General features: G+C 49.0%; 2 protein-coding genes and 1 long non-coding RNA gene across 3 annotated transcripts; 2 read left to right on the plus strand and 1 right to left on the minus strand.

The window, feature by feature from the left end:
• Positions 1-435: 435 nt before the first annotated feature.
• pdia5 (protein disulfide isomerase family A, member 5) lies at positions 436-28682 on the minus strand. Its single transcript, XM_084689162.1, has 17 exons — positions 28545-28682; positions 24855-24981; positions 23431-23518; positions 19903-19986; positions 19771-19816; positions 19180-19272; positions 18219-18279; positions 17884-17951; positions 16457-16548; positions 14495-14566; positions 12840-12976; positions 10153-10223; positions 9104-9267; positions 8830-8960; positions 6936-7006; positions 2985-3119; positions 436-2837 (listed from the first exon to the last, which is right to left on the minus strand). Exons 1-17 carry the CDS (start codon positions 28608-28610, stop codon positions 2757-2759), a joined length of 1587 nt encoding a protein of 528 aa, XP_084545288.1. The 5' UTR covers positions 28611-28682; the 3' UTR covers positions 436-2756.
• A 640-nt stretch (positions 28683-29322) lies between these two features.
• sema5ba (sema domain, seven thrombospondin repeats (type 1 and type 1-like), transmembrane domain (TM) and short cytoplasmic domain, (semaphorin) 5Ba) lies at positions 29323-111366 on the plus strand. The gene is made up of 23 exons (XM_084689403.1): positions 29323-29445; positions 47216-47292; positions 64813-65074; positions 72794-72893; positions 73187-73232; positions 83647-83709; positions 84269-84367; positions 84590-84803; positions 87809-88094; positions 92065-92200; positions 92630-92837; positions 93132-93339; positions 99223-99340; positions 99677-99858; positions 100394-100537; positions 100671-100818; positions 100941-101166; positions 101622-101834; positions 103230-103400; positions 105388-105525; positions 106595-106639; positions 107122-107327; positions 108434-111366. Exons 3-23 carry the CDS (start codon positions 64867-64869, stop codon positions 108608-108610), a joined length of 3336 nt encoding a protein of 1111 aa, XP_084545529.1. The 5' UTR covers positions 29323-29445; positions 47216-47292; positions 64813-64866; the 3' UTR covers positions 108611-111366.
• Positions 111367-113328: 1962 nt separating this feature from the next.
• LOC146234099 (uncharacterized) lies at positions 113329-116585 on the plus strand. Its single transcript, XR_014741823.1, has 3 exons — positions 113329-113521; positions 115606-115724; positions 116239-116585. It is a non-coding gene; the product is annotated as an uncharacterized LOC146234099 (long non-coding RNA).
• Positions 116586-118881: the final 2296 nt, after the last annotated feature.

Raw genomic sequence — 118881 nt, forward strand, 5'->3', positions numbered from 1 at the left:
TCTATATCCAGGTAAAAAGACATCTAAGAAGTCAACTTGAACTGTTACCTACTCTACGAAGACTGTGATAAAGACAGGAAGGAGTTGCACTTCACTGTCTGTTGTACAGTTCATTGTCATCCCTCTCAAGCGGTTCTACTGAGGGCTGCTCAAATTATTATTTTTTGTCTATTTACTGAGATGATGAACCACCAACTGAGACAGGGTGTCTAAATACCCAGGCACACAGCTGCCATGGCCTGGGGGGTGATCCAGGAAGACAGATTAACAGGGGGGGGGGGGGGGGGGGGGGGCAAGAACTACTTTCCTGTCCCAGTAGTTACATTTGATAGGGGTGTGTTCAGAAGTCAACGATGACCATAATCGTATTCCCTGGAGTGACAATTTGTCAGCTGACTATGAATAAATATTGGGAAAATCGACAAACAGACAATGTTTTGGAAACTAATGATTTTATTTTTTGCAAGGTCCTCATTTTTACTGGGCTAAACTGTACATATGGCTGGGCACACAAATCAACAAAGGCAACCATGACTTCTTGGCATAAGTTTGTGTTTTTTTTTCCCACACACGATGGAGACCTTTGGGATAGGACAGAGCTGTCCGAATAATAAATCCTCATTGTTAAAACTGAAGAAGCCTCAACAAGTGAAGAAGCCAACTGAATAAGAGTAAAACAAAGCCATTTCTGGCTGACATGGAACAAAACCAAACACCTAAAACAGCATTATGTGAAAATCTAGCTACGTAAAGCACTCTCCCAACATTATGTGATTCTGCAGATCGTTTCTGCATGTTTTTCATACCCATGAAGTAGTAACATTAAACATCTACAACAGTGTTCAACGTCAGCCAGCAGTCAGACTGACCATTTGAAACTGCCCCATTTAAAATCCAACGACATCCACTAAGAGTCTGTTCATTAACCCCCATTAAGATCAATATGTTTTATGTTATACATCCTGCCATAATTTGACACAGGAAATGTAAACTGGACAATTTAATCTACATATTTTGTTCTATTTCTTGGAGGCAAATGTAAACAATTCTTAATTTGGCGACTAGAGCTCATCCACACCAAATTGGAATGCAAATGACAAAAACGCGCTTGTTCCCTTAATTGTGTTTCGCTATCCCTGAGAACCGTATTCATAATAAAGGAACAAAACTCCTGAATAATAAAACACAAGTCCAGCTACAGATACATGTTTAAATATTTATCGAGGCCTAAGCGAGGGAGTCGGGAACACACAGCATTGAAGTCGCCACAAAGGTAGTGATGATGGCCAGAGTGGATAATAGTACCAGGCTCTGAAAGAAAAGTCTGCGGGCTTCATTGACTTCCCCGCCCCTCAGATCAGCGTAGTTGGAACACAAGGGACGACACTGCCCAGACTAAACTGGAGCACACCAGGCTACATCAGGGAGGAGGATGGCCCCTATGTTTTATAATGCTTCCTGGTCTGTGCACATTGTGCATTCTGCAAGCTCGGATCTCATCATCGGCCAGAATGACCTGAATCTATCAAATGTGAAGAAGGACTGTTGACCAGAAGGACTCACAAAACAACATCTGAATGAGGCTGACTGGACTATCCATTCACCTTTATCTCCTTGGTGCGGTTCAGTTAGAAAATGCAATACACATTACAATGCGACAGACTGGGCCAGACGGAATCACTGGAATCATCTTAAGCCTGCAGGTATCTCCAACGCTATGAGGCTAATGATTAGTTAAATACCTCATCTCTATCATATACATGTAGGGCCATAGTAAAGAGGTAACACTAGGCATAGTGCAGAATTACAACACTAAGCCTCTGCAAATCCAACACAGTTCAAATGACTTTTTTGACATTCACGCTAATGTCTGTTCAGATTAACTTCCAAAAAGGTGGAGATTGACAAGCACCAGGCTTTGAAACATTACCCCCAGAGAGCTCCGCACCTCGTATGTCACCATATCTGTCTGAATAATGTAACTAGTTTCCATAATAACATTTAAGGCCACTGTTTTGAGAGACTAGATACGTTTTCTCTTTAAAGCGAGACAACACATAACAGCTTTGAAATAGAGAATGCGATTCCACTTCAGTGTTATTCAGTTTGGAACAATCAATACAGCATTCAGACTCATGAACAGTCCCAGTCGTCTATACTGGAGCAATTCCACCATGAAGGTTTAACATGGGTTCAGTCTTCCTACAGGACATTTCTGTACAAAAATATTTTTTTGGGGGGAAAAAACTGTATACCTATATTGTATTGGATTCCTCTTCAAAAGAACATACAGAGCTAACAATGCTAACGCGTGACCCCTGTGGTGTAATGTGTAGCTGGCTGTGGGTGGGTGGATGCCAATGACAAGCACAGCCCTCCTCCATCCCCAGACCACCAAACACCACTTTCACAGATACCCAGGGTTGGGCAAGCAGGGAGCAGTATTGCATAGATACAGTATAGTAAGATGTCGTTTTCACAAATGCAGTCACAGTATTTGGGCAAAAACTCTGTTTTGTTTCTATTTTGATTAAGCTTTTTTTGTTTGGTCCATCAAAGTACTAATGAGAAGAGAAAAAAAACAAAAAACAAGTGGTCTGACGGTAGGTTACTCCGCTGGTATAACAAACACGGTCAGCGCAGTATCAAAAATAGCCTTTCGCTGAGGTTTTCAAGTCTCCCACGTCAGTGCTGATTGGCCCCCGCTGGGCCAGGGGTCACAGTGCAACGACAGGCTCTCCCCACCTAAGTCAGCCTTATAGCTCCTCCTTCTTCTTGCCAACCTTCTCCTGGTCCCGCCCCCGCAGGCTGCGCATGAAGCCTATAAAGCCCGCCTCCTGAAACAAGGGAGGGGAGGAGAGAGAGACAAAACATTGAGTCAGAGAGAGAAAGGTTGGGAATCGGGGAGACCTTCAAACGTCGGTCGATAACACTATGTGATACTGACAAGAGAGCACTTGCTGTGGCCCTCAGTTGTTCCTTACCCCTCTGTCTCCGTTGTATCTTTCGGGAAACTTGCCATAGTTGTAGTAGTTGAAGGTGGGGTATCCTTCGACCCCCTCCTGTTTACACAGCTCGTGGTTCTGTCCTCTGGTGCAGTCCACGGCTGCGTATGCAATCTGGGTGGTGGGTGGAGGGGAATGATCGTAAACATGACACAGACACTACCCGACTAAGGAATCGTTTTGGCCTGCTTTTGGTCATTAATGGAATGGTGGTGGTGTAGGCATTGGCAGGATTTCATTCAGCATGAGATATCCCATGCTCCTCTATTGACTGGTGTTCCATTGGCTCCCCCTGCTCATCGCCTTGCTATGCTGTTCCATCCCCTGCTGATAAGACGTCTGGCTCAAGGAGTACCCGACTTTCTCCGCTGGGTACTGCCACGCCCACCAATACCAAACCCTCGACAACGGCACACCTATATCACTCCCTGGGACAGGGATGGCTCAGAATGGCAGAGGGATTAGTCATATGCAGCATATTTCCTTTTTTTGTAATGTAATGGGAGATTTTCCACATAGAAAATACCAGCCATACATTTCCTGTGGTATAAAATACCAGGTGGTTTCATAAGAGCCTGGTAATCTAATTCATTCCAAGTGGAAAGATCTGTTCAACAAGCTATGAATTTCCAGTCCTTAAACTTTTGTACGAAAGACATTCAATATCCACATTGTTAATATTGCAGCCTTTATTTGCAGAACAGAAAAATTTACTGTAAGTGCTTGAACCTCTGACAGCTGCTTTGGCACTAACTGAGCTGTTTTGCTCTCAACATTCCACTTTCCCAAATTTACCCTGCCAGAGACCCTGCAGTTTTAAGAAAAATGACTAATACATTCTTATCAGGCTTGACCATTTAGAGGGAGAGAGAACAAAAACAATCCCTCCTACACAAAAACAACAAAGGAGATTTATGTTGGAGAAAGGCAGTTGAGAAAGCCAGTCCCAATGAGGCGTGAATACCACCTCTGATACACGGCTCACTCCGTTAGTCCTTTTGGACAGCTCAAATGTCACCCTCCCAAACACTCAAAACCGGGCATTGAACTTGTCACCATTGAATAATCTCCCAGCATTTTCCTGGAGACGAATAAGGAAATGATAGATCTCCTACAGAGACTAAACAAATCGGACAGCCTGACGTCCAATCGCACGCACTCCGCCGCATATCAACAACAACATGAAATTGCTTGTCCGATTGACCGGCCTCTTCTTCGGCAGTGAGAACACACAATCACATCTGTCCGAAGTCAGCTGTGCCGTCAAGCCCTTGTTAGATGAATGGCTGAGGGTAGTTTAGATGTCAGGGCCAGCTGGGCCAGTAAGGCTAGTGAGCAGATGCCATCGGGTCTGGGACAGTGATGGAACAGGGTCATCTCAGAGAGGGAGAGGCTGAGCTGTTAGCTTTACAGCCAGGCTGGAACAAACCCTTTAAACTCACAGAAGGCATCTGTGGCAGTCAGTGATGATGACATCACAGCAGACACCGGCCCTGACGTTCATCACCGAGCTGGCCCAGGCGATCAATCAAAGCAGCCGGCAAATTGACAGGAAGAAAATTAAGTCGTAAGGGATTGTTTTCAAAGGTCTAAGACCAATGCTGCTTATTGATCCTTCTCCAGTTGACGGAGGACCCTGCAACATCACATTGATCCCGCAACAGCTCTGATGCCGGGGAAGCGTACAGGGGGGCCCTGTCGAGGACTAGAAGTTACACCTGTTATGGTACCTTGGAGAAGCTGCAGCAATTGGGTTCCTACAAAGTAGGAGCATCATTAGTGGATGAATCTACCTTAGGTGCTAATTAATAGCTGTGAGAGCAAGTCAATCCTCACCGCACAAGCAGGTTATTAGACAGTCGTCGTCGTCCCCCCCCCCTCCAAAAAAAGTACCATTCTCTTTTCTTGGTCAGTGTTCTCATTAGTCAGCAGCCAACTTTCTGAATATTAGTTACCCCAGAAAACCCCTGCTTTAGCAGCGTAGATATCCCATTAATTCAAGATTGGGATAAAACATTGCTTTTCCTCAGACACTGAACACTGTCAGATCCTCATTTTGAGGGGGACCGCAATATCTTGTGTTTAATTGTGTTTCTTTTAAGTGAGCATTGAGCTTGTTATATCGGGCCTTTGGTCAATGAGGGGAAGAAAGTCAATAGATGGAGATTCGCCCCTGTGCAGAGCCATGCACCGAGGACTTCAAACAAATGAACAACCTTGTGTTCCGTTCTCTCTTGTCACTCCTGTCTAATCAACCATTGCCCCCAAATGCTGCTCACTGTAGGAGAAGGAAGGATGGACGGGGACAAGGGCAGATGATGGTGAGAGGGGGAGAGCAGGGATCAGGAGAGATCTTTGCAGAGGTCTCTGGGTTGCATTGAGTTCCCTTGCTCCACACCCCGCCAGGCTTATCGGATCATACACCCCACCCCAGCAACGCCCTCGTGCGCACTGACCATCTGATCTTGTGGTCGTCTAATGTGAGCCACAGGGAGGGGGTGAAAGGAATCTATGTCTTTGCTTTTCTATGCCTTTATGAGTGATGTCAAAGGCATGATGGCTATGTAACACCAACAGATGTCCAAGTTAGAACTGTGGGGATTCTAGTTTGTCTTTGCGGGCATGCATACTATCAATTGCCAGTGGAGGGGGCTTGATCCCGCGAGTGGACCACTTCCTCCTGGCGGACAGCCCCTCACAGCGCAGGGTCTCTGACTCTGGTCCTGGGCTCGGTATGGAGCCCCACAGTACTGGAATGTACATCGACAAGTGACTGTAACCAAGCTCCACAGGAGCCAGGCTCCCGACACTGTGAGCCAGGCTCCCGACACTTTGAGCCAGGCTCCCGACACTGTGAGCCAGGCTCCCGACACTGTGAGCCAGGCTCCCGACACTGTGAGCCAGGCTCCCGACACTGTGAGCCAGGCTCCCGACACTGTGAGCCAGGCTCCCGACACTGAGTCAGGCGGGGCTGCTCGTTGGCGTGCATGTCCCACAGCAGGGACATCCACCGTCCAGACACGCTCCGGGTTAGAGAGCAGGTCTTAACACGAACAACAAGAACTTCAATTCCCTTGATGCAAAATATCGACCGAGGCGGCGCTGCCCAGCAAACAAGTTCCAAAGTAGACGTCTTCACCCAGTAACATCTGTGATGGATTATTGATTTCAACATCGCGTTTCAACAATGTGAATTATGTACAGTCTTATGTAAAAAAGGCCAAACACCGCGTGGCATTTCAATAATTGGTAAAGGCTGGCGCTATGTAGGACGCATGTGACTCATTTGCAAATGTTAAACTTTGAGGGGGGGGGGGGGGGGGTTTCAGGTCAAGGCGAGAGAACTCGCTTGCCAAGTGAGGACAGAGGTGAGTCAGACGGTTAGGTAGGGCGGGGGGGCTCCCCAAATGGAAACATTGACTTCAGTCACAGAGTCAGAGGGTTTAACAGGAAATGTACAATGGAAGGCATCATAGAAGTGAGATGGATTGCCAGGGGAGAGGAGCAAGAGAGGATATGAGAGTGAAAGAGCCTCCGGAGGGGCACAGGAGAAAACACGAGGATAGAGGACAGAGAAGGAGTGTCTGAGTCGGATAATCCCCAATCAGCACCCGGCCCTTGAGATAATCATGGCAAGGGGCTGGGTAGATCGCAACATGACAGCATACCATACCAATGGAAATTCTAACCTAGATCATTCCTCAAGTGGAGGATTCGCGCAGAGTAGACACACTAAAGCGACAGCCTTCTAAAATCAACACAACTTCACAATAGGGACGTGTAGGTGTTCATTTGATTTGGGATTAAGGAATTGTGTGTGTGTGTGTTTACGAAGTCACATGTAATCAGATCTTCTCGATTGGCCCTATATTGAAAATGTAACCCAATGACGGGAAGTCAGGACGACGGCGGGGGGCTGGGCAGTCTCACCTTGCGGTCCTCCTTGAACAGGTCGGCTGCTGTGGTGAAGTGGGGGACGGCGTTCTTGCAGTGGGGACACCCTGCCGGAGAGAGGGGAGTCAGTGTCGCTACGGCACATCAGCGCGAGCACGACTTGGCCTCTCGCCACATGACATGGACTGCATCGAACACCCAAAATCCTTCGCCGCGCGACAAACGGGACTCCATTCTGCTACGACGGCAAGGGGGTTCTCACTCTCATACGGCGAAGGTCCTCTTCTCCCGTAGCCCGGTGGCCGAACATAGGATAGGCAGCGTGCACGCGTGCTACTCCCTTATTACTCATGTCCATTTCACAAGCAGCCATAAAACGTGTTATTGCCCTCATGAATGATGCCGCCCGGGCTTTTGGAGCAAATCTATCGCTATGTTTCACTTCCCCTAACAAACACGTCCATGGGTCTCCACCTTCTGCCATTAGACTTGAATAGCTTGCCACTGGGTGTTGCCTGTGTTTGGTGATCCGGCCTCCCTATTGGTCGCTCCCCTAGCACGGCACATAATGTCAGGGAGGCTATTTGATGCAGAGGTCGCCGCATGACTTTGACCATTTGACTTTTTCCTGTTTTACAGAGGAAGGGAAAGGCAGAACACAGACTCAAAGCAGCAAAGACATGAGTCAGTCCTACTAATGCATTCCTCCACCAGTACACACGTATGCAAGTACACCCTTCATAAACGCATAAGCCAAGTGCATCAGCCCACCTAGTAAACATAGGCAGACGTGATGCTCAGCAGGTGGGACCTTTCAGAGTAGAGTACAGAAGCTCTTCTGGCTGCTTGAACGTCACCAAAATTGCTGGACTCGTCTATAACGGGAGCCTTCTCTTGCCCTCCTCCATCAAGCCTGCTCCCTCCTTTCCCCTACCTTTTTATGTAACAACTGACAGAGAGAATGGCGGAGTCTCACAACGAGTCCTTATCCGGCACTTCTACATAGCTCTGACCACGAGAGGAAGGGGTGTTACTCTGCCAATGCGAGGCAGAGCTAGAGCTTTAAACACCTTGCCTGCACAGGGATTACAATATCAACGGAACGAGTGGGAATCAATCAACTCATTCTCAAATCGGATATCATATATCCAAATAAAATGGCTGTCGTTTCGGCTAAATAGGCTTTAGGGTAAATGAGCGTAATGTAAATGGTGTAATGTACCGGTACACAGATATTAGCTCAGAGTTTACTGTAGGAAACGGTGAAAGTGGCCTATTACGGGCATGGCTATGTAGGCTGTTTGTTCTGCACATCTGACGCTAGGAAACGAACAAGTGTGTCCCATCCCCTTTGATAGCAATTAACAAGATTGTCTGAAGGCCTTCCAGTCTTTATGCAGTTTGATCCCGCCAGCCCCCTGGGCGGATGTTACACGGTGGATTAGAACATGTTAAAAGGGGGAAGCACAAAGAGCACCTTGTTTTTGTCGGTTCTGCCTCAACCACCTCGCTGTCGGGGGACAGCCAAGGGCATTTCAGACAGCTTGGGCTCCACGCTAAGATGAAGGCGCTGCGTTCTAGCTCTTTTGAAGTCTCGCATCATACAGCGACTGTAGGCTTTTCGGAACGTCAGCGCCCCCTCCCCATTGACAGGGAAGGATACGGCGTGTGTCTTAATGCTGAGCTTCACTGCCGAGAGGTGGACCTGTCATCCTATTTTCCCACTACTGCAAATCTATTTTGGGCCCAGTGTGTAACTTCCCAATTCCCCCCAGTTTAGGTGGAGCCGGAGCAGATGTGAGCTTTAGCTTGGCTAGGAATGCTTGGTAAACACCCGGGCAATGAAAGCTGAGGTCATGGGTGACATGGGTAAATGAACAACAGGTGTTTTGCCCGGACTGGTGTTGGGAGGCATGCTCGAGGTTCTTACAGGGCGCGTAGAACATGACCAGGGCGTGCTTCTTCTTCTTCAGAGCCTCTCTAAAGTCTTCCAATCCAAGATGGCTGACAGTGGAGGGCGTGTCCTCCCAGGACTGCTCTGGAGGAGGTGGGGGCTGGGGGCTGGAGGGGGGACAAGAACCAGGACATCACACACAACTAGTGACATTCTGCATTGTTGGCAACGGTGTTCTAGACTGTAGACATCCCTACTAAGGCCGAGCCGGCGTGTTTCGGGGGTTGGGGAAGGCTAAGTAAGAACTGACTTTTGCAGGAACTCGATGATCTTGTCTTTGTTGCGGAGATGGGGCAGGGTGTACTTGTCCTCCCCGTTCTGGAAGTACTTGACGGTGGGGAAGCCGGAGATCTTGAAGCGCTCTCCCACCGCCTTGTGGATGGTCGTATCCACCGCCGCCAGAACGCCAGGGCTCTGGACACACAGAACAACACCACTGCAGTTATGATATCATCAACACATTTATTTGCTCACGGGCTGAGGCACCTCGACAAGTAGGGTCGTGCAAAAGGCGGAGGAGAAGGAGAGAAAACCGAAGGTTGTTAGCAAGACTGCAAACAGTCGCGGTGCCGTTTTAAGAGCACTTCAACGATACGTTTCAATCCATTCAAATTAAAATTACCCCTATTACTAGTACACATTGGACCAATTATTTAAAAAAACGTTCTTGTTTGCTCTGTCTAGAGAGCAAGTCCTGAAGACATGAAGCACTACAGGAAGTCCAGAGATGTGCTTCTCACCAAGCTTCTAAGTATTAGTGTAGTGTACTGTATGAGTCACCAGTACTGGAGAAGAAGAAAAATAAAGCACTTGAGGAGCCTCCAGAGCCCAGGGTGTGAGGAAGGGCTCCAGTAAAGCCACATTAGATCATGTGGGAGCTCTTCCCGTTGACCTCCGGCACTGGGCAGACAGCCACAGCACAGCTCAGCCTCGCCTGGCTGCAGGAGGAGGACGATTGGAGAGATGGAGGGGATGAGGACGGGGTAATGGGACCAATCAGGAGGCTGGGCTGAGTGCTACTGACCCGTCTGCGGCCAGAGGGGAGAAGCATTACCATAGAGGATAGGACCAGGACACACCCTGATAATCAGAAACACATAAGACTCCCCCCTGTGCACTCTCTGCAGTCTCTCTCCAACTCTCCAGTCTCTCTCTCTCTCTCTTGCTCTCTCTCTCTAGTCATCCCAGCGGCCCAGGCTTGAGCCAGGGGTGGGTGTTTAACGTGTTACACAGACTCTGCATATCGGAGACAAGATGGGGTTCATAGAGACACACGTCAACACACGTAGGACGACTTACATGTTTGTCTTTGTTGAGAGTCTCAGCAGCTTCATCATACTCTGGCTTCATCTTCTTGCAGTGGCCACACCCTGAGCAGAGAGACAACAGGTCGTAACTCAGAGCAGGACAGAGTGACTTCACTCACCCTTAGAAGATGAACACACACGGAAGAAACAACGTCCATAAGGAAGGGGCCTTCGACGGACAAACTCGAGCGCTTCACAACCCGACGCCCTCGGAGCCGCCTCGTCCGAGCACACGAAGACAAGCGGCTGGGAACTCTCCACCAGTTCCATACTCCCGCATGGCAGTTTTAGGATGAGTCGGTCCTAATGCATCTCAGACCTCCGTATCCATCCGTCGGCCGACGTGAGTCGAGCTAGCGAGAGCAACGTTTCTCACCTCATACAATAAAGTAGATATATGCTACATCCGTACCTAGCTTGTGCGATTTAATCATATTGGAGGGCAAAGGAGATCCATGGGGACACCCCCTGGAGGATTCAGTCATGTCTGTCCACAGACGTGGAGTCTGTCCACAGACGTGGAGTCTGTCCAGAGACATGTCTGTCCACAGACGTGGAGTCTGTCCACAGACGTGGAGTCTGTCCAGAGACATGTCTGTCCACAGACGTGGAGTCTGTCCACAGACGTGGAGTCTGTCCAGAGACATGTCTGTCCACAGACGTGGAGTCTGTCCACAGACGTGGAGTCTGTCCAGAGACATGTCTGTCCACAGACGTGGAGTCTGTCCACAGACGTGGAGTCTGTCCAGAGACATGTCTGTCCACAGACGTGGAGTCTGTCCACAGACGTGGAGTCTGTCCACAGACGTGGAGTCTGTCCACAGACGTGGAGTCTGTCCACAGACGTGGAGTCTGTCCAAGGCATGTCTGTCCACAGACGTGGAGTCTGTCCAAGGCATGTCTGTCCACAGACGTGGAGTCTGTCCAGAGACATGTCTGTCCACAGACGTGGAGTCTGTCCACAGACGTGGAGTCTGTCCACAGACGTGGAGTCTGTCCACAGACGTGGAGTCTGTCCAAGGCATGTCTGTCCACAGTCATGTCTGTCCACAGTCATGTCTGTCCACAGACATGGAGTCTGTCCACAGTCATGTCTGTCCACAGACATGACTGCAGCCGCGTGGGCTGAGGGTGTTGGACAGAATGTCCTCACTGCTGAAACACTGACAGAGGAAGACACAGCGTACTGGAACTGAGACCTCATGCTGACATCACATGGTGACGGCTGGGAGAGCCACAGCAAGTGTTCCGCCCCGCATGCGTGTGTGTAAGTGCGTGTGTGCGTGTCTGCAAGATTGCTTGTCAACACTGTTGTGATACCAAATTCTAGCATCATGAATAAATTCTGCGTTTGATAAAAAATGCATGAGTGCAGCGTTGACGCGTCTTATTTTTAGAGCTAAACGACTTTCAGACGCTGAACTAAAAGTTTGTGCCCCAGCATCCATGAGATGCTTTGTTTAAAATCTCATGAATATGTTCTTTGATGGAGAACACATATATCTAGGTTTCGTTTGCATGTTAAGGCAGGATGAAACAATAAGCCCTGTAAAACTGTATCAAATCAAAAAGCACAGACACTATTTAACATTTAAATCTAATAAAATAAGTAAGTTAGTTGTAAGTAAAGACTGTAACAAACTTGCCTGTTACGGATCCAGGAACATCTCAGTAGTGTTACTTACTGACTGCGCTGACCACAGACAGCTTTAGTGATTCAAGTACTGTACTCTGTCTAACTCCAGCAACATAAAAGTGTGTGTGTGTGTGTGTCCACTCATCTTCATTCAGAGCCTGTCTCCAGACTCTGGTTCAGGCCCCTCTTCAGTCTAGGCTGCCTGTAGAGGTGCTGCCTTGGTCTATGTCAGCACAGGGATCGATCGGTTCAGGTTTGAGACGGACCAAAATACAAGCTCACCCTCTTGAACGCAAAGCCATTTATCTCTCAATGATGTCTGGACCATTTCGAAACTTCCACACGGCGAGCGTGTGTCTCTGTGCGCATGCATGTCTGGTCGAGTTTGCGTGTGTGGTTTGTGTGTGCGTGCGTGTGTGCGTGTGTGTGTGTGTAAGCTGCAATGCCTGATGCCAATATCAGCTGACTGCCCCTTGTTCAGAGTCTCAATGAGCAGGAACTGTGTGTTCAGTCAAGGCTGCCGTGCCACCATTGTCTGGGCCTAAACCCCCATGGAGAGAGGCTTGGGTCTGTCTAGCTGGCATCCTCGACTGGGGTGGGAGTCTATAAGAAAGAGGCTTAGTTTTGTCATTCCATAACATGATAACAGCTGGACCCCTTGGTGGCTAGAGAGGTCTCGAGGTTAGGCATGCAGCAAGAAGGAGGTCAGAAGATATGAGACCTGCCAGAGAAGGTGCAAATGTTTACGCTATGCTACAAGACTTTAATAGACCAACAACCCTCGGACCACCTCCACACTCCACTAAGAGACAAGAGTTTGGAACTCAAGGTCTCATACTTCACAGTTTGGCATTTTTATAAATGTTTCTGGAAACAGTCTGTTGCATAAGCTCCAATAATGACACATAGGCTTGCGTAAACAATGCAAGGTCATTCCGTCATCCCCACCGGAGACTGACAGTGTGTGGGAGACTCAGGCTGTGTGTGTACGTGTATGCGTGTGCGAGTGTGTTCTGTGTGTGTTCCTGGAGCAGGCTACTCACAGGGGGCGTAGAACATGACCAGGGCCGAGGGATGCTCCTCCAGGAAGCCATCGAAGGAGTCGTCTGTCAGGTGGAACACTGGGGACTCCGTCTCCGACCACGGTACCTCAGGGGCCTTCGGCTGTGGGGGCTGGGGGCTGGAGAGAGGAGAGAGAGAGAGAGAGAGAGAGAGAGAGAGAGAGAGAGAGAGAGAGAGAGAGAGAAGGGTGGAGAGAGAAGGGTGGAGAGAGAAGAGAAATGAATAGTGACACAGCAAGGAAGCAGTGTCGGAACATTCTGGAAGCGGGGGAGGCCTGAGGTTGAGGACTGGAGGTAACGTGTGGAGATATACTGCACATGAAGAGGTCAGGAGCTGTCACACTTCCACAGTACAGTCCTCTGAGCTGGCCCGCTACCAGGGCCCAGTACCAGAGGCCGTCACAGCTGGAGCCAATACTGCACCTCACGTCACAAACATCTGGACTAGAGTGGACACGCCCGTGTGACAGAACCCTCTCCTGCACTGCCAAGACCACTACGCACGCGCAGGCAAGCTTGCTCGCACGCATCCTTTCTCTGTCTTGCACACAAAAACACTCTTCTCTCCCATAAGCATACACACATACTTACAACATGTGGCCCCTGGTACGTACAGTAGCTACGCACCGGTTGGATAATAACGTGCTCTTGTATCTATATACACCTGCATATGCCCCTCTGACTTTTGTCAGTATTGTGCAACTGGAAGGCTGTGAGAAGTGTGCCTCATCCAGCACAGATTCTCCTCAAGTATATCGGCTCAACTCCAATTTATTGTATTAAAAAACTTAGCCGGCTACACTTATTCTGTACCATATGGCCATGTGGTTTCTGAGCAACATCAGGTGCTGGGTTTCCCACTGACAAGCTCACTTGCCTGACTACTTGTGTGCTCCTTTATAGGAGTACTCCATCATTCCACCTGGGAGGGTTCTGGAAGGTAAAGCTCCGGTGAGTTTTTTCTTCTTCTGCACATTCAGCCAATTGCGTTGCTGTGTGACAGTATGTGTTGCCTGCCTGCAGGGGTTTGTCCAGTGAGCATATCATCTCATTTAACTGTCAGCAGCACCTCTTAGCACGAGCAGGCTGGGCTGATCAAGACCCAGGGGAGGGCAGCAGCACCAGCCACAGCCACAGCCACAGCCACAGCCACAGCCACAGCCACAGCCACAGCCTGGGCAGCTAGCATGCTAGATGTGGTGCTGTGGCCCTGTACCGTGGGAAGGTTTCACGTGTGGTCATTGTACTTGGAGAGGAGAGCGCTCAGGACTTGACGAGTCTGCACTGAAGAGAGTTCTCAAGTGTTGTGTGTTTACTGGCCTTCCAAGCATTGTTTCGACACACTTCTCCTCCCCCTCCCCCCCCCCCCCCCCCCCCCCCAATTTGTGCTTGCATCCTGCAGTCACTGGGAAATGTGCGCACCGTGCCCTCTCGGAGGGCCGGCGTGGCAGCCTTCCAGGCCAGTACGACCTCACAGTCTGGAGGGGGCGAGTAGGGGGGTGGATCAGGGGAGGGGGGGGGGGTTGAGTTAGTGAGCTATGAAGGAGGGAGGTATGAGACGGTAAAGGGGTGATACTGGGGGAGAATGGGATCAGCAGGGAAGCTTACAGTGGAGAACGGGGTAATGGGTCACTCACTTTTTGATCCAGTCGATGATGTCCTTGGCCGTGGCGCCGTAGTTCTCATAGTGGTGTAGGAACTTCCCTTTCCTGGAAGGCAGAAAGACAAGTGTGCACTCAACATGCTGGCGTTACACCAACACCGTAAAGAGTCGACATACTGGGGAAATACTGAGTTTGAGAACAAACCAAACTATGGAACGATGCAACATGAATGAATTTCCTCGAATAGCTAGAAGAATATCCCCCTACATGCGGCTACTTTTCCTGTCCAGAGCAGAGAGAAGGACTAGGGAACAAAGGAAACTTCTTTTTTGTTGAGGATGACAAAAGCAACAAAAAAGAAAATGTGCAACATGAATTGATTTCCCTCTCTCCTTTTCCTACTTGTGTGGTAAACACAGGCTGTCTTCTGTTTACTCACTGCCATGAATCAGAAACAGGCTGAAAACAGAGCTCTCTTTCCACAGTGTGAACATGCCAAACCTTGCGATTTCTCAGAAGACAGCGTTCTTGGGTTCTAAACGTATCGGTGCTGATCTGCTGTGATCTGAGGCTCCTCCACATGGGACTAATCTGTGCCAGCTCAACCTGATCCCTGCAGATCACGGCCATGTATAACTGTTCCTGGTCCATAGGAGGGGGGAAAATAGGGAGAAATGTCCCCAGCAGTGAAAACCACAGCTGGAAGAAGAATATTAACAGACATACCGTGTGTCTTATAAAAAAGCAAGCTGTGATAGATCTTTACTATGTTACACGAAAAACATGAAGTGGGTCGGTTTCCACAACAAGGGGGCCATAAACATGCTGCCCGTAGCTATTGAAAGAAAAATACTTTCAAACACAAGTTTTGAGACCTTTTTCATTTAGCTGTGGTGGATTGAGTGGTGCCCTAAAGCCCAGTTGAAAACTGCAGTGGTCTTCCCGGCATACGAAAGGTAGAGGCTTCTGAGCAGAAAGTCCAGTACAGTACCACTGTGAGATAGCTCTGCACCAGAAGTGTTAGAGATGATGATGATGTTTTGTCCTGGAAAGACTTGCCACGGGTTCCAAATGAAGGGGCTCATTACGGGTAGTGAATGCTGCTGTGTGGTTGTGCGCTTGCCCTCTCCCCTGAGCTGGGAAAGCTAATAGCTAACGTCTCAATGGTAACCTGCTCACGCTGCTCTGACCAGCACATCCTCGCTAGCTGCTTAATAAGCCCTAATTGAAAGGCTGTGCTGAAAGAAGAAGCGTTTACAGTTAGGTTTGAAAGGATTAGGATGGATGGGGGGGGGGATTTGTGTAAGGGCTAGAAGGCAGGCTGGATGGTACAACCAAATCTGGCTGTATCTTCACTCAAATCAGAAATAAGTGCACAAGCTCTATGATGAAGCGCATTTTCAAGTCATACACAAGGAAGTAAACATACATATACGACATTGATACAAGTTGATCTATACAGGCTTTGGACATTCTCCTGCATGACAGACGAGCTAGCAGAGAGGGTGACTTAAGATGGAGAAACAGCAGCCAGGACATACTGCTGAGAGCAGTCGCAGGCTTAGGGACCCAGAGACAGCTCAAAGGGTAGAGGGAGCCTTCAGCTTCAACTCCATCTGTCTCCTAGCAAACACAAACACACACGTACGCGCACGTACGCACACACCACAGTGGAGACTCCATGCCAGGCCCCACTCTTCCCAGCAGAACCCCACCCCCCCATTGTGAGCCTGCCTCGTTCAAACAGAATCATTAAGGACCCAAGCCCACTGAAGAAACTCTCTCCGAGAGAGGAGTCAGATCAGAACATCCAACGGCACACTTACTTGCTTTGGCCAATTGCAAGGCAGGGAGTGTGCCGATGCTTGGCAATGAGCGAGGCGATAGAGATGCGTGCCATCCTCTCCCAACACCTACAGTAGTTCTATTGGCCCAGCTTGGAGGGAAGCGGCCATTCGAGCGATGCCCTAAGTGAGACGGATGACAGAGACTCACAGAAAGTAGCAGAAGGTCGGGTAGCCCTTGACATCGTACTCCTGCTTGAGGCCATCAAACTCTGCTGGGTGCACATTCATCCCTGCCAACACCTGGAACAGTGGGAAATGTGGAAAGAGAGAGAGAGAGAGAGAGAGAGAGAGAGAGGTAGAGAGAGAGGTAGAGAGAGAGGTAGAGAGAGAGGTAGAGAGAGAGAGAGAGAGAGAGAGAGAGAGAGAGAGAGAGAGAGAGAGGTAGAGAGAGAGGTAGAGAGAGAGAGAGAGGTAGAGAGAGAGAGAGAGAGAGAGGTAGAGAGAGAGACAGAGAGAGAGAGAGACAGAGAGAGAGAGAGAGAGAGAATGAGAAAGGCAGAAACAGTAGTTTACTTGATTTGAAAAGAAACTTTCGCAAAAGCCTGCAAATGAAGATGAATGACTGATAGCTGGTAAACAGAACGAGACATGAAAACATGATGTGGGATTCGGGTTAACCAGGTTAACTTTTCAAAAGCAATTTGAAACTTAAAGCATCTCATCTGTCACACAACTATTTGGAATACTGTCATTATGCTGCAACACCACATGTTGCGTGGATAGGGAGGTAAATGCATCCATTATGCAAATCTCTAAATGAGGGGCTTATTTGGACACACACTGGAAATCAAACACTGAAAACTCAGCTTCTTCCCTTCAGCACTTTGCTCCTTTAGGAGGGTAAAGGAAACAGCCGTTTGAATTCCCCTAAGCCCTATAACATCGCTGTACCACAAATGCTTCTGAAAAGTTTCTTTGTTTCCCTGGCTGGCACACCAGGGACACCGTGTGCTATTGATCTGTAAACTCTCCGCCCTCTCGTGGAAGAAGCTCATCTCCTTCACGCACCCCCCCCCCCCTCCCTCCCCACTTTGCAATGTCATGTACCATTTGCTGGACAGTTCTCCACTGTACGAGATTGTTCTTCCCCTTTCTCTGTTGACTGAGTGGCTCTTTAGGGACAGGTTGGGAGAGACGAGAGAGCCGTGAAGAAAACACAACACTGTCAGGTCTAAGGAGGACGCCACAGTAATCCATACAGACACACGACTCCAACTGTCACGACTCTATCCCATAATTGTGGTCGTCGGGGGCATTATTAGGTGACCACAGTTAAGTTAATGGGTAGAAACCAAGTGAATCCCCACTTCATGAGGACAGCTCAATCTAGAATAATATTAAGGAGGAAAATGAGGAGGGAAAGTCGGGTTTCTAAATGAGCAGTGATCCTAGCAATTACACAGGTGCCTGACTGATGGCTGGCACATCCATTATACAGCTCCTCTAAAGCACAGGGCATAGAGGCCCTGGAGGCAAGCTTTCGATTGAGCCGCAACCGTGATGGTGTCTCACTGAGAACAGGAGTGATTAGGCTCCGTAAACAAGACGGCAGGCGTCGAGAAGAGCTTCACTTACATATTTCCCCTTAGTCTCTGTGGCCGCTTGCTGGAAGATGGGCTGCATCCTCTTACATACACCGCACCCTGTTACAACACACGGTAGGGGAATACATTATGAAGACATTTGAGAAATGTGTCGAGGCACCAACTTGATTAGGCCAGCAGGCAAACATGGTTGGTCCTCCAACTTTACTGTGTGTTCGAGAATGAAGGTTCTTGTGTCATGAGCAAAATGCTGTTGTGACTTTGAGTGACTTTAGGCAGAGCGCTAAGAGGACAACACGTCTGTCTCTCCAGGACTCGACCTGGCCCTCTCAGCTGCAGGCAGTGTCAATGAGACGGGTGACTCACAGGGGGCGTAGAACATCATGAGGACCGGCCTCTCTTCTCTCTTCAGAAGCTTCCGGAAGTCCTGAGAAACAAAGACAACAGCAGACGTGCAGCGTGGTGAACAAAAGACCTGAGCACATGATGAATCACGAGGAGAGCGATTCTAGGAAAAGCAGCCGCTAATTATCTTAGCGGCACAAAAATAGTCCGCCTGGCTCGTTCGATTGGCAGCGCGACGCACACTGATGCTATGGATGGAGGGAAGGGAAAGAGATCCGGCAGAACACACGGGGTGGTCTGAATCCTTTCTTCCTTGACAATTCATTTCCCTCCCTCATTACACCTCCACTTCCTGTTCCTTCACCTCAGAACGACGGCCAACTGACACAGCATCTACTCTACGCTGTCCCCCAGGCAAACGGTGTAACACAGAGATGAGCAGGAATCAGCGGATCATCCGGTAATCAAACGATGTTCAAAGGCCTCGTGCGGGGTCGTGTGTGCAGATCAGCGTTGTGGTGAAGCGTCGAGTCAGCCTTGCTGCTGGGGTGAGAACTGCCAGACAGCCCTGACGACGGAGCGGGCCGTTGAGCGTGTTTGAACGGTGTGCAGCTCTTTGATGTCGCGCCTGGCGTGCGTTTATGTCCGTCAGTAACTGTGTACTAGTGCTGTGTTGTTATTTCAGGATATGTCGAAGTGATCAAACTGTTAAACTGGAGGGAGAGAGTGACAGGGAAATATGAGCGATAGAGAGAGGGCCAGAGAACAAGAAGACTCATCCGGAAATGTTTAGTCATCATCATACAGTAACGGTTTGCTGTTGAGCTCAGATTTAATGCAGCAAATTAATGAATCATTCACCCACTAAGAAACCATTAAATCAGGCACAGTTTCCGCCATTCATAACTTGTCGGCAATCTCCATAGAGCGGCACTCATTAGTCCAGGACAGCAGGGACCCATAGAGGACAGGCCGCACTGACCTTCTCACTCTCTACGTGGACGACGTCCTTGGCCTCGGGGTTCTCCTCCCACAGAGGGGCTCCTGTGGGATCTTTCAGGAACGCCACCATGGACTGGGGGGATGGAGAGGGGGAGGAGGGGGGAACAGAGAGGAGAAGGAGAGCACATGAGAAGGTGCCACTGGAAAAACACGCCCGTGAATGCTGAGCAGGAGCTGCACTGGCCTGGCAGATGGCGAGTGAAATATCCGCTAAAATGTTCTCCCATTCAGGAATCATGCAAGTTCATTCTCCACTTTAAAATGTTCATAATGAGTTTTTATGCACTTTCCAAACTTAAGTGATGAGCCATATGTCTTCTGAGATAACAGAAAGCACAGCCGTGCATGAGGTAGTAACAAAACTGCTTTGGTTATTTGTACAATTACTAAATCAGCAGAGCTGGGTCAAATGAGGATGATTGTTGCCGCAATCTGTAGTTTCGGCAAAAAGCAGCGATGTTCCCGTGACCATCGTTTTATTTGCTGACAAGTTTTCCGCTTTGTGTTTACCTACGCCCCATGTTCAGTCATGACATTTGGAGGTGATCTTGATGCAGAGTGTGAACGTTACCTTAAATGTGGCAGGCCTGTTGTACTCTATGTGGAAGGTCCCATCCCTGGAAAACACACACAAGTTCTGCTCAACACCAGAGACGCTTTGAAACGTGAGTGAAAGGATGCGACACAGTGGAGTGAGTCTCACTTGTAGTGCAGGAGCTCTGCTCCACTGCTTTTTGAACTGGGGTCCACCTTCACCTTCTTACACAGTTTGCGACCTTCTGAATCTCTGAAAGAGAAATACATAAAGACAGATTAAGCCTGAGGAAATCGAGTCTCCGGCCATTACCGCCATCAACTGTAACATATCCGAGTGTTTGATGACATTCTCGGACGGGTCACAGAAACACACAGTCCAGTTGACTATATACACACACTCATTTTGAGAGACGCGGTGTTGATTGGAGACGCCGTGCGCTGAGGAGAGGATCTGTTTACATACTGTTCACAGGCTCATTTCTGTAATTGTGGAGAGTAATCGTCGCAAACAAGCAGAACACCCAAACACACAACAGCAAATAAACCCTCTGTAAGCACATGCTACAAACACACACGTCCTATATAACCAGCCACCCACACATTCACACTCCCAGCACAGCCCTCTCTCGATGATAATAACTCCCTTTCTCTCCAGCGATAATGAGCATGGAAATGTGTTACTTGGGGACAAATAGGAAGTGAGAGAGATATGCACAGGCCTTCACTGGAGAGCTAAGCCTCTATGCTAATGAAAATTCAAAGGGATGGAATTCAATTACAGTCATGACAGAACCAGCTCCACACCCCCCAAACCCCCCGCCCCACCAGCGAAATACCCTTTTCTGTCCTGTAAAATAGAATGAGGTGCTGTCATTAGTGTTATATACATTATAGATAGTGTCATCGTCTGCAGGGGGATCTTTTCCAGAATGCAGGTACAAAGGAGTAGATAGTGACTGTGTGCGTGCGAGTGCATGCACCGAAACATTAAGACTCACAATAGCAGATGGCATCGCTCAAGGTATTCATGGGCAGACATTGTGACCGCACATTGTACCGGGGAGTTGAGGGCCCATCATCATTTTCACGCAGTTCCACAGAACACCATATCCCTGTAACGGGGTGGGGTGCAAATGGGCAGAGTGCCTCCAAATCACTGGCTTGTTAGCAGTGTAAGGGGCCCTGCCCTGACCTCATCGAACATTACGCTGGTCGCCCCGATCCGTGATCTCCGTGCTGATCATGGAAACGAATAGTCAAGCAACAGAAATAGTCACAAGGCAAATTGAATTTAAGATGACCTCAGCTGAGAAGTAAAATTATCTCATCACTTTCGTCACAATGATCGTCCACAAAACAAAGAGGAGAGTAATAAAAGTAGTCGAGTACATAAAGTAACACTCGGAAGGCCTCTTTGAAACGGACCTGCCGCATGTTTCCGTCCGAGGAGAGACTCAAATTGGCAGCAGAGGATTCCAGTTCTACAGCAGAGGATTCCAGTTCTACAGCAGAGGATTCCAGTTCTACAGCAGATGATTCCAGTTCTACAGCAGAGGATTCCAGTTCTACAGCAGATGATTCCAGTTCTACAGCAGATGATTCCAGTTCTACAGCAGATGATTCCAGTTCTACAGCAGATGATTCCAGTTCTACAGCAGATGATCCCAGTTCTACAGCAGATGATTCCAGTTCTACAGCAGAGGATTCCAGTTCTACAGCAGAGGATTCCAGTTCTACAGCAGAGGATTCCAGTTCTAGGCACCAATTGCAACGGGTGATAATTTGTTTCTCAAGGAGATGCGCCATGCAGGGCGAGTCAGATGGATTCTGCTGTCCACAGGGGGGGTGGCAGGTGACGAGAGAGGTGGAGGGAGAGAGATGGGAAGAGAGGCTGCGTGGAAGATATTGGGTGCAACACAAAAGATGACATTGAGAAAGGAGTCAAGGTGAATTTTCTGGAGAACTACCCACGTCAAATCTGCCTCCAAATAAATTCAGAGAACACTGCCATTGAGAAGAAGAAAAAAAACGTCGAAAACTAACATTTTCTGCGACAACTCTACATTGGCAGCTATTCCGGATAGTGCACACGCAATCTAGATAATAAAAAATAAAAAAAATCCAGTAAAGCAGAAAAACACACAAATGCAGGTCATCCTTGATATGCTTAATAAATCATCCAAGAAGTCTTCAGGATTACAGAAGCTTTCTTCTGGCATCATGAAAAAAAAAAAAATGTAGTCAGCCAATCTTGATGCAAGATGTGACTAATACCATTAGCCAGTCCCTTCCTGGCGTCTTCCCCTCGCCTACTTCCTGTGACCTCATTCCCGGGTTGGCCATGGTTGGCCCTCTCTCAGCTCCGTGTCATCTGCTGTAAGTGTGTCATCTTGGCCTCCCCGGGCCTCCAGGTTGGCAGAGAGGTCTGTTCTCATGCTGAGGCCCGTCAGCTTCACTCCGCCGCAGGCTCTGGGCTAAGCTTCGTTTTGGACCTGTTCCACGTAGGAAGGTGCGAGAGCACGCCAACGCGCACAATTACTGCGAGCTTGCTAGCTGGAGCCGTACTGGCAGAGGAAAGGGGAGTCCAGCAGGGCTGAACCCGGTCATCTCTGCCCCCTGTAGGCTCTCTGGCACAGGCCTACAAGCTCACTACCCACTCCAGTATGGAGGCAGAGTGGAAAGGCAGAATGACAACCAACAGATTCCCAGAAATTGAACATAAAGTAGGTAAACTTGTGAAAGGGAAAGATTGATTTTGCTCATTGCTGTAAGTGAATCGAACTGATGACAAGCGTTGACAGCTTGCCACTCCTAGACAAGCTTGAGGGAAACTTCGAGGGACGTTTTGAAAGGCAGTTGCAAGGAGATCCTCTCATTTTCTCCAATTCCCGTTGGATGCCGTCCCTCCTGAGCAACGGAGGACGCTCAAGGGGTTGAAGGTTGCCACCACTGTGAAAAAAAGCCCAGAGAACAGAGCGAACACGCAGCCTCCTGAGGTCTGAGTTGCTGGGGGTGGTGGTGGGGGAGGGCTCAGACGATGGAAGAGTTTAAAGAAGAGCATTCCTGCGTGTGCAATGGGAGTATCATCTATCCCGGTGATAAGGCTTCCAAGAAAAGAGCCTGAGGTGGATTAATCTTCCCCATCCTGACACATCTATTGTGTGGGGCGCGGGGAGGCAAGGACAGAGAAGCATGGATTCCAATACAGGAAAGTTAATGTGCTCCGTGACTCATTGCTACACGCGGAGACAATACACGCACAACACACACAGGGCTGTGACTCTCTCCTCTCTCCAGCCTTCCACGAAATGTAGAAAGAAATGTTTTAGTGAGCATTTTCAGTGTGCCTGCAGGACAGACCGGGTATAGAGATCTAGAGGGAGACAGTTTAAAGAGGATACAACAGCGGCTTTCAATGGCTGCTATCGATTACTCTGTCCAGACATGCCACATTGTGCTCCTACAAAGGACCTAGACAAAAGGCTTCCAAGTTCTTTGCTGCAAATTTCAATGACAGAGAACGGCTGTACTTGACTTGTTTGACAGATCTTCTTCCAAGCCAGTGCCACTCACCGAAATCAAACCAAATCAATCAAATCAAATTGTGTTTCATATCATCCCATTGCTGGTATTATAACACAATGATCCTAAGCACTGTCATTCTGTGAACTAGGCACTGGCATCCATTACTCACCCACAGTTGACCCAGGCAATGGTCCCCTGGCCCTTCACCACCTGGGAAACATCTGACAGAAGCTTCAGCTGGGAGTCCCCAGAACTACCTGCACACGCACACGCACACAGTTAGAACTGCATACTAACCATCAACACAAAGAAAAATGTGTTTGAATATATAATCATATTTAAAGGATAACAGGTGAATGCATTCGTTGATAATGATTGTTTTTTTTTGTTTTGTTTTTTAAGTATGGAGGTTATAGATAAAGAGGGTCAGGATGACACACCGAACACAAGTACTCTGGACTCAAATAAAACACATGAGGAACATGTCAACATAGCAAACAAAGAAGCCCATCGTATCACAGCGAGAACTTTACTTAACCTCCCAGAGTGCCACAATGAGAACAAATTTATAGCAGCGAGCATAACCACAATTCACAATGATAAAACAAAAGTCAACGCGAGGGTGTGGATTCTGAGTCGGGTAAACACCCAGTGGGTCTTTATTCCTACAGCATCGCTATATATCAGTTTTACTGCCTTCTTGCTAAACTTTGATTAAGGTGTCGCAAGCATTCGTAGAGCATTTCCACTGGCTGTAGACACAACGCTTGCTTTATATTCAGTAGGTTTGGGGCTCTGCTATGACCCTTGGGGGACTGGTATGGGTCTAATAGGGCCCTAGCACCAGGTAGGTAAGGGAAACACCTGAAAGCGCGGCTCTTAGATCCCAACGTACGGTGACATTAGGTAGTTTGGTTTTATGGAGGAAGTGTGCAGCGTTAGAAGGGAGAAGAATGTTTCGACACCCCCTTGAGGGTGGGTTGGGTCTGGGGGGGGGGGGGGGGGCAGAGAGAGGGACAGACAGCAGGAAATTAAATGGGTAGGGAAACATGAAGGAAAGGAAACAGCCTGGCCCGTGCCTCGGGGAAACGCCACAGAACGGCGCAGCAAACCATCAATCACTGGCGTTCAATACGTGCAAGTCTTATCCAATGACCTGACAGAGGCTGAAATGGGCCTTGAATTATGAAACGAATGAATCTAGACTAGAGCCATGAGGCCTTGAGAGGCTCTTCCTGTGCAGAGAAGCTGGCTTGTTTATGGACAGGATCAGCATGGTTCAGTCTTCCACGAGCCCTGTGGTGAAGGGGAATCGAATTTTGGGCTGGTGTAAAATATGCAAATGAAAACGATGTGAAATGCAAGCTCTTGACTTCTCTAATGCCTTCGAGTGACTGCTTTTTTGACGACCTCATTTTGACCGTGTAGGGACTCTGATCTTACTCTAATCTCCAACCGTGGCACAGCCAACTCGGCAGGCTGAAACTTCAGCTGTGTGACACACTTGCAAATCCTATCCTAAAACGTGGGAAAATAATTCAAATCAAAACGAGGAGGAACGTCTGGTGAGAAGCTAGCAGCGAGGTGCCTCACCTGACTTGGTGTAGAGCACAAGGACGTTGGTCCGGGTCCTTAGAAGCTTCTTGAAGTCTTTGTGGTCGCTGATCTTCTCAATGAGAGGAGACACCTTGACGGCTTGCAGTGTGGACACCAACCACACCTAAACACCACGCGCACACACACACACACACACATCATTTGATACATCAAAAAGCAGAGCACTCGCCACCAACTTCAATCTAAAATAATTTGAAAGGTGAATTTCCCCAGGTAATTATATAACCTTCCGAGCAAGCAGAATGCTTACCCGGTAAACATCATCTGAAGTGTGACATGGAGTTTCGGTGTCACACTGTGTGACAAATTTGAATCGTCTCCTTCCTACTGCGTCTTAAAAACGCCCTTTGGTCCCCTGCAGAGATATCAAATTGGCCCTAAACGTCTGTTTCTGCTCTGATCCACATACATCTCATGAGCGATACTGCCTTAATTTAAACCAAGCTAGCCTACATTCTCATCTTCATGAACCTTCCGGACCCCCGTCTCTAAAAGGTTCTCTAAAACCCCACTAAAACAGTAGTGAAACGACTGACACCCTATCTGACCCTGACCTTCACATATTTATGATGGTCCCTACCCACGTACCCACAAACGCGCACGACAGACTCGCACGCACGCAGGCACTTGTCTTGATGACTCGTGAACTCTATCAGGAGGCCATCTCATTTGCTCTGTGTGACAGTGCGGGTGTCTAGAGGTTGCTGATCGGAGACCGAGCCGACGGATGTGACAGGGTGACGTCCTCCGCTGCCTGCCCCACCGGGCTACCATCCTCCCCCCGCCTGCCGCCACTGCCTGCCCCACCGGGCTACCTTCCTCCCCCCGCCTGTCCTCCCGCCTGCCTCCCCTGCTCTGAGACCGGGCAGCCTGGGGTGTGAAGCTGTCCGTCAGGAGTAATTAAAAGTTAAAACATTAAATAGAGAATCTCTGTCCTGTGAGGACCGTGAGTAAGACACCCCTCCCCTGTCTGGCTAGGTCAGCTCCTGGCTAGGTCAGCTCCTGGCTAGGTCAGCTCCTGGAGGGGTGGGAGGGAGGGGATGTTGGACTGGAGCAGAGGAGAGGAAGGGAAGGGATGCAGGAATATAAATAGCATCATGGATTTACCAAGAAGTTTGAATCATAAAACGATCAGGCTATCGTTATTGGTTGTATAATTAGTCAAATCAGCGCTGATTATTCCTACGACAATGACTCCGTTTTTGCAGCGTGATTATGCCTTCACCAAAAAAATAAAATAATGACATTGCCCTCCCACTCACACTGTGTTCTAGCAGGCGGGCAGCCAATCCTGCTAGACCATGGAGGCCTGGCAATTAGCGTGTGCAGCCGAGCCCACCCGTTCTAAAGGCCTGCTGTGGCCCATGTGATCTGCCGCTCTCACCCTACCATTATCTACATCCTCTGAACACATGCCGGGAGACGGACTCACTCACACACTCCCAATCGATGGAGACAGGTGAAGGTGGGACTACACACGGGCACACAACCACGCACGCGCACACACGCACACACGCACACACGCACACACGCACACACACACACACACACACACAGAGCCTTCGGTCCTTCCACGCAGCAGCCTTGCGCACTGCATTAACAGGAGATACAATAAGACAGTAGGCTCTAGGAAAGCATGGCTTCTTGGCCAAGAACTTGGTTTGGTTCTTGGTTCTATTCCATCATCTGATAAAGTGAGGTTGGAACACATTAGCTGCTGGGATGCACCAATGTGGCGTCTATTTCACAAGTGACACAGTCACAAACACACGTTATTGAAGACCATTAGCACACAGGCAAACATGACTGGTCAAGCGTAGCCTATTCACCCAACCCCGCTCTCAGAATGAGAATCTATTGCAAATCCTTTCATTATCGATTAAGCTCCCCCAATAAACCATGTCTCATCCAGCCGACATCTTCCAATTAAGGTAGGCAGCTCAGTGAGAGCAAGGGAGCTTGTCCCTGGAAGCTCTTCTGAGCGAATGGCTTAAATATATGGAGGGCGGCCATTAGCACACTCTTCATCTAGAACTCTAATCCAAAAAAGGTGTCGCATCACATCAGTGAAAAAAAAAAAAAAAACCTTTACGCTAGCTAAGCACCCTCCATCTGCTGTGACAAACCTGCTTCATAAATGCCATCCCAGTTTAGGAAGCAGCACTGAATCAGCACAAACCAGTTGACTGTTTGTGAAACGCTCTCTCCATTTCCCTCTGATTAATGACTTGAAAAGCAGCTACTGACTCTGTGTGTGTGTGTGTGTGTGTGTTTGTGGTAGTTGCCTACAAACGGTGGTTCATAGAAAGTGTTAGAACTCGATGAGCCGAAGTATAGATATTTTAACCCCCCAGCCTTGGATGATAGAGTTGAGCCATGGTGGACATGCTGACAGTGGGGAAACATTATGAAACAATTGATCTTTTATCGGCAATTGATTAGAAGAGAGGGAATACAAACAGGTCTGTCAATGGTGCAGCCCTCCTCTCTTGATAGAGACATTTATGTAAAAAGGACTCCAGGGTGTACTGGCAGCCAGTCAGGCAGCCCAACATGTTAGGAAGGATGTGTGAGTGCATGCTCGCGTGTGTGTGTGTGTTTGGATAGGAGATGTGTCCTTAACTCAGATTAAATTAATTGCTTTGACAGCCTATGCCCCTGGTAGGGAACAGTCTCCTGCTATCTCCGCTAACCACTCCAGGTCTACATGTCTGTCTGGCCTGCTTAAACCAGCACCCGTCTCCACCTTTGTTTGCAATGGCAGGAATACAACAGGATGTGGAACAGGAAAAGGACTGCCACAACCAGTGACGTAGTCTTCTGCAGGACATGGATAACAAACTGAATTTTAGTGCCAGAACAGCTGCATGTAGCATATGTAAACAAATGACTGGATACGGGTCACATGACATAGGGGTATAACTATCTTACCTCTGACTCCAAAGGGCAGTGAACCACACCCCTCAATGCTATTTTAGAAGGTTACCTACTACACCACCAGTCATTCTTTCCCAATTGAAAAACACATCCTGCATCTGTATTCTGGTTGAAATATGACTTAGTCATACCCTCAGAAGCTTCGTGAAAGCATGGTCGTTTCATGGATTTTGCCCTGTACTATCTGTAGTTACTGTACTACTAGGCTTGCAGCCAGTTACATGAACACGGGCCAACGGGCAGGAAGGCAATTCCATCATAAAAGTATAGGCCCACAGTTTGGAAGAACTAGAATCGTGAATAGAATACAGGCCTTCATGCCCAGGATAAGAAATCCTACGTATCTACTTGAATTAAAAAATTATACGTGTCCAGCGTTTCACGGATTAAATCTGTTGCCTGTTGTGCTCGCAAGGCATCCATGCGGTATTTACTAGGGAAAGCGCATACACTGAACAACTTTATCTTAAATTAACACTACTAATACAAGAATGGAATGGATGCGTAGAATACAATAGAAATCCCCGTTTAGTCTTATGGCCAATAATGAGCGACAAGTTCTACCACCAAAAACGATTTGAATAGCCTGTCAACTTTGCAACCAGCACGAAGACACGGCAAAGAACAGTTTTAGGTTTTCCCATTATTCCTTGGCCACAGCTTTGCTATCAGATTATTAATATCATTCTCTCTGTCTTGATGTAACATAAAACGAGCAATATTACTTACCAACAAGAAAAATATGTGTATTTTCATCTCTCTCCTCCGACTCCCGTCGCTGATCCAAGAAGCCATGATGCCGTTGCCACGTCTGGATACGCAAGCGCACTCGGTTTTCCACGGACGGATTCCTGGGCAAATCGCAAGGCTTCTTAGGTAATGTAGTTTACAGCCAAGAGCCTCAACGCCTACAAATCAGGGATCGAAGCGGTAAAGTAAAATCCTGCATTATGTTAGTTTAATCAAGTGTTGTATAATTGTCAAGATAAAACTGTCTAAAGACTGGTCAGAGATTAGCTTGATTATATTGATACAGCTCAATATGTTTTTTTTTTTAAATAATGTCTAATGTACTCTGATTTTAATAATGATATCTATTGGGAAAATTAGTTTGAAATAGTACATTGTTTTGGCACATGGGTTAGGTGATGTGCTCTTAATAAAACTAATCGGGCTTTAAATCTAATCTCGGATAGGCTATCAATTCCTCCTAACCTTGCCCATTATGAACATAATCTGCAGTGCAGAATTGGCACGCGACCTCACCCAAATAAACATTAGGGGCGTTTATGATTAAATTGTTTTACATCTCGTATTGGATCATCAACTGACAAAAGCAATAATATTTATGAAGCCATTATGATTAACGGTGCTGCAAGTCATTGCGACGTCTCACTACCTCGCGTCCGTGCGCAAACTTCCGTTTTGAAATGCAGACACTCGCTTGGACACCCCTACCTTTGTGAGTTGCAACGGTCCTTGTAGTCTCATCCAGCTTTCACAGCGAGCGCAGTTGGCAGCTGCAGGTCGCTCAGAACGAAACATCGCAGGATACACTTGTGTTGAGGTAGCCTAGTTGAGATCCAAGAAGCCCGCGTGTTTTCGATCAAGTTGGAAAAGAAACAAGAAGGTAAATATTTTATTACATTTACTCGATGGTAGACTTTTATATGTCGTTTGAAGTTTATTGCCAAAAACATATTTAACTTTTGTTAATTAATAACATTCACTTTTCTTATTGAACAAAAATTGTCAAATAAAGTATAACCCAATCTTATAAAATAGGACAACATTGACATTGTTTTTTGTAAACTGAATTCATCCATACAATTATTAGACTTCCATTGAGACTACCTTTTTTTCGCATTGATCATTGGATGCTTAATTTCGATGAGGCTACATCACTTATTGTCTAGGTTTTCCTTCCATATATTTATTTCTGTGTCCCGTCCTGATTTTTCCTGTTTTTCCGTACGTTGAACAGGGACGCGGTTAAGCGACGTGTTTGTTCAACATATCGCATGTTTATTCAGAGCAGTTAGCAGTTTCTTTTATACCGCTTCAGTTTGACTTTCTACTCACGTTCCATCTCAGGATCAGAGGCATTTTTCTAGCTGCAGGTTCTGCCACATATCCACAGTTTCAAACTTATTTCCGTTGTCCGTAACAGGGAGGTGATTAAGGGTAAAAACGACCGAGAAAAGTGTTCTAATTTGTCTTTTTTTGGTATGTGGTTCAACCCTGTATTTCATTAATATACCTTTGTTCTCGAACTGTGTGGTTTTCTTGACAAAAATGTGAACGGGAATTTTCGAGTGTTGGCTGTTATGGACATATCGACTTGAGTAACTACCTCTTGTGATATGTAAGATTGCATGACATATAGAACAAATTATATCCATTTGTAAACTTAAGACATTATCACTTGATTGTTTCCTAATTAAAATATGTCATATTAAAATACCATTATTCAGGGAATTGGGAACGAAAGACATAGCCAAGTGCATAGTGCTATTTGATTGTTTTGGTTGTATGGGTAAATAACCAGCTATAGAAATCACAATAGCAAAACGAATGGGTACAGTCACCCCGGTTTAGACGTTTGTATTTTCGGAGAACGATAGAGGGCAGTGTTCAGCAACGGTGCACACAAGTTAAAGCACCTTGCTCTGTGAATTCTGTTTGCGCACCGTGTGAAGTTTGAAAACATTAGTATCCTTGTCATTGAGTACGAGACTCTAAAGACAATATTGTAATGAGGGCAGGCTCCTATTATCTCAATATCTTTTAATTACGCACGTCAGGTTTCCAAAACCTGCCTCTTTGATTAAAAAAAATCTGTGAGCTGTGTGTCATTTGAAACATTGCAATATTGTCTCTCGGCTTATTCCTGGTGATGCAATGTGCTCACTGGTTCATACATTCGGTGAAGTATTTGCAGTGTACCCTAAACCAGTGACTGTTGAACACTTAATATTCATATATATATATATATATATATATATATATATATATATATATATATATATATATATATATATATATATATATATATATATATATATATATATATATATATATACACAGCCACACCACATGAGTTAATTCAAGTGATGTCTTAGATCCCATGCCCACCCTTTCAAATGGAAAGTAGGTTTTCATGTTTGATGAACTTATGAGGGCCCTTGACAGTTCATGGAGAGAGACCTGGGCAGATATTTCAAGAGAAAAACTCAATAGGCCATACTTAAAGCCTCTTACAACTCTTATGCAGACATACCACTAGTGCCCATTGTCTGGAGGTTTCAGTATCAATTGTTCCATTTCATTAATAAACCTGAATGTCAAAATATTGAATTAATGGCCTTCATCAACTATTTAATAGTGCATATATAAGCTGCGCCATTTGAGTTGGTGGTGCTACAATTGAGAGCAGACAACTGAGATGAAAGATTAATGCTGGGGTAACACTATCTGCACGTCTGTAGATTTAACCTCCATGGGAAAACCAGATCATGACCAATAATGACTGACCGCTGCAGAACAGCATCTGTGTCTGAGGAGATAAAGGGGACCATTCAGCTACAGGAGGAGAAACCCCTCTGCTATTGCACTGGACCAGAGTCCGCAGACTAGGAAGTAGGCAAAGTAAAGCTGTACCTAAAAAGATGTCACTGACTCTTTTAATGGTATTGCTGTCAACTGTTTGTTTGAATATCAAGTTTTAGGCATGTATCCGCTGAGCATGAACGTTTGAGCTAGCATATGATGTTGTCATGAATATTGTTTCACCAGACTACCATTTCATGCGACCGAGTGTTGTTTTTCTTTGAGTGTGCTGAACAGCCAGCCAATACCATCCTTGAGGCTCTACTCCTCTACAGCTGTGTCATATATTTACTGTTGATTCCATTTTCTACAGGTACACTTGCACTTTTTGAGTGTCATGTTGTTTAGCTGTAACTTGTTTAACTGCATGCTCTTATGCTTCTTCCCTTTGGCACTTATTTGGTTTTCACAATGTATGCTTCATGTTTTGGCTGCTCGCAATGTTTGGGGCTATCTCATTGGTATGATCAGTGACCTGTGCACTTTCGTATAGCTCTTGGAAGTCGCTTTGGATAAAAGCATCTGCTAAAATGCATAAATGTACAGCAATTGGATGTCACTGGGGACTCTGTTTCTTGTCAGTAGCTTGAAGCTCGGCAAGCGGCACAACGTTTGTTACCACACGTCCTGAGTCATCATTCGATTTGAAGACCCGCTTGCTTATTCCACACAAAACACTACTGATGTTTACAATCATATCTGGAGCAGACGGGTGACACCAGGCTTTCAAAAACATTCTAAAACGGTTTTGTCGTCATGGAAGATGCCCTCAGAACTGCTGCGAGGCCGAGTCGGGCTGTGTCAAGCTCCCATACAGGGAGGTGGGCCTGCATCCCGTGCTTTGTTCCCACCGTGGACCATGCGGGACAGAGAGATTTATCCTTTTATAGTGGGCTTCAGTTGGATTCACATGGTAATTAGGTCAGAGCTGTGCAGAAAAAGCCCGCTACGATCGTGGCTTTTAAAATAGTTTGGAGGCTTTTTGGACCCCCTTCCCATGTGCTACATCTTTGAAAGTTGTAATATTCTCAACACAAATGTCCGACTCCCGCACTGTCTAAATGTTTGCCTGCCGTTTAAATATGGTGGAATCCTTTCTAGGGGCAAAGTGACAGATATAAAGGCAAGTTGTGGCCTGCTAACACGCTATGTGTGTTGCCTGAAGTTCTCTGGATGTGAGTGACAATGTGTTTCCCTGATGATGACAGTCATGTGGCCATGAGATTGTGTTACCTCCTTCCACCAAACACAACTTTCAGTGATCATAAAGCCAATGAAACACTCACCCCAGCCCCCGTCAGATGGCTATCCATTTAGTGGCACGGAAAGGACACACTAACTCACAGAAAAAATTAACATGAATGTAGTCTGGAATGATAACTGTTGCCTTCATGCCCTAAACATATTCAGGATCCTGATATGAGTCGATATGTGTCACAAATACGCAGTTTCTGGGACAATTCTGAGTTCTACAGTTCTAAAGCCTTTAGTAGTATACTGTAGATGTGATAGGAGATTGGCATGTACTTTTCTAAAGTCCAACATATTGTTCTACAATTGAAAATACCTAGACTGAAGTGTATTTCACAGTGTGGGGTGTCTTGGTGGGCACGGCTCAGTAATATTGGTCTCCACTATGTGGGCATGGTGGAGCAGTGAGAGCAAGTGGACATTAATTCATTATCCCATCAAGTCTGGTCTGGTTCCATCTGATCTCTCTTGGCATGGGGTGCTCATTGTTTTTCAATGCGCTCCTTTTGGCAGGGCCTGCTGGGTGTCTGTCTGTCTGTAACCTGGTCTCAACGCTCTGCTGCACACCACTCCGGCTGTGACAGCCGATAGGGCTGCTCCGCCCGCTTGCGTACTGTCGCAAGCCCCTAATTAATGCTTGATGCGACCCAACAGGCTCAATTTGTCTGGTGGCTTCTTATCGTTGTTGTCTGGTTTGTTTTTCCTCCCATGCCTTAGCAGTGTTTTAGAACGGTGAATGGAGACCAAAATGTCTGTTTATAGTCTGGACGTGAAAAATGCTACTCGTTAAGAAGAATTTAATTCACCCTGTGAATGAGCAAAGTTTCTCCCACTGAAGGAGAAACTAAGGTTTTCTTGTAAAAGCTTGTAACAACTTACAGATATCTATGTGATGTGCTCTGACAAACAAACTGTGAAAGTTATACAATATCATGTGTTCTGGCATCTCTGGCACTGAATACATGAGTCACAGATTAATGATGTATTTTTTGGCAAGAGACTTCCTCTCAATAAGCTTTGTGTTCCCATTTCTGATTATTGTTCCCCCGGCTGCCAAAGGAGGGGAGTGTCTGTGCGCACATGTGTGTGTGTGTGTGCGTGCGTGCGTGTGTGTGTGTGTGAAGCGGACGTGATGGCATGTGCCTTCTTTCTCCATTAGAGACCGTCTCAACAAGGCCTCAGTGGGATGAAGAGAAGTAGGGGGAGGGACGAGAGGCCAGAATGCTCCCACAGTTGATTTGGCCATTGTGGGGGAGGAACACTATTCCCATTGATAAGTGAGTGGATGGTGCAACCTCCAGAAGCTTTAGGAAGGGGGGGCTCTTTCAGAGCAACAGGCGACTCCGAGGACGGGGCTGGGAGATGGCTGTTAGGGGCTTTGTGGCGACGGTGGGAACGTTGTCCCTGTTGTACTTATTTGATCCCCCTCCGCTCTCCCCTCGCTCCGCTTGAGGAGCTCCCGGCCTCGTCTCCGTAGAGGCGACGCGACTGCGAGGTCAGTCGCGTCCCCATCTGCAACCTGCAGGTGACGTCGGGACGCTGGGTGGGTCTGTGTCCCGCAGGAAAAGCACCACTTTGTCCGAGTGAAACGCTCTCCTGTTTTTTCAAGCCGCAGCAACTGGGAGATAACTCTGTCCTTGCCTTGGGCGTTTCTCACCCCCTGGTGTCCAGTCACCTGCTGGTGAGCCTACAGCGGGACAAAGCTTAGGTCAGCTCTGGGCATTGTGTCCTTTAGGACAAGATAAGTATGTGCTTAAAACTTCAGCGCTGGCCCTTAATACACACAACCGCCATTTCTCCTCCGCTTGACCATTCTATCAAAGTGAAATCCCTCTGTAATAACACTTCTCTCACTGGTGTGGATGGGAACCATTTGTGGCTGCTTGTCGCCTTTGGGCTGTTTAGTCTAATGGGCTCATTAGTGAGGTGACGCCTGTCCCTGTGGTTTGTTTTGTGTGTGTGTGTGTTGTTCCCAACACCAGCAGTAAGCAGTCAGCCAGCCTCTCTCGTGTCCATCACTCCGTATCTCCTCAGCACATGTGGGCAGAGAACAGAGTCATTGGCTGGGATTCACACTGCGAGCCTAACGACATTGCAAGGCTAAACAAGATGAGAAGAGTCGACCTCAGTCAGGTGTTGATAACAAATGTGACATAATGGCTACACTTATTTCATAGCAGCTGGATGGTCACATCCACGAATGGAGACAATTATAAAACTCTATAATGGGTTTTGAATGACAGTCAAACAGATTTGAAACCGCATATGTTGAACCTTTAACAAATGCGTCCGGCACGTATAGTGCGCTTTCCCATGAGTTTGTGTCGCTTTCTCGTGCTGGCAGTCTATCTGTAGTCCCTCCGCTTGATCCTTCCCCACCGCATCACTCTGTTGCCTGGGTGACACATCCATGTGGGATTGGGAACGTGCCCCACACCAATGGAACATTGGAGCATTTTCTTTTCAGGAAGCCTCACCACAGCTGTTAAATTACAGAGCACTTCAGACACAGGTGTTTGTGTGACCTGATTCATCTCTTTCATGTCGAGTGAAGTGCCGCACAGGCTGCTGTACACAGTCTTTGTACTTTCCTGTAAGCGTGAACAGGTCTTTGGGATTGTGATATTGATCTTAATATGAAACGTTTCATCGACATAGCCTTCCCCGCTATTTCATGAAGGATCTCTGACGTCGTCAAAGTAGTCCTGCAATGTTAAGTTTCTCCTCTGCTCTCCAGGTCCACCTCCAGGGGCAATCGCCCCACATCTTATGTGTGAACAGACCCTGGTGTCGAATTGATTGAGAGAAAGAGAGAATTGAGCAATAACCCAGAGAGACCAGTTTATATTTCACCACTCTGAGGATGGTGTGTGTAGACTGGCTCACTGTGAAATGGGATATTAATTGGCGCTTGCATGCCATGCGCTTGGATATTGGGAGGTGAGAGAAAGCAGGAATAGCTCTGCACTCTGACATCACTAACAGCAGTAACCAGGCAGAACGTTGATGTGTTAAGACCGTAGATATTCTTCTAGGACCAATGGGTGACATTTGACATGTTTCCTGAGAGGGTCCCACTCTTGTTGACTGAGAGTGGAGAACATTACAAGTTACGATTACCACTATTGTTGTTTTTTCATTGTAGCCTCTTAACCGAGTCCTCATTTGTGGTCTCTCTCATAACAACGCTGAGTGGTATGTATCTGCCTCACAATACTATTGGTGCATAATGGAACAACAGTGAACCGTAGATGTAAATGTTTGCTCTTGAGTTCAACACTGCGAAGAGCCGTGCTTATCAATATTCCGCCCTCCATCTCTTATTCAATTACAGACAGGCGCACTTTGTTTACTGCCCTACCTCTCCGCTCTGGTTTGTTTGGCGCGAGGTTGGTGGTGGTTTCCATGGCGATGGAAGCAGTTCTCTGCGGGGGCAGGAAGGTCCGTCTCAGACTCAGACAGACAGAGAGGACGTGTGACAGTGATTAATGTCCACGCAGAAACATGGACATTCTATTCTCAGGGCCCCCTGCGTACAGAGCAGACCCCTGGGAGAGACCTTCACAACGTTCTACTACTTCCAGCTTGTCATTGCAACACCGTAGCAGGCTAACACTGTAGCAGGCTAACACTATAGATGGCTGACACTGTAACAGTTTAACCCCTGTGGCAGGTTAGCGCCTTCAAAGTTCACAACAAAGCAGGTCAGCGCTGTAGCAGGTTAACTATGAGTCCGTTCAAATGGACACTTGTTTGCATGGGCGACGTCCCTTAAATGTGGACTTTGGACTCCTCGGGGTGTTATCCCAAACTTTCCCTGTGTTCCAGCCAAGCCGAGCTCTGAATGGGATGTGAGGGGGATGTGAGGAGTGTTCCCAGCCACCCCCTCTTCACTTGCTGCCTCCGTGAGAACATCAAAGAGGAGGTGGCCTTTTTCAGATGCAGTGAGGGCTATTCATCTAAGCTCAGTCACGTGTTGGAGCTGGTTAGCGGTAGCGAGCAGCAGCCTATTAATGAGAAACCGGTAGCACCGAAGACTGCAGGCGAGTCGTCTGCATGACAGAGATAAGGACTCACCCCCTGTTTCCTGTCCCTCCACACGCACTCCCCCTAACACATACATGGTCAGACAGTGGATATCTGACAGATTGGCTCAAGGAATTGAAATAGTGAAATAATTACTGTCGGCAGTATGTGCCTTGACATAATGTCAATTTGGAGAAACCATTAATGAGCACTGCCACACACACACACACACACACACACACACACACACACAGGTGCACGCAGGCACACACAAAACACACCACAACATGCCCTAATCCCGTTTGGGTACAGATGTGTGGGGGGGGTCTCAAAGCTGTAGAGGTACCTGCTTTTCTTTCATGTTGTCCACCTTGAATTCCAGGTCCATTAACCCTCTTTGAGGATCTGGGCTTTTGCTCAGGTTGGTTCAGACCCCCCTCCCATCCCTCGCTCCCCATTGCCTCTCTTTTATGCCTATAGAAAAGCCCCTCTGTTGGCCTGGTGGTGGGTCTGGTTAAGCCTATTCCTCAGAGGAGAAAGGCTTCCTTCTTCGGCCGCCCAACCTAATCTACACCTGCTCACCCCAGCTCCCCCACCCCTCTCTCCCCACGCTTCGAAATGTTGTTGTATTAGGAAGGAAGGACAAAGCATTCACTATTGCTTGGTTTTCCATTTGAGCTCCGAAGATGTGGGAGGGAAAATTGATCTGGTGAACGAGCTCTCGACCCTGGTAGGAGGAGCTTGCCATTCCTCCTCGCCGGCTTGGCTTCTGACCCTGACGTGTGGTGAACAGGACCACCACTATGTTGACGCGAGTTGGCCTTTTTCTCCCTCTCCCCTCTGGTCTCTCCACTCCGCTCTCCGCTCTGGTCTTCTCTCCTTGGGGCTCTTCATTTTTATCTGCCTCTGACAAGCTAGCATGGTGTCTGGAATACTGTGGATGGGCACGGTGTTGAACCACAGACTGCTCCCTGGGAAGGAAGCACCCCAGTCACACCAGCGTGGAAATCAGCCTGCGCCATGTTGGATGTCTCTAAGTAAACACGGTAGCTCTCAGGCGTCTCCCTGATCACAGTTGAGTGCTGCGTGTCTTGGACAAGGGCCCCATTGAGCAGGACTCTAGAGGGCCCTGTTTGCAGGGCTAGAGGGGGGTGGGAGGGGGCATCGGAATTGGGAAGGGAGGGGGGGATGGGGGTGGAGGAGAAAGACAGATGAACTTCTCATTTTAGAACAGTGACATTGCCAAATGGTTATCATGAGCACTATATAGACACGAGTCTCCAGGTAGTAGGCTAGACACAGTTGTGTCATGCTGTGATGTACAGGGAGTTCCTCATAATACTGGATAACTGCAAACAGCAACTGGGATTGTCTGATGGATGGACGTTCAATGCAAGATCCACACACTTCACAAGACTCAGGAAAGAACGTTCTAGATCCCACATCACTGTGTGCTGTATTTTATCAAACAAACAGAGGGGGGAAGCTGTCAGATTTGTTTAAAACCTCTGACCGCATGTGTACATGACGGCGCCAGAATAGACATAGGTGAAGACATGAAGACATCTGGGCTTGTTCAGACAGGCCAGGCCTCTCCTGCGTTCTCCAGCCCACCCTGCCGTGCTTGGAGGCACTGTGTCGGAATTGGCCCCCGTCTGAACAGCCTCGTCTGGCTGTCTCTATCTTCAGCCTGGAGTTAAGTCCCGGCTCATACTGTACCAGCTATTCCACGCAGTTTCCTCAGACTAGCAGCACTTCAGTGTGGTTGGACAGTCTCTGTCTTTTGAGGGGGGGTCTAGATAGATGAACGGCGGCGTGATTCAGAGAGGGGTGGACGGGTTCACACACGCCGCTCTGAGCTGAGCCAGGTCATTGCAATATCCGACGACAGGTGTTTCGTGGGGGTGTGTGCGTGTGTGCTTGAGTGTCTGTTTTTGGCTGCCATCTGCTCTCTCATTTTCGACGAGACTCTGCATTTCAGCTCTCTCATCTCAGCTCTTGTGAGTTACGACGCCCTCAGGGAGAGAGGGGAGCACAGGAGAGGAACACGATCCACCCAAACGTAGTTCAACCACTTTGACGGTGGGAGACACAACAAGCACTTTAGGTTGTGATGACAACAAAGGCTTTGAATGTGGGACTGGGGTCAAACACCTCCACTGTGGTGACCCACTTTAAAATGTTAGTGCTGCTTTACGTGTGTGTGTGTGGTTGTATGTGCGTGCGTGTGTGCGTGCATTCGAAACAGGGAAGCAGCCTCTCGTCTTCAGTCCGAGGTCAAACCTTGTCTCTCCAGGAGGGATAAGGTTGCCAGTTGCTCCCTGACATGAATTTGGATCGGTCTTCTGTCCCTTCAAGGTCAAGGTCATAGTCCAAGGATGGGCGCACCATTCTAATCCCAGTTCCTTTGGGCAGAACACCTCACAGCTCCACCGTCAGCGCTGCAGCAGGACGGATGGCACGGCAGGGTACAAAGCGACTCACGCGGAACGTTCTACCCCACCTCTGCCCCGCCCCCCACGCACCGCCCACCCACCGCCCACCAAGCTTGGCCACATTGCATCCCAAACGCACACACACACACCCGCACACACACGAGCACACACCCTCCATCCCGCTGTGCCCCCCTACTGCTTTCGACAGTGTGTTCCTCTGTTGGCGCGGCGCCCGGCCACCCTCAGCAGTTTACAAAGCGGCGGTACCAGTGTCAGCCCTCTGCTCTCTGACTTTGCAGCGCTCCTATTCATTAAGCTGCGGAAGATGACAGGGCCGCCTGTGTGGTGCTGGGAGGGAAATAAACAAGACATAAAACAGAGGCTCGTTAGGGACAGACAGACAATTTGTGGCCCGGTTATGCTGCGTTCAAGTGTTTTCTCTCCCTCTATTGATAAAGTCAACGTGAAGCCGGCCCATTCGGATGACTCTCATCCATTGGCTCCCTCGGTGTTGGAATATCCCGCGTTTAGGATGTGCAGTGCTGTGCAGTTAAACGGGGACACTTTTGAACGTCCATGAGCTCCCCCCCCCCCTTCCTCTTCCCACTCTGTTCTCGTTCCTCCTCCATCACTTCTCTGTGACTGCTCTGTCCGTCCACCTTGCACTCCGGAGATGTTTGTTGCCACCTGTCCCTGGCTGTGGCCCACTAATGAGCCTGAAGCCTGGCAAGGATCAGTCTGTCTCTGTGTAACCATCCATTTGATCCTTGCCTCAGTTACACATCTATCCTGTCAAGTCTTAATTATGAACCTGAGTCAGACACAGGCCCCCTCTCAATAACATCAGCAGCCCTTTACCATGCCCCCACACGGCTACTCTGATCAAGGGGTCTGGTCTGGCCTGGTCTGGGCTGGGCTGGGCTGGCTTACAGCATGTCCAGCAGACCTGTCTCTCTCACTGTGACAGCAGTCTTTTAATTCAAGCTGTTTTAAGAGCTCGGCAAGAGCTCAAGTTCCTGTGTGTGTATGTGTGTCTGTCTGGGTGTCTTTGTGTACCTGTGTGTGTGTGTGTGTGTGTGTGTGTCTGTCTGAGTGTCTTTGTGTACCTGTGTGTGTGTGTGTGTGTGTGTGTGTGTGTGTCTGCTGACAGCCCCAGTAATCTAGTGTCCTTGCTCAACCCCTCAGGGACACAGAGACAGCGAGCTGGCAGCAGTCAGGGAGTATGAGTAAAGCACCTCCGTAGGTCTTGGTGTCAGACTCGTTCTTCCTCCTTGGCCCCTCTCTCCTCCTCACCCCCTCTCTTCGCCCAAAATCCAGGTCTAGAAGCCCAGGGCATCAACTGTGGAACTTAAAAGGGGAATTTGGCAGATGGGGAAAAAAAGTTTGTTAACTAAGTCGTGAATAGTCACATACATATTAATGTGTGATCATTACGATCCAGTCAGATTTTTTAAACCAGTGAATTAAAAAGTCGGTGGATTAGGATACAGTATATTTGCCATACCATGATAGGTGAGTTGTTTTTTATGGTTAAAGTTACCTCTATGCTGTGTAAGCATTTGATTATTCTGAATGCTAATAGTGTTCTTCTGTAGGGCTCCTCCTTCTCTCGTCCATTTTTTAAGGCGGTGAATTAATTCAGAGCATTAACCACAGTCCTGCCTATTGGGTAACAGAGGCACGTCCATCGCTATGGAGACCCATCTCTGTCTGACGCTAATTACTTATTGGATTGTCACTTTGTTCACCGGCCTTCGTTCAATTTCATAATTTAATTGTTTAGTTAAGTTTATATTAAGTCTTAGTCCTCCAGACAGACAGATAGCAAGAGGAGGAGGAACCGTTAACGGTGGCTCTTCTCCATAAAGTTAAACAGCCTAGTCAGACATTGATTGTATTAAATTGTAGCTGTAGAGCGTCAGGGTGAGAGGGCTGGTGGGGGTTTAGCTGCTGGCTGAGTCTCATGTGGCTGCTCTCCTCTTTGATCTTGTGGACTGACAGCCAGACAGGCAGATAGTGGGAGGGCTTGAATCACGACCAGATTGAGGCGCACCGAGTTGTGGGTAATAACCTTTGCTGATGCAATCTGAGAAAAGTTCCGTGAAGTGGTGTATTGGAAAACATCAAAACAATGTCAGCCTTAAAATGCTAGACATATTTGTCGACCATCCTGCACCAGTGTAATCGAGCAGTTTCTTAATGTATATAGGTTGGTATGTGGCAATAAAGACATTTCAAAAAGCAATCTGTTTTGTTATTTTTGTCTTTGTTTCCTCTTTACCTTTCAAACACACACAGACACACACACACACATTATCATTCACTAAGATGCAAAGCTGTCCCCTGATTTCCCTTCTCAGGATGTGCTCTGTTTGAACCTTAATGGATGGCCTCCTTTAGTACGTAGCATATCATTTGAACTTGCCGATTGCTGCATCAGTTTTGAGTTAAATGCTAAGTGCTTTAATTTCAAGAGTTGTTAAGCAAATGTCTTGTATGACTGATGAGTCAGTGGCAGTAAACATCAAATTATTCAATCGACCTCCTACAAAGTGAAATTCTGAAATGTCTTTGTTCACATTCCAGGCAGTCAAGTGGAGAAGGCAATAAAGAAAAGCATGCCTAGCTGGTTCTCTCTCTGCCATATTCGCTCCGATCCGAAGTCGGATGATGAATGGTATTGAATTCCAGCCTGTGAAAAGATGAATTGGTTCCCACCCTCTCAGATTGTGTATGGTCTGATTCACTGGTCGTCTGTCCCTCTCTCTCTCTCTCTCTCTCTCTCTCTCTCTCTCTCTCTCTCTCTCTCTCTCTCTCTCTCTCTCTCTCTCTCTCTCTCTCTCTCTCTCTCTTTCCGTCTCTCCCTCAATGTCCAATCTTCAATCAGAACTCCAGAACCCTCCTCATTGACTTTCCATCCCTCTTTTTCTCCTTTGATATCTGTATTTACCTCGTCCTCTACTCAAACTATCGCTCTCTCTTATTGCCCTTTCATTGTTTGTCCTGTCGGAGTCACACACTGCCTCTCTCTCTCGGTGGAATTGTCGCAGACTACTTTGTTTTTATTAAACACAGACAGGGTCCTGTCTTCCGAGGCCTTGTCCACCTTGGGGCCAGCCACACCACAGATGAATCACCTGCAGTCGAGATCACTTTACTCCTTCTCCACACCCTCTCTTTCCTCGCTCTCTGTACTGTCTGTAGGTGCTAGAACAGAGAGAGAGAGCCTCCTGGTCCTCCTGAGTGATGAGGCATGTGTGTGGGAGAGGTGGCAAAAGCAAGGAGTTAGCCTAGTAGAGGCTGGTTAGCCTAGTAGAGGTTGATTAGCCTAGTAGAGGCTGGCCGGGCAGAAAGGGGCCAGCATGTGGCTTTCATTAGCTCTGACACAACTGGGGGTCAAAGGTCGGACCACCTCGTGATTTGATAATCCTCGGTTGGTTAGGCTACGCCTGTGGGGTCCTCTCTCTCTCTCTCTCTCTCTCTCTCTCTCTCTCTCTGTGTCTCTCTCTCTGTGTCTCTCTCTCTGTCTCTGTGTCTGCCTGTGGCTGAGGCTCCCTCAGGAAGGTCTTGGGTGTTGAACTGGTCAGTGCCATGTACTGAACAGGAGTTTGAGGAGTTGCCACATTGGAGTTTGACTTAAGTCACAATGCCAACCTCTTAAGGGACTTGCTTTGAATATTGTCTATATGTATATTTTGCATGATTAATGTTGCACGTGCTGCAGTTTGTTTCCCCTAAGTAGTTTACGTCGTGACTTCACGTCATGTAGGTTGATGTGATATGGTGGACATTACAAAGCGCTGCCCTCTACTCCTTTCTTTTCTTCTCTTTCCTCAGTTGGCATCATAATTACAGCAGCTCCCCTCTGCTTCAGTTTACTTTGGTGCTTCGTTTCCGAATCCCAAGGGAGCAGAGCCCAACTCGTCATTGTCGTCGTCCCCCCCCCCCCGCCATCCTTCGCCTCTCCCCATCTCATTCCTCGTCTCTGTTGTGAACCTGCATTCCTCAGATCTCTGTGCCTGTAATGGCTGGCTGGGGGAGGAATGGCAGACATGGAGATGGAGAGGAGACTGTTACTGAGCAGTGGCCTACACGTGTCCCTGTAGCAGAGTGGTGTCTGTCTCCGGTCCGGGGCACGGAGAGCTGGCCCCCGCAGGGCACTTTGGCATGCTGCCTCACACTGACTGAAGGGCTCTCAACTGTCAGAAAGCAGGAAGTTATTTTTGGGGGATGTCACTGTTGTGATGTGATGCACAGTCAGAGAGAGGGGGGAAAGGGGATCTAGATGGAGAAATGGAGAAATGGCCATTTTTGGCCAGAGTTTTGGGACTCACTCCACAATGACATGATTCCATCTTTTGGAGTCCAATTCATCCTAGCTTCCATTCCATCAGCAGATGAGGCTTTTTATGGCACCTCATCGGTCAGTAGATAGGCAGACCGGCAGAGACTGTGTGGTCTGGAGGTGAGTGGCCCGCCATGGCAGCTGAAATAGCATGTGAATCAAGCTGCCTGATAACAGCGGCACATATAACCGCAGCCTCCAGGTAGCACACAATCACTCACTGATGTCCACCTCCCCACTACCCCCCTCCACACACACACACACACAACACCAGATGAAAACCTATGCACACACACACACACACACACACAGACACACACAGATGCACGTAGAAGAGTCACAAACACACACACACACACACACACCACACACACACACCTCTCTATCAGCGTCTGTGTGGGCTCTGCTACCGGGCTGTGCTAATCAGCAGCCTCAGGACTGTGTTCAGTGTCTATGGGGAGTCATTTATCCCACAGCAAACACCTGGTCCTAGGTTACACAAATAGGCACACACAAACCCGCACACAAACATGCACACACACACACGCACTCATTCAATGCCAGAGTAAGTGTCTCCAGAGCAGCAGTGGGTGTGATTGCTGTGGAGGGGAACTATCCTTAACGTCACAGCATCTCTGACATGCGAGAGAAGATCACTCCCTCTTGTCTTCTCGTTGAATATTAAATTGAGATATCAGCCAAAAGGAAAAAATTACACTGCTAGTATTTTATTAGGCTTTTCTTTTAGGTTCTGTTGATGAAGCAATGACAGTGAGTTCAAAGCCTTTCAGACGCTTAAAGTGCTTCGCAAAGCAAGTCTGTTGTCTTTGCCATCCAGGCCTAGTCTGCTGTGAGTATAACAGAGGATTTGTCCTGTCTGTCGTTCTGTCTGTTGCCTTTCTGTCTGTCTTTGGCTAGCGCTGGTGCCAACACTGGATGCCGTAATAGCCCTGCCATTTCATTAAGGCAGAGTGCCACTTTAGCCTAGCAACACTCTTGTGGAGACCAAAAAACACACACACACACACACACACACACAGACAGACACACATTCAGCACACGGCATTCTAGTGTCCGCAAGCACTGGCTTGCCTGCAGTTACACAAGAGGGGCTGGAGTGTGGAGCAGAGTTGGAGTCTTCCAGGGTACCGGCAGCCTGCTGTGGGCAGAGGGACCCCATGGGTCCTCCTTCCAGGGGTGTGTGACCATCTCAGACAGGTGGGACAGCACAGCTGTCAGGATCTCTTGATGGGGAGCCAAGGACATATGAAACTTGGCTGGAAACTGTGTTCCCCTGCCAACGCAAGCGACAGAGACATAGGACCTGCTTTTGACACGGAGGAGACCTTCTCTCCTCTGTCTCGGCCCAGACAGAGAGAACAGAAGGAGGGTGGAGGTATGACTTCCCCTGTCTATGTGATACCATGGTTTCAGGTTGTGGAAGCCAGAGCGCTGTGTCTGCCTCGATAAGGTTGACCTTTTTAAAACTCTTGTCTTCAGGTGGGTTAATTGACATTACTGAGAAGGCAGGCGGGCAGGCCAGCAGGCAGAAAGGAAGGCAGGAAGGCAAGCTGGGCAGGCAGGCAAACCCACATACAGACACCTCCTCTCCTACCATACTTTGACCCATTCCCAACAAGTCTTAGCACACAGCACTGACCTCCAGGCAGTTCTGAGGGTGGAGGGTAAAGTTTTAAAACCCTGGTGGCGCAGGCCTAACTAGGCCTCTGTTTCTGTCCTCTCCTAATCTTAATTAAGCCCTTGACTGCGTCAGAGCCTGCTCTATCAGGCTGGGGGTCTTTGAGAGTGTTCACTGCTGAGCTGTTGGGCTCTGAAGAGTCCCAGGGCTGTGTACTGCAGGCTGATTGATAATAGTCTGAATGAGAAGGGAAGAACAGGTCAAACTCTCGCTGACACGGCTCTTCTGTCAGTTTGTTTATCAGTTATTCTTCTGTTCCAATGTTTGCTCCCTTCAGGTGGGGTTTACACGAAACACACACAAACAGTCACAGACACACACACACACAGACACATTGTGGGCAGTGTGTTAGCACGCATGGCAGAGTGGCACCGCATGTCCTTCAGGGGACAGAGAAATGTCTCTAATTAACACCAGAGCGGAGCCTCTGGTGAGACTCACATTTACACCATTTATTTTCACACACTGGGATTTTAATTGGGAATTTAAGTGGAACCCCAAAACAATAACTTCCACTTCCACCTCTTCTGTGTCCTGCTGTATGTTGCTGGATCGAACGAGTCTAATGTTTGAGACTGACCAAAGATCCGGATCGTAAATGTTTGTCAAAAATGTAATGTCCGCTAATACACATTTGTCACATTTCCTGGTGTGCTTGACATTGTGGTTGTCCATTTCATTTCGATTCCTTCAAAGGTGTATTCGTCCTTCTACTGTAGACATGAAGTGGATATTTGCCAATGTCTCTAAATGGACCTCCGGGTGCAGAGGCAGAGAGCGAGAGACAGAGAGCGAGAGATGGGAAGAAAGACGGCAAGAGAGCGAGAGTAAAATAGAGAACTTGTGAAAGGAGCCAGACACAGCCCACGTTTAAACTAGTTTGTCCTGCTGTTTAAAGAGCTTTCTCCTCACGTTTACCACAGTGGAAGGTGAAAGTTAGACAAAGCTTTGCCCCCCACAACCACACAGCAGAATGTGGCTGCTTTTGTTGAAGCCTAACCTTCTGCTGTGTTATTTCACCCTGAGATTCAGAGCTGGCAATCCTCTTACGAGCATTTCTCCACCTCATTTGTCCATGTGATGGGCCTCAGCACTGTCTAAGATATCTGGGGCTTGAGGCTGCTGTTACCCTGTAACCTTGGTGTCCCTGCATTTATTTCACAAAAGCTCGGACATCTACAGTGCCTCGGTTCTGCTGTAATGACATAGCACTGTGCCTGTGCGTTATGTGTGTGTTCAAACAATGCAACAATAACCAGTGTGTCCATTTTGGAGTGACTTAGTATGTGCTGAGGATTTGTTGTATCTGAAATGGAGCAGAATCTGAAGCAGAAGCCAGACTTTTATAGTCCCAATGTTCTCTTTTCTTGTCTTTTTTTTGCTCTCTTTTTTTACTCTAAGAGAAAGTGAAGGATGTAAGATGAGAACATCATGTTAGTTGACACCACAGGGAAGCACAATGGCTGAGCCTCAAACAGAGGTTGCCGTAGAAACGAAATAAGACTATTTTGTTCCAATTTGCTGTGTGCGGTGCTCGGATCGAAATGGCTAAATCCCCCCAAAATGCTATCAGAATATTCAACACTGACTTGTGTGTTTGATTAAACGTTGCCAGTGCATTGATTGAAAAGAACGTCTCCGCAAATGAGATTGAATCGATTCCCTTCATTTTACCATTGTTCACACCCTCTGTAAGTTCTGTTTTGTCTACCACTTCTGAAGACGTGGACGGTAATGAAGGTGTTGTTATTGGAGCCGTAAGGGGGCCGTGGGCAGTGGATGTAGTGAAATGTAGTTGGGGTGCCGCCTCCCCTCTCCCTCTCCAGCCTGTGAAACGTCTGTTTAAATGCCATTCCCGGCCCGCCCTCTTGCCCTCATTGAGAAGTTGGCGGTTTGTTTACGAGAGTGCGGGCTGCTCTTTGTGGCACTCCACGCTACTTATGGAAAGGAGGCAGAGAGCTATTGAAAGACTAACCCCTCCACCACCCCCCCCCCCCCACCCTCGCCCCCCCCACCCCTCTTTTTTTGTCCTCAGAAAAGGTTTCAAAGGAGAGACATCCCTCTCCACCCCATCTGTACCCAGCAGGACTGTGTGCCAGTGATGCCTAGCTGGTGAGTACAATCCCCTGGCTCCAACTATACTTTTACACAGTGCCTTCTGTTCTTACTGATATGAGGCAGTGAATCAGTTTTATATCTGATTTATGCTCCCTCTCTCGCCAACCAGGAATGCACTTGACTTTTCATTGCCTCTCTGTCTTTTAACCTCTCAGAACCTAACTTTTAAATGTGCACTTGTAAAGGTTTTCTGGACCTCATTGCTCATTGAAGAGTTGTAGTGTGATGTTGCCTGTCCATGAATTGGTTTCCTACTGCTGTGCCCTCCCCACTTCCTCCAGGTCCTCCACTGCTCACATATTTCAGCTTAGTGGAGTCCAAAGGAAGGATGCTGAGAGCTAGTCCCCATCCCCTCTTTACTCTTCCGCCCTCCATCACTCTCTCTCTCTCTCTCTCTCTCTCTCTCTCTCTCTCTCTCTCTCTCTCTCTCTCTCTCTCTCTCTCTCTCTCTCTCTCTCTGTCTCTCTCTCTCTCTCTCTCTCTCTGTCTCTCTCTCTCTCTTTCTCTCTCTCTCTCATACCCTCCCCCTCTTCTCTTTAGCCCTGTGGTGAAGGGGTGCAGCCTTTTATGTGAAATCCTTTTATTCTGACTCTGGGGGAAGAGGAGAGGAGCGGGGAGGGGAGGGGAGGGGAGGGAGGGGAGGGAGGGGAGGGAGGGAGGGAGGGAGGGAGGGAGGGAGGGAGGGAGGGAGGGAGGGAGGGAGGGAGGGAGGGAGGGAGGGAGGGAGGGAGGGAGGGAGGGAGGGAGGGGAGAAGCCTTTATCCTACAGGGCAACACTGGAGATCATCTACCCACAGCTTTTCTCCTTCTACAAAGACAAACCTCAATGTCTCAGTCGACAGTAGTCCGCTGGAGACCTAACTAAGTGTAATTGGCTCTACATGTGCAAATCAGAGCTCTGTGTTTCAAACCAGGCAGGTCTGCCTCGTCTCTGCTCGTTCAGTTATATGAGCTTTATGTAACACCTACAGTAGAGAGCCGGAAGTATTATGAGAGAGAGAGATAGATCTAAAACAAGCCAGTAACGGAGATGGCTGTCTCTAAAGGGTTCGAGATGGAGTGTATCTGGGTGAGGGTAGGGTTGGAAGTGTACCCTGTGAGAAAAAGAGCGGAGCTTGTCAAGATAGTTTTGACACTAACTCCCAAACTTCTAAATCTAGCTTTCTAGAAACAGAACCAAGCCAACTTTGGAACCCCCCTTTCCCCGCTGTCATATGTTGCATTTTTTTGTATATTATTCAACTAATAAGAGTGCTGGCATGCCGGCTGCCACTTGCTCCTACTACTAATTGTAATTCCTCTGCATAGCATTGCCTCAGCCTCTCTCAGCCTGGTTGGGCTCATGGCCCAAATGTTCCTCCTCATGTGTGTCACTGGCCCAGAGTGGAGAAGCTCCTCTGCGTTTGTGTTGGCTTTGTCCCCTCTGCTGAGGGGGGGGGGGGGTCATCAGGAAGCCCAGGAGTAGCGGCCATGTTTTCATGTTTCCCCCTCCTCTTCCTCGCTGTTGTTTGCTGATATTTGGTTCAGGATGACAACACGCCTAAAGAAAACAAGCTCCTTTTCAAGTCTGAGTGGATTCATAGAGAAAGAGAGAGAGGAAGGAAGAGAGAGAGGAAGCAAGAGAGAGAGAGAGAGAGAGAGAGACAGTGAACAACGGCAAGATACACAGAGAGAGAGAGAGATACAGGGAGAGAGACCCAGAATGGGGCTCATCCGTGGGGCTTCTTCTTTAATACTCTCGGTCGGCTGAATTAAAGGCAGGTCATTATCCCTGGCAAATTACCACAGCGCCTTTGTGGTCCAGCCATGGTACATTAGTGTGGCTTAAAACGTGGCCGAGCTCTGCCCATTCACCATACAAAGAGAGGGGCCGCTGGCAGAGCCTCAGCCGGCCTCACAGAGGAGCATTCTCTCCAGACAGGAGGTGGGGGGGGGGGGGGTGAGCAGACCTCATCTCAGGGCCACCATGACATAGTTCCATCGACCATCTCCTCAACATAGGGGAAGGAGGTCTTCGGCCTTCGGCGGGAACTGCACAGCTATACTCGTCGTGTTTTTATACTGTGATGTCAGCGTGAGGGTACTTAGAAAGTGATGTCTTGATGGCACGTGTCACTGATGCTTTTCACAGCTTCCGGAGGTCATACGAGACTGGTCAAGGTTGAGCCTGTGTATTTCCCGCGATCCTTTGAGAGGTGGTTCTCATGCTTGTACAGGCGATTGTTTCTCTACACCCCCTCCCCCCAATACTCCTGGTATTTTACAAGATGATTGGTTGTCGACAAAATTGAATGTCTCTTTCAATTATTGACTAACTCCAAAAGTCCATTGTCCGCACTGGCCCTCGCATCTCAGGTTTGAGGGTTGCCAGTAGTGCACTATCTATGGACAGGCATAAAGATGCTGCGGGTGAAACATGAACTTATCAAAAGACTTCACAAACCTGTCTTGTTAGGCTGCGCAGAGCCTGTACAACTGTCCACTACATCACATCCACAAAACTTGTTAGTGCCGAGCCAAAACCACACCTTGGAAACAGGTCGACCAGAGCAGCTGTCACATGGCGAATCCTAGTCAGGCAGAAGGTTTCATAGCTCTCTGGCACCGCCACAAACTTGATGAGCTGGGTCTCACAGCATAAATAGATGAGAGGCTTTTGTCCAGGGGCCCACGGTGGGGACCGGCAAGCCCGTAAATCCTGCTCCGATCCCAGGGTCATTAAGCTGTGTGCCCGGGGCCCTTGGGTCCTCTATCAGCTTCTCTGGATCACAGAACACTGCAGTAGCTAACTGGCTGATGATTAGCTGCCCCTCGCCCCAGAGTACAGCTGTGAATCCTGGCTCAATAGCCAGGGAGGCCACAGTTTGAAAACATATATAAATCTGCGCTCAACTTCACGAATCTCCCTTTGGTCCAGTTATTTGCGTGTGCTTTCTTCATACTTTAGATAGCTTTAGATGGCTGATAGCCATGTTTTGGGGTGTTTTCTGTTCAAAGCACACTCGTGGAGAGAGAAACCCCTTGTTTATGTCAAAACGGTTGTTTTGTAGTGTGTATGCTCGTGTGCATGAGACCTGGAAAGACCTGTAAACGATCCTCCTAATTTTGAAGAGTTCTGTATACAAGTTTCTAAGACTGTTTGGTAATCTGACAAACACTGTGTTATCCACCATACCCATGCAAGTAAACAATCTCCAATCTCTAGCTATAAACAATACTGATTGGTCAAACGGCCTGCCAAGAGGAAGGTGATTGGCTATTGAGAGAACTGTGTTTTGAAATAAGATGGTGATCTATGTTTTCTATTGGGAACCCCATATAATATGGCATTCGTTCTAATGGCATTCCAGACCTCTCAGTGATACATGACAATACTCCAACTTCTCATTACCCAACACAATAGAGCTGGCACTTTCTAAAGTGATGGGGTTTCATGTCAATGTCTAATCACAACTTGCCCCCTGGCCCACTGTGACTGGCTCACTGTTGTGCCATGTGAACTATGACATGTTTTCCTTTGACCACAAACTGCCATTGAATACTCAAAGACATGTTCAAATATTGTCTGCCAGACAGTATAAGACTGACCAAACATCACTGTGCCCTGAGAGCTTGTAGACATACTGTTCTCTTTGGATTGTGAGGAACTAAGTTTGAGCACATTGGACATGTTGTCAATCAATGTTCTAACCCTACGTTAGAGCTTAATCATTCAGAAGGGATTAGAGGGCCGTTGGTTGTTTCCTAATTATAGACCTGCCCCTCCTGTCTCAAGACTCTCCTGTAGGGACAGCTGGACTATAGCCAGCCTTTCTCTCTCTGTCTCTGTCTCTGTCTCTCTCTCTCTCTCTCTCTGTCTCTCTCTCTCTCTGTCTCTCTCTCTCTCTTTTCCTCTCGTTGTCTCTCTCACCTTAAGCCCCCCCCCCCCCCCTCTTCATTCTTCTGCAGTCACAGGGGGCAGGGAACAAAGTATTTTCATTAGAGTTAAGTAACCCCAATGAAGACACCATCAATATAAATCACTTCTTTTATCAAGATTGGAGAAGGGCACTGGTGGAAAAAAGGAATGGGATTCTTGCTTTCTTTTTCCCCTTCGAATACAATGAGTCTTTTTTTTTTTTACATCCTCTCACTCTTTGAGAGAACAATAGGGCTTGATTAACACTTTCTGAGTACCCACTAACCTATTTTTCTGTCATGGACAGTATTACATTATATGATGGGTCTATATAAAAACATTATATCCTGTGCCTTTATTGAATACATATTAGTTGAAAGCAGTCTAATCAAAAGAATAAATGAATAGTCTGCACACCATGAAAGAGAATAACAAAGACATGGCCAATCATCACTGGAGTATCTTGTGGAAAACCCGAACCCAGAGACACATCCCCTATATCAGGTGGACATGAGATGTATTTTTGATGCTGCTGTTGCCATAGCACTCTATTCGCCCCTGTGAAGATGGAAACTTGAAAAGCAAGGTGTGGGTCTTTAAAGATGTAGAGAGTGGATCTGAGTGCTCAGTCCCTTCTCCTTCTGCCTCTACCCCTCTGCTGTCGTCCTTGGTTGCTCACAGAAGTCTTTAGGGAAACTTCTTTTTTCACTCCAACAACAGACGTTGCTCGCATGCCTTGTGCAGGGTCTGAATTTTGTAACACAGTGAATCAAGCTTCAAGGGATCCATGTCATAATTCAGTCCATTTGATCAAAATGTCACTTCTCGCCATTCCAAAATGAGATTATCAGATGTTTCTCTCTTCTAATCAACATTACATGACATGAAAATGATTTGGAACTATGTAAGTGTTCATGGACAAATTATTGAAGCAATGGAGTACAAATAGTGCTTTGACATTTGCTAGAGGGTGTGGTGCCAGACACTTTTATAAACGACAGTACATAGCCTTATATTAAGATAGTTATAGTATGTCATAGTATGTTTCAGTTCTTTCCATCACCCTTCCACATCATTACAGATTTCTTCATGAGCACAGAACTTTATGCAGATCTCTCCTTCAGTAAGCTTAACTCATTTGAACTAATGCCTGTGAGCTTTGGGTCAGAGCTCCACCTGTGTTTTTAGACGAGCCTTCTGCTCCTTTTTGTCTGCCAGTTTGGACTTCCGCTGGGCCATCTGTCAACGAGTATCGTACTAGATGGGCTCGGCTCAAAAAACACAAAATGCCTAGGTATTGTGTTTAACTGGCCATACAATGGCTTCCCTCAGTCTTGGAAAGGGATGTGGATGAAGCTACAGTATAATGTAGCCAGTTTCATCTTTAGTCATCCAGGGACAGTGTTCATCTTCAGTTGATACATCTTCTGGCGCAGGGAATGATCAGTAGCATAACTATTGTTTATTGAACGCCTTAATTCAACTTTTCATTCATGTAACTAACTGAGAAAGATCAACAAAGAATGCAATCATTATGATGAATTTCCCATAACAGAAAGCCATGATGTTACATCTGCAGTACATGGCAGAAATATTGTTACGAGAGACAGTGAGAGAGAGAGCGAGAAAGAGGGTCACAGGCTTTAGAATCCGGAATGTGAAAGTAAAGCTGTTGTGCGCTGGGACAGTGACAATGTAGGCAACGATCACAGTTGCTGCATTCATTTTCATCTCCAAATTCCTTGTCACAAAGCCTGCCTCATGCCTCAAACAGGCAGGAACCACAGTTTGTGTTCTGAAACCCCACAGCAATTAAAACTGGATGCCAAAATCATTATCTCAAAATGAGAACACAATGGATGTTATTATTGTTGTGTGTGTGTGTGTGCTTTGTGAGCAGCTAGTGCTAGCTTTGATAGTTTGTCTTTGGTGTAAAGGAAGATCCCCTTGCTCCCCTCATTAGACTGACTTTTATACAAGCAGCAGAGGCTCCTTTACCTCATGAACTGCTGGGTACTAATAGGACCTTCCAACTGAAAACACTTCCTTACATATAGTGCAGGTATATGCAGTTATAGAGTATGAACAGTTCTACTGATATCATGTAAACAACCAGATCACTTAGAGGCTGTGAGTGTAAGAGATGCACAGTCGTGACCTTCTATCCAACTGTTCCAAGTCCTTCCCCTCCTCCTCTATTCCTTTCCTCTCTCAGCTTATAAATAGGGTTGTTTACAGCACTGAGAACAGATAATGGTGATTGCGTTCAGATCTAAGTGTTTTGCAGTTGACCTTTTGATGTTCCTGAGTGTGTGTGTGTGTGTGTGTGGAAGGACAATTGTGGTTCTGACAAGTTCAAATGCTATTTCTATGTATTTTTGGGGTGGTTAGGGATGGAATTACGGTTAAAGGTTAGAATTACATTAAGGCTTGAGTTTGGTGTTAGGGTTAGGGGCTAGGGTTAGGGGTTAGGGAAAACTGGATATTGGAGGGGACTGAAGTGTGAGTCCTCACCAGAGAAGCCATTCAAATACAATTACGGTGACAGCTGAACAAACTAATATTACACGGTTAGGAGAAAGTGTTTCCGTCCAAAGCATTCCAGGTTTAATGAAAACACGTTTTGTTCCTTCATGCGTATATCAGATTAAAGTATTCTGCAACAGTCATCTTAATGAGACCATTTGAATAACTGAGCTCAAAGTTGGTTGGCAAATCTAAGATACTTTACTATTTCAAATCAGAACAATGAAACAGGAAATGTTTTTGAGATGTGAAAGATTTGGGTTTTTGATTCTTTTTGAGACACGGCACATTGTTCTGTTTTATAATCCCATAATAATCCCCAGGAGGGTGTGTGTGTGTGTTTGCGTTTGTGTGTCTGTATGTGTAATGGTGATGTGAATGTGGAGCTTTGAGTCTTAGATCCCTGCCAAACTCAGACGAGAGGGAGAGGGCATCTGAGGAAGAGGAATGAAAGGAAGAGAGGAAACGGAGGGAGAGAGAGAGAGGGGGGGAGAGGAGGGTGAGCTCAAAGGGTTCTGATCCAACATTTTGACATCCAGGAGCGTGTAAGCAGAAAGGGTGGGAGGAGAGTAGAGACAGCAAAGGGGAGAACGGAGCAAGGAGCGGGAAGGTTGCGTGGCGGGTGAGGTAGAACAGGACAAAAGTTGAATCGAGTCAAAGACACAGAGATAAGTCTGTCACATTACATTACACAATTGTATCTTGCACATTAGTATTTTTATAATATTTGTATTTTATATTGCAAGTGGTAACTTATATTTTATTTTATGACAACTTAGATTTTATTTTATCATACATTTTATTTAATTCTAATTCCACTTAGTACTGATAGTTTATGTACCCAATGTACCCTTAGTATAGATAGTCCACTTATTTAAATTTTAGGTTCCTGTATGTTTATTGTATGCACCTTCCTGCCAAAGTAAATTCCTTGTCTGTGCAAACTTTCATGGCAAATAAATCCCTTTCTGATTCAGATTCTCTCGTATGACACAAGTGCTGTCAGAACCAGTTATAATGAGAGAAATGTAATCCAATTTGGATTGCCCCCAGCCGTAGGACGTGTTGTTGCCCCCTAGGCGAAGGACGTGTTGTTGCCCCCTAGGCGAAGAACGTGTTGTTGCCCTTGTGAAGGTGCAGTGGATCAGATGGAGTCTGAGGAGGCTTGTTAAGAGGTGTAGAGCGGCCAGGCTAGGCCTGTGTAGCAGTTGTAATTGATTTTCTGAGGACACGGAACACCACAGGGACCAGACACCTTCTGCCCAGCCCGGGCAGAGCCCTTCTCAAGGTCACGGGGCTACTTTCTTTACTTTCTGGGAATGTCTCCTGCCCTCCTGATTCTTGTGGGTACCTCTTCACGCCGTGCGCCTGATGGATGCTTTTGTAAACGTCAACAGCAAAATGAATGCCTTTTTCCAAAAACGGCTCATTTTGGAGTACAAAAGCCTCCCCTTTTCCGGCCTCCAGAGGTGGTTAGGAGGTTGGGTTTTATTAAACCTCTACGTCTGTTCCCTGAGCAGCACAATGGCAGAGAGAGTGATGAATGCCCCTCAGCCAAAATCCAATAAGTGCAACGTGATGGAGACAGCGTAGTAGCGCTTTCTCCACACCCCTCCTGCCGTACCTCCATCTTCACCCTCTGATCAGTCTGCCCGCAGGGTCCAGAAGAGCCAGTCCCCTTCTCCCCTCTCACAGCTGTGACAACCCGACCAGGGGAAGCAGATCCAGGGGCCTATGTTGGGAAGCCTTCAATCAGTTCTCTCCATGCATCCGGGGTTGTTCTGACAAACACGGCCCACCTGTCTGCTGCCCTTTCCCCAGACTGAGAGCTGCTGGCATCAGAGCCACTTCCAGACAGCCAGGGGCGGGGGGAGTAAGACAGCCAGGGGCGGGGGGGACAGAGGAGTAAGCACCAAATCACCAGATCTAATAAAAGTAATGGAACGGGTGGAACTTGACTTGACTCTGTGAAGATTTGTGTTTAATTCCATCCCCAGCGGGAGATAGGGGGTGTCTGTGGAGATCACCGTTTTTCGACGCCAGTCCTTTTTCTGAAGGGGTATTTACTTTGAACAAAGCATGTGAAATAAGTGTATCATCGCTGAATGTCAGCTGACCTTTCCTCAAATTAAAAGTGACATTAACAATTGTCTGGACGGCTTAGTCACAGTGACTCCGTTTTGAAACGGTTTCATTTACATTTCCTGTTTTCCCAGACCAGGCTGGTGTGACTGTGGCTGTACTCTCGGTGCTGAGGAACTAATCAGGCCTGAGCCCTTATGACCTCAGTCAGGTCTGCTGGTACCTGCCTCTTACAGTGACCCAGTACCACCCTCTCTCCAGCCTGATCCCTCTCAGTATTAAGTACCCCACTGTGGTTTGATACCAGAGAATATGTCAGTTCTTGCCACTATTAGCATTTATGTATCAATTTTTTTTCTGAAACGGGCAATATAGACCACTGGATTGTGAAATAAAACACTGTCCATTTCACCAGATATGCCTGCCGCCCAGTGACTTTACTGTTGAATGTTTCTTCCACCCTAATCTAGCCCCGGCTTCTCTGTTTCACAGAAAGTGAAGTTAATTAAGTAGCAGTACTATTTCCTGGTCCGCTTCACTAAGTCTGCTCCGTAATTGGCTCCATGCTTAGAGACTCTTCCTAATTGATTGATAATGAGCCACGGAGGGCTCTGGAAGTGTTGTGATGGCAAGAGCGGACTTTGAATTCAGCATGAAGACTCAATGACTTTGTGACTCTGACTCACACTGCAGTCATATACCTGTGAGCAAGCTTAGTTCAGCGTATAAAGTCTGTTCTCAGCACTGGGAAGACAATGTCACAGTTGGGAGTAAAAAAAAAAATAATAACCTCATTGTGACACGACCTGACATCCTTTGCTGTGCTCTGAATGTATTTTTAAGTAGCATTTCTGGAGACGCATTGCAAAATGTGACTTGTGTGCAGAGTCCTCTGTAGTGTGTCTCAGCCGCCGAGCTGTACATTGTTGTGTCCTGTGGTTTATAGGGGCTGGAGCAGTGGAGTGTGTCTGACAATGAACAGAGATTACACCTGTCGGCTACTGCAGCCTGGGCTGAAGGTTGGGAGGAGCGGGGAGCCATTGATAACCCCTTTAGTTCCCCACTGCTCTTTCAAAATACGACAGAAAGAGGCCTCACGTACAGAATAGTGCAAGCAAGACCACAACAAGGCTATCTCATAGCTCATAAACTGAATCTAGCCACTGTCGGAGGTGTGGCAGTGGAGCCAGTGAAGTCCTTTGGGAGACTAGCTGTGTTCTGGAACAAATACCATATGAAGAGGTTATCCCAGTGAAGGATTTCTCTTCAAATCAAAACACATCTGTTCTATAAGCTGTGTGTGTGGTGTGTTTTTGTGTGGATAGTACAGAGAGAGGGAGAGGGAGTGAGTGTGTGTGTGTGTGTGTGGGGGGGGGGGGCAGAGTCTCTGATTGAATCCAGCCAGGTCTTCCAGATCCAACCTTCGAGCCAGCCTGAGGGAGAGTGTTCCTCGCCTGTCTGCCCCACAGCCCACCCCCTGCTGATGGGATCACAACGGTGGCTGAGCACCATTAATAACAGCCTCACTCCTCCCTCCCCGGGTCACCGACCACATCATCACCCGCACATTCATGGCCACATACACAACACCACCTTCAACACTCATCCCCCGATCATTACAAGTCTGTCAAGTACACTGTAGGCCTGCCTGTATTGTGTGTGTGTGTGTGTGCGTCTTTTATGACTGTTTACCCCTTACAAGTTTACATCTCAGTTTACGTGCGTCTGTTCCGGATTGTTTTGTTCTTCATATCAAGTGTTCTGTTGTGATCAAGGCTCCTTTTGAAGTCGTCTGTAATCAATTTGCTCATCAATTAAACGGTCCCCGGGCCCGTCTGGATGGGCTTTGTTTGGTGTCCGCTCCAGTTAATTAGAACAGCACTCGTCATGTTGTCCTTGAGATAGCAGCTAATTGGAGTGAGCTGTCTGCATCATTGGTTTGCAATGCCGCCTTTGCTTGCACACAACGACAGCCTTCACCCCACTCTAACTGGCGTGATAATTCACTGTAATGCGCTGAAACGGGAAACACGGTTTGTCATGGCACAGGCCAAGGCTGGGGAGGGCATCTGAATATCTGAAAAGCAACTCACACACACACACACGCTAGCATCCCCATCTATCTTAGCTTCTCTGACCTGAGGAGGGTCCTGTCAGGAGGGTGCTGTCAGGAGGGTGCTGTCAGGAGGGTGCTGTCAGGAGGGTGCTGTCAGGTGGGTGCTGTCAGGAGGGTGCTGTCAGGAGGGTGCTGTCAGGACGGTGCTGTCAGGAGGGTGCTGTCAGGAGGGTGCTGTCAGGTGGGTGCTGTCAGGAGGGTGCTGTCAGGAGGGTGCTGTCAGGAGGGTGCTGTCAGGTGGGTGCTGTCAGGAGGGTGCTGTCAGGTGGGTGCTGTCAGGAGGGTGCTGTCAGGAGGGTGCTGTCAGGAGGCTGCTGTCAGGAGGCTGCTGTCAGGAGGGTGCTGTCAGGAGGGTCCTGTCAGGAGGGTGCTGTCAGGTGGGTGCTGTCAGGTGCCGTTGTATCTGGAGCACATCTGTTTCCAGTCCAGCCTGTCAAGTCCCGACCTTTACGACCCTGTTCATGACCGGGCTTCGAGGGCCAGACTTCTCTTTGAGGGAACAGCTGGTCGTCACTCTTAGGAGGGCGGGTCACCCCTGTCTCACCCTCAGTCCTGGAGGAGGGGGGTCACCCCTGTCTCACCCTCAGTCCTGGAGGAGGGGGGTCACCCCTGTCTCACCCTCAGTCCTGGAGGAGGGGGGTCACCCCTGTCTCACCCTCAGTCCTGGAGGAGGGGGGGTCACCCCTGTCTCACCGTCAGTCCTGGAGGAGGGGGGTCACCCCTGTCTCACCCTCAGTCCTGGAGGAGGGGGGGTCACCCCTGTCTCACCCTCAGTCCTGAAGGAGGGGGGGTCACCCCTGTCTCACCCTCAGTCCTGGAGGAGGGGGGTCACCCCTGTCTCACCCTCAGTCCTGGAGGAGGGGGGGTCACCCCTGTCTCACCGTCAGTCCTGGAGGAGGGGGGTCACCCCTGTCTCACCCTCAGTCCTGGAGGAGGGGGGGTCACCCCTGTCTCACCCTCAGTCCTGGAGGAGGGGGGTCACCCTGTCTCGTCTTCCTGGCCCCCTGCCAGTTGCTGGGCATTTGTAAAGGAGAACGAGATAAGTCATATGCTGGAGGCTCCTCTTTATACCCCCCACCTCACCCACCTTGGAGTATGAATATTAGAATTGAGGACTATATAAGGCAAGTAAGGGTTCAACACTGGATCTCTTCAATCCCAATAAAGTGTTGATTTGTTATATTCTTTATAGCTGAAAATCTACTGTAGTCATCCCAACAGGGACTATCCAAAATGATTGTTTGATGTTTTGCTCAACTTTGAAGTTAGAATGCTTTAACAAGCCGTAGGGCCCACAATTACAGGTTTCATATTTCCACTGAGCATGCCAGCGGAGAGTGAAAACGTGAACACACACCTTTCTGACTGGATCGAATTCTCCTTCGCATTTCATCCCGCCAAACATCCCGTACCAGTTGGCTGGGTAGAGGGTAAAATCAATGCAGTCATCAGAGATTCCACAGCACAATGAACAGGTATCAGGTAGACTGAGAGAAATGTGTAGGCAGCACAGCCTGCACTGTCTGTCCAATCGTCTGTCTGTCTGTCTGTCGGAGTAGAGGTGAGGGTTGGCTGCCAGTTGATGTCATAATAGGCTGCTGGAGGGCCCGAACGGGTGTTATTACAGAACGGGGTGTGGTGGCTGTGGTTTGATGTGGCTCGCTGGCTTGGGCTGGGCGTGGCGGGCCGTGGCGGACTGGAGGACTGGAGGAAATACCTCTCCCTCTGAGAGTTTGGAGAGACACGTGACCTCTGACCTGAGGTTCGCCCATGTTGACGTCTGACGTGGATGTGTACATGTTTGGGGTTGAGGTGGTGAGTGGACTCTCTGTTTGGTTCTGGTTGTGGTGTACACTAATATGTGTGTGGTGTGACAGAGTAAACAGCCTCCAGACCAGGTAGTCTTTATTGGACATGTGGAGAACAGCTGAGTAAGTGCTGGTCTGGCCTGCACTTGTCTTCCCTATAGTTGGAGTAAGCATACAGGTGTGCCAAGGCTTTATTCACAACAATTAGGCCTCCCGGCTCCGATATCTTGTTATTATAGGAATTAGACAAGTAAACAGGCCAAAGTGCTGAATGTTTTGCTTCTCTGTTAATGAGCAGGTTTGCTGCATTGGCATACACTGTCTACAATCAGACAGACAGACAAACAGACAGACAGACAGACAGGCAGACAGACAGGCAGACAGGCGGGCAGACAGGCGGGCAGACGGACAGACGGACAGACAGCCAGACAGGCAGACAGACAGGCGGACAGACAGACAGACAGGCAGACAGACAGGCGGGCAGACGGAAGACGGACAGACGGACAGACGGGCAGACAGACAGACGGGCAGACAGACAGACAGACAGACAGACAGACAGGCAGACGGGCAGACGGGCAGACAAGCAGACAGACAGACAGGCAGGACCGGCTGTGAAAGCCTCTTCATATTGTGGACTAGTTCAGCCTGAGGAGGCCATGGCCACAGCAGCACTCTCACTCCTCCTTCACTTCACCCCAGCAGCCATGATTACTGAGGGACTGCTCACATCGCACAGACACACACCCACAAGCATGCACACTCACACAGACTGGTGCTTCACTTTCAGAGATATATCACAGAGACAGAGGTATCTGCCGGGAATAACAACGCTGCAAATTCACAATTGCAAAAATGCACACGCAAATCCTTTTGGGCACAACATTTGTAACCTGTGGTTCCAGTCTTATCTGTCCTCTGGACCAATAGCTAGTTACAAATGGATGAGAGACACATGCCAGAACAGGCTAATCACACACCGCTCTGCTCCTCCCCGATGTCTCCCCAGAGTCCCAAGGCTGCTTTCTGTCTCTGAGGTCAACCAGGCACATTCCTTGGGAAAGCCCTTTCATCGATTGAGCAGACTCACTCATGCGTGAGAGGGGAGACTCAATAAGAGATGCTTTCTATGACCCCCCCGGCACCCCTTCATACTCCAAAAAGGTCCTTTATGTCACCCTTTCTCCATTTTGCCCCACATTCCTGCGTTCCTCCCCAAGTGTGTAGCCTCTATCTGCAGGCCATCCTCTTGGGTCTTCGTGGGGCCCCAAGGCCCCCCCAAATCCCCGATGGGACAGGCATTAAAGGGTTTGGTGAGGCTGAGCTGAATGCAATTAGACATGGTCAATGTAACCCCGGCTGGACCAGACCCCTCAGGAGGGGGGGGGGGGGAGGTTGAATGGGATGACAATATGCTGTCGATATGTGTGCAATTGAGTTTCTGCGAAGGTTAGTGTTCTGGATGGTTTGATACACTGCAGGGACTCACGCACACAGGCACACACACATATACACGCACGTACGCACACACACAGACACACACACACGCACACACACACACACAGACACACACACACACACACTGCTATCCAAAATGATGCTGAGTGTGTAAACTATATCAGGTCAATTATTGGATTCTTTTTTGAAAGGAAGTGTGTGACAATCTATGCTGTTTTCTGGCTGTGTGCTCTGATGTCAGTTTCAGTTGGAAATCAGGTGTGGTCACCTGCAGTTGCTGCTGCTGGACGAGCCTGTCTGCTTCTCTGATGAGAAGGTATTGGTATGCTGCTGGCGCTTAAGCCAAACAGGAGGGTGGCATACGGTTCCGTTCACAACCACACATTTTTCACACACTTACTCATGGGAGCTTAATTATAAATCCTAACGTAAGATGCTTAACAATCACATCTAATCAAACCAGCTTATGATCACGCATCAAAGAAACTTGCGGAACGGAAAGATTCCTCCTCTGAGACTTCCGGCTAGGAATTACCAATTAAATATTCGATTTGTTTTCTTGAGGAAACTATTTCTTCATGCCCGAAAACATCAATGCATTTGCCTTTAACCGTAAAAAAAAACACAAAAAACATTCCCCCCTCTGTTATACAGGATAGGTTGTCTTTATGCAATAGATGGACTGGAAGCAATCTAATCAGTGTCTTAATTGATTCAGGCAAGACTAGGTTCAGGGAGTTTGTATTGAGCTGTGATTAGAAGTACTCCCCAGGGCGGGGGGGGGGGGGGGGTGGTGGGTGGGGAGTAGACCAATCTGCCTGGGTGAGGGCAGCTGTAACACACCTTCGTCTGACAGTGGAGAGGCTGAGAGGGATGAAAAGAGAGGGAGCGAGAGAGGGAGACGAAAGGAGGGCAAGAGAGAGAAGTATATAGGAGCAAGGTAAGGAATAGTGAGTTGGTGCGTCCACAATCTCTGTGTGGTTGAGAGAGACTGGCCTACCTGCCTAGGAAGGCCCACGGCCTGCGGGCTCAGGGGACCTGAAGTGATAGACTCTGGCATGAAGAGAAGGGGTGTTTAGAGTCAGGGTGTTTAACAGTCCACCGCCTCCCCTCTCATGTTCTTTTCAGAGGGGGGAGAAAGGTAGAGTTTAGCCGGAGGCTGTTGAGTTCCTGTGGCCTGGGAGACGGAGGAGGAGCAGAGCATATTAGGAGGACTGCTCATAAACGAGAGGCGCTCCTTGGCGCTTCGAAAGCACCAGCCGAGCAACTCTCCCCGGGATAAAACTCTTAAGAATCTGCGAGCCATTAACGAGGAGTGGTGCAGGTTGTACAGTCCCATCCTACCTGTCCCCACTCACCATCGCAGACATGAGCGCGCTCATTAGCCGCCTCCGTTGCCACGGCAACGCCCTAGCATCGACAGGGAGCGGGTCGGGGAAAAAGGGGGGTTTTGCCAACACCGAGGTGTGATGGTGCAGACAGAACTGGACTGGGGGGGGGGGGGGGGTCTCACGTGTCCCTTGACAACAATTCTGTCCCGCTCTGTATGACCCTCTGCGGCAGTTGGAGTCGTCATGTTCCATGTTTCGTCGGCTGCTGAAAACTCTGTAGACGGGTGTGAGATCCGAATGGTGGAAGTTCCACAGCCCAGCATTGGCTGAGCCACAGACAACCAGTCGTGCCTGAGCATTCATTAGTCAAATCTGGGGATGTTCCCTTAATCCATGTGCACACTGTCTGAGGATCATTGACTCACTCTTCCAGGCTGTCTGACTGACAGAGAGAGCTTGTGTGTGTTTGTGTGTGTGTGTGTGTGTGTGCGTGCGTGTGTGATCGAGACATCAAGCCTGTGCCACAGATTGCCCTGGTTTCCTTTTGGCAATCAGAAGTGTTAAGCCGCAAAACAGCAAGGGAGGAAATCTGAATGACTGTCTGATGTTCTGAGTGGCCTCACTGGAGAGGATGTGGGGGGCACACATACTCACACACACTCACACACACACACACATAACCAGTGCCAACTCTGCCCGCTTTTTGTGACCCAGTCCAGAGTGTGGGGAAATATTGAGGGCAGTATTCTGCCAGTTTCGGGGATTAGATGTGGACAGTACGTGTGTTTGAACATGTCTACATGTATCTCTTACTATATGAGCCTACAGTCCATGCATGTGTGTGAGAGAGAATGAGGTGAGGGTCTCCAATATGTGTCTGTAGATCACTGAATTCTTAATTCAGATTGTATTAAATCTGTCCCTGCTGTAATCCTAACCTGGACACACACTCCACTCAATGTGATGACCTTTGAACTATCAAGCTTGTTGTCCCAAGGGCAGGATTTACTCCATTGGTCTCCTTTCTAGTCTGAAAAAAAAAACTATTACCAGTGAAATATTAAAAACCATTTAGACTCTGAATTTTATTTGATGTTGATTGTTGTATTTATTGTTGTGTATTCAACATTGTATATTACTGAACTGGTCTATTTTACCTGATTGGATTGAGATAGATCCAACACAATAAAATGTTATTCATTTTTCAAGGGATCAAAATGCAATTTCATTCAGAGGCTGTGTGTACCAAACAAATTCTGAAAGCTAGTTTACAAGACAGTCAAGCATGCACACTGGTACGCACACACACACGCGTGTACACACACTCTCCCAGACAGTAGTCCCATTGTGTACAGAGGCTTGTACTCTGTCATGTTGTGTGAGTTTGTGTCCTACAAGCTTGTAGGCTTGAGTCTAACGCAAACATCTGGACTCGTGCACGTTTACCTCATTAGTTACCAGCTATAGTCAAAGCGGCAATTGATCACAGGCAAGACGGTTGATTTGCAATGCAACCAAGCTAATAATTTGTTATTGATCAACCCATTAAAAAGAATAACGGTACATAGGAAGACCCCAACCTCTACAAATGCAAAAAGACTGGAAAAAAGTTTGGGGAATCTAATGATATCACAGGTTGCTACACTAACATTGTGTGACACTGCGAGGTCGGTGATGAACTGCCGGTCTCAGCCCAGTGCCACACTCTCATATGTTATGTCTGCAGGAGATTGCATTTCCTGGGGACGGGTGTGTGGGTATGAGGCAGACTAATGCAGCTTGAGTCTAAAGAGGCTGAGGACTGCCATGCACTGTACATAGCACTGCAGGGGCCGGGGAGATGAGATGTGTGGCTTTTATTTATGCATGCAGATGTGTCAAGTACTCCAAAGTATTTATTTCAGAAGGTTCTTTGGAGAAAGAGCTACGAAGAAGTAATGGAGGAATTTTTCTTTCACTGAGCACATTTCTATGAACCGGAGACCTTAAGTGGATCTGGCACATTGCCTTTTGGAAATGTGTAGACCATTGAACGGCTCCCCTCTCATTCAATTTTCCAATACGAATCAGCCGTTAAATTAACTTTCATAGATTTAATTGCACATTTTCAATAACTATCTTAAGGTTAGATGTTAGGTACTTCATGGTTCGGGGTTTCAGTGTTAAAAAAAGGAAGTTGTTTTGTGTCTTAACACTCTCTCTCTCTCTCTATACTACCTCTCTCTTCTACTCTCTGCCCCACTGTCGATCCCCCTTTCTCCATCCTACTCTTTCCCTCTGCTCCATTCTTTCTCACAGTTGCATCCTAGAGGCCCACCTTGGCAGTTGAAGGAGAGGTCCGCCCCCATCACCATGACTGCATCGCCACGGGCCGCCGCCGCCGTCCCCCCCCTGTCTGTGCCCGGCCTGCTGCTCCTCCTCCTCCTCCAACTCCTCCCTATTGTGCTTACCCAGAATCCCCTGCTGCCGTCGCCGCCGACGCCCGCGTCGCTCGCTCCCCTGTCCCCCCAGGTCCGTCCAGAGTGCAGCCGGAGGGAGCATCCCGTGGTCTCAGTTCAAGGTGAGTGGTCTCTCCCGTGTGCAGCACTGCGAATGCCGTTCGTTTCACTGGTTTACTAGTAAATGACCATAACGCCCCCCCCCCCCCTTCGCTTAACCTCGTGTTGTTATGTGTTGACAGTAAGATGGCTCGTCTTGTACATTGGAGACGTCACATCGCAAACAGAGGTGCTTTATGTCGAAGGCAGCAGGATGTGTCCGAACAAAAACGTCCACACACACACTTTGCTCGTACAGGGAGATAAACCGTTTTCATGCGCATCCGTGTCTTTGTGCCTGTCTCGGTAACACCAGGTGATGGCACACAGACAGGTCGTGGTGAAGAGAACATTGTGTACAGACGTGATGCTCCGCTATCTGTCTGCTATCATCTTGGCAGCAGGGCTGAAAACAAAGTGTTCTTCATGCCGAGAAAATGAAAAAGATCTGTTTAGAGCATAGGGGTGATAGATACCCACGCTGAATGAGGGATGAACACTCTGAAATTGCCTTGTTTATTTCAGCGGAGAAGGGTGTGTGTGTGCTTGTGTTGGCTTTTCCAAGGGGCATGGCACAGATTGGAGATGGAAAAAAGAGGTTGGGTGTGGGGGGACCAGAAAGAATGGAAGTGATAGCCAGAGGGGTTTTCTTATTATTGGAAATATGCCCAGCCAGCCCAACAGTCTGTAGTTCATATGGACATTTCTCCAGGCCCCCTGCCCCAGCACTTTATTGCAGAGCAGGCTTGTTTCCTGAGATGGTGTTTCTGTGGCCAGGTCATCAATGTTGGGATAAAGGTCTGGGGTACAAAGGAGGGCTGGAAGGCAAAATTGGAGCTTAATGTCACACAAACAAAAAAAAACAGGCACACATATTAGACTCTCTTTCATACATTTGCAAGGACAATATCCAGCAGATTCCCTCCAAAATGTCGAGGAATGAATATCTCGGATCCATCCCTCCATCGAGTCCCCCAGTAGATTTCTTATTCATAGCGTTGAAGCTCCACAGAGTTGTTTGGCTTGTCCAGATCCTACAGTCCACTGTTTGGACCGAGCCTGCCCCACTTCAGAGGCATGGCACTCTGGAATTGGTCTCACGCTCCGAGCGGACGGCCCATTTGCTAAGCCGGGCAGCCAGTATTACCCTTTATGTGGGGGCAGCCGTACAGAAAGGCCCAGCACAATGAAGGTGTCAGTTCCAACCTGAGATTAGCCCCTGTGATTGATGGGGGTTATGCGGCGAGGTGTTGAAGCAGACCCAAAGTCACCTGGACGAGGGGGCAAAGGGTGCGTGGAAGCGCGAGCTTGTCTGCATACGTGCTCGTTTTTAGAGTGCTCGCGTGGATGAGGCGTCGGTACATGGATGTGTGTGTGTGTGTCGCAGGGGTGTTTTTTTTATATCTGGGTGCTGTGGCTGACAGGGGATCAGGAAAGGGAGTGGGGGGGGGGGGGGGGGGGGGGTCCTCCTAGCTAAGGAGGATCTGAGACTGGTCCACTGGAGCACACTGGCCACATCATAGCTCTGTCCTTCCAACTTCGGAAGCGTCGCTCTGGCGTTACCTGCTCACTGGAACCGACCATCCCAGCGTCATTACAATCACATGGAGTGAGGAAGGAGCAAGCGAGGCATTGAACTGGAAACTGCCGAGCGTACTGTGTTGTTGGTCCAGTGAAGCTGTGTGGGCTTGCTCAGGACGCCGCGGTGAGGCGGCGCGTGTCGATGTTTCTCAGCGCTGTGCGCTGCGAGGGGGTGCATAGTAGTCACGGGCGTGTAGTGTGCCGTGCACGACAATCAGCCCGGCCATCTCATCTCACACTGACAGCGTCAGCCTCTCTTCCCTGGAGTCCAGGACCTGGGTGTAGATATATCCTCCAGGGATCTGGAATCTTCCGGAATCAGCCCCCACATTCCACAGATCAGAGGAGCAACGAGGCGTCACAAATGCCCCGCCATTGAGACCATATCTACAAACTGTAGATAAGACTGATATACCGTGACTAGCTTTGGCCTCACACACACACACACACAGAGGCACGTACACGCGTCCGTTTGCCACCCTGTATGTGAGCAGTGCCCCCTTATGTAGCCTCTGGGCCACGTCTTCATGGTGGGAGGTGGCTGGGATGACTCGAACAGCGAGCCCGGGAAGGAGACATAACAGACCACTTGAACAGTCACAGGCTCTTTTCACAATAGTTGGTCGTTTGTTATCCGCGCTGACGTGACCAGTAGAAGCTTGGTCACTGATTGAGACTTGGCTTTAGGAGTCTGATTGAGGATACACAGATTCAGTCTGATTGAGGTGGAGTGCGAGTGGACGATAAGATGACGAGGGCTACGGTCCGATCATGACAAATATGGGTGTTTGGCTCTTTGAGAGATTTGCAGTCTTGAGATAGGGGGTCTACTCGAGTACAAGTAATCAGAACAGTGCAAAGTTCACGTTAATATGCAGAACGCTTTGCCGTGGAATTATTGCACTGATTTCCCGTTTTTCACGGCTTAACTAAGAAGGACAAAATCATATTAGGTCCATTTCGATACATAGGTCTTTTGAGATGTTCATCTCTCTGGTCTAGTGGATTTTGTTTTTGATGCATGTTCCTTCCTCTGCACCAGCAAGGTTGCACTGACATTTCTTTCCCTCAGTGCCCTAACTCTCTCCTCTCCTCTCTCTTGTCCACGGCACTTCTCTTCCCTTCTGTCTCCTCATCTCTGCACCTCTCTCTTCCTCTCTCCCTCAAGATCCCTCTCCCTGTCATCCAGTCTCCAGTCTTCTCCTCCACAACTGGGGTAATTGTCCACATGATTGTGGTTTCAGGACGGCAGAATTGTCTCTCGATCTGTGCCTGGGTAATGGCCCAGTCATTGAGGTAGTCATGTCTCCATCCTCCACACCAGCAGCTCTTAAGGAAGGCAGAGAGATGGCTGAGTGATGTTCTCAGGGCCCCTGAGAACAGCACAGCAGAGTGGAAGGCGTCCCAGCCCCTCTGTCTATAATGGGTCGGTGCTGTGAGGGGGGCATGGGGTGTATGGTTATATCAGACACCATGTCGAATGGTACTCCATCACCCTAGCTCTGGGAGCTGGGCGCATGCTACGCAATCATCTACTGATGGGTGATCAGTCAGGCCTGGGGAGGGGCGGGATCGGATGGTGAGTTTGGCTCCATTTGCCACTTTGGAGTGAGGCGTGTCGCTGTGTCTCTGTGCGTCTCTCTCTGTCCTTCCGAGGGAAGTGAGGACTCGACTCTGTCTCTGTTTGGAGTCTCAGCCTCCAGCAAGCACCCCCTCCCCACCACACACACACACACACACACACATGCAGACATTCATATTCACACGCACAGCAATGACCCAGGTATGATCTAATCTGCCACGCTGTGGTCCCAGGGTGGTTTCTACCCACTGGTTTGTGATAGATGCCCTTTTAAGTTTGTGCCTGAATGACTCGCATGGTCTGGCTAATACCTTCCAGACCTGCTCTACCTTTCTCTCCCCTGCACAGCACAGCACAGCCCTCTGTCCTCCCTTCTCCTTTCACCCACTCCTCTCTTCGCTCCTCTCTTTTCCTCTCCCTTCACGTTTTCCTCTCTCCTTTGCTTTCTTTATTCCGCTCCTCGCTCCCAGAGTAACCCTTTCCCAGATTGACCGCTGTGGCTGTCCCTGTTCCCATTCTTGATTCTCTCGAGAGGCAGGGATGGATGGATGGATGGATGGATGGATGGATGGATGGATGGATGGATGGTGCGATGTGCTTCAGTGAGGTACAACAGCCTCTATCCTCAAGCTGTCGGCCAGCCTTCATCAGCGCAAACATGGAATTGAATGCAAGTGGGTGAACCGAGAGAGGCAGTGGAGGGAAGGAGAAAGGGATGGAGGGAGGGGATAAAGGGAGGGAGCGAGGGAGGGAGGGAGGGAGGGGAGAAGGGAGGGACAGAGGGGATAAAGGGAGGGAGGGAGGGAGGGGAGAAGGGAGGGAAGAAGGGAGGGACAGAGGGGAGAAAGGGAGACTAAACAAAACATTTCTTGGTATTTGGGGCAGATAAGCAACATCTGTCAGCTGTGATAAGATCCTTGTAGCTCCAGTTGGAGCAGAGCAGGGGGTGGAGACATGGGTCCTGTGTGGATCCGTTGGTGAGAATGCAGTGTGCAGTGGGTTCAACTCAGTAGGCCCTGGTCTATGGGCACACTGTGTACACACATGATTATGCCAGGTGTAACTGCATTGGTCATGTGGTTGGCCTTCCTTGTCCTTGAGAACAGTTTTTCCAGCCTTCGTGTCCCTGTTTAAGAAGTCAAATGTTTTGAGTATGTGTGTCCCAGAGGACGCCGTTGACAGACATGTTTCTTTACAGCACCAGGTGTCATTCAAAGCTCATTGAACCATTTAGCTCCTGACAGAAGCAATCAACAAAATGCACAATTATAATGGTAATGATAGCCAGATATGTGGATGTTTGTTTTCTTTTTTTTTTATTCTTAAAGGCCACTAATTTAATTGAGTAAATGTTATTACTTCCAAAATGGGTGATGTTAAATGCAAGGGTTTACAACAAACTAAACCATGTTCTCTCCATGTACAGTAAGTAAAACAGCATCCAAGGTTATCGTCCAACCAGTGGTTGACTGCATTTGAAAGGGGGCAGGGGATTCCAATGTCTGAGTAGGATTAGAGAGAAAACCATGACCATCCCTCGTTCTAATTAGACCCTTTCATCATTTGAATCTGAATCTGAAATGAGAGTTTTTCTCATCTGTTATCTGTGGACAGTACAGAGCCGTAACAATGTTGATTGCTTTGCTCCGGCCTAACTGTCTGTAGACCAACACCAGCACATAACCCTGGGTTAATTAATGCAAGCCCAAGATTGCCTCGGCTGTTTCCACAAGCTCTCGTCGCACACCAAGTCTGATGCTATCCCATGATCCCCTATCGACCAGCCCGCATCCCCACCTTCATGGCTTAGATAGAGAAAGGATTGTGGCAGCAGAAAGATGGTGCCTTTCTTTTTGGCATGCTGTGTATGCAGACTTGGGAAGATATCTCAATTCCATCAACTCTTTTCGATGAATATGGATTAAGTGTGCGTGCGTGAGTGTGTGTTTGTTGTTCCATTCCATTTCGTTCCCCGAGCTCAGCATTCCGATAGACTGCAGTGGGCTTTGGCACTCAGAAGCTTTGAGCTCCGACCGGGCCTTTCCTCACATGTATTTGCTTTTTAGAGTCCTTCGTTAACAGGAGTGGAGCAGAGTCAGCCGTGGTTTGAATTTGACCACGGGGGCTGACGGGGTATATAAAGGTTATGAAACACGTTCCCCCTCCAGTGTCTGTGCTGCCTTCATCTGCCTGATCCGCCGGCTGATGCGTTAATCTGGCTCTCCGTCCATCACGGCAGAAAAAACCCCCCCCAATAATAGTCCATCAGGCTGAGACAGAGCCCAGAGGCTAGGCGCTTGGGAGGAAGTGCGGCTCACACTTTTATCCCTCTTTATTGGCCACGGACTCTCATTGGCATGCCCACCGCCCGTCACACATTATGAGAAGAGAGACTTCTCAAAGCTGTCTGACTGGCTAGCTGTGACTGACCGACCAGCTGGCTGGCTGGCTGGCTGGCTGGCTGGCTGGCTGGCTGACTGGCTGACTGTCTGGCTGACTGTCTAGCTGTCTGACTGGCTCGATGACTCTGGCCAGCTTATTAGCTGGCTAACTGTCCAGCTAGCTTGTGCATACTGTATAAAACCTCTTGTGAGTGGATAAATGTCAGATAGTCATGAAAAGCCCCCTCACTGTTAGAGAGCCTTTCACGGCCGTAAACAAGCAGAGCTCTCAGCAGCTTTCAAGCGCCTTATGAGCCACAATCAAATGATACTGCCGGCCCCTCTCGGGGAGCTGTTGAAGAGGATACGTGGACTGTTTGTCCCCTGGTGGTGATTCCATTTCATATCGTTTATTTGTTTGCATCTCTTTTTAAACATTTTGCTGTCCATCAGAAGCTGTGCCTGGCTACCTGCACCAGCATTAAAGACGGTTCCTCTTGCTCTAGTGTTTCTCGTGGTGGGCAATGCAGTATTAAGTAAACATCTGGTCATGTGTTGGATGGGATCTCTTGGGTGTCTCCGCATGACTGGTTAGCTCCATACCGACGACATACAGATGAACAAGAGGTCTCTCTCATGACTCAGCTTGAACGCTACTGTCAGCACGTCCTCTCCGTCCATCTCTTCCCTTCACACCATGACTCCATCTTTGCCGATGCCCTCGACGCCTATATCCCTCAAACCTTCTCTCTTTTTTTGTCCGAAAACCACCCCCACTCTACGCCCAGCCAGACAGTCCACACACTGGGTACACATGGTAGCTAGGGCCCCTGGGAAGAACGTCCATAACTTCCCCTACTCTGTCATGGTTGTTGCTAATTTGTGGCAGTTTGGACAGTGTTTATAGACGGAGGCTGAATAAGAAGGCCCAGAGGCTTCTCTTCTGCTTGACCATGTTGGGAGCGAGGGCGAGCTGGATAGGGGTGCACACAGACCCGCTGGTTGCTCTGTCCAAGAAGTTGTTTTCCTCAACGCAGTTTACAATCTGTTTATTTAAAAAGCAACGGATGAGGAATGATCACTGTCTATATCTTAACACACACATGCACACGCGCACACAGAGCTTGGGCTAAGGCCTTACACAATCTCTCTCTGTTTCTGTCTCTCTGTCTCTATCTCTCTCCCTCTCTATCTCTCTCTCTGTCTCTCTCTCACTCCCTTTCACTCTTTTACAGTCTCTGTAAAATAAATGAAGCTGAAAAAGGCCAAATAATGAAGAAAACATCATCTATATCTGCCTTTTCACACCAAGGGTACATTTGTACTGTGGGACACATTCTAGTATTGTCTGTGTGAGACATTCACATTCTATTCATATTCTATTCACATTCTATTCATATTCTATTGACACAGTTTTCCCATTCACATGTTCACATCCTCACTCTAAATGCCAAAGACATTAAGTGCCTATTCCAAGTATGTAGGCTACATACTAGTCCTTGTGCGAGTTAAAATGATTGTTCGGATTACGTTTTTCTGTGTAATGGATTAAAATATCCTGCCTCTGGTCATTCGACTGGGCATTTAAGCAAGCTGAAGTAGTTAGATCCCACAGCCACTGCTGTGATACTGTGTATTACATTGAATAACGACAAATCCCTATTCTCTACCACATCTCCCATGTGGTGAAATCCATTTAGCATCCCACGCTTGGGTCACTGAAGATCAGCTGAGCTTTTTCCGAGGAATAATGCTCTTTTTGTGAGTTTTCTTTTTGTACACTAAGAATCCGTCAGGCGCCCTGTGCCTGCTGCTCGAAATGGTTTTGATCCGGGAAAGCAAGTGTCAGGCAGGGCGTTGATTGGTGCAGAGCTCGCTGGATGCGAGGAGGAATGTTGACTGGTTGTCATGTTGCATTAGGATCAGGGGGCTTGATGTGACCAGTAGAGCATTGTCCCTCTGTGCTGGCTCCCAACATGTGGCCCAGGGGGTGGGAGTAAGGGGTGCAAGTTGGAGCTAGTCTCCACTACCTGTCCAGGCAACACAGAGAATAACACGGCACTGATAAAGCCTGAAGATTAGCCGGTAGAACAATCAAATAAATCCATTATTTTTATCCAATAGACAATCGTGATCTCTCTCTCTCTGTTTCTTTCTCTATGTACCCATCTCTACCCATCCTTATCTTCCTCTGTTAGCTCTCAGTCCGTGGACGTGTAATTTCTCGCACCCTGGAGTAAGAGACTACTCCCAGCTGACCCTTGACCTCACCAGGAATGAGCTGATAGTGGGAGCCAGGTAAGAGCTCACTGGCTCATTGAATTTGCCTTCATAACCCTTATAATGTATGTTAAACCCCATAGTATATGTGAAATACAGGCGACTAGCTGTCCTCATTTTCTCATGGGTGATTTTTGTAAAAACGGCTGCGTAGACTGCCCACAGGTCTTGTTAGGAGTCTGGTGTGCAGTTTGGCTGCAGGAGTACTGTGGATCTGCTGCAACTACTAAATGTATTGCTTCAGAGAGAACTGTGTGTTCCTGTAATAAGCTTCCTGTGATGACTGTTCTCTCTTGCTCTCTTCTCTACAGAAACTACCTCTTCAGACTCGACCTCAACAACATGTCACTGATACAGGTAGGAAGTAGAGTGCTCCCTCTCTTTTTATATCTCTTTATCTGTCTCTGTCTGTTTATATCTATGTGTGTGTCATTCTTCTTCTCTCTCTATTTCTCTCTCTTCCTCCCTCTCTCTTTCTTGCTCTTGTCATCTACAGTACATTTTCTCTTCCCTTCCTCTTCCCTCCCTCTTTTAATTTACTGGCAGACGGACACTGCTGGGACTGCAATTGAGTCAGAGTTTGGAGAAAGAGAGTATTAGATAAGTGTGTGTGTGTGTGTATGCATGCATGTGTGTGTGTGCCTATGTGTGGGGTTTAAGGTCACTAGAAGCAGTTGTAGGACAAAAAGGGAATTGCACCAGCAGATAAATGCTTTACCTCTCCCGCCCCAGCCTCAACTAACCACTTTCCACATCCACGCAACACATTCATATTTCACCAGTAAACGTAAGATGGGCGGAGGGTGTGACAGGTTCTAAGTAGGCCGCCGTGATAATGACGTCTCCATGGACGTGCTGCTGAGGAAACAGACTGGGGTTTCAGGGCTGTTGCATCAGGTAGATATGATGTCTAACCCTCCCATGCTGGCCTGGGACTATACTGGGAGTCACACATGCTCACGGGTATTCACTGATACAGCCGGATACTAGAAAGTTGGAGTATTTCACGGGAGTCCGTAGCACTGCATTGCGAATTGTGCACGAAAAGATGTCACTCGTTTTGGACGAACAAAGTTCCCATTCACAGTTGCAGCGGCATGGCATAACGAGTACACAGCTGCGACCCGAGTGGCCGCGATGACGACAATACAACCTCTGTCTGTGGGGTGTTGTTGTGAATGTGGAAGTTGACTGATGTGTTTGTGTTGGTTCAGTCTGAGGCGCAGTCCTCTCCGTGGCGCTGTGTTTGGGCTACAGTCATTCTACATGCGCCCCTCTCAACGCACACACAAGCTTCTCTTGGCTTATCTCATGCAGTGAAGGAAACAGGGCTGAACTTTGTGGTTCTGGCGTAAGTGGAGGTGTTGCAAAGCGTGCCAAGACCCAAATGGATGAAAGAAGCCTGGATCGAGGAAGAGGACAGGGAGGGGGAGGGGGGGGAAGGAGGGGGGGGGGAGCTGGAGAGTGTCTGTGGCAGCCTGCCTGCCTTTACAGATGAACGAGAGAGAGAGAGAGAGAGAGAGAGAGAGAGAGAGAGAGAGAGAGAGAGAGAGAGAGAGAGAGAGAGAGAGAGAGAGAGAGGGGGAGAGAGGGGGGGGGGAGAGAGAGAGAGAGAGAGAGAGAGAGAGAGAGGGACGGAGGGAGAGAGAGGGGGGAGAGAGAGAGAGCACTTTTCTACTTCCTACCTGTATCAGTGACATGTTGTTGAGGTTGAGTCTGAAGAGGTCGTTTCTGTAGAGAAGAGAGCAAGAGAAAAGAGTCATCACAGGAAGCTTATTACAGGAACACACAGTTCTCTCTGAAGCAATACATTTAGTAGTTGCAGCAGATCCACAGTACTCCTGCCGCCAAACTGCACACCAGACTCCTAACAAGATCTGTAGGTAGTCTACGCAGCCATTTTTTCAAAAATCAGCCATGAGAAAAATTCTGACAGCTAGTCTCCTGAACGCAGATACCGTAGGGAGAAAAGACTTTGCGAGACGCCTCTGGTGGTGTTCAGTGGGAACCCAAACTTGTGAGGAGAAGCTGACCTCCTCAATGGGGCCAGAGAGCAGTCTGACAGTGGTCTGAACACAGCCGCTGGTCCCTGGTGGACATGAGTCACTGACTCGCGTCCCTGCAGCAGCGCTGGGCTGCGGTCTGTGTGCCCACGCCTCTCAATCCTTTTGACTGACTGGAGAGGTTTTCCCGGCAGTCCATTACCACAGCCCCGGAAACACACCCCGCCATCACCTTTGTCTCTCCCCATCCTCCACCGTCATCGCCCGTTCCCCCACTCTCCTCCACTAATGACGTCCCCTGTCTGTGTATGTTGCCCGCATCTCTACCAGAGCCAGGTCAGAGAGCTGGGGGGGGGGGAGGTTACAGGTTTCTATTTTCTCCCTTTATATGGGGGGGAAGGATAGTTTGGTTGCTGGGGATGAAATGCTGCGTGGCTGGGAGTGCGGGAGGGGGGAGCGCGGGGGGGGGGGGGGGGGGATGCAGCAGCTGCCTGGTCTTTTGAAGGTGTGCCCGGGCTATTGTACACAGGCACCTGGGAGAACACCTGCTGTGGCCATTAGTGTTCAGACAAGCGTGGTGGAGGGACTGAATCCAGTCTCCAGGAGAGGAGTGGGAAGGGGGAAACAAAAGCAGAAGGAGAGAGAGAGAGAGAGAGAGAGAGAAAGAGAGAGGGAGAGAGGGAGAGAGGGAGAGAGGGAGAGAGGGAGAGAGAGGGAGAGAGAGAGGGAGAGAGAGAGGGAGAGAGAGAGGGAGAGAGAGGGAGAGAGAGGGAGGGAGGGGGAGGGGGAGGGAGGGACTTTCAGAAGGGGGGGAGAAGGCTTTCACCTCCAGTCCTACTCAGCACTTTCCATCTGGACCTGCACCTCAGACAAGCCTCGAGTGTTGACGGCTAGAGAAAAGTTTACTCTGCACCAAATACCTGAGTACAGCAGGTCCAAGGAACACCTTCAAAGGACTGAGAGGGATTTGTTGTCCAGCTATCGAGTCTTATCGAGGAGAAGCTGCAAACTGCCAAGCTACAGAAATCAAACGAATTTTCCCTGATACCAATAGAGTACGCCCACACACGCTGGCAGCTCTGTGCTTAAGATTTCAAGCTGGTAGGTGTGTCGTAGGAGGCGAGGCGGGTGTGAATTAATGATCTCTTTTGTCACTGTAGCACTCTCTACCTCGCACACACCCCAACACAGACACGCAAACGAACGCACAAACCAACAAACGCGCGTACACCGACAGACAGACACTCTCTCAGTGCGAGCAGGACCACCTGATGGGATCGACACATCCTTGAGTAAAAGTAGGGCTCAGAGGATCTGACGCAAGCGTTTCAATTCGCCATCCATTGATTCTCTCTCTCTCTCTCTCTCTCTCTCTCCCACTTTCTCTCGTTCTGCATATCTCTTTGTCTTTGTCTTTTTCTCTGGTTTCAGCTTCTCTCTCCCCCCCCCTCTCTCTCTCTCTCTGCAGGGGAGCGAGCGAGGGATGTGGAGGGGGTGGGGTTGGGGATGTGTGTGGGGGGGGGTGGTTCTGATTGCGTCCCACCCACGCACTCTGTCCTCTTGGCCCCTGCTGAGAGAACGCCGTGTGATGTGGTCTGCCAGCTCCACGAGTGGGCCTGCACACTGGAACACAAACAACAGAGAGAGAGAGAGAGAGAGAGAGAGAGAGAGAGAGAGAGAGAGAGAGAGAGAGAGAGAGAGAGGGTGGGAGGCAGGACAGAAGTTGGAGAGACTGAGAGGAAGCGATACAGAGAGCGAGAGAGAGAGTGAGAGAGAGTGAGAGAGAGTGAGAGAGTGAGAGAGAGTGAGAGAGAGTGAGAGAGAGTGAGAGAGAGAGTGGGGGGGGGAGGGTGGGAGGCAGGACAGAAGTTGGAGAGACTGAGAGGAAGCGATACAGAGAGAGAGCGAGAGAGAGAGAGCGAGAGAGAGAGAGAGAGAGAGAGAGAGAGAGAGAGCGTGCATGTGTAAGTGCGCGAGGCAGGGTTACGTTTCCGAGCCGTCTGTTCTCTGCTTGTTCTGTTTGTTTTCCTCTGCAGTGGAATGCACACGATCCAGATGTGCTATCTGAGCTGCTCCTCTGCTGTCGAGGCCAAACCGCTTCAGCCGAACCTCGTTTCCCTCAACTGATCCCTGAACGATACAGTACATAGTGGGGGGTTATATCTGCATAATATCACGGGTACACCCGCTTCTTTAAGGTGACAGCATCTGGACATAACCCTCTCTCCTCTGACCAGCTTGTCCAGTTAGGACGAGCGAATCTGTCATGTCCCGAAGACATGCAGGTGGAGACCGATGTAATGGTTCTGTCTCTCGCTCATGTGGTGTGCCGGAATGTTCTTCTCTGCCTGACCCTGTCGGTTGTCAAGCCTTACATCAGCTCTCACTCACTTCTCCTCAGCAGAGTAATACGAGTACTGGGATGTACTGTGGGCTGTTTGACCCAGGACTGATGTGGGAGAGATGTAGTTTGCTGACACGGACAAAGCAGAAAGGTGCAGTGAGAGAAGGTGAGAGTTGAACAGGAGAAAGGGGTAGAGGCATACGAAGCCATGACGTCAGACCTGATCTCTTCAGGGTTGGAATGTAAACAGTGCGTGCCCGTACTCTACGCACAAGCAGACATTCTGGAAGGATCATTCATCTATCGGCATCTCCTGTCCCTGAATCCCTCCATCCCCCAATTCCTCCGTCCTGCCATCCCTCCATCCCCCTATCCCTCCATCCCCAAACTGGCTATCTCCTACATCTCTCTCTCTCTCTCTCCCAGTGACTTTGCAATCTCTCGACCGTGCGGGACAGGCCACTCCCGATCCTTTTTATCTTACTCCTTACTGTCCAATCCTGGTCCACAGCTCGAATAATGATCCCTGTTTTCACACGTCTGCTGTGAGCAAGTGTGTGGGTCTGCACCACGGAGAGCCCCGTGCACGACTGCAGAGAGAGAGCGGGCGGGAAAGGGCTGGCCGAGAGAGGCTGCTCTCTAGCCTGAATCTCAGGCTTATTACTGAGTAGAATGTGAAGTCTGCCGAGCGGTAAAGTGTTATGTTCACCTTGCATTTCTGTCTCCTGAAGCTCCAGAGGACCCCGATTCAGTCTGACCCCGTGGCTCTCGTGTAAAATTGTCCTTTTCCGTTTTGTCGAACGCAGCAGGCAGTCATTTCTGCTGATCGTCTTGGCCACCTGAAAATGCAAGGAGCTCTGGACCTCCTCTGTGATTTATCAGTCTCCCCTCAGCATCTGGTCATTCTGTGTCCGGTTAGCCCAATTGCCTCAGCCACTATCCCCAATGTGAAAGGCGGCCTGTGATGAGGTGGAGCGAGTCTCGGTCGTTTGGGGTCAATCTGTTTTTCTTTTGTCCTTATTTTCCAAATGAAACACCTCAAAGCACACTCTCTCTCTTGCAGCGAGCTCTCTGCAGCAATTGCAGGGTCTGGTCCAGTTGGAACGTGCTCATGCATAGCTTACATACCTGTCTGCTTTGACTTTGGACTAAAACGTTGTGAGGTTAAAGACACAGAGTAATGTGGACATGAATTGCCTGCAAGCCAAAGCTGTTGCCAGTCTTTGAGAAGGGTGTGGTTTGTTCGGTTTGGTTCCATAATGCAGTTCACGGTCAAGACAAGTGAAGTGACCTCTGTGGTCACAAGGTCGCTGACCTCTCCTGCTTCCCTTGTTGATTCCTCAAACAGGAAGTCTTCTATACAAACTCATTTGTCGACAAAGGTCTGTGGGAACCTGTCAGTGTTCGAGCAGGAAAACAAATCGTTTTCTTCTGCGTACTTAAACGGGGCGGCTCGAAATCTTTGAATCCGAGATGCCATTGGGGTGGTTTGAGTAAGCCTAGTTGTGCATCTTAGAGGTCATGTGTCATTTGCAGCAACGACATCAGCAGTGAACAGGCTTCACGAGACCAGCCCGTCTGACTGTGCTGGGGTCCATGTGTGTTAGTCTTCTCTCATTTTTTTTTTCTTCCTTATTGGCTGTCATGTTGTTGATGCCTGTCATATGCAGCTGTGGTCAGAGCTGCAGGGAAGTGTGAAGAGATAGGGATCCAAATGGCAAGCCTGGTTAGATGTTCACACTCTTCACTTCATCCACAGTTGGAGAAAAAGACAAAAAGAAGAACGGGATGACCTGGAGTTTGATGAGTCATGCCTGATTTCATGCGGTCTGTGCATGATTAATTGCCCTGTGCAATTTGCTTGAGATTTAATTATTGATGTGGTCTTTGTAAAGATGGGGTGGGAGGGTGGTGGTGGTGGGGGGTAATAGACACTACTTGTCGACAAGCAGTGTGCTATGCCAGAGTTTGTGTGTGTGTTTTGTGTGTGTGTGTGTTACAAGGTGGAGTGCCTAATGACGAAGACGGCCTTTTTCTGCCTCATGACTCTCTAAAGTAGAGTCATCACCTGTAGCAGGCCCCCCTGGGCATGGCACAAGTGTGCACGTGAGCACGTGTGTGTGCACGTGTGTGTGTGCACGTGTGTGTGGCTGCTGCTCTCATGCCCGCTGGCGGATTCAAGTCATCACTCACCACCAGTTGCCAAATACTGCAATACCACCCAGCCACACACACACACATGCACACCACATTGCACACATGTTGTCATGGGAGCAGCCACACATGCAGAGAGGTGTCAGTGGAGGGCTGATAGCTGTCTGTGCTGTCTTGTGTACTGGCCCTCACTTCCCACTGTGTAAACCCTCTGTGGGAACAGCCGGGACACTTCAAAGATATATATATATATATATATATGCGCGCACAACTTCAAAGACGCACACATCCGTTCCCCCTCGCGATAGTGTGGCAAGGCAGCTTGAGCGCTGTCGTTCCTCAGCTGAGGTGGAGCAGGGCGATGGAGCTGATTCCATTCTGGATAGACAGACTGGTGCATGGCTACAGCAGGGGTGTGGAGAGGGGCCGGAGCGCACAGCTGTGTGTGTGAGTGTGTGTGTGTGTGTGTGAGAGGGAGAGTGTATCTTCGCCCTCTTGTGCAGGGATCAGTGTTCAGGGACAAAGAGGCAGGGCATTGAGAGTCCTGTCACATCCGTCCTTGCTCGGAGGGGGGTGTTGGGAGGGTGTTAGGGTGTGTGGGGGGGGGGGCGGGGTAGGGTAGGGAGTGGGGTTCTGGCTTGAATAGAAGACTGTGTAAAAGGACGAAGAGGGGCGGTTCCTGAGCCCTGGCGGCCCATTGAAGTGATGGGACCTTGGAGGGGAGGGGAGGGGAGAGGAGGAGGAGAGAGGAGGCATACAGAGATGGATGATCTCCCTGTTTCTCTCGCTCTCTCTCGCTCTCTCTCTCTTTCTCTCTGGTCACACTCTCCTAAGCCCAGCTCACAGATGAGTATGTAAATAGTCTCTCCTTTTCGTACCCAAAGTGAGAGGAGGCCTCTCTGACGAGGTAAAGGACGGGAGTTCCACCCACACTGAGTAGATTCAGCTACCACCTGGACCAAAACGTCCTGGACTGTTTCATTTGAAGGAGGAATGCTTTTCACTGTGAAGCGACTATTCTGCCGTCTGGAGATCTAACCTTTTTCACCATATATCAAACGTAGTTATATCCTCCATATAATGTGCTATCCTGTTCATCGGTCATTTTCATGAGTTATATGTTCATTAGAGCCTACAAATATTGAAAGTATTGTTGAAGCTGGCCCATACTTATTGGAGAATGTGAGTAGTGCTCATAAGTCATAATTAGCTGTCGTACGTGGGGTTTGTACTGTCGTGTGTCAGGGAGAGGGTGTTATTGACAGAGACATACTGTAGTTGGAGAATAGTCTTTTCTTATTTATATTGTTCTCTCTGTCTCTGCTCTCTTAAACTCTCTCCCTTTCTTTCTTTCTTTCTTTCTTTCTTTCTTTCTTTCTTTCTTTCTTTCTTTCTTTCTTTCTTTCTTTCTTTCTTTCTTTCTTTCTTTCTTTCTTTCTCTCTCTCTCTCTCTCTCTCTCTCTCTCTCTCTCTCTCTCTCTCTCTCTCTCTCTCTCTCTCTCTCTCTCTCTTTCTCTCCCTTCCTCTCTCTTTCTTTCTTCATCCGTCCCTGCTTATTTCCTCAGCATTTTCTCCCGCTCATAAAAATAGAATTAATTTCCCTCCCAAACACAATTTCTCCGTGGTTAAAGTGATGAATCCTATATCCGTGTGCTAATTGTAGTTCTCATTTTTTTTATTTGCCCATGAAAAATTCATGGTTTATTTAAATGGTACCAGGGGGCAGGGTTTCTTATTGCATCCTGGAGTGTGAATTTCAGAGAAGAATGTCAGAGTTGGAGGGTGAGATACCAGTTTTAGAAACATACTTGGCAGCACTGCTAATAAATTAAGATCACCCTAAGCGATGCATCCGTTGTGCGGGGGAAATGACCTCACATCATATTGGGTGAAGAAAAAACAGCCCTGTTTAAAGTTGCATTTCATCGTTCAATCATTTTGTGACACATTATCGATTTGTGGAACTTGTTTTAATATAAAGGTGGCTCACTTTCATTCTCACAAGAAGACAGGCCCAATACTTCTTCTAAGCTATAAAGGAGCAAATTAGTACTTCGCTTAGCTCTTTTCATTTGCCAGTCCTGTTGTGAGCCATTATTTCCAAATGAGCACTTGTCGCTGTTTCAAAATGTTGCACTCAGGGGTTCAAGTTCCTTGCTAGCTAAAAGGTGACCTCATCCCCACACATATAGTGACACATAGAGTTGGTTCAGACAAGCAGCAGCCCCAGTCACCCAGCCCACACATTGTCCACCCGTCAGCCCCTCTTTCAGGCTAGCAGCAGGGCTGGTCCTGGGGCTGAGGGCGGGATCCAGAGTGTTCCTGCCTGGCTCTTTGAGAAAACTGGCTTTGTTCCAGTCTGGTGTCAGAAGAGAGGCTGCCAGGGTAGGGTCAGGGGTTAAGCCAAGCAAGGACCTTGGAGATGGGGCCTCTGCGAAAGGATGGTAATGACCTGAGCGATGATTCATCGAATAGGCATCCATCACACACACTGCATCCCCCCCCCCCTGCCATAGCTCCAAATACAATTACCACAGGGAGGAGAAGGGTGGGTGTGTGTGTGTGTGTGTGTGTGTGTGTGTGTGTGTGTGTGTGTGTGTGTGTGTGTGTGTGTGTGTGTGCGTGTCTGGGTGTGTGCGTGCAGGGGCCCGTGTGTATACGTACCGTTTGGGATTACGTCATCATTTCAAAAGTAGGGTATTGAGGGAGGCCCGCATGGTGTGTGTGCTTCAGTGTGTTTGTGAACAGCTGGGGGGGGAGGGAAGGGGAGGGGAGGGCTACAGCTCTGAGTGGAGGTGTATACATGGGTCAGTGTCACATGACAGGAAGGACAGGTTTTTGAAGAGCAATGTCAGTCAAGGTCATTGTCAGTGTCCGCATGAGAGTTTCACCATGTCACCGTTGTCATGGCAGCTTGCAGGGATGTTGTCTTTCCCGCTCTTTGTCCTCCTGTCTCTCCCTCCACCTACTGTCTTTGATTGTCACTGTCCAATCCTCTATCTCCCTCGCTCTTACCCACTCTCTCTTCCTCTCTCTCCGTCTGTCTTTCTGTCTCTCCCCTATGCGACTCTCTTTGGTAATGGTCACCACTTTATGAACGAGGTTAATGGACTGGAGCAGCCCTGTCACAGATGGAGAACACAGAGGCATCGATACAGGTCATCAGACTCTCACTTCCTCGTGTTGATCCTGAATATAGTATCGATTGATGCGAAGATGTATTTGAGTTCATCGACGTGTCTTTCTCTCCACCTCTTCCATTTGATGAGGCCTGGGGCTTGTTTCTTCTGGGTTTCCAGTGCTCCCGGGAGTGGGCTGAAGATGGGCGCGGTCAATATCAAATAGATGGCGGGAGAGTGACAGCCAATAAGATATAAATGAGGGAGAGAGAGGGAGAGACAGGGAGAGAGGGAGAAAGAGTTCAGAGTTCCAAGTTCAAAGAGACTTTAGGTTAGAAGAAAGCAGGAGATTGGGGGGTTAGGGGGTACTGGGGGGGGGGGGGGGGGTAAAATATATGGCAAGTGACCCATCAACCATGCCATCTCGCGCCAATCTCTCTCTCAGCAGTAGGGCGGGGCAGAGCAGAACGTATTTATAGTGATGGAGACCCAAACACAAAGTGATACCCATGAGAGAGAGTGGGCCATATCACAGGCTTTTACCCAAGCAGCACAGCTCTGAAAACCCAGCACGCTCTGTGCATGCGTGGGCGTCTCTGGATGTGTGTGTCTCTGTACGCCTCTGTGTGGGTGTTTAAGTGTGTGTATCTGGGTGCCTCCCTATGCCTCTCTGCATGTGTGTGTGTGTGTGTGTGTGTTACTGTGTGTATGTATGTGTGTGTATATGCTCACTCTCCAGCACAGAGCGGTGCTGTTTCAGTCTCTTGATGCTGCCTGCATCCATAATTAAACTCAAGACACGCCGATCAAGAGGAATATAATTGGGCAGTGGGAAAAAGTGGGGGTGAGCGCTGAAAGAAGTAGCAGTGGAGAGCTATTTACATGCAAATGACATCTGCTGCCTGCCTGCCTGCCTGCTTCTTCAACCACCCAGTTACCTCACCTCCTAAAGCCGCTGGCTCTTTCTCCTTGTTTACCCAATAAACAAACAACAATAAGGTTAATGTCTTTTCATGCATCTGTGTGTAGGTCCAATATTGCCATCAACAGTTACGCAATTGTGAGTGTGGAAGCGTTGTCACCAAGCAGCCCCACTTGGCCTGCCCTCAAAGCACCCGAGTCACCTTCCTGGTTTTGTTGTGGTTTCCTAGGCGACGGAGTGGGGCCCGGATGAGGAAACCAGGAGGTCCTGTCAGAGCAAAGGGAAGACGGAGGTAACTTTAATCCCGCCCACCAATTACACCACTTCCTGTAAATAGTATCCGTCTCCTGAGGGGGAGGGTGGGGGGGGGGGCTCTGGAACCTGGTGTGAGGGCCGCGTGGAGAGAACAGCTTTTTCCGGGCCCCTCAAACAAAGTGTTTTTCTTGTGACGATGGCCGACGAAAAGAAACAATATTGGCTAGCCAGCTTACGCCAGTTCTCCTTAAAAACTTGGTAACAAATACAGTGATCATTTTGTTGTTAGACTTTCATTGTTTGAATTGATTGCCATGTCATTTCATCTCAAAAGCCACATACAAAAGCCACAACTGAAAAAAAGCAATCACTTTCTCCTGAAACCAAGGCAACCGGCATGACCTCAATTCTGCTTGTAGATGTGGAGTACCGTTTATTCTTACGGACAGGATCCTTCTAAAGACAACTGCATTTCATTACATTATTATTACATTTCTTTCAAGGATCTGACAATGTTATCAATTGGATGCACTGCCTGTCAGTTACTGGTATGAAAGGTTCAAATCCAACCCTCTCCGTTCTGCCTCCCCCTACAGGTGGAGTGCCAGAACTACATTCGTGTTCTGCTGGTCAACAAGACTGAGGTCATCACCTGTGGAACCAACGCCTTCCAGCCTCTTTGCATCACCCGTGAGGTAAAGGAGGGGACAGGAGGGGGTGAGGGGAGTTGGCGGTGAGGATATTTTGGGCTGGGGGTTTGGTCTAGAGTAGACTTAGGTGGTCTGGCAGTGTTATCAGAACTGATGACTGTAGAAGTCGGGGTTGGGCAGAAGTTTCTGGAGTGTAAACATCAATCAACCATGACAGACCACAATCCTCTCTCTTTGCCGTCACGACGGGGTTCTCCCGATCCCCAGGTGGGCAACATGAGCAGTGTTCTGGAGCGGGTGAACGGCGTGGCTCGGTGCCCATACGACCCTCGCCACAACTCCACCGCCGTGGTGACAGAGAGCGGAGAGCTGTACGCCGCCACCGTCATCGACTTCTCGGGCCGCGACCCAGTCATCTACCGTAGCCTCGGGGGGATGCCCCCTCTCCGCACCGCCCAATACAACTCCAAGTGGCTCAACGGTAACCACCACAACCTGCTCAATCCGTTTTTGGAAAAAAAGTTTGGCCCTGATGGTTCAAATTTGCATGAAATGTGTGTAAAAAAAACGTGTGTGTCTACGGAGCATCCTGACATTGTCACTTCCCCTTCTACCTACGGTGCTAACTGTGAATCTTGGTAATTTGACGACAGAATATTCTAGAAGGATTTCAGCCTGGTAATCCACATCAGTGTAGGTTGTTAGAGCCGCACATATCTAGGTATGTGGAGAACATCTCCGGTGCGCCACGCCAGGGGCTGATCCTGCGTTAGCCATGGTTAGGCTGGCCTGTCAGTAGTCTCCTCCATGCTGACACCGTGGCTTTTCTGTACAGCCCTAGGGAACACTTCCCGACTCCGGCAGAGAGAAGACAAACCGTCCAGAGCCACACTTCATTCTTGACTGTACGGGGGAAAGCGAGGGGGGGGGAGGGGGAGGGCGAAGAGAGAGGGAAGAGGGGCGGTCAGAGATTTCAGAACATTTCGTTGGCGTGGCGGTATAAATGGCAGGAGGAGATGGAAAGCCTACAGAAGAAAGGCGGTGAAGGGAGAAGGGGAGAGGGGGAGGGGAAGGGAGGGAGGGAGGTGTGCTGAGGCTGGGGGAACAGGGTACTGTAGAAGAAGGCCAGGCAGAGGAGATAGACTCAGGAGCCAGTGAGCAATGTAATTATTCCTCGCGGCAGGGAGAGGGTGAAATTACACAGCGCTGCATGCTTCACGCCATGCGGGCCGCTCAGCCTGTATCGCGCGCGCGCGTGTGTGTGTGTGAGGGCAAGAGTTGTTGTTTTTCGTGTGGAAAATGTGTGTCCTACGTGCCCAAATGTGCGTGCGCGCGTGCGTGCGTGAGTGATGTGGACAAACGGAAGAGATGAGTGCGTACTCGTCAGCAGAAGCACAGCTGGCTACAGACAGACACCTCACATGTCGGCTGCACCTCACCGTTTCCTCTTGAATCGTCACGCACACGCACACCTGCTCCGCATACACGCCCCACAGACTACTTCCTCAAGGGCTGTCTCGTCCGCCCCAGTAGAGATGGGGTGTGAATTAAAATCTCATTTCTATTCAACCCCCCCCCCAGTTCAGGGAGATCTAAAGACAAAGGGGGGGCCTGCACCAAATCAATCTCCTGTTATTGGCTTGGTGTCCTGCCAGGTGCTGACCAACACTTTTATCAGGAATGTGAATGAAGTGGAGAACGCAGAGGCAGAGGATGTGAGGGCGATGACAGAATACACACCGACCAATAAACCACCTCCCTCCTCCCTGGGCTGTGAATGGCTAATCACAGGGCCACGGCTGGCGACACCCCCCACAGGACTCCAGTAGAAGGTTGAACAATCTGTTTACTTTCAGCAGGGAAGTGGAAAAATACAGTGGGTCGGCTTGGCGCCCACACGCACACAGTCTCTGCATCGATGTACTGGAAGCATCCCCCCCTCCACACACAGACACACGTACAGACACGCATGAACCCACACAGGCAAAGACACGCGCGCACTCTTGATGAGCTGTGCTAATTTACTGCAAATGGTTGTTTCCAGTCGTGTAATTATCTCTGGCTCTGCAGGTGATATATCGCACCACAGTAGAACCTAGCTGGAATCACCAGTCGGATAACTCAGTGAGCTAGAAAACACACTGTCTCCGTTACCCGACAGAGCTACAGGTTAGGGAGGGAGAGACGATTAGACACAAGAAGAGAAGGAGCTGGGGGGGCGGGGGGGACCCTCTCTGTGTTAGGATGGCCAGCTCCAATGCCTCATCCCAGGTATGCTGTATTTGAATTCAGGCCTGGTGGATGGTGGTGCAGCTGTGCGATAGGAGATAGGTGAACAGGGAACTGGAGGCTGACAATGACGGCACAATGTTCCATTATCAGCCCATTCATAGGACAATGTTCCTGCGTAGAAACGAGACGATTTGTCCATTTCATTCACTCTCGCTGCAGGCCATTCCACCTGGCGTTGGTTGTCATCATATCTCTGGGATCGAATTATGAGGCTGTTATAGGAGCACAACCACAACCCCCCCCCACCCCCCCGTCTCCACCCCCCCACCCCCTTCCTCGTCCTCGCCCGCCCAGCGGTCCGTCCTATCTCTCTTCCCAGATCTCATTCTCTTAAACGGTGCTGCTGGCCTGCTGGCTTCCACCGTCGCTGTTGTTTGCCGGTTAATATCTCCACTCTCTGCATCCAAACTGGAGTGTGTATGTGTAAGCATGTGTGTTTGTGTCTGTCCTTTTGGGTGTACGACTGTATGAGTGTGTGTGCGCATGTGTGTGTGTGTGCTGTTCGAGCGAGTGCGTTTGTGTAAGTGTGCGATCACATTAGGAACGAGCGGTCCCTGAGGGAAACAGTACTGACAGTTCCCAGTGTTGTTTTCAGGGTCTGAACGCTCCTGTAATCAGTGTTAGCACTGCTCTGTACTAACACCACTACTGCAGGGATCAGAGGGCGTTCAGGAGAGGACCAAAACTACCCAGGGTGTGTGTCAATGGCTCCAACACATTAGCATGTTTGATATATCAAAGTATAACATGTCGTCATGGTCCAGTATTGATCCAAAGTGCATTAGCCCCAGGATTTGCCATGCAAAGGAAGATATGACGCGCCCTTGCCATGTACAGTTAAAGTTGAGCAATGGATGTGTACATAGACGTGTGAGTTATGTCTTTGATATAGAAACCTAGCACACTTTGACACTGAGGATCATCATCCAGAGAATGTATGCCTCCAGGGACTTCAGCGGTTGACTTAGCTTGACAGTGGAGCTGCTCTCTAAAGGTGTATTTGACCTCGATGGACCGAGATACAAATGCAAATGAAAAAGTGAAATCTCCCGGAAGGATGAGAGGAAAGAATGCTCTTTTTTTTTATTTCCCTCTCCCCCTATCTAACTCTTCACTTCTCTCTTCTTTTTTTCCTCTCCTCTTCATCTTCCTTTGTTGTCCACGCTCTCTCTCTCTCCTCCTCCTCCTCCCCAGAGCCCCACTTCATCTCGGCCTTTGATATCGGCCTCTTCACCTTCTTCTTCCTGCGGGAAAACGCCGTGGAGCACGACTGCGGCAAGACGGTGTACTCGCGCGTGGCGCGCGTCTGCAAGAACGACATCGGCGGCCGCTTCCTCCTCGAGGACACGTGGACCACCTTCACGAAGGCCCGGCTCAACTGCTCGCGCTCCGGGGAGATCCCATTCTACTACAACGAGCTGCAGAGCACCTTCTACCTGCCCGAGCAGGACCTCATCTACGGCATCTTCACCACCAACGTGTGAGTGACGCGCGCCCGCTCCGTCTCCGGTCCTCTCGTCTGGGTTCTCCGCGCTCGGCGCGCATGCTTGTCTTTAGGTGGAACCAACGTTTAGCTGTGCCCCCCCCCCCCCTTCCTCTTGTCTCGTATTTTTTGGCGGCGGCCCCCTCTTCAATGGCTCCCCCAGTCGCTGTCCCCGGGATGGGACCGCGGGAGAGCGAAATGGTAATGCAATCAGAAGAAACACTGTCTCCATCTGTCTGTGCTAAATTGAACACGGCCCCAGCTGCTCCCAGGAGCCGGGGCGGTAAAACAGAGCGGCGGCCCAGAGCGGAGCGGGAGCTTTACGGCTGGTGCCAGAGCCGCTGGTACTGGGGACGCGGGCCGCGTCTCAACACTCCTAACCCGCTTCCTCTCCTTGTCTTGTTGTCTTTTTTTTGTTGTTGCTCTGTTAAGTGTAAATTACAAGAGGGGGGCGGGGGGGCGGGGGGGAGAGACTTTTTGAGAATTGAGATGCTCCCCCTGGTTCTTAGTACTGACAGGCGACGGTTTAGTGTTCTCCCAGGGGAGCAGGCGTCAAGACATAAGATCACGGCCTGGCCTTTTAATGAAGAGCAGATCTTATTGGCATGTCCCTTCATCAGAAGGGAAGCGAGGGAGGGAGTAGGAGAAGAGTTTCTCCCACAGACGTGACCCTCATAACAATGGTCTGTCCTCATCCCTCCATCTCTTGAATGAATTTCAAGAGTTCAATTAATAAAATGACTAAATGTGATTGTAATTCCCAGCTCAGATCGAAACGCATGTCGTCTCAGCCGTTCTTCTTGAACCTGGCCTGTGAATGTGTAGCCGTGTTTAAAGCTTAACAGTTATTTCAAATACATTTTGTACATTACATGTGCATGCAGGTGGGTCTCCAGGAAGGCAGTTATATCCTTTCTTTTTTCAGTATAATGGAAATTATATTTCCCCCCATCATCGTACATAATAACTGGAAATGCACCTTGAAATGAGTTATATGCCCCCTGCAGCCAGGTAGATGGTCTAAAAGAAAGAACATTGTCTGTACACAACCAGTAAGATAATACGCTTTAACAACTTCCTCTTCTACCAGAAATATGTTGTCGTTGTTGTGCTGCACCCAACGCTCCTGGTTCCTTTCTAAGTCAAAGTCAAAGAGTCAAAGAGATGTATTTGTCACATACCCAGTTTATCACAGGTCATTCAGGCAACAGCCCCGTTGGGGCAGATACTGTAGCCTCTCTGCCTCGATCTGCTTGAGTTGTGGAACTGCCTCGGCTCCTGAATGTGACTGTTTCGGCCCAGTGCTGTGACTCAGGCTCACATATTGTTATGCAGTGAAAATATTTGTGGATAATCCAGCTTGGGTTCAATTTCTGGTCCCTGCCGCCCTAGGCTGCTGAGTGAGCTTTTTGTTTCTGCTGCGGCACAGGTATTCACCGAGGGTGAAACACTCCAGACTTAATGTATTTTTTACCATTTGAGATTCACGCTGGTGTGAGAGGCAGGGCCCGCTGTGATAGGAGGCTGCAAAAGAAATGCAATTTGCATCTGTTCCCGTGCTTTTGTTTTGTGCCGCGTGCGTGTGCGTGTGCGTGCATGTCTGTGTGTGTGTTGGGAAACACGGCATGCAAGTACTTCCATAGCGCGCTCTCACAAGTACATGTAGGACATCTGGTGAGAGCAAACAAACATGTTCGGCTCGCTGTGACTCACCATCACTGAGGGCTCAACCCCCACATCTGCAATGAGACGGACTGGGCATGTGCGGGCCCTGATTCCGAGGAGGTGGTGAGGTCATCGACCACAGTCCTCTGTGAGCTATGGAGAGGACATCCTACCGAGCTCTTGCCAGATCATAGGGAGAAAGATCGAAAGTGCACTGTCATCTGGGTGGCTTGCTGACTTGCACACAGGTTGGTTTGCTGACTTGCTGATTTGCTGACTGGCAGGCCGACTGGCTTGTTGGATGGCTCCTTAGTTAAATTGCTGACTGGCAGGTGTTAGGCCATGGGAGCTGCTGGGGTTGGATCATAGCATGGGGTTGGTTCCCTGTCCAGCTCTTTGCCGCCGCCTGTTCTTGAGGCCCCTTAGTCAGAGAGAGCTCTGGCCCCTCCCTCCTCTTCCTCCTCCTCATCAACCTCCTCACAGACACTCTGGCTCTGATTAAACACTCCCTGCTCCCGGACCACAGACATTAACTGAGCGTGTGCAGCTCCTGGGAGACAGTCCCATGATGTGAATGAGGTCATTAGTTCCTCAGAAGCATGGAGGGTGTGAGGAGCCATGCTGGGACACGGAGGAGCTTCTGGGTGAGACGAAAGATAGTATAATGAAAGAACTAGGCACCTGAATGTTCAGATGGCACGGTCATTGGAAACCAAGAGAGAAGAAAGAAAGAGAGAGAGAGAGAGAGAGAGAGAGAGAGAGAGAGAGAGAGAGAGAGAGAGAGTGAGAGAGAGAGAGAGAGAGAGAGAGAGAGAGAGAGAGAGAGAGAGAGAGAGAGAGAGAGAGAGAGAGAGAGAGAGAGAGAGAGAGAGAGAGAGAGAGAGAAAGAAAAAGAGGGAGAAAAAGAGAGCAAGAGAGGGGAGAAAGGGGGTCGGGCCCTGCGTGGTTCTGTGGTTGTGGTTGCAGAGTGGTTATTTCAGCCCATGTGTATGTGGTTTCCTCAGCTATGGTTCTGGGCCACAGCTGTCTCACTCGGCTCCGCAACTCCTCAAAGACGTCTGTCCCCGTAGGACACAAACACAGCAGGAAGAAATGGGACTGAAAAACACGGTTTCTCTGGTCCAGTACTGAAAATCAATGCAAGAAAATGTTGGAAGAAAACTTAGCAAGCTGTTCCCTCCCAGCCTTGTCAAAGAGCCACCTGTTCTTCAAACTCAGCTCATTTGGACTGACTGACTGACTGGATGGTTTTCCTCCAGTGGTCCCCGTGAATGGGACCTCCGCAATGGGAGAGGCTCATCCCTCTCCTCGCCGGAATTGAGACAGGGCTGAAAGCCTCTCATAGCGGAGGCTCTGCGGCAGACTCAGTCCATAAGGTGCCACAGTCTCTCCTATATGCCCCTGGACACCTAGGAACAGATGCTTTATTAGTGTGTTCATTCAGAAACATGGTGGAATGGCAGGCAGGTTTATTGTTCCGTTAATTCTGTTCAGGGCAGAGTGTGTGCATGCATGTGTGTGTGTGTGTGTGTGTGTGTCCATGGCACAGAGCAGCAGCAGGCAGTTTAAAAACTCATTACCCAGCCAACGTATAATAGGCGTTAGGAGTGCTAGGATAACAATACTGTACCACCACCCACAGTACAGTACCAAAGCTGCTATGGTTTGTTTTTCCCCCCAAAGCTCAGCCTATTCATACAGTTTAGACACACCTGCGTGTGAGTGTGCCAATGATGAGAATCTCGCCAGCACATGCCTAATGTAATTCCCTAGCTGCCCCATGCTGATAATATAGCCCTGTCTCCTGTTGATGTAGGCCCATGAGATGGTTTTTAAAAGAAGCCCTAAAAGCTGGGATTTTCGAAAGAACACGCTGCATCACAGTTAGATACTGAAGATCTTTTCTTATCTGCAGCTGTTTAATGTGCAACAGTTCAGCTTCTCTATAGGTATCTAAAATAACAATGTTTTTCCATTTCTTTATCGCCGTTTTCCACACTCTCCCTCTAACTTTTGTCATTTTGTCTGTCTGTATCTCACCCCCTCCCTATTTACCTTTCTCTCTCTCAATCTTTACCTTTCTCATTCTATCCCCCTCTTGTCTCTCCCTCCTCTGCCACCTTCCCTCCCTCCCTCCCTCCCTCCCTCCCTCCCTCCCTCCCTCCCTCCCTCCCTCCCTCCCTCCCTCCCTCCCTCCCTCCCTCCCTCCCTCCCTCCCTCCCTCCCTCCCTCCCTCTCTCTCTCTCTCTCTCTCTCTCTCTCTCTCTCTCTCTCTCTCTGTCTCTCTCTGTCTCTCGTACAGGAACAGCATAGCAGCATCTGCAGTGTGTGCGTTTAACCTGAGCTCCATCACCCAGGCCTTCAACGGTCCCTTCCGTTCCCAGGAGAACCCTCGCTCCACCTGGCTGCCCACCCCCAACCCCATTCCCAACTTCCAGGTCTGACCCACACCTGCTTAGGAAGGACAGACTGTATTCTAATGTCAAGCATGTATTTTGATGCATAGCGCATCAATGTTTTTGATTAGTTATTTATAACTCAGTTATCTTCTGGTCTTCGTAACTATTTTATAGTCAAAAGCTTACAAAGAACTCTAAAGCACAGGCTATATATTTTTTTTCTATACATATTGTTAGATCTATTGTTTCATCTCTACAGCAGAGAGCTGTTGTCCAGCAACATAATAATCCTTCGACAACTCTATTCATTTGCCAGTGTGAATAGGCTGTGATTATTCAACAATAAAGCAAGACGGAAACAACCACAGCCAGAAGCATTGCATTGATTTAAACAATACAATGACTGCGCACGTCAATAAGTCTATGTGGCTCAATTTGTCTGTCTGCACGCCTCCAACTCCCACCCAGTGCGGCACCATCGATGACGAGGGCCCCAACGAGGGTCTGACGGAACGAAGCCTGCAGGACGCCCAGCGTCTCTACCTGATGAACGACGTGGTCCAGCCCGTCTCTGTGGACCCGCTGGTCATGCAGGATGACGTCCGCTTCTCCAGACTGGTGGTGGACATCGTCCAGGGCCGAGACACGCTCTACCACGTCATGTACATCGGCACAGGTCAGTCAGGAGGGTGCAGTGGGTCGGCCCGTAGTTGTTTGCATTAACCTCGGCACGTCACGGTAATACTGTGAGGACTGTGCACTTCTTTCATTACCTGCTGCACTTACGATGTGCGCAATTTGTGCGTAGCTTTGGATAAAAGCATCTGCTAAATGATTACATGTATATGAAAAGCCAGCTTCAGCTGGTGAATCTACAGTAGATCCTTGAAGTCTCTCTCAGGTGTACCACCCTGACAACAACTCAGTATGTAACAAAACTCCTCATCTTCCTCCCCTCCTGTCCAATCAGAGTACGGCACCATCCTCAAAGCCTTGGCCACCACCAATAAGAGCCTGCAGGGGTGTTACCTGGAGGAGATGCAGCTCCTCCCACCAGGTGTCCAGGAGCCAATCCTAAGCCTACAGATTTTGCACAGTGACCGATCTCTGTTTGTTGGCCTTAATAACAGAGTTCTGAAGATTCCACTGGAGAGGTGCTCCAACTACAAAACAGAGATGTGAGTATTAAGGAAAACCCTCAGTGACTACTAAATACAAGTGTGGAATTCTTCCTGCTCTCAAGGTCTGTCTGCCCGAGGCTAGGTTTAAAGGTCTGGATATACCATGAGACGACCAGTCTTACTGGTGTGTGTATGTCTGTGTTAGAGAGAGACAGAGAGAGAGAGAGAGAGAGAGAGAGAGAGAGAGAGAGAGAGTGACAGAGAGAGACAGAGTGACAGTTAGAGGGTTTGAGTGTGTTTGTGCGTGAATGAGATATCTTTGTGCAGGTATCCACAGTCTAAGCTGCAGGCTCAGTTATTCATCTAAAAGTTCCTGTCTCTGGGCTGGGTGAGGAAAGGAAAAGCTCTCCCTTCGTCAACACTTTCAACCAGTTGCCTCTGTCTGAAAGCGATGGGGCACCACAGTCCCCCAAAGTCGTGCTCATTTGAGCTATGGTGCTTTGTCAGCTGTGTGTATGTGTGTGTGTATGTGCATGAAGGGCAACTGAATGTATGAGATATTTTAGAGTGGGTGGAGGCCGGATGTGTGGGGGGAGGGTCTTTATGCACATGATGAATCAGCTTTGCTTTTTGTTAACCCTCTCTCTCACACACACACACACACACACACACACAGGCAGGAACAGCTCTTTTGCACCAAAGTCGGCGAGTGCTAAGGGAGGTGTGGGTGAGATGTGAGAGAGGGAGTGGGTGCAAAAAGAAGCCTGCGTAGCGGGCCCCTATTTAAAACACAGCGGGGTGGAATAAACACACCAGACTTGAAGGGCACATCAGGGAAGGCGTGTCCTTAATCCTGCCTTCTGATTCCTAGCAGCCTGGCAGGCTGCCTGGCAGGCTGGCTCACCGGCATGGCGAACACGCTGGGTGAGCTGAGCAGCTCTGTAGATGGGACAGCTGACCGGCTGTCAATCAAGGTGCGATGTTCGGAACTCAGCTCAGGGCACGACAGCAAACATTTCGAGACGCTTCACCTGGGAAGCAGAAAATCTGAGAATGAATCGTCGACTGCACGTGCATGGACATAGAGCTCAATTCCTTTCGACTTGTGGGCAACGGCATACCGGAAGAGGTCGATTTGGGATCTTTTGTTCCCTCATGCACGTGGACGCACGTCGCCATTATTGGACTCCGGCAGTCCTCTCTGCATGCCATCCATCCAGTCTCTCACCTCTCGCTCCAGTGAAGCGGTGACCTATGCAGGACCTGGTGGAGCCACACAATGCTGGGATTGTCTTGCCCGTGTGTGTGGCCCAGCCATTCACACAGTTATTCAGACGCGTTGGAGCTGCGCTCTCTCATGTACACGTCCCTCCAGCTCGTGGGAGGACAATGCTCCGTTTTATACGGTCCAGTCGTGGGGAGCTGTGACAGGGGGGGGTCGTGTCATGATTTATTTTTCCAGGCGAGAGTGGTCCGCTTGCGCTTCAGGGACAGTCAGAGCTTCCAGGAGAAATGGACCCGGTGCCAGGCAGATTGTGAATAGCTCAACTGTACTGCACTGTGTGTTTAGTCAGAGATATATCTGACAGCCCCCTGTCTGTCGGCTGCCTCGTCCACTCCCACGGCTGTCATTCGCTGAGAATGTGCACACGCTGAGGGCACAGCCGTACCAGACACCTCATTGGTTTAAGTGCACCGGACATTGGTCTAAGTGCTTCTGACGGCGTGTCATTCCGCTCGGCTGTGGCCCCATGTTGGCTTCCACGCCGCCCGGACACGACGGAACACAGTGACTGTGGCGGCCGGAAACAGTGTAGCCGACGCAGTTGACGCTAATGTGTTCATTCACACGGTGTCGTTTCGGCTCAGGATTAGAGCTAAGTGTACTGTCGACGTAGCGTAGGTGGTGTGTGTGTGTTTGTCCTCTATTTGTGATAATTACAATGGCCTGACCAATAACCACCTCCAACCGACTGCAGCACCCCAACTTCGTCATAAGTGCAATGATTAATTCAGCTCAGGCTGCAGTGGTTTTGGCTGCAGGAGCTATGCTGGCTAAGCTGCAACATTAGTGTTCCCTAGGCTTTCACTGAGGCAAGAAGCTCCCTGCTGCCAAATGGAGGAATGGGAAATGAGTTGGGAGTGTTTAATCATGGGAGTGCACCTCAAACACTCAGGCTGCCTCGCTTCCACTGACTGGCCGGCAGTCCTGACCATCAGAGCCGGCTACTTTGCCCTTCAAAGGATTTACAATAAGCGGTCGATAGTCTGGTAGGTCGCTGCCTGACTGCTGTGTATGGGAGCTACTACCTCTGAGGCCCTTCTAAGCTGAGAGAGAGAGAGAGACAGAGAGACAGACAGAGACAGACAGAGACGGAGAAAAGAGAGAGAGAGAGAGAGAGAGAGAGAGAGAGAGAGAGCTATACAATGAAAAGAAAGAATGCCATCACAAAGTCAAACTATGTAGGACTGGTGAAGAACATTGGCTTCTTACAGACTCTACTGTATCTTTGGCAAAGCTCCAAAATATCATACCATATATCAAATTCAGTATTTTTTCTCTCACTGTGTTTGGCAGCCTCGGTCTCAGCATGGCTGAATTTAGCTTAACCCAGCTCTCCCAATCTCCACAGATGCTGACAAACTCAAACTTCTAACCTCTTCTGGCGAGGTTGCAAAATGGATGAGTGTTAATGAGATGACACACACTGTCTCTCTCTCTCTCTCTCTCTCTCTCTCTCTCTCTCTCTCTCTCTCTCTCTCTCTCTCTCTCTCTCCCTCCCCATCTCTTCCTCTCTCTCTACATCTCTCTCTCTTTCTCCCTCTCTCTCTTTTTCTCTCTCGCGCTCTCCCTCTCCCCTTCCTTAACTCTCATCAGGGTTGTGAAGCTGATTGTGCTGAATGTCCCCCGTCCCCCCTGCCCCCCTCCCCTTTCCCTCCTCCAAATCTGTGGTCATCAGTTACTAGCCGCGGCGCTAGGAGGCCGTGGCCATGGTTCTAACAGGGCTGGGAGTGCTCAGTGGGCAATCTCCTGGCAGGCTGCCTATCAGCAGGGCTCCTATGGGGCTAATTGGATCATGAGCCCCGATTAGCGTGTAGCCCTGGAGGGATTTATCTGCACGCAGGTTTATGATAAGGAACCCTCCCGCCGAGGGCTGGACGGCCAACCCAGCGCGTCTGGAGGGAAGCCCCCAGGGACGAGCTCTCTCCTGTGGGAGAAGGACGGCTCCCAACGAGCCAGTCCCTGGAGCCTGGAGCCTGCGCTCGCTAAGCAGGCAGGGAGGGGTGGAAACACCCTGAGTGACTGCTGTAAGTGAGCCATCTGTGCTTTGCGTCGTACAGCCGCTTCTAAAAGAGAATGTGTCGACGTCATCCGACATGTAAACTGGATGTCGCTAACACAGGCACGCCGTGACCTCCAGTCCCTATCAAAATATACAGGACACCAAGGCTTGCCCAGTTTACAATTATTAAGTCATGATTTGCAGTTAAAGAGGGTGATGGCTGTTGTTTTTATGCGCTCTTTTTTTTAAAGGCCTGTAAATAGGGACACCAGTTTTACGGCTCTCACCATCCCTTTAAACTGTCCATTAAGTCTCCATGGTGACTGCGCTGGATTTATCACACCCTCCCTGTCGCCAGGACCGGTTGTTTTATGGTGGATGTGTTTTGCCGCTCTGCGCTGTTTAAAATTTAACAGTCCAGGCTTTGTGGTGTCTCTGTTTTGATATAGTGTACCACCAGTGAAGCAGGCTGTTGAATTAAATATCAGACTGCTCTGTGTCAAGCCCTGCATGCTCACAGACACACACACACACACACACACACACACATAGACATAGACACACACATAGACTGATATAAAACCCACCTTCCTCTCTCAAGGCAGGAAGAGCCACCTGCTCCAACCCTCAGCTGTACATCTGAGTCACCGGCTCGTCTGTTGCGGCTCCCTCGCCTACTTGGACAACATTCTGTGTGGGGAAGGTATAGCACAGAGCGGGAAGAGGGGATAGCTTCGAGCTCAGGCTGGCTATTTCTGCAGAGTAGGAGTGGAGGTGAGAAAGGAGAGGAGAGGTCAGGGGAGAGCTAATCAGCTACGGCTCTCCCTCTCTCCTGCAGTGTAAATCCTCCCCTCTGATGGACTCTGGACTGCTCACTGCAGAGAGGGAGGGAGCGAGAAAGAGAGAGAGAGCGAGAGAAGGAGACTGAGAGAGAGAGAGAGAGAGAGAGAGGGTGACAGAGAGAGAAAGAGAGAGAGAGAGAGAGAGAGAGAGAGAGAGAGAGAGAGAGAGAGAGAGAGAGAGAGAGAGAGAGTGAGAGAAAGAGGGTGAGTGAGTGAGTGTGAGAGAGAGAGAGAGAGAGATAAAGAGAGAGATAAAGAGAAAGAGAGGGAGGGAGAGGAACAAACCCTCCAATGACACCTTCTATCTAAGGTGTTCCTGTGAGGGTGGCAGTGCAGATTTGGGAGCTGGCATGGGTTTGGAGCAACAGATGGGACTGTTGGCATGCCCCGCAGCAGTGCTTCAGCGGTGGGGGGTTTGGGGGGGTAGGGGGGGGGGACTCTCCGGTAATGCCCGTCCTCAGTTATGCCTGCGGACAATCTGACAACTCAGCATTCCCTTCCAAGCTGCTGCATTTTGTCGGTCTTAAGAGCTTACATGGGCGGCTGGCTCCTGACTGCCCCGTCACTTCTTGGCATTGGATTTCACCACTGTAATTAATGAGATCTGGACCAATTCGACTCTAAACGTATTTGTCTCCCAGGTCAGCGCTCCAGGGCCCAGCCTCTTGGCCAGTTGTAACTTGGGGTAATTGGGCTTTGGACCTGCTCTGCATCGCCCCTTCTTTCTTGATATGCACAACATGCCTGCCTCTAATTGTGTTTGTGTGCGTTAGACTCCACTTGTCATAATCTCTTGGTCAACAACAGAGATGGTGTACAGCCCATGGGGTTGCAGCTGCAGGGAGGCTGGGAACTCAAATCACACAGCGGGGCACCAATGACCTGGCCTGCAGCCAGGCCTCCCTGAGGGCATGCGCTCAGGTCCACGGAGCGAGCTGGAGGTCGTCGTGAAGCTGTGGGATTTTCACCCCTCTGCTCCAGCTGTTCTCAGCCAGCCCCCCCCCCCGCCCCCCCCCTCCAGCGTTCAGCAGCCTGGTCTTTCTCTCTCTCTCTCTCTCTCTCTCTCTCTCTCTCTCTCTCTCTCTCTCCCTCTCCTCTCTCTCTCTCTCTCTCTCCCCGTCATCCGTCTTTCTTTGCAGGCCCCATTGGCAGTGGCAGGACTTGGCGCAGTCCGCTAGATCAACACAGTGTGTTTCCTCAACCCCCGTAGCTGGAAACACCAGCGGACACACACACACAAATAAAGCAGGCTGGCCGATGCCAGGAAAACCCCCCCTGTCCTCTCTTACCTCCCCTCCGCTGAAGCAACAGGGACGGAGGAGGGGTGCGTCCCACTCTCCGGCTGCCTGGCCGCTCACGTCAGCTCCCGTCGCCTTGCTTCGCCATTAGCCGGCTTTAGATTTAATTACTCCTCATTAAGCCCCTGTTTTACTGGGAGCTCGCAGATATTTAATCGCTGTTTGGTTGCTCTGCCTTGCAGGACGGTGGTGGTGGGGGGGGGGGGGCAATGAGTGACTGTGTGTGTGGAAGCGAGGGGGGCGGGGGGTGGGGTGGGGGGGGAAGGGGATTATGGGCTGGTTTGTTTACCTTTCATTGGCGCTTTGTAGTTCTGGAGTCGCAGGGGTTCGTGTCTGGAGCGAGCCTGGCTTTGTTTAAACACGAGTTAAGCCTTCGTGTGGTCTGGTGGGGCACTGCTGTAGGTCTCGCACAGGCATGTTTTCCTGTTTACTATTTCAGCTGAGCGTCCGTCTCTCTCTATCTCCTTCCCCCTCCTCACACTCTCCTCCACCTCCCCTCTGTCCTGCCCGCTGAAGGTTATGTTTGGAGGCGCGGGACCCCTACTGTGGCTGGGACGGGCAGCAGAGGCGCTGCACCACCCTGGAGGACAGCTCCAACATGAGCCAGTGGAGCCAGAATGTCACCGTGTGCCCGGTGGGTGACAGCATTGGACGCCGGTCTCATCTACTCGCCTGTCACTGGGACTCAACATCCCAGACGCCCCTGGGCCTTGGTCCCCGTGTCACGGCTGGGTGACACCCTGAAAGAGGCTCCTCTGGGCCCTAGGAGTCTAGTCAGGGAGAGTGATTAATGATACCCGCTCTGTTTTAGTCTCTTGCAGAAGTCAGATTTTCTCCCATTTTAAACTATATTGGTGTTACCCTTCCCCCCAAAAATCGATCTCAGAGACACCTTAAAGAGAAGGGGGAAGTGATGTCATCAAATGCAATGCGGTACCTCTGCCTCACTTCTACCTGTTTTGGTTCTCAGTTGAGGAACCAGACCACCAATGGAGGCTTTGGCGCCTGGGCGGCGTGGCAACCGTGCAGCAACGACGACGGCGATGGCACCAGCTCCTGCCTCTGCCGCTCCAGGACATGCGACAACCCGCATCCTCGCTGCGGGGGGCGGAGCTGCGACGGAGCCACCATTGAGGTGTCCAACTGCTCCAGGTAGCATCCAATCCCCTGCCCGGGACGGGAACGCCACAGAGGGTTCGGATTAGCATTCTGATCAGATAAGCGAGTAGAACAGAGCCGAAGGGGATTGATGAAAGAGTGTAGGTGACTTCCAAGTTCCCCCTCCAAGTTCCTGTCTGTGTCTGGGAGAATTAGCCAATCACTGTTATGGAAAGGGCTTCAGCACAAAGAACTGAAGCCTTTGCTTTCACGCTCCGGCCGAATAGCTGTGCCAGATTCAATCCAAGGCGCTGAAATTGAATTGTGCTTTTGTTGAAAGTGGCAATTAAAGTGATGAGACGTGCGAGCCGGTAGCAAAGCATTTAGCAAAATGAAGGAATGTGTTTCTGTGTCAAATTAAGCTCTGTGGAAGTGGTTTCATTCACAGAATCACAAATGAGAGCTATGATCAGAAAATTATTGAGTTATTAAAGTGAGAGGAAAAAAAGCCCATGACCAGAATGCAACAGTTTCAATTCAGACTTATGTGGGCATGTCTGCGCGCTCGCAAACGTTTGTCCCTGGCTAGAAACGGAGGCTGGACACCCTGGTCGTCATGGGGACAGTGCAGCACCACGTGTGGGACCGGGTTCGAGATGCGCCAGCGCTCCTGCAACAACCCCTCCCCCCGCCACGGGGGCCGCGTGTGCGTGGGCCCCGCCAGGGACGAGCGGTAAGAGGCAGCAGGGAGGTGACACGGTCGCGTTTTCACGGTCACGTTTTAAAGGGAGACTCCGCCCCCCCCCCCCCCCCCCCCGGACTCCATGGAACTCCAGCGTGTGACTAAACGGCCCCCTCCTGTGCAGGTTCTGTAACGAGGGCGTGGCCTGTCCACAGCCCATCTTCTGGTCCCCCTGGGGGTCCTGGACCAAGTGCAGCGCCGAGTGTGGAGGAGGAGTCCACTCCAGGGTCCGCACCTGTGAGAACGGCAACAGCTGCCCAGGCTGCGCACTGGTATAAGGCACACACATACGCACACTGCCGAAAGCACGAGCACTTTGTTTCCGTGCGCTGTGTTTGTGTCTGTGACCTAAAGACCACTCGAACACGTCTCCATTTGTATCCGTGCTCTGCAGGAGTACAAGGCCTGTAACCTGGAGGCGTGTCCAGAGGTGAAGAGGAACACGCCCTGGACGCCCTGGATGCCCGTCAACATGACGCAGGGCGGCGCGCGCCAGGAGCAGAGGATGCGCTACATGTGCCGCGCCCAGCTGTCCGACCCCCACGAGCTGCAGATCGGACGGCGCAAGGTGGAGACGCGCTTCTGCCCCAACGATGGCACCGCCACCTGCGAGACCGACAGTAAGTGTCTGTGTTTCCGTCTGTCTGTCTGTCTGTCTGTCTGTCATGCTAAGATTTGTAGGACTGGAACAACAGTAATTGAATTATTGAATTGTAATTTGATGTAGCTCCCGAATTGATTGGGTTATAACTGATTCCTGCTTGGTCCGTCTACCACCAATCAATACTCCTTCTGACCATTAGAAGCATTGTGGGGTATCGGCTGTAAAAAGCCTGTGTTGGCATCCTGCTGTGTGTGGGCGGGGGTGCGGGGTCTGACAGACTGAAGCAAACCTGTTAGTCCTGTGGCTATCCCAGCAGGCAGAGCAGGTGGAGTCCAGGTGACAGACCAGGGTCACGCTCTGAATCGATTACCTGTAGCCTTCTGTCAGCCGGAGGCTGGATCACTGGCACAGTGTGTCCGTTCTGTTGACCCAGCGGGAGGTTGCAAAAAACACATTTGTGAACTCTTTCAGCTCTGGTGGAAGACCTCCTGAAGACCCCTGTCCTACGAGTGGCTGGATCGGGCTGGTCGTCGTGGGAGACCTGGTCAGCCTGCTCCCAGGACTGCGCCAAGGGGTACCGCACCCGAAAGCGCACCTGTGCCACCCCAGAGGGCAAGAGTGCCCCCTTAGCCTGTAGGGGCACTCCAGTCGAGTACCAGGACTGTAACACCCAGGCTTGTAAAGGTGAGGAGAACATCCACACAACCGCACACACACACCGACATTCCCGTTGACGCACGAACACACTCCATGTAAAAAAAAAAAAAAAACCCTAGTTAGCAGAACACACACACGTTCACCCCTGCCCACCTCCTAAGGGGAGCCCGGTGCCGATCCAGTGAAGTTATGCTGAGTGGATCATTAGGTTCATTAGCTAATGGCTACACGCGAGACCCTGCGAGGCCCGTTACAAGCCGAGTCCAGCATTTCAAGTATCTCCTCATGACATCACCAGCGGGCCTTGCTCTGACCGAAGGCTAGCAAAGTGCTCAGCAAGCCTCCCTCCGCTTAGGGACACAAGGGGAGGACCAGCAGTCATTCTGAGGTTCAGTCATCCCTCTGACTAAGCCCCTCGGCATGCGTTGTACCACAGACGGGCGCACACAGTATGTTTCATGACAGAACGATTGTAATCGCATTGACCAGATGCGTACCGGTCGGTCGTTCTGACGATAGCGCTTTCGATAAAGCTTAGAGGAGACCCTATACCAGTCTGTCTTAAATAGCGGCAGACGGGGTAACGTCGGTAATTCACATTAACGATGAGTGGGGATATACAGATGAGAGCTGACGTCGTGAATAGAAGACAACCCTTGGCGCTGTGTGGCTAGTTTCCCAGCTGGGCCTCCTCTCCCCCATATCAATAGCATCTCTCCTTCACTTCCACACACTTCCCCCTCATTAGTAACACCTAGCGAACTCTGTCGGGTCTCTCTGACATGTTACTTATTCATGGGGTAGACAGAGAGGTAGATAGAGAGAGGCGGTGTTGGAGTGAGCGAGAGCGGGAGCGAGGGCGATAGACAGAATAAGAGGGTGTTAAGGGGAGGTAGGAATGAGAGATGCTGTGCGGTAATGGATATCAGTTGATCGGAGGATAAAGTATGATTTAAAGATGAAGGTGTGGGGTCGTGGAGAGATGATTTAGAAATACAAGACAGAGGGGAGGGGGGAGAGAGACAGAATGCCCACTGTCCAGGTTTCTGTCCACTGCATGTTTTCACCAGTTTCCTGTTTACAATATTCTGTCCATTTATCCATTTCCTCCACACTGTGTCCTTCCTGCTGAAGCCAGAGTCCATTCAGGCAGAGAATTCTCTCTATAGCTCCGAGTCCGATGGGCCACAGCACGGCAGTCACAGCCCAGTTCCCTCAGTTCGCGCCAGCCTAATCCAACGCAGTGAAGGGAGTTTGTGAACCAGAGGGACACTGGCAGAAAGCCCCCTCCTATCGTCAGTCAGTCAACTAGTCAGTCTGCCAATCAGACAGTCACTGGGGCAGTTAATCAGCCGGTCAATCACTCATTCGCAGGAGCATCTGGAGTCACTGTGTGTGTGTGTGTGTGTGTGTGCGTTTCAGTGAGCGGTGCCTGGTCATGCTGGTCGTCCTGGTCGCAGTGTTCAGTGGCGTGTGGAGGAGGACACTACCAGAGAACGCGCTCCTGTAACAACCCTAGCCCAGCCCCCGGGGGAGACATCTGCATCGGCCTCCACACCGAAGAGGCGCTGTGTAACACACACACCTGCGACGGTACGCATCGCATGTGTACACACACCCACGCACACCCGCTCCATTCTGTAACGGGTCACGGCTACGGCATCAGTGTCACAGTGTCATTCATCGCCAGTTTGTTAGCGAGTTGGGCCTGGGCCTCCCATGTCTGGAGGCTGGGGTCAAGGCAGGGAGTGAGGCTGGAGCCCAGGTTGGGAGTGAGGCTGAGGGCCAGGCTGGGTCTGAGGCCGGGGACTAGGCCTGGAGTGAGGCCAGGGGCCAAGAGGTTAATAGACACTCTGTACCACAGCAACGTCCCCTGTAGCCCAGCAGTGTGTGTTGCTGGGAGGAGGATGAGCTGTGATGTGTATAACAAGGACCTCTGTGCGTCCTCGCTATGTCTGGATCCACTCCCTGCAGGACACTGAAATATGGATGAGGCAGCTAATCCTGGGCTGCTTGGAAAATGCCAGCGTTCCCACATAAGCCCTTATTAAACCTTAATGCATGCCACACTTTCATCCCACATGTTTTTTGTTGTATATGATGTGTAATCAATTCTTGAGAGTTCTTAGAATACCATATCCGGGTAAATATGTCTCCCTTTGTTGTGAGGCTGTGTGTGCAGCGATAATGCGTTCCCGAGGTTGTGTAACGGCATAAAAAACCCAACCAGTGTCAGGGAGGTTTCCAGCTTTCTCAACTCAACTGTCATTCATTGTAAATGAAATAAGCTGTCTTTCACTGGGACAGGAGGAGTGTGCCTCACCGGTAATCACAAGCCTGAGAAAATGGAATTCTGTCTTCTACCGCCATAGAACGGAGGCTAATCAGCCTGTTAATGTTTTCTTTATTTGACATCGGCTAACAAATCCTAGGTGTATGAGGATGGAACGCCTGCCATGCTAATGACTTGGCCCTCCTTTCTGTCTCCTGCTGATGGGATTATTGACAGGCAGGGCACTGGCCATCTATTCGGGACCTCCCCCTCTTCCTACCTGTCTCACCCACTACATCAGTAATTAGACCAAGGCCTCCTCTCTGTCACTCATTCTCAGGCCTACACAGCCTCAGATGGCCCTGTCAGAAAACGGTTTGATTAAAGACTCCTCTGTAATACCCTGTAATACAGGAAAGCATTAAGGACCATTCAGGCTGCATACTAATCGAAAAGCCTCAGGTTTGGGCCATGTGGTCGTGGAAGAAAGTCCTTAGAACAGTTAGACTGAAGGTCAGAGGATAGGGTTTGAATGGTGGAAACACAAATGAATCAATCATTTCTAGATTCACAATTTCTTAAACAGTACTGATCTCACACAGAGGGAGTTTGTCATGTGCTTGCATGTGTGTGTGTGTGCATGCATGTGTGTGTGTGTGTGTGTGTGGTTTCTAGATGTCCACAGGGGAGGGGAGCACATGGAACAGGGGCAGCAGCCAGTCTTTGAGTGGCTGACAGATAGGAAAGGTAAATACATGCAGGGCTTCCCAGTTCTCTACCTTTTTTCCCTACCCTTTTACTCAAAGGCCGGCACGTTATCACGATTGCCTTCAAGGAATCCAAAGGGAAGTATTGGCATTAGAACCAGTGTCGTCAGAGTGCTCGCTTTGGAAAGTAGATGTGAAGACCGCTGGGAAGAGGGCTTTTCTGTTTACAGCTCAGACGCCTGCAGGTAAACATGGCTAATGCTTTGCTCTGGAGACAAACATCTCCACTATATGCTAAACAAACGGAGGGGCCTTTGTTTTCCTCTCTCACGGCTGTTTATCTCACAAACATGTCGGTGTGTTTATTTTTGGTCTAGCTATGACTGTTTGTGTCTGCCGGCTAGGTTTAGTAGATGTGCTTGGGTGGGCAAGCTAGGCTCCAGGGCAGTCCAGACTGCTCGGTTACTCCAATCGAGGGGAAGACCTCGGTTGTCTGGCCCTACGCTAACCCAACTCTGTTTTTTCCCTCTCCGTTTGTGTGTGTTGCGCGCACGTGCGTGTCCCTGTTTTTACATCGGTGTGTGTGTGTGTGTGTGTGTAGGCGGCTGGATGGCCTGGTCTCTGTGGTCTGCCTGCGACGACGCCGGGCTGCAAATGCGCAGCCGGCTCTGCGGCGCTCAAGGTTCTACCCCCTGCGTAGGCAACAGCACAGAGCACAGGGACTGCAATGAGATCCCAGGTGAGTTAGCAAGATGCACACAGACCTTCGTCCTCTGCGGCAGCAACACCACCCTCATCATGATCGTCGACGCCACCCTCATCATGATCGTCGACGCCATCGTCATCATGATCGTCGACGCCATCGTCATCATGATCGTCAACGCCATGGTCATCAACAGCGTCAGGATCACCTCCGTTAGTCTTGTTTCGAAGACACGACGCGACGACCATCCAACAAGCGTTCCTCGCAGGTGTCATTTCCCCCCCATCCCTCACCTTATCCCTGTTTTTGGGGGTCCAAACACATGAATAGGATCGACACTCTGCATCAGCCACCTCCCCAGAGTCTCCCTGACCAGTCCATGTATCTTCATTAATGATAGTGTGATCTCAGCCAGGTACTAGCCTGCCTACTACTTGACTGTTTGTCAAAGCAGGACTTTGCACTTGTTCCTGGATGGATCGCGCAGAGCCTGCCAGGTCTTCTGTCGCCATACCTGAATACCAAGTGGATCAAGGCCTGGCAATTAATATTAATGTGATGCCACCAAATCTACTTTCAGTCTCATTTTGAGCAAGGTGATAGGAATCTTGAGGTCGCTGGTATGGTGATGGGGTTGTGGTGGGAAAAAGTACAGCTAAATTAATCAGTGGATGGTTTTGTCTCAATTTGAACCTCTCTCCTACCCCCCTGCCCTCCTTCTGAATTAGCAGAGAACAGACGTGTTTCAACTTCCAATGATAGTCCTCTCTTGTAATTGCTTGTTGAGTATCTTAACTTCTCTTGCGATGGCTCAGTAAGAAATAATAGAAAAATAAGTACACATAGCCATAATTGTGAAATTATGAAAGCAACAATTTCTTTTCTAAGGATTCTTCTTATTAACCTTCTCATACAACTTTTATATTCACAATTTGGTTTATCATCATGCAGTTCAGGCTACAGCTTGAAGACCATTGATTGTTGATAGGTTCTATGTGTTTTCCCCTCTAAGAGATGACTTGTTGCTAAGTGTTTGTGGAGAGAGACTGTGTTGGTTCGGAGGTGTTTGATGGCATGTTGCTCTCTGTGTTCTTTTCCTGTGCAGTAATTCTCCCTGCGTCTGGCTTTGATAAGGACCAGCACTGCGGTGGTAAGTGGATTAACTACCGCCTATGCCCACCCACCCCCAATGTGTGTGTGTGTGTGATCAAATGCACGTGTGTCTGTGTGTGTTCGCTCACTCAATAGCATCCTTTCATCCAAAAGGCATCAGTTTGTAACAGAGATACAGAGTGTGTCCCTTTTTAATCTCACTGGGGGGTTGAGCATAAAGGGGATGAGCTCATTGGGAAAGGCACCATCGTGTCCAGGCTGGAGTAATGCCATCGAAAATCTGTCCAGCACAACCCTGTGAACCCATCATCCCATATGAAAGAGAATATGCATGAGAGGCCCTGGTGATTTAGCAGGGTGTTGAAGCTACCTCGGGGGCTGAAGCATCCAGTTGGGCTTCATTTTACTGCAGTTGATGCGGTTCAATAAGCGACGATGCCTCTTTGAAATAAAACTGCCTCAGAGTGTTAGACAGCCTCTGGACTGTGGCTGACTTGCGGTCCTGACCTCTTTCCCCAGCATTCACCTCTCTCCACCTGATCGCCACTGGGTTGTCCTGTTTCCTGGGTGCGGGACTCCTGTCCTTCCTGGTGTACGTGTACTGCCAGCGCGTCCACAAGCCCTCGCAGGAGTCTGCCGTGATCCACCCCACCACGCCCAACCACCTCAACTACAAGGGGAACACCACACCAAAGAATGAGAAATACACCCCCATGGAGTTCAAGGTACAAAGCCAATGGCCACACATGCACACCCATGCTGTACACATACAGATTTCAAACAGCCTTTTTCTAAAACGGGTGTTTCCTCCCTGAAGGAGGCCCGATTAGACTGAGAGGCTGGCAGCCTCCGGCAGAGTGACTGATGGGGCTGTTGTAGCTGGATGGAAAGGGCTTGGAGACTGGGAGGCTGCAGGCTGGAAAGCAGGGGATGGGGTTCGTGACAAACCACAAGAGATAGCAATGCTTGACATGGGCCGGAACTGGCCGGAATGGCGTTTCGGTGCTTCTAAATGTAGGCGAACAGCGTTCAGTTTCCTAGTTTTGTTTTGTTTTCTACACAAAAGAGCATTTGTTTGATGTGATTGGTCCATTGAGGTAGACTATCTTTATGAACACGTACATTTTGATGAAACTAGTCGAATGTGCGATTTGTCAGTCCCTGCACTTATTTGATCCCAAGTCAGGGCTAATATTGTTGTAGACATTTTAGTCGTATGTACAATGAATGTGTTTTAAGAGAAGTTTAATATACAGTGTGCAGGAAAGAGGGAGGAAGCTAGGGAGGGAGGAGAAACCCAGGCAAGTGGGGATTGATGAAGTGGCGGTGAAGGAAAGAGGAAAGGAAGAGGTGACGTAAAGAAGAGAGCCAGTGCCGTGCAGTGTTATTGTTCCCGTTGCCGTTTGAAGAGGCTGAGGAGCCGCTGAGCCCAAGCTGTGACAGTGTTTACTCAGCGCTGCTTAAGTGGCTCAGCTCCACAGCTGCTCATAATGGGCCTTGTGCATTTCATTCATCCTGAAACCTGATTACGGAGCTCCTTCTGGGCTCCCGAAGCTACTGAATAAATGACGTGCCTCCCATGAAGTGTAGCATCGCACCCATGGCTTGCACATGCATGAAATTGAATGTGTTTTCATTTAAGGGGGCGCTCTGTAAATGCCTGCATCTCATTTTTGTTCATTGATTGTTGTTGAAATGCACTACATCAATTTGTTGCTCTACTTTATCTTGTTTATTGCTCTGCGTCCCATTTGAGGCTCATGGTGGAACTCAAACTGGTTATTTTTCTTGGAAGTTGCTCGTATTAACTGTGAACTCTCCCGTCCTTTAGACCTTGAACAAGAACAATCTCCTGCCAGATGAGAGGTCCAACTTCTATCCATCTCCTCTTCAGCAGACCAACGTGTACACCACCACCTACTACCCCACAGCCCTGGGAAAATACGACTACCGGCCAGACTCCTCCCCCTCCCCCTGCAGAACCTATAACAACAGCAACAACAGCTGAGACACACCCACAGCCTAGCCCTCCCGCCCAACCCCAGCAGACAACCCATACTCCATCCTCCTGGTGGCCCTCTTGTGACAGAACTGAGATGAACCCTCGATGTGGACTCCTCTCCAGTCCACCCCCTCTCTCTTCCCACATGAACTCCTCTGCATGGCGGGAATGTGTGTTCAAGGGGTCTACCTGGAACATTCCCTTCTCCCTCAGTATGGGTGGGTTTGGACAACAATGCCTTCAGTCTTGCCCATTTACAAACAGAGCCAGGAACTGGTTATTTGAGGGTGTGGGGGAGGGAGTTTGGGCGGTGGGATGGTTATGGACATTGTAATGTCAGTAAACGGTTTGCACTGTAGATATCTGAAGGGAAACCTTGACACTATAAGCTATTGGAGTTTAGCTTTTTCTTCTTTTTTTTTTCTCTGGGCAAAAACCCAACCGGAGATTCTGGCTTTAGGTGCAGATATCCAGAGTGAAGGTGCACTTCAGAAACACTGATGGAGGCCTGTCTCTGGTCTGCTTCCCTGTGTGTGTGTCCGCCGACACCACGTCTCCCTCTGCATCCCCCTGATAAACACAAATCCCCTCATCAACAAAAGCAGTTACCAAGAACTACCAGCGCATATCCTTGTGTCCTTGCTTCAGTGCGACAAAAAGAGAACCCAATTATGTCAGGAGATCAATATCAGTTCCTTTGTGCTTTGCCGTGGTGGAACAATGGATGCCCTTCCAGCTTGATTTCTGACAGGAGGGATTTCACCTCCAGCACCCCCATCATGACTGGGCTGTTTTGGGTGACATGGACATACAGTGGACCAGGTGACAAAGGGCCATGGATAATAGTGTGTATGTGTTTGTGTGTGTGTGTGTGTGTGTGCGTGTGTGAGCTTGCAAGTGTTGCTTCTCGATCCGCCCTTGGAGCCCCATACCAAGCATGGGGGAAGCCTCAGGCAGTGTTGCCACTGAGGGCCTCCCCTCCACAGCCCCAGGGGCCTGGGAGAGCTGGGCTGTCTGGTGTGAACCACGCACACTGTTCTGCTGGTGGACCACACTCTATATAGTGTACAGGCTTGGGACTGCTGTGGTTGTCTGCATGCTAGCAGCAGAGAGGACTGGGGCTCACATGCTTGTTTTGTTAAGGACAATAAAGACTCCTGAAAAGGACCTTGCCGTGAATCTCCAACGGATGCATTCTGCTGGAACACTGTTCCATTTAGCGGTCATATCAGATGTGGTCAGTGGCAGAAGTGAACTGCGTTTTATATATGATTACAAGGTAGAATATACTCGTAGTGTGACATTTGCTTTTGTAATGTTCTTTTTATAAAAAGGGAGGTCATTTGGTGTAATGCTCAACCTAGCAGTAGCATAGCAAAGGTTTTGTTTCCGAAATAAAGGTTAGGCTGATTAACTTTTCTCTGACAGTTTCAGATTACAAAAGATATTCGTTTTTTCTTTTCTTTCAGCAGCTTAGTAGCCAATAAAAATTCGTTTTTAGAAACATTTAGAAAAAAAGACGAGCCGAACGACAAAATCAGAGTGTAGCGAAAATCTCTTGTCCCTCTCTTAAACCATGCTTAATCATGCTTCGAATGACAGATCCATTCTGTGGGTGAGAACAGGCTTGTGTAACTGTCTGTACAGGTTTATGTACTGTGGGTTTGTATGTGTGACTGCTTGGTTGGCTTGCTTGTCAGTGAGTGCCTGTGTGCTTGAACAGGGAGGGGTATTTTGTACAATGTAAATGCTTTCTTACATATAAGAGGTCATGTAAAGGGGTATGTGCATATTTTTTTTTCTCCACATTATGACGGCCCTACTGTTGCTTCCACTGGTTTTCTATGTTCCATGTATGAGATGTTAATCAATGTAAGCTAATGGGGGCCTTCAACCCTCATGGGAAAAACACTATTTATAGTAAAGCTTGGTTTATAAAGGGCATTTCACATCTGAGCTACAGTCTATTTTATTATGCCTGTTCAATGAATGCTAATCCAGCAAACGCTTTTTTCAGTTCAGCAACGCACGAGAGCTCGACATGTACATAGGAGAAAGCCTTCCGCAACTCATTAACCATGATAGTTAAAGGTTAGTATAATGTAAATGTTCATGTATATTGTATAGCTAACACTGTTTGTTTTAAAAGCCTTATAGTTGTAAGAGAAAAGCGCAGCAGCTAAGTACACACCAACCATGGGGTTTGTGATGGGACAGAGCTAATCCATGTGACTGGATGACTACTGAGAAACATCAGGCCTCAACACTCCTCCAGTGTTCTGCTTTACCGCAGTCTGTACAGCATTAAAACTGCACATGCGATATGTAATTTTAGATAATGTTGCACTTGTATTTCAAAGGACAAATCAGCCGCCCGCTGTAATTGAATGGCTCAAAACCAGAACCCTGACAAATGTTTAAGAAGCACTTCTGCAAATGTACATTAATCTCTCTTACTTGATAATGTCCTTTGTGCCTGGCCTGGTCAGACTCTTGATTGGTTGCCCCTGAGTTGTCATGGTGTTGTATTGGACTCATCACGTCCTTGAGTCTTTTATGATTGGTCAGGCGTGCCGTCGCATTGAGAAGCTCTGTCCCTTGTGAGGCTCGACGCCCCTCTATGCAACTTACCTGGTGGTACTGTTAGATCTGTCATGTAGACTGTAATCACTGCCTTTTAGACACTGTGAATTTTTTGGTACTCTATATTTTTGTATATTGTACATTATAAAGGATAATAAACCTTGATGCCAACACAAAAATCGTCTGTGTGATTGTATTCCATTTACTGTTTCATTTTTTTCTTGTTCAAGGTGGCCCACCTCTCTCTTAGGCCAGGGTGTTACTGGAGTAAAGTCCCTTATGTGTCCACTGTGGCTGAGCTCAGCTCGCAGGACAAAATCCCGATGATACAGCATTTCATGAAAAAAGGGGAAAAAAGGTCACAAACTTGTGCATGCATGAAAGAGAAAGGGTGGCTTCACCGGACTGCTGCTGTGTGTTTCTCTATCCCTCTACAAAGATTCAAAAGAGTCCAAGAACCAGCTGAAACGTTTCAATTGGATGAGGTCTAGACAAATGGGGAGTCCCGGCCAAGTCGTCAGGGCGTGTTCACTTGAGTGCCCCATGGATCACTGGCAGTGCCAATGGCTCAGACACTCAGGCTTCATCATCTCATTTCAAGGAGAGAGGGTGTGCCGTCCCATACCCCAGCAAACCACAGCCACTTCAAATAAATGAAAGTGACCAGACAGTTCCTGCCATAACCGTAAAAGCTATCTGTCCTCTTTTTGGGCTTCAATTGTATTGAAATGGGTGGGGACTTAAGAGGAGGGAGGGTGGGCATTCACCTGCTGTAAATGTAGGCCTGGACTGTACTGACACTACCGTTACCCCTCATCAAAAAAAAAAAACGTGGATGGTGTACAATAGGGTAAACCTCTGTTCCCTGAGCACATGAACTGATTTCAGACCTGGTTCGAGTACCGCCCTGACTTCACTGTACCTTTCAATTATGGAGAGCGGATCAGAGTGGCTGTATTGATGAGCGCAGGGGGAAGGCATCCATCACCAGGCGTGCAGATGGACACACTGGCACCGTGAACTGGCAAGGAGCCAGGAGGGAGAGGGGAGGGGAGGGGAGAGGAGAGGAGAGGAGAGGAGAGGAGAGGAGAGGAGAGGAGAGGAGAGGAGAGGAGAGGAGAGGAGAGGAGAGGAGAGGAGAGGAGAGGAGAGGAGAGGAGAGGAGAGGAGAGGAGAGGAGAGGAGAGGAGAGGAGAGGAGAGGGGGAGAAAGTGACCCATCCGGTTCTCCCCTGTCTGAGGCTGCCCAGAACTGTCCAGTTGAGCGGGCCCCACCAGAAGATGCAGAAGTTGCCTGTTTGACCGACCCCTCCTTTGTTTCCTCCTGTAGGAACTCCTCTTCCTCCTGTGTCAGCCTGCTCCCCTAGGCCTTGTCACCCTATGTTAATCACTCCACCTGACTTGGGAGTACAATCAGCGTTTCCAGAAACTGTTGCTTGGAATCAGCCGATTCGATTGATGTCGACTGATCGGCAATCTCTCAGTGGACTGTGCGTGTTCACACTGCGTTTTGATGTTTGAAAGCAAGGCGGCTGTTGATTGTTTTGATGCCCGGGTCCCAGAAGGGCGGCGCAGAGACGGCGTGTTTCTACAGACAGGCAGATCACACACTTGATCACTGATGTCTGAGCCCGAGTTGTTTGTCCCTGTCTAGAGCGCTGCGGGAAGTGGCCTTCCCTCTCCCTCTCTCTCTCTCTCTCTCTCTCTCTCTCTCTCTCTCTCTCTCTCTCTCTCTCTCTCTCTCTCTCTGCCTCTCTCTCTGCCTCTCTCTCTGCTTCTCTCTCTCTTCCTCTCTCTCTCTCACTCTTTCTCTCCCTCTCTCTCTCTCTTCCTCTCTCTCTCTCTCACTCTCTCTTCCTCTCTTTCTCTCTTTATTCTCTCCTCTCTTTCTTTTCCTTTCTTTCTCTCGGTCGCAGATCTCTAAAAAAGATGAAACTGGAATAGATTAATGTTCATGCACTCACTGGCTGACTTCTGTTGGTACAGCGGAGCTTTGCCTGACAAACAGGGATTTGCTTTCGCGTAAGAAATGCATTCAAATGTAAGATTGTAAATCCCGGCAAAGTCTCACCTGATCCATTGATCTACTTCCTGTTCATCCTCAGCTGAGTCCTGATTATTCATTGGAAAGATACAGTACATCCTCACGACTCATCAGGAAGACCACCGCAGATGGAAACAGCCATCCCCATAACAACTACAGCGCCGTGTACATCTCCAGTCCTCTCAGACCACCCAAGACCCATGTCTTTATCCTGGTGTGTGTCATTCCAGCTGAGCTGAAGACCAGAGGTCACAGTCCACAGACAAGGTTCTCCTCCCCCAGGTTGGCAAGGTAACAGGAGGGGGGGGGGGGGGGTTAATACTGCTTGTTGTTAACGGGGGCTGACAGTGAAGGATGGCTGGGAGGGGGAGAGGGGGCAGTGATGAAAGGGTCCACTCCTCTACAGCCCTCTCTTTGACACAGGAAAAAGACCACACAGCAAATGATGCTAAATCACCACCTTCTGTACATTCCAACCCTACATAGCAGATCAGACCCGGGCCCAGTTTACACACTAAACATACGCACACCAGAATATCACAGATGCATTTTAGTAACTTGGGTTCATGCCTTGCTTGTTTTGGCGGTGATTGAATGCATTTGTCTTTTTATTTAATCTACTTAACCAGCTGACAGTGGCTATAAATGCTGACGTGCATTTAGCCAGCCAACCAGCTATATTGATGACAGGCGCTATCAACCAAACTGCTGATAACACAGAATTGTCGATGGGACACACACCTCAGAGAGGACGAGGACAGTTTGCTATCGTCTTGGTCCCTATTCTTCGCCGTGCCTGTCTCTGCTTCCTCTATTGTTGTTTTGGTTATTTTTCTAGACCTATTATGGGCTTACCTAAAACCCAGAACATTAAGGTCTCGTTGCACATGTACTATGAAGATGAAGTGGTGGAGTGTTCTAGCTGACCGATATTAAATGAACACTATCCATCCCCTTCTTCAGTTGATAAGGAATGGGGGGGGGGGGGGGGGTTGTATGTTTGCACACGTCTTCCTAATCAAATCCAGCTGTGTGGATCCATGGAGAGCTCTTCAGCTCCACATGGATGAGTCACCACGGTGTACTCATACAGTAAATACACCCCAACACATTTTCAATTCAATCATCAATCTCCAGGCTAGTTTGAGTGAAAATCAGCTTCTGGTCGCCTTTCTTCCTGTGGGAGTTTTAAAGCGCCCCAAAACAAGATGGCGGAGTCATTTGCTGGCTTACTAGCATTGCAAAATGTGATGAAACTAAATCATTCATACAAAGCTGCGAGTCCCGTGTTTTGGAATATGCACCGCAAGCCATTTTAGGCCTCCACGTATACATCTGAAAGTTGTAGATTCAAAAGAGAATGGGTTGCTGAAACTACATTAAAGACATTGGAGCATTAAAGTTTCAGAATCAAGTAGTTACAAAGTAACAAAGTATTTGTTGGCCTGGTTTTAGTCTGCATGATCCAGAAAGCTTTTTAAGCACTTCAATCCTGCAACTGAAAAGCATTGCACACACACACATGCGCGCGCACACACTAGCCACATGGACTCTTGATTTGCAAAAGAACACATAGGGAGCTTTTGAGAAGGCAGGCTCTTTCTTTAGAGACATTGATGATAAAGAATAAAGTATATTTTATTAGGACGTCTGAAGAATCACACGTTCAATTAGGTCAAGAGCCCATAAGCAAACAAGACTGGAACCATTACTAAAACTCTGGGACACCGAGGAACATTAATGTTTGGAATTACTGAGGCGTTCAAGGGCACATTCACCTCTTGCTGCCAATCAACCACATACTGCCGTCTGTCAAACACACATTTTTCCCAACAAATGCTCCATCACCCACCTGCATACATAGATGATCCCTTTCATGACTCAGAGCAGATCCTGTTTAGAAGGTAAAACATGGATGGTGAGGTAGCTGTGAAGCCAATTCTTCCCAGCTGGTGTGCACCATGTCTGGAAGAACAAGGCTGTCTGTGCACAGCAATCTCCGGTGTTCCTAACTGTCATCTTTTAGTGACTCACCGACGGTTCCACTTCTCTGCTCTGTATTTTTGTCCCAGTGAAAGCTTTGCTATTTCCTGATAATGACTCTTAGTCAGCAAATTTGGTGTGGAAGCACAGGCCGAGCCAACTGATTTTAGCAGCACAGTCTCTGGATTCAAAGCCCCCTGGTGGTCAGCCTCCAACTCAGAAGGGAGAGGTGAAGACTCAGGATGTGCTGTCTCTCCCTCTTCATCCTTGTTAAACCCTGCAGGATTCTCCATAATCCCAGATGGGTTACCTTGTGGACAAAGCTGCACTGTGTTTTATCAAGAGATGACACACAGGTTCACTGGTGCCAAATCTCTGTTGTTACCTCTCAGGTATTATCGCTTCTTCCTCCCTGCTCATCCGACAGGGACAAGGAGGGCAAGCTGCTGATCTGGGCTCAGTCAAGCTTGGAGGAGATGCTTAACAACTCACTCACCCCAGAGGGGATAAGGTAAGTATTGCTGAGTGTGAGCCTGTACATAATAAATCATGTACAGCACGCAGTTTTCATCTTTGTGTGAAAGAGTCCATACGTGTGCATTTGAATATATTATGGAAACATTTCATCATAAAGCTCACAATGCTTCACAATACTTTTTTTATGGAGTGTTTGGGTTGACCTGTAGTACTAACTACTTTTAGTACAATTACTACTTCAACTACTCTTAATTCACACCCACAAGAAGCAGTATGTTTAATTCCCAGTGATCTGGTTGCATTTACCCACCACAGGAAACATAATGCACCAACCCATTTCATCTGGTGTTGATCAGAGATTTATATTACGAGAGGGTTAAAAGGTAGATTACCTGGCTCAGTGCTACCTCAATCTTTCAGTGCTCTGCGACAATATTCATCACAAACCACACATGCACACACACACACACACACTTGAACAAACAAACCCCAATCTCTTCCTATCCCTCCCGCCTCCCCCTCTCTTTCCTCCTGGCTTCCTCCCTCAGGTTTGGGACAGAATCTTGGCGTAGGATTGCGAGTGTTTGACGTCACGGCAGGCCGTTGATGGCTTGCAGCAGCTGTTGTGACAGGCGCCGGTCACAGCACGCGCCGCTCCACCAAGCCATAGGGACGAGCACAGGTTAATGAAGCAGGTGACCCGGTGTGGACACCCAATCACACCTCTCCACCAGCCCCAGCCATCGGCTCGGTCTCAATATTTTGCAAACATGTGCTTCTTTCCTTTTTTTTGACTCGCTTCCCCCATTTTCCTCCGGGATTTCTCTTCTGGCATTTAAGATGGGTTAAAACAATATGATGAACACAACAAAAAAAAACAATAGCAAAAAGAAAAGCTTTGTGTTTAATTTCTATCTCGGTTTGTGTCTTTGTGTCCTTCCTCATCCCTACCCCCCTATCCCTATGAAATACACCTAATTTCCCTGTTGATGAGAAGGCGGGGAGAGAAGGATGGATAGGGAGGGAGGAGTGTTCGGTGAGGGGAGGTTAGGCTGATGTTGATGGATGCATCGAGAGAAATGGTGGGTGGCAAGGATGTTCTAGGGAAATACTTGATGCCAGGCATCTACAGGGCTGGGGCTCTGACTGGGGCATCCACTCAAACTGAGCTGATCTGGGATTCGAAGGCGGACCTGGGAGATCAAAGGCTCTGGCGTTCTGTCGGACACAGCCTTTCCGCTCGTCTGGTTAGCATAATTGCTTAAACTCAGAGGACATGCTGCTTCCGTTAGGCCACGTTGCTCTGAATTACAGCCAGCATCCTGGAGACAGAACTCAGGTTTTCTTTCCAGACCCACAGTTAGACATTCAAATGCTACAATCTATTTCTGAACAAAAAAGATACATTTTTATATTTATTTCTGAAAAAAACATGTATTGATGCCTTTTTTGAACATTATTCCTGAGTCCCGGGTCTAATTTGACCTTTTCAGCGGTCTTCTCTCTGACCCAAACGTACCATACACAATAGGTTGATAGGACCCTTTAAGAATGCCCCTTTGAGTCCCGGATACAACTCACTCCCTTCTGAAAAGTGTCAGAGATAGCTTCCTCTACACCGTAATCCATCTGTGTTGAGAACATCAGACACATTATGTTAGGATGAAATTAGAAGAGTATTTCCCTCTACATCTCCAAAATATGTTGGGTACACACCCCAGTAAACATAGAATTAGTGGCAGGCTGTCACATGCGTCTAGATTGAGCTCCCTCACCCATTATTCCTCATCAACAAGACTGCCTGTTAATATGTTGAAGATAAGCAGCAGGCTGTATGATAACATTTCTGCTAAATGATCCATTTGAAAGTGAAAGCCATTTTTCATAATCCAAGATTCAGTAAAGACTCTCATGCTCCCTTAGGGACACGGGCCCATGCTGCCAAGACAAGCTGGCTCATTCATAAAAACATCCCAATTCATGAAGAAAAAAAAACACATCATGGAAGTGTGAAGAGTAGAGGCAGAAAAGGGAAAACAAATTAAGGGGTGTCAAAATGTCACCCCGAATGACAGCTGGGCCTATTTCCACCTGAGAGCCATTCAGGAAGTCAATGACAGGAACAGCAGCCAAAAAAATAGAAGAAGAAAAAAAACTTGCGTCAAGCTGGAGAGCACAAAACAGACAGAATAGATATTGCCAAATTGCTTGTCGGTGAATGAAAACTATTGTTTTCAACATGGGCTCGTCCTCCCCCCAGAGACCTGGGAGCCTGTCACCAACAAGGAAGCGCTTTGCAGTGTCGAGCATTGACATCGAGTCACAAGAATCGTTCTGTTTACAGCCAGGAAAGGCTGCTGTCGCCGGTTGAGACACACTTAAAACAACACAGGCCAATTTCTCTTTTGTCCCTGTGAATGGTTGAAAATACATACATGACTGCTCCATCTGTGCATTCGACAGGCGAACAAGGCCCTCCGTTGCTCCTTTTCTGCCGTCAGAAACATGAAAGCAGATGTCTGTACTTTCACATCTGCATGCAGAATCGGATGTGTGCGCTTGCTCCGGTTATGGGTTCCTGGCAGTCTGCAGCTTCCTATGCAGCATACCTCGGGGTATGACGGAGCCATTCGGCGAACCCCGTGGAGAAATCTGAGGAGTTGGATTCCATTTGAGTACACCCACGGGTCTGTAATGCTGTACATGGCGTGCTGAGATGTGGACACACCCCCTCACTGAAGCGTCTCCAGACCACGAGGCGTGGCTGCGCACACGAGTCCAAAACCCTGTTCGGCGACTCTTGTCTTTAAGAGCATCTTCCATGTCGTGAGGTCGATGGCAGGCAGACGGATGGCCAGGAGAAAGGTCAGACCAACAGAGAGCAGATGGGAGGTCAGACATAACGGTTCTTAGAGAGGATCCATCAGTTCCTGTGTGTTTACCAGGGGAGAGAGACAGGGAGTCTGAGGAGAGTCCGAACCAGACGCTCCATCACAGCATGCATGCATGCAAGCCTCATAGGTCAGCTCAGCTCAGAAGAATGAGCTCATCCACAGCTGGGGGATGAGGGAGTGTATGTGTGTGTGTGTGTGTGTGTGTGTAGGGGCAAGGGACTGGAGTAAGAGAGGGGGAGGTACATTTTTGCAGAGGTTTTACACAGCGCTTCACAACCGTGAGGTCACTTGTGTTGA

Source organism: Hypomesus nipponensis, chromosome 23, assembly GCF_054491055.1.
Source record: "Hypomesus nipponensis isolate SF chromosome 23, ASM5449105v1, whole genome shotgun sequence".
NCBI classification, from domain to species: Eukaryota; Metazoa; Chordata; class Actinopteri; order Osmeriformes; family Osmeridae; genus Hypomesus; species Hypomesus nipponensis.

Coding starts and splice junctions, on each gene's coding strand:
- pdia5 (XM_084689162.1), bottom strand. CDS start 28,610: ATGGCTTCTTGGATCAGCGACGGGAGTCGGAGGAGAGAGATGAAAATA. Junction 12,977..14,494: donor ATCATCGACTGGATCAAAAA/GTGAGTGACCCA, acceptor TCCTCTCTCCAG/CCCCCAGCCCCCACAGCCGA. Junction 8,961..9,103: donor ATCATCGAGTTCCTGCAAAA/GTCAGTTCTTAC, acceptor TCCCCCCTCCAG/CCCCCAGCCCCCACCTCCTC.
- sema5ba (XM_084689403.1), top strand. CDS start 64,867: ATGACTGCATCGCCACGGGCCGCCGCCGCCGTCCCCCCCCTGTCTGTG. Junction 88,095..92,064: donor GGCATCTTCACCACCAACGT/GTGAGTGACGCG, acceptor TCTCTCGTACAG/GAACAGCATAGCAGCATCTG. Junction 107,328..108,433: donor ACACCCCCATGGAGTTCAAG/GTACAAAGCCAA, acceptor CCCGTCCTTTAG/ACCTTGAACAAGAACAATCT.